The sequence below is a fragment of the Doryrhamphus excisus genome, linkage group LG15, assembly GCF_037039965.1.
Source record: "Doryrhamphus excisus strain RoL-2023G ecotype Guam linkage group LG15, RoL_Dexc_Guam_v1.1, whole genome shotgun sequence".
Taxonomy (NCBI): Eukaryota; Metazoa; Chordata; class Actinopteri; order Syngnathiformes; family Syngnathidae; genus Doryrhamphus; species Doryrhamphus excisus.
In genome coordinates, this window is record NC_136371.1 from 18,906,282 (window position 1) to 19,039,865 (window position 133,584).

General features: G+C 52.4%; 3 long non-coding RNA genes across 3 annotated transcripts; all 3 read left to right on the forward strand.

Annotated features, from left to right (window-relative positions):
- Positions 1-23,529: 23,529 nt before the first annotated feature.
- On the forward strand, positions 23,530-25,122 carry LOC144901797 (uncharacterized). Its single transcript, XR_013629900.1, has 3 exons — positions 23,530-23,668; positions 23,894-24,130; positions 24,560-25,122. It is a non-coding gene; the product is annotated as an uncharacterized LOC144901797 (long non-coding RNA).
- A 6,757-nt stretch (positions 25,123-31,879) lies between these two features.
- Positions 31,880-35,413, forward strand: LOC144901746 (uncharacterized). Its single transcript, XR_013629838.1, has 3 exons — positions 31,880-31,948; positions 32,409-34,298; positions 34,381-35,413. It is a non-coding gene; the product is annotated as an uncharacterized LOC144901746 (long non-coding RNA).
- A 10,068-nt stretch (positions 35,414-45,481) lies between these two features.
- Positions 45,482-47,416, forward strand: LOC144901764 (uncharacterized). Its single transcript, XR_013629844.1, has 2 exons — positions 45,482-46,257; positions 46,327-47,416. It is a non-coding gene; the product is annotated as an uncharacterized LOC144901764 (long non-coding RNA).
- The last annotated feature ends 86,168 nt before the right edge of the window (positions 47,417-133,584 follow it).

Below are 133,584 nucleotides of genomic sequence, written 5' to 3' on the forward strand. Positions count from 1 at the left end.
TGGCCCTTTAAGGCTGGCCCTTTAAGCTGGCCCTTTAAGGCTGGCCATCTAAGTCTGGCCCTTTAAACTGGCCCTTTAAGGCTGGGCCTCTAAGGCTGGACCTCAAAGGCTGGCCCTTTAAGCTGGCCCTTTAAGGCTGGCCCCCTAAGGCTGGCCCTTTAAGGCTGGCCCTTTAAGGCTGGCCCTTTAAGGCTGGCCCTCTAAGGCTGGCCCTTTAAGGCTGGCCCTTTAAGGCTGGCCCTTTAAGCTGGCCCCTTAAGGCTGGCCATCTAAGGCTGGCCCTTTAAGCTGGCCCTTTAAGACTGGCCCTTTAAGCTGGCCCTTTAAGGCTGGCCCTTTAAGCTGGCCCTTTAAGGCTGGCCCTCTAAGGCTGGCCCTTTAAGACTGGCCTTTTAAGGCTGGCCCTTTAAGGCTGGCCCTTTAAGCTGGCCCCTTAAGGCTGGCCCTTTAAGCTGGCCCTCTAAGGCTGGCCCTTTAAGCTGGCCCCTTAAGGCTGGCCCTTTAAGCTGGCCCTCTAAGGCTGGCCCTTTAAGCTGGCCCTCTAAGGCTGGCCCTTTAAGGCTTGCCCTTTAAGGCTGGCCCTTTAAGGCTGGCCCTTTAAGGCTGGCCCTTTAAGCTGGCCCCTTAAGGCTGGCCATCTAAGGCTGGCCCTTTAAGCTGGCCCTTTAAGGCTGGCCCTTTAAGCTGGCCCTTTAAGGCTGGCCCTTTAAGCTGGCCCTTTAAGGCTGGCCCTCTAAGGCTGGCCCTTTAAGCTGGCCCTTTAAGGCTGGCCCTTTAAGCTGGCCCTTTAAGGCTGGCCCTTTAAGCTGGCCCTTTAAGGCTGGCCCTCTAAGGCTGGCCCTTTAAGCTGGCCCTTTAAGGCTGGCCCTTTAAGCTGGCCCTGTAAAGCTGGCCCTCTAAGGCTGGCCTTTTAAGCTGGCCCTTTAAGGCTGGCCCTTTAAGCTGGCCCTCTAAGGCTGGCCCTTTAAGGCTGGCCCTTTAAGGCTGGCCCTTTAAGGCTGGCCCCTTAGGGCTGGCCCTCTAAGGCTGGCCCTTTAAGCTGGCCCTTTAAGGCTGGCCCTGTAAGCTGGCCCTTTAAGGCTGGCCCTTTAAGCTGGCCCTTTAAGGCTGGCCCTTTAAGCTGGCCCTTTAAGGCTGGCCCTTTAAGCTGGCCCCTTAAGGCTGGCCCTTTAAGCTGGCCCTCTAAGGCTGGCCCTTTAAGCTGGCCCTCTAAGGCTGGCCCTTTAAGGCTTGCCCTTTAAGGCTGGCCCTTTAAGGCTGGCCCTTTAAGCTGGCCCTTTAAGGCTGGCCATCTAAGTCTGGCCCTTTAAACTGGCCCTTTAAGGCTGGGCCTCTAAGGCTGGACCTCAAAGGCTGGCCCTTTAAGCTGGCCCTTTAAGGCTGGCCCCCTAAGGCTGGCCCTTTAAGGCTGGCCCTTTAAGGCTGGCCCTTTAAGGCTGGCCCTCTAAGGCTGGCCCTTTAAGGCTGGCCCTTTAAGGCTGGCCCTTTAAGCTGGCCCCTTAAGGCTGGCCATCTAAGGCTGGCCCTTTAAGCTGGCCCTTTAAGACTGGCCCTTTAAGCTGGCCCTTTAAGGCTGGCCCTTTAAGCTGGCCCTTTAAGGCTGGCCCTCTAAGGCTGGCCCTTTAAGACTGGCCTTTTAAGGCTGGCCCTTTAAGGCTGGCCCTTTAAGCTGGCCCCTTAAGGCTGGCCCTTTAAGCTGGCCCTCTAAGGCTGGCCCTTTAAGCTGGCCCCTTAAGGCTGGCCCTTTAAGCTGGCCCTCTAAGGCTGGCCCTTTAAGCTGGCCCTCTAAGGCTGGCCCTTTAAGGCTTGCCCTTTAAGGCTGGCCCTTTAAGGCTGGCCCTTTAAGGCTGGCCCTTTAAGCTGGCCCCTTAAGGCTGGCCATCTAAGGCTGGCCCTTTAAGCTGGCCCTTTAAGGCTGGCCCTTTAAGCTGGCCCTTTAAGGCTGGCCCTTTAAGCTGGCCCTTTAAGGCTGGCCCTCTAAGGCTGGCCCTTTAAGCTGGCCCTTTAAGGCTGGCCCTTTAAGCTGGCCCTTTAAGGCTGGCCCTTTAAGCTGGCCCTTTAAGGCTGGCCCTCTAAGGCTGGCCCTTTAAGCTGGCCCTTTAAGGCTGGCCCTTTAAGCTGGCCCTGTAAAGCTGGCCCTCTAAGGCTGGCCTTTTAAGCTGGCCCTTTAAGGCTGGCCCTTTAAGCTGGCCCTCTAAGGCTGGCCCTTTAAGGCTGGCCCTTTAAGGCTGGCCCTTTAAGGCTGGCCCCTTAGGGCTGGCCCTCTAAGGCTGGCCCTTTAAGCTGGCCCTTTAAGGCTGGCCCTGTAAGCTGGCCCTTTAAGGCTGGCCCTTTAAGGCTGGCCCTTTAAGCTGGCCCTTTAAGGCTGGCCCTTTAAGCTGGCCCTTTAAGGCTGGCCCTTTAAGGCTGGCCTTTTAAGCTGGCCCTTTAAGGCTGGCCCTTTAAGCTGGCCCTTTAAGGCTGGGCCTCTAAGGCTGGACCTCAAAGGCTGGCCCTTTAAGCTGGCCCTTTAAGGCTGGCCCCCTAAGGCTGGCCCTTTAAGGCTGGCCCTTTAAGGCTGGCCCTTTAAGGCTGGCCCTCTAAGGCTGGCCCTTTAAGGCTGGCCCTTTAAGCTGGCCCCTTAAGGCTGGCCATCTAAGGCTGGCCCTTTAAGCTGGCCCTTTAAGGCTGGCCCTTTAAGCTGGCCCTTTAAGGCTGGCCCTTTAAGCTGGCCCTTTAAGGCTGGCCCTCTAAGGCTGGCCCTTTAAGACTGGCCGTTTAAGGCTGGCCCTTTAAGCTGGCCCCTTAAGGCTGGCCCTTTAAGCTGGCCCTCTAAGGCTGGCCCTTTAAGCTGGCCCTCTAAGGCTGGCCCTTTAAGGCTGGCCCTTTAAGGCTTGCCCTTTAAGGCTGGCCCTTTAAGCTGGCCCTTTAAGGCTGGCCATTTAAGCTGGCCCTTTAAGGCTGGCCCTTTAAGCTGGCCCTTTAAGGCTGGCCCTTTAAGCTGGCCCTTTAAGGCTGGCCCTTTAAGGCTGGCCCTTTAAGGCTGGCCCTTTAAGCTGGCCCCTTAAGGCTGGCCCTTTAAGCTGGTCCTCTAAGGCTGGCCCTTTAAGCTGGCCCTTTAAGGCTGGGCCTCTAAGGCTGGACCTCAAAGGCTGGCCCTTTAAGCTGGCCCTTTAAGGCTGGCCCTCTAAAGCTGGCCCTTTAAGGCTGGCCCTTTAAGGCTGGCCCTTTAAGGCTGGCCCTCTAAGGCTGGCCCTTTAAGGCTGGCCCTTTAAGCTGGCCCCTTAAGGCTGGCCATCTAAGGCTGGCCCTTTAAGCTGGCCCTTTAAGGCTGGCCCTTTAAGCTGGCCCTTTAAGGCTGGCCCTTTAAGCTGGCCCTTTAAGGCTGGCCCTCTAAGGCTGGCCCTTTAAGACTGGCCTTTTAAGGCTGGCCCTTTAAGGCTGGCCCTTTAAGCTGGCCCCTTAAGGCTGGCCCTTTAAGCTGGCCCTCTAAGGCTGGCCCTTTAAGCTGGCCCTCTAAGGCTGGCCCTTTAAGGCTGGCCCTTTAAGGCTTGCCCTTTAAGGCAGGCCCTCTAAGGCTGGCCCTTTAAGGCTTGCCCTTTAAGGCTGGCCCTTTAAGCTGGCCCCTTAAGGCTGGCCCTTTAAGCTGGCCCTCTAAGGCTGGCCCTTTAAGCTGGCCCTTTAAGGCTGGCCCTTTAAGCTGGCCCTGTAAAGCTGGCCCTCTAAGGCTGGCCTTTTAAGCTGGCCCTTTAAGGCTGGCCCTTTAAGCTGGCCCTCTAAGGCTGGCCCTTTAAGGCTGGCCCTTTAAGGCTGGCCCTTTAAGCTGGCCCCTTAGGGCTGGCCCTCTAAGGCTGGCCCTTTAAGCTGGCCCTTTAAGGCTGGCCCTGTAAGCTGGCCCTTTAAGGCTGGCCCTTTAAGGCTGGCCCTTTAAGCTGGCCCCTTAAGGCTGGCCATCTAAGGCTGGCCCTTTAAGCTGGCCCTTTAAGGCTGGCCCTTTAAGCTGGCCCTTTAAGGCTGGCCCTTTAAGCTGGCCCTTTAAGGCTGGCCCTCTAAGGCTGGCCCTTTAAGACTGGCCTTTTAAGGCTGGCCCTTTAAGGCTGGCCCTTTAAGCTGGCCCCTTAAGGCTGGCCCTTTAAGCTGGCCCTCTAAGGCTGGCCCTTTAAGCTGGCCCTCTAAGGCTGGCCCTTTAAGGCTGGCCCTTTAAGGCTTGCCCTTTAAGGCAGGCCCTCTAAGGCTGGCCCTTTAAGGCTTGCCCTTTAAGGCTGGCCCTTTAAGCTGGCCCCTTAAGGCTGGCCCTTTAAGCTGGCCCTCTAAGGCTGGCCCTTTAAGCTGGCCCTTTAAGGCTGGCCCTTTAAGCTGGCCCTGTAAAGCTGGCCCTCTAAGCCTGGCCTTTTAAGCTGGCCCTTTAAGGCTGGCCCTTTAAGCTGGCCCTCTAAGGCTGGCCCTTTAAGGCTGGCCCTCTAAGGCTGGCCTTTTAAGCTGGCCCTTTAAGGCTGGCCCTTTAAGCTGGCCCTCTAAGCCTGGCCCTTTAAGGCTGGCCCTTTAAGGCTGGCCCTTTAAGCTGGCCCCTTAGGGCTGGCCCTCTAAGGCTGGCCCTTTAAGCTGGCCCTTTAAGGCTGGCCCTGTAAGCTGGCCCTTTAAGGCTGGCCCTTTAAGGCTGGCCCTTTAAGCTGGCCCTTTAAGGCTGGCCCTTTAAGGCTGGCCCTTTAAGGCTGGCCCTTTAAGCTGGCCCCTTAAGGCTGGCCCTTTAAGCTGGCCCTCTAAGGCTGGCCCTTTAAGCTGGCCCTCTAAGGCTGGCCCTTTAAGGCTGGCCCTTTAAGGCTTGCCCTTTAAGGCTGTCCCTTTAAGCTGGCCCTTTAAGGCTGGCCATCTAAGTCTGGCCCTTTAAACTGGCCCTTTAAGGCTGGGCCTCTAAGGCTGGACCTCAAAGGCTGGCCCTTTAAGCTGGCCCTTTAAGGCTGGCCCCCTAAGGCTGGCCCTTTAAGGCTGGCCCTTTAAGGCTGGCCCTTTAAGGCTGGCCCTTTAAGGCTGGCCCTCCAAGGCTGGCCCTTTAAGGCTGGCCCTTTAAGGCTGGCCCTTTAAGCTGGCCCCTTAAGGCTGGCCATCTAAGGCTGGCCCTTTAAGCTGGCCCTTTAAGGCTGGCCCTTTAAGCTGGCCCTTTAAGGCTGGCCCTTTAAGCTGGCCCTTTAAGGCTGGCCCTCTAAGGCTGGCCCTTTAAGACTGGCCTTTTAAGGCTGGCCCTTTAAGGCTGGCCCTTTAAGCTGGCCCCTTAAGGCTGGCCCTTTAAGCTGGCCCTCTAAGGCTGGCCCTTTAAGCTGGCCCCTTAAGGCTGGCCCTTTAAGCTGGCCCTCTAAGGCTGGCCCTTTAAGCTGGCCCTCTAAGGCTGGCCCTTTAAGGCTTGCCCTTTAAGGCTGGCCCTTTAAGGCTGGCCCTTTAAGCTGGCCCTTTAAGGCTGGCCATCTAAGTCTGGCCCTTTAAACTGGCCCTTTAAGGCTGGGCCTCTAAGGCTGGACCTCAAAGGCTGGCCCTTTAAGCTGGCCCTTTAAGGCTGGCCCCCTAAGGCTGGCCCTTTAAGGCTGGCCCTTTAAGGCTGGCCCTTTAAGGCTGGCCCTCTAAGGCTGGCCCTTTAAGGCTGGCCCTTTAAGGCTGGCCCTTTAAGCTGGCCCCTTAAGGCTGGCCATCTAAGGCTGGCCCTTTAAGCTGGCCCTTTAAGGCTGGCCCTTTAAGCTGGCCCTTTAAGGCTGGCCCTTTAAGCTGGCCCTTTAAGGCTGGCCCGCTAAGGCTGGCCCTTTAAGACTGGCCTTTTAAGGCTGGCCCTTTAAGGCTGGCCCTTTAAGCTGGCCCCTTAAGGCTGGCCCTTTAAGGCTGGCCCTTTAAGCTGGCCCCTTAAGGCTGGCCCTTTAAGCTGGCCCTCTAAGGCTGGCCCTTTAAGCTGGCCCTCTAAGGCTGGCCCTTTAAGGCTTGCCCTTTAAGGCTGGCCCTTTAAGGCTGGCCCTTTAAGGCTGGCCCTTTAAGCTGGCCCCTTAAGGCTGGCCATCTAAGGCTGGCCCTTTAAGCTGGCCCTTTAAGGCTGGCCCTTTAAGCTGGCCCTTTAAGGCTGGCCCTTTAAGCTGGCCCTTTAAGGCTGGCCCTCTAAGGCTGGCCCTTTAAGCTGGCCCTTTAAGGCTGGCCCTTTAAGCTGGCCCTTTAAGGCTGGCCCTTTAAGCTGGCCCTTTAAGGCTGGCCCTTTAAGGCTGGCCCTTTAAGCTGGCCCCTTAGGGCTGGCCCTTTAAGGCTGGCCCTGTAAGCTGGCCCTTTAAGGCTGGCCCTTTAAGGCTGGCCCTTTAAGCTGGCCCTTTAAGGCTGGCCCTTTAAGGCTGGCCCTTTAAGGCTGGCCCTTTAAGCTGGCCCTTTAAGGCTGGCCCTTTAAGGCTGGCCCTTTAAGCTGGCCCTTTAAGGCTGGCCCTTTAAGGCTGGCCCTTTAAGCTGGCCCCTTAAGGCTGGCCCTTTAAGCTGGCCCTCTAAGGCTGGCCCTTTAAGCTGGCCCTCTAAGGCTGGCCCTTTAAGGCTTGCCCTTTAAGGCTGGCCCTTTAAGCTGGCCCCTTAAGGCTGGCCCTTTAAGGCTGGCCCTTTAAGGCTGGCCCTTTAAGCTGGCCCTTTAAGGCTGGCCCTTTAAGCTGGCCCTGTAAAGCTGGCCCTCTAAGGCTGGCCTTTTAAGCTGGCCCTTTAAGCTGGCCCTTCTTCTTCTTCTTCTTCTTAATTTATTTCAGACATGAATACTATGTTACATTATTCTTTCTCACATATGCACTTACAATATCTATTTATATATATATATATATATATATATATACATACACAAATATATACATACATATACATACACAAATATCTACATACATACATATATACATATATACACATACACATACATGCATACACACAACACCTCATTACTACACATGTCTGAAAAGGAGCAGGAAGAAGCAAAGCTTATTAAATCCTACCCCTTCTCCACGCCATAGCAGTTACCAATTCAATAAGTTTTTTTTTTTTTTTGTTTGCTTTTTTATTCCACACTTATGACAAAACAACAAAAGAAGAGTGGGAACATCGGACACCCCAGCAAAACCCCAGAACATTGCTGAAGCACACCACCAACCCCGCCAGTCAACCCACCTGGCCCCGACCCCCCTAGCCCCTGAGTGCACCCACCGAGTGCCCAGCACCCCAGCAGTCCCCGCACACCCCGCTGCCCTCCAATAAGACGCCATTTTGGCTGAACCCACAAGTATGTGTGATCCCTGGGCGGGCCTACATTTGGATGGATTGTTTGTTCTGTTATCCAACAGACCTCTTCCTCGTGCCACAGACATGTTACCAACATGTGGTCAACGTGACACCCGATGTCCAACCATCATTTACCTCATTATTGTGAGGCCACACGGAATGCTCCCATAAGAAGCACCCACCAAGCCCGGGCGCCCACAGCGCCATCTGCGGCTATTGAGGCCCCAGCCCCGCCAGAGAGCAGCAAGCAGCTGCTGAAGCACCTGAGACCCAGACTCACACCCCCAGTAGCCAGGGGAGGCCAGACAAGGCAGGGTCCACTTTACGAGGCCACAGCACACTCCCGCCCTTCCCAGAGCTTCACCTAGATGCCCGACATCACCCCCCCCTCATGTTGTCTGCCTATAAATGATGTTACCATGATGTAAACATAACAACTGGATTTGTTGCAACTTGGCTCACAGCAACTGTTATGTAATCTATACAATGCGGTTTACAATTTGCTTTCTGGTACTCATGATTCCCTTTCATATTTACTCATAAGATTGTTTATAAATAGTTGTTTAAATCTATTTAGCGTATCACAAGTTTTCATCTTTAAATCTAAATTATTCCATATATCTACTCCGTTGATTGACATACATCTTTGCTTTACATTTGTTCGTACTTTCCCTTTTGTATACACACTCATTCCTCGTAGGTCATATTGACTAGTACGAATCTGAAACATCCCCTGGACAACATTTGGGAGCATGTTTTTATTTACCTTAAACATCATTTGCGCAGTTTTGAAATCAACTAGGTCATAAAATTTTACAATTTGTGAATGTAAATAGAATTTACTTGTTGGTGCTTGGTAAGCAGCTTGATTGATTATCCTTATTATTCTCTTTTGCATCATGTAAATTGGTTTTGCAATGGTTTTGTAGGTGTGTCCCCAGATTTCAATGCCATAGACAATATATGGCTCTATAAAAGTTCGATATAGTAATTGTAGAGAGTGTTTATTGAGGATATACTTTAGTTTATATAGTATTGCGATTACTTTTGATATTTTGTTTTTTATATGATTTATATGTGATTTCCAGTTGAGTTTGTCATCTACAATAATTCCTAAAAATTTGCTTTCCTTTACGCGTTCAATTTCCGTATTCTCTATTTTAATTTGTGTTTGTTTTATTTTTTTATAGTTTCCAAATATAATATATTTGGTTTTATGTAGGTTTAATGATAATTTATTTGTGGCGAGCCATCTTTTTATGGTTCCGAGCTCCCTCTGCACTGTAACCAGGAGATGTTCCAGATCCCCACCAGTACATAATACATTTGTGTCATCGGCAAACAAAACAAAATGTAACAGCTTAGACACTTTACAGATGTCATTCATATATATAATAAATAATTTAGGACCCAGCACAGAACCTTGTGGTACCCCGCATGTCACATTCAGTAGATCAGATTTATTATCATTTAGTTGCACATATTGTTGTCTATTATTTAAATAATCTTGTAACCACCTTAGTGCTATACCTCTGATCCCATATCTTTCCAGCTTCTTTATTAATAAGTTGTGGTCAATAGTATCGAATGCTTTTTGTAAGTCCATAAAAATACCAATTGCATATTCCTTATTATCTATTGCTGTCGCTATTTTTTCTGTAAGTTCCATGACTGCTAATGTCGTAGATCGCTTTGATCTGAACCCATATTGATGTTCAGTTAGTACTTTTTGTGTTTCTATAAAGTGATCAAGTCTATGGTTAAAAAGTTTCTCTAAAATTTTGGAGAATTGTGGAAGTATAGAGATGGGTCTATAATTAGCGAATATATGTTTATTTTCGGTTTTATATATTGGAATGACTTTTGCTATTTTCATTTGATTAGGAAATATGCCTGTTTGAAATGACTGGTTGCAAATATGGGTCAGAGGTGTAGCTATACAATCTACAACTTCTTTTACTAATTGCATATCAATGCCAGTATAGTCAACTGATTTTTTGTTTTTACATGTATTTACCACATCCACAAGTTCTCTTTCAGTTATTTTCTTGAGGAAGATGGTATTTGGATTTACCTTAATAATATTCTCATCTACATCTTGAGTTGCTGTTGGGTGTACAATTTCTTTTGACAAGTCATGGCCCATATTCACAAAATAGTTGTTAAAGCCATTTGTAATTTCATTAGCTTTGGTTATATGTGGCTGATTCTCTTTAGTAAAGTAATTAGGATAATATAATTTAGTAACTCCTTTTTTAATAATAGTATTAAGCACTTTCCATAAACTCTGTGTGTCATTTTTGTGCTCTTCTAATTGTCTATGATAGTAATCCTTCTTATTGGTTCTCAATATGCTAATTAATTTATTTTTATATTTTTTATATTTATTCTCAGCTTCCTTTGTTCTTGACTGCAGAAACTGTTTGTAAAGTAGGTTTTTCTTTTTACACGCATTTTCCAAACCCCTTGTCATCCAAGGCTTTTCACATTGTATTTTCTTCTTTTTTGTTGTAATGGGACAATGTTTATCATATAATTTGGTAAAAGTTGCCAGAAATTCTTCGTATGCTTTATTAGGGTCATTGTTTGAGTAAATACCTGTCCATCTTTGCTCTTTTAAGTCCTTCTTAAGTGCTTCTATGGATTCAGTTGTTCTATATCTTATGTTGTAGGTATCAGAGTTTGCCTGTGTTTGGGTGTCATATGAACATTGTACTGTTATGAATACAGGTAAATGGTCACTGATGTCATTAAGAAGAAGTCCACTTACTATTTTTTTCTCCATTGCATTGGTAAATATATTATCTATTAGTGTTGCAGTGTCTGTTGTTATTCTACTAGGTTTTAATATGGTAGGAAATAAATTTACACTGTACAGTGATTCAATATAGCTTTTTGTCTTATTGTGTTTATGTGGGTTTAATAGATCTATGTTAAAGTCACCACAGACAATTACCATTTTTCTATCATTCATCTTATGATACATTTCAATAAGTTTATCATTAAATACATCTATACAAGATCCTGGTGTTCTGTAGATGCAACTTATTATTATGTTACTGGTTTTCCCCATATCTATTTCTATTGTGACACATTCCATGATGTTTTCTATTTGCACTGACATATGCTCAATTTTTTTATACTTTAAATCACTGCTCACAAATAGGGCAACTCCTCCTCCCTTCTTATTGCTCCGATTTGTGGTAAATAATTCATACCCATCTAAACTAACATCAGCTTCTTTCTCACTGTCCAACCAAGTCTCTGATATTGCAATCACGTTAAAGGTAGGAATTTGTTTTAAATAGTCCCTGATTTTGGTGAAGTTTCTACTCAAACTTCTGCTGTTGAAGTGTATGACTGAAAAGGTTCCATCCATTAATTTTTTTTCTGTAAATGTCTCATCTGTGTAGTAGTCACAGCTACAGTTAATTGTGTTATAATGATGATTTTCTGAATCAATACTATTGTCTATATCATACATCTTGTGTTCAGTGTATGCAAAAGTTTCCAAATTCAGCTGTTCTAAATCATGATGTTCACTGCTCACGCTGTCTGCCACAGTCTCAATCAGTCCATCATCGTCTAAATCACTGAAGGGAAGTCTATATTCATTGTTCAGTTCCATTATTGGCATCATAGTGTATCATATAAACACAGTTATAATTTGGGATAAATGCACTTTTGTTCATACCCTCATTTACCTCATATATTTCACTCATAATATCAATATCTATATTTATATATGCATCCATGTTCTAATATATGCCCATTTTCTATATCCCACCACAACATATTGTCCATAGCCTGTCTTTCAATCAATTATAACAACAATTGTTCATTTCCTTCTTCTAAGTTGTTCAAGGTCTTTCAAGTCTCTTATCATCCTCGGCTGTGACCCTTCTTGTTCTCTTATCCATATGTTGCCATTTCTGGTCCATGTTGCGAAAATGCTTTTTTGTTTTCTTAGTATCCTTGCCTCTCGTGCAATGTCCCCATTTTTCTTTGTCAAGTGCTCATTTAAGTATACATTTGTACCTTTAAGTTTCTTTGCTTGCATTAACAGTTCATTCCTATGCTTTCTACTGATAAATCTTATGATGATAGCCGGTTTCTCCTTCTCTGTCTTTCTGGGTAATACGTGACAGATAGATATATCAGCACTTTGAATGCTTATGTTCTTACTGTGCAGAAATCCCACTACTTGTTGCTCCAGTGTCAGTAGTTCTTCCCGTGGTGCATCTTCTGTTGTCTCCAAGTTAGCTGTAGCTCGTGCGTAAGTTCGGTGTCGCGTTTCCAGACCTGTTAGTACCAAGTTGTCTCTTTTCGTGTATTGTTCCAATTCGTCCACCCTCTGCTCCAGCACAATAATCCTTCTGTCTTTTTCCATTAGCATAGCCTTCAAGGTTTTTACTTCCTCCACCAGTCCAATTAGTCGTTCCTGTTGTGATGTTAGCTTTGCAAGCTCACCAGACATAAAATTCAATGCTTTTTTAATCTCTTCCATGTCGTCAGCTGCTGCCGTGTCCTTATCTTTGTCCCGTGTATTGCTTCTCCCACTAGGCATTCTCGTTTCACTAGTCAGTGATTTGAGGGGGGGGTAAATAATAATAATAATAATAGTCCGGTGTCTTCCGGGTTTGCGTAAAGCTTCACTCATTTCCCGGTAAGTCAGCATGATGTATTTTGTATGGATGAATTCATTGAAATCTCAAGATATATGATGGTTTGGCAGTAGTTTTAAAGCTCAGTCCGCTATATTGTCAAAAGTGTCACTCTTGTATTTTTTTCCTCTTATACAGCATGATACTCCAAAACAATTAGCTGCACCACATACAGTTGAAATAAAAGTCTATGGTCACGTCGCGGTAAAACAGTTCAACTTTGCAACAACTTTTCACTCCTTTCCCGGTCAGCAAGCATGATGTATTTGGTGTCAATGGATTGGTTGAAATCTCAAGATTCATATAATACCACTGGTTTGGTGCTACCTTTGAGTCCGCTAGATTGTCAAACATGTCCATGTTGCATTTTTCTCTCTTATGCAGTACGCTAGGAGCCTCCAGCACGCTAGGCCTAATGTTTGTAAACATTGCCAATCATGAATTGTTATTAGTAAGGATCATTTGAGATGGTTATGTTTTAATGTGATGTTTTGCTTAATGTCTATAGCCTGTACTATTTACAGCATCATTTAGTTTGTTTTTGTAACCCACATGGAAGTTATGCATCCTTGGAAAATAATGAAAATATATTTTATAATCAAATGATGATGATGAATATTTCTATCATATAAAAATATTCCCCGGTCTTTTATAACGTCCGTGAATGCAACCCAGTCACATGACGGAAGACGGAACGTTCTTCCGCTTGCGCTGCGTCTCAGCCAATCAGGTTCGCCAGGGCCGCAATCAAATACACCGGTGCGCTCTCCCTCACACACAGTGGTGAGGAGACAGGCTACAGGACGCTGCTAACACGGTTAGTCTCGAACAAACTACTTCAACTTATATATATTGTTGATCGTTCTCTAAAACTTTGTGCATTATAAAACTTGTAGAAGCCGCGTGCCGTCGCTGCAGACATCTGGGTTCTAGCGGGGACTGAATTACGAGGGAATCGGTGAGTCTGGATGCTATTGTTGCGTGTGGTTAGCTTATGTAGCGTTAGCATATCAATGCGATCGGCAACCAACTTCGCTGCTGTAATGCGATTCATTGTTATGCTAACCCCCAAAACGATAATCAAACTTTTTAACTTGATTAACTGTTTAAATATTGAGCCACTGCTTTTGATTACTGTGTATTCTGAATGTTATGCACCTTAAATTGCATTTTAAAACAATCCTCTTTAAAGCTAAACCGGGGTTGATCATTGAAAATGTATTTTTATATTCTGATTTTGCATACTGATTCATTGATTTGTGTACACTGAGCTAGCTGATGATAATTATGACTGATTTACTGATAGTGGTCCTGTCTGTGATATACAGGCCAGGTGTGCCTGGTTGGGGACCCCGAGGCGAGCTAGACCCAAAGAGAACCGAACCACTTCAACATCCTCCTGCGGTCTGGTAGGGGTGTTGGCAGCCAGTTCTCTCCCACCTATGCACTGGTCACTTTATCTGTTCACATATGAACTCTGTTGCGCGCGATCATGGACAATTTCCACATATACCATGGACTCTGGGTTCCTATGAGATGGACATTCGCTCCACACATTGTTGTGGCCACTGACCCTTTATTGTGAATACTGTGATTTTGTGCTTTGTGTGATTTGAAGGGCGTTTACACCCTGGACTGTGCTGAACCACTGTTGAATTGTGATTTCTTTATTTGTAAGAAACAAATGAACTAGATTGAAAGACTGAAGTGCACTTCATCAAACAGCTATAGGAATTCCCAAAACCTCTATACCATTTTACTGCCGTTTGTAAATATTGTCAATAATTTGTCACTGTTTGCACTTAAAGCAAATAATAAGGCACCAAGCCACTTAAAAGTACATTTTGTGTCTTGTGTGATATTACTGTACCTCAACCTCCCTAGAGCCGAGCATAGATCTTCTGAGCTAGTCCGTACTTGTATTTAATTCATCTTGACCTTTTCTTGCATTTCTCATACGTATATGCTACATTTTCACAAAATGCAATTTGATATTGTAATACTTACTTGTAATACATTACCGTTGTGGTGTACTGGCCACCGGTCCAGGGTGTACCCCGCCTCTCGCCCCCAAGTCAGCCGTACTATGTACTATGTACTATGTACTATGTACTATGACTGTTGTGATCAGAGGTGTAAATGTTCAGAAATCCTATGTGTTTGATTGTAGGACCTTCTGGGCTGTGACCTGTCTGAGACTTCAGGACCATAGACAGCGATGGTCACAGACTGAGTGCTGTCAGTCTTAAAGGTACTATATGTAAGAAATGTGTAGATTGATTGATTTTTGAAAAAATGGGACATGGGAGATGATAGCCGTATGGCTAATTTGCACTTCCCATTGGCAGCTTGGTTTTGAACATATAAATCACATTATTCATAAAACATGCAAGGTTATGTGTTTCATGCGTATTACTATATTGCAACTTGCCCAAGTGCACACTAGATGCTGTAAAGTGCTATTTTCATTTGACAATTCTCCAAACATTTTACAATCATGAAATACCAACAATGGTCATTTTATAATACTGAGAGAACTAGACTCTAAAAATGATTCATGGGATTAGTTAGTTGAGCTTAAAATCAAGAGCTTTTTCAACATAAAAGAATAAGGTTGTTACATGGACTTATTATAACAAGTTGGTAACTTATTTGAAGAAGTTGGTCCAGCTGAAAATATGGGCTTAGTTAGTTGAGTTGAGTTAAAATCAAGAGCTTTTTCAACATAAAACGATAAACTTGTGTCACTGACTTATTAAAACAAGTTGTTAACTTATTTGAAGAAGTTGGCCCAGCTGAAAATAGAAAAATAGAAATGTTAACTTAAATATGTATGTATATTTTGAAGCAAACTTTTGAACAAATTCAAATACAAAAACTTTATCTGTCCCCAGGGGTAATTCAAAGGCCACATTAAACATGCCGTTTCAAAACAAGAGCACCGCTCATGTTTCATGTTCATAGTAATGGGAGCTTTTATTTTGAAAAAAACAGGGAAGACGTTCTATTGTACGATGTCTCCGAGATGTCAGGACCAAACGTTTCTCCGAATTTTCTGGATGAAGGTAAGCTACAGGGTCACATTCTCACTTAAAAGGTTGTTAAAACTTGATGAAATGACATATTCCCACAGCTAGAGCCAAATGTTCAACAGCTTTCAGAAGCTGCTCTGCTCCTGCTCCTGCTTCTGGTTTTATCCTGCAATCACGTACAGAGAGGAGCCAGACTGCGACTGCTATTAATGCCTGTTGGAAAATCCCCAAAATCCCAAGAAAAAAACAAGAGTTTCTATGGAGCAATACGAGGTAAGTAACTGTTTTTGCTTTATTTTGTTCATAACGGCTACTAACTGTATCAGCAAATGTTGCACTAATTCGTGTTAACGCAGACATCATTGAAATGAAGCTAATGTAGCCATTTTGTAAAATGGTAGCTTCATAGCTGCCTATAACTGCATGTTACAAAACTTTAGAACTGAAGCTGTTCATAAATGTCCTTTTGCCCGCGCTCTCTCGCCCAGCGCCGCCCCTCGACCGTTTATCGTCAGACAAAGACGTCTGTGGCAGCCGAACGATTTGAATTAGCGGTAAACGTTAGTTAGTATATCACTCTTATCAAGGTAAGAGAAATGAGTGTATTGTTTTGTTCACATTTTTTCCAAGTTTGGACTACATTGATGAAGTTTGGCCAGCTAGTAGTTTCTGTTTTAAGTGACGTGTTGGTGTGTGTCTATGAGAGGTTAAGGCACCCACATTAGTTGTAGATACGCCATAGAACAAGTTTCCTTTTAGTAAGGCTGCAGTAGGCCTGGCTATTTTTCTCTTTTGCTATTGAGACAGGTGGCATTTTCTGAAGTTAGGAATGAATGTATACACACAAAATGTGTGTATAGTGGTGTGTAGTGTTTTTTTTTTCTCATTTAGCTCACTTTAAAAGTCCAAAATATTGTGAAGCAGTTCAACCATATTTCAAATCCTTTAGAACCCAAGACAAAGGATCATTTTTGTGCAGTTGGTTGCAAGCACATTTTTCACAGTTTTTCCATCTTCAATTTAGAAACACATCATAGGCAATATATTTTTCCAAGTCATGCTGCACACGCTGTAAGCACTAAAGCTATGAATCACTAAACAATTCCAAATGTCATGAAAAAATTCAAAGCCGTTTAAATAGAGCTTTGTTTAGTTTTAAAAATGAATTGGACCTGTAAACTTGTGTCAAGAAAAAGTGATCTTTGAAAGCATTATAGGCTTAGACCATGGTGGCCATGGTGGAGAACTTCTCCCTTGCCTCCATTGGGAGCGTTATTGGGAGCGTTATTGCTCGTTTAAAACATGGGGCAGCCTGAGAACCCATCTGTCAAGAAGCCATTCAACTCGTGAGACAGGGACACGCAGAGAAGTTCTGTCTTTGAAATGTTCATGTTGCTCTTTAAACACCATCTCCACAGAAAGAGAATACTTTGAACACATTGGCCGTCATTTAAAAAAGCAGGAAACAGTGTCTTGTGTTTTTGAAAATTGCTCTTGCTCTCAAAACAAACATTTCTGGAACATTTGCCTCTCATAGGAGCCGGAAACACACTCCTCTGGATCATTCCCTGGATGACTTCAAGCCTGAGCTCTTGCAGAGGTACTGTATGTTCATCTTTCAAATACAGGGGTCCTTTTGATATGATCCTTTTGACGAGGATATGGAGGTTACAGTGAGTGAAGATCCTGAAGATGAAGAAATGAGAGAACTGCCACTGCAACTTCATTGAAAAAAATGTAGCCCACCTGCTGTTGAAAATGGAAAGCATATTCAATGTACCACAAAGGTGTATTCATGAGTTAGTGGAAGAACTGCACTTTATTTCTTCATCAGCTTCAGGTCCTCTTTTGAAAGATATTTTACAGTCATGCTTAAAGAGGCATAATTGTTGATGAAAAGTTGATGATGTGATCATCTCAGAGATGGCGACAGACCTATCTGTGCAAGTCTAAGCCAATGACATTAGCTCTAGGACATACTGCTCCTCTTTCCACCTTTCCACCTACAAAAGAAGGGAGCATTTTTCCATGGTGGAACCTACAGAATATCTAATCATGTCTTCTCAGTTCTTCTCAGGGAGAAGAAAAGTTTCCAACATGTACCAATTTGAAAGTCCTTGCATGAGGTTTTGAAGAAAAAAAGAGATCCAGGATTTGCTCAAACATAGCTCTGAAGCAGACAGCAGCTCTGACACTCACTACAATTCATTTCATGATGGCATACATTTGAAAAACAATAAATTGCTATGAGAAAAGAATCCAGCCATTTCTCTCATTCTGTATGTGGATGATTTTGAAGTGTGTAATCCACTTGGCACATCAAGAAAAAAACACAAAATGACTGCTGTGTATTGGGTTTTAGCCAATGTGCCACCATTGCTCAGATCCTCGCTCACATCAATCTACCTTGCCATTCTCTGCAAGGCTGATGATGTTCAAAAGTTTGGCTATAGTGCTGTGTTAGAACCACTGCTTAAGGACCTTCCTTGCCAGCCTAGAAGAAGAAGGACTTTACATTCCTTCAATAGGTCTACGAGTCAAAGGTACTGTGTATTGTGTCGTTGCAGATAACCTTGGTGCCCACTCTATTGGAGGGTTTGTGGAGAGCTTCTCACGTCTCACAAGTACACACACCTGCAGGTTCTGTCTTGGAGAAAGATCTCAATTCCAGGTGAGTGAAGTTAAAACAGGAACAACACAAGAGCACAGGTTGCATGTTCAGACAGCACAGAGAGATACAAGTGCATTCTTCTCATTGTTATGGAGTAAAGAGACAGTGCCCACTGACTGACAAACTCAAATATTTCAATGTTTTATCTGGCTATCCACCTGATTTGCTACATGATCTCTTTGAAGGCGTTGTGCCTTTAGAGTTAGCACTATGCCTAAATGTGTTCATCAAAGAGAAATATTTCACACTCGAGGAATGAAATCAATGAATCAAAGAGTTCCCATACAGATGGACAGATAGAACGGATGCACCGCAACCAGTTCCACTGACTTTTGCTGCAAGAAAAACTGTTGGTGGAAATGCCCATGAAAACTGGGCTTTGCTTCGCCTCCTTCCCCTGATAGTTGGAGAAAGAATCCCTGAGAATGAACCAGCATGGCTGATCCTTCTGAACCTTAAGGACATAGTTGAACTTGTCCTTTCTCCTGTTCACACAGACCTCGCTGTTTGTTTCCTTGAAAGCAAGATTTCTGAGCATCGGCACAGATTCCTGGAGGTTTTCCCTCAGGAAAGCATCATTTTCTTGAACACTACCCACACCAGCCAGATGAAAGCGTTTGGTCCACTTGGTTCATTTGGTTCACTTTGTGGACTATGCGCTTTGAAGCTAAGCACAGCTTTTTGAAGCGTGTGGTCAGACATACGCATAGCTTCCGAAACATTCTGTTGTCTCTTGCAGTGAAGCATCAGTTAATGATTGCATACCATCTACATGGCAGTAAAATTGTTCAGTCTCTACAAGTAGCAAAAGTGTCAACAGTGGATTTGACTGTGCTGAGGGAAGACATTAAGAAAGCAGTGGAATGAAAATTCCCTGGTGAATCATTTGTCCACATGGCAAACACAGTGTGCTACAGTGGCACCAGTTGTTCCACTGGCATGATCTTGGCACGTGGTTCAACAGGTGGTCTGCCAGATTTTGTAGAATTGATGCAGCTTGTTGTCATAAATGGCAAGGTTGGCTTCATTGTCAAATGTTTCAATTCATGGTATATTGAGCATCTTAGAAACACAACAAGTGTTTTCAAGCTCATTGAGCCTCGTGAGTTGTTTGACATCTTCCCCATGGCAGCATACGGTGTTGCAGGGAAGCGTACCATAGATTGCAAAGGGGTCAGTATAACTCATCATTTGTTTGAGTTTATAGGAGAGACCTCAAAAATGGCATCATCCTCTCTGTATATGGGGTTACTGTCTCATTACAAAAACAAAGTTGTTGTTTTTTTTCAATGAACGTGCTTGCCCCACACTTGAGCACAAATGATCATTTTCACTTGCAGGTGTAGTGAGAATATACAACTCCTTGAATGTGTGTATTCCAATCATATTTTTGTGATGAAGTGTGATAATGTTCAACCTATAATCAAACATGAGACAATATTAGTTTGTCAATTTGCCAGAAGCATGGTAAGACTTTTAAACCCAGACCACACTGATTCTCGCTGAGGAGAGGATGTTAGGCTCTTGATGACTATGCCAATATGGAGATCTGAAATTATGATTAGTAGTAGTTGTAAATATGAGCTCCATAATACTGACACGAGATGGACAACAAGATGGTACAAGATCTTTGTAGTTTGACTTTTATGACATTATTCTTCAGGGGGAAATGTTCAAGTGAACAAAGCTTTGTTCCTATCCTTGTCTTTGCCACAGAAATAAAAGTCTTCAACATTTAATCATAGTATAAGCAGGCATATAGGATTCTTTGCATTGGCTTTTGTAGAAGTATACTTATGGACACAAATCTAAGACTTGGTGTGAAGTTTGATGATGAGGAAATGTCACGGATGTGTGATGTCAAATTTCTTGGAGACTGAATCAACCAGTACTTGTCAGCATACTAGTTTACTATATGATAAATGTGATGAAAATTCAAAGTCCAAAGCTTTTATTTATCTAGAGTCATTTTTAGTGGTCATATTCTTCTCCCATACTGAATGATGATGATTATATGATGTGTCTGCATGTATTCTAGAACCCAAACTGATGTCATGTTTTCTCTAATAGATACCCTGATGTCTCCTCAAGCCAAACTTGGGATCATTCTTCAGGACCGTGAAATTGGCAAACTGGACTTACCGGATGGAATCCCTGATGAACTTGAGTCTATTGTGAGGGAGAAATTTGGGCTTGATGGGAACTTTACCTTGCATTATAAGGATGCTGACTTTGGAGAGGAATATTTTTCTCTTACCTCAACAAGTGACACCAAGGACAAGGATACCATTAAGGTGGTTCACATTGTTGAACCTCCTACAGTTACTCTGACCTTTACTGATGGGTACTGACAGTTCCTTTGAAAGTGCATCAGTAGCCTCGCTCCCTAATTCTGAGACCTCTGTCCATCCTGCTAGCAGCAGCTGTTCCTCTGGATCGCAGGACACACTGATCACACTTTCATCACCTGAACAGGTTACTCACCGTACACAGTGTTGGCCCACTACATTTCCTGTACCTAATTTTGCTTACGACACAGAGCTTGTGCTGGCCTCAGGAAATGAAGTTTTCAAGAAGGATGGAATTCAGCTCAACTTTGCCACAATCCTTTGCCTCCAGACATCCTTGAGAAGCTGGCTGAAAGCATCTTACCCCACTAGTGCGCAGTTTAACCATGTTGCTGAGGCACTGATTCAGAAGCATCCTTGCCTTAAAGAACCAGGGTCATATAATGGATGCTACGCATGGCAACAAAGACTAAAACATAAAATGGCCAGCTATAGATCTAAATGGAGAGGGCTAGGATGCCCTGAGCTTGATGTGAACTCTCTCAGAAAGAAGCGAGCATAGAGCATGAGAAAGCCCCTGCAAAGAATATCCAAAAAAAAAGCCAAGAAGGGCAGGCAGAGGTGAACTATTTACCTCCTCACCCACAAGGAGAAACAGAAGGAACTTTGGAGCTCCTTGATGAAGTAAAGAAGAGGAACAACTGCCAGGTCATCAGTGAGAAAATGGCAAAGACTTTCTCCATTCGCAGGCAGGAAGTTGCACCACAAGCACCACAAATCTGTGACATAAGAGACCGATGGCCGGCTCTTTTCGATGCAACTCAGGTTAATATTGTTTTATAAAATGGTTTGCAGTATGTGCTATGTCAGTCAATTTACTACATGAACAAATTGCACCTTTTTATTTGTATTTTATACAGATAAATGAAGAATTCAGAAGGATCACCGCTGGTTGCCTTGAGAGAACATTCATGGCAAAACTGGACCAGTATACCCCAAAAATAATGGCACTGGTGTCCTCAAGAGGAGGAGATTCAGCACATAAAGAACATGCTGCTAGAGGTATAAATAAATGTAACAAGGTTCATTTCAAATAGAAAAAAAAATCACTTTATTTTTAGGAGGTGTTGATGGGTTAGTTAAATAAATATTTCAATCAATAAATCATAAATTCATCTTTTTAAAGATTGTTTCATTTTCTTGTATTATTTTATTTACAGGACCAGTCGGTAGAAAGTAGGAGAGAAGCTGCAATCCGTAGCCTAATCGTGTACCTGAGAGAACAGGAGGAGGATCTCTTTAAAGAACAGCTGCTAAGTAATCCAACACTTCAACTTCAAGGATTTAACCTGGGCAGTATTTAGGGGTGGCAGACTGAATGACTGGGTGCAACTGAATGATAGGAACCAAAATCAGGACCATCAGTGATATATTCAGGAAGTTTGGTGAAAAGTGAAAGTTTTCTACGTTTTATCAGAACTTTATGGGCAGCGTTTGTTTGTCAAAAGTATGTCATTAAAAATGTTTGTTTTGCTACTAAACAGCCGTCCCCAAAGCCCACGTTAAATCCTGAAGTTAACCCAAGTGCAGATTCACTGTACATTATTCTTGTTTTTACATAAGACAAAAAACACTGATGTTGACTCTGATCTACTTATGCCAGAATGGTGATGAAGTGATGAAGATTGTTGTGAGCAGAGGGGCATCTGAACCAGCCAACGCAACAGTGGTGATTGAGGGAGCAGAAGTCCTGGATGGCCTGACTGTCCCAAGAGCATGTGCCTTGCTCATGGGACTAATGTATGCACTCAACCTGAGTTACCCAAAAGAGTTACCTGAAAAGCACTTTTGAGGTATTTCAAAAGATATTCCTTGAGCTGGATGCTCTGAGAGCAAGTCCCAAGGTAATGTCTCTAAAAGCTAAACTGCTGCACTGAAAATTAGGCTGCATTCTAATTTCACTGTTATGTTTAATGCAGTTTAATACAAGTCATTTCTTTGAAGGATCATTTTGAAGACTAGTTTGTCATTTTTTTTTTTTACTTTTGAGCTGTTAGCTGTCAATATTTAGACCTACATACATACGTACACATTTGATATATTCTGTGTTCTTTTTTGGAAGAAGTATGACTGCTATGTAAAATATGTTTCAATATTCTTCAGGAAGAAATATGTATAATATGTAATATTTGATTTCATGTCTTCATTTGGAGCTCCTCCATGTTTATTTGATGGTAAACAGTTGGACAAGTTGGCCATTATATGCAGTGGTGGAGTGAGTACACGACTTCAGTACTTGAGTAAGAGTACAAATCCTCCTTGTCAAATTTACTCCACTACAAGTAAAAGTAGCTCTGTCAAAATGTTACTCGAGTAAGAGTATGAAATCAATTTTCTACTCGAGTAAAGTACAAATCCTTAAAATCTGTACTCAAGTAAATTTACTCCGTTACTTTCCACCACTGATTATATGTAATAAACAAGTTTGACCATTAAACTGACTGAACTGTATTTATGTTCATAAAATTAATGTTATTGATAAAAAAAACAATTGAGAAAACAATTTGAAATATTTGTGATGAGGAATGAAAAACAAATGAGCTGGAATAGCTTAAATTAATTATATTGACAACTTCATTGAACTTGAACCATTTTATTAAAATTGAGTTGGTTCACCTGAATTGAACTTGAACCATTTTATTAAAATGAAGTTGGTTCACCTTAATTAACTGTTTGCAGGATGAAGTAAATCATGTCGGTTGTCCTTAAATAACTTAGTTTCTAACATTAAAAGACTTGTTGGATTTACTGAAAGGTTTTAGTTGGAATTTCTTAAAAAGATTGACGCAAATTGTTACCTTCATTGAATTAAGCTGAGCCACTATATATTTTTTTAGAGTGTATAGAACAGAAATATAAAGTGCTTGTTGAATTGCACGTTGCTCTCCTGCCTAAGAATAAAAGATAAATGATGACAGAATTACAGACTTATGACATACTACAATAATGAATTAGCAGTTATAATTTGTGGCTACCCAACTATGTAAAAATGCAACATTATAACATACAATAGATAATAACACACAACAAATCAGCAGCAGTGGACAAGTTAAAAATGATCACAATCAGTGGCAACGGGTTTGATTTTCCAAAGTTGAAGATGCTTGGAAAATGAAGCAATAGTGGGTAGATCAGGCACTTGGTGCGGAGTTCCAAAAATTTGTCGCTCCGTAGGAAAAAGTTGCTTGACCAAAGGTCCTTCTCCTTAAAAGAACAGTGGGTTAGCACAGCAAATCAGAGACCTTTTCTCCAAAAATAACAGGTGGACGAGAGCTTGGATGACTCTGACCTATCTCGCTTATGGGCGGTACAAAGTCAAAGTCTTCTTTTGGAAGCCTCAGTCCTCCTGTGGGCGTCTCTTTCCCGAGTGAATGGTCTTATATGGTAGAAGCACATGCATGCAGAAGCCAACTTTTAACATACACTTGCATACTTGCACTTAAGTGCGTTCACACTGTGTACAAGCAGAACAGAGACACCTAGTGCCAAAAACGCAGAACTACAGCACACAGACTTCCCACAATGCCATTTTTCTTAAAGGGCCATGACGCACTTTCCGGAAACGATGGTCGCAACATTCAGATGAAGCACGGACGGCCGGAAGCCCCGCCCGGCACGCTATAGAGCGGTTTCAAATAAAAGAGGGACGGCCTGAGGGCAACCTGCTTCTTACGCACTTTGAAGAAAATTGAACAAGTGTGAGTAGTAAGTACGCAAACTCTCTGTACTCTTTGTACACGCTATTAAAACATTATAATTGTTAAATGGCTTTAAGTGACCTTTAAACGGCATACATTGAGCTAGCTTAAGTAGCACACGGCCTTCAACGTCAGAGGCTCATATTCAAAAAACTAAAGCAGACAGCAGGCTGAATTCTATATAGTTTGAAAGCATATTGACTGCGCTTTCCCTCCTTTTTTTGTTTTACAGAACTCCCTTCTATGGCAGGAGGCTGGTCCACCGGTCACACCTGTAATTGATTGCAGCAGCTACTAACAGTGAACATGGCCACCTTGTGCCATGCCATTCTGCGCATGCGTCAGAGGATCGTTTGAGCTCAGACTTCCCAAGACGAAGTTCGAGGGCGCCATGTTTTCACGGGAAGACAATGGAAGACGACGTGGACAGTCGTTTAACAAGGAAATTCATCGATGTGGAGCCATATGGGTAGGTCATATGCTTATCTGACTTGTTTTCTGTCACCTTTCCTGTTCCTGTTCAATGTTTACGTCAGTGTCATAATGTGACATACGCGACGTTAGCATTAGCTTACCTTTAGCCTGCCAGCCAGCTAGCTAGCTAGCTAGCTAGCTCGCTATCAACTGCGAGCTGTTTTCGGTTGCAGAACAGGAGATTTTTATGTTTATTAAATGTGTAAGGATTCGTCCCTTTTATATATGTTATGTGATTATTTTGGCAGCAGCAGTGTCCTCTAAGCCATGGGAACCGCGTGTAGCGCAAACATTTGTTGAAGTATGCTAGCGACCTGAGTCTTGTGGATACCGTCGGGGAGCGGGAGTTTTTGTTTGTGACAAGTATTCCATGGAAGTGAATTTTGGAACTTTAATTTCACCTATACACATACACCATCTCTAGACACCTGGGGTGAAGGACGCGCCACAGAGAGGCCGCCGCCGGGGTCAAGGTGGCCAACCCCTACAGAAGGTAACATTACAATATGTATATGGTTATTTGAATCTGGAAATGGCAGTTTAGCCTTTTAAGTTTTATTGATTTAAAGAGTTGGATAATGGAGTTCCTCAACGATATCCCGTTGTGAGGAAAAAAGAGTTTTGTTTAGGTTAGGTTTCAAGACACAGATGAAAAATGTGTATTAACCCGTAGATGCATAAGTGGGTCAAAAATGACCCAGTCAGGTTGTTTTCTTGAAATATCTTCATAATGAATTTTTTTTTTATCATTTCATATTCCAGTTATTCCGAAAAAAAACATGTTTTCAATATAATACCATTCAAATTTTTAACTTAGCTTTTATACATTTCAAGAAATATGGACTCTTATGGAAGAGTGTAGGGTCCAGTCACTCATGCATCTTAGGGTTAAGAACTAAGTTGATTTTGAGTGTTTTGTTTAAAAAAAAAAAAAAAAAAAAAAAACCCAACAAATATTGTCAAGCAGCTTTGTCGTTTGGACTACTAACCATTGTGATGATTTTAGATTTTGTAGTTGCCATAATTGAAATGATTTCTCCATCCATTTAACAGAATGCTGAAGGATGTTGACGCTCAAGAATTTGGTCCCAACAGCTTAGACAAGGTAAGATTACAGTACAGCTGTTGAATGACACCAACATGGTTTAGTTATTCATTCATTTTCTATGTCTCTTATCCTCACTAGGGTGGGGGTATGCTGGAGCCTGATTTGGGGCGAGAGGCGGGGTACACCCTGGACCGGTGGCCAGCCAATCCCAGGGCACATACAGTACATCCGGAAAGTATTCACAGCGCTTCACTTTTTCCACATTTTGTCAAGTTACAGCCTCATTCCCAATTGTATTAATTTAATCTCTTAGCTCAAAATACTCCATTATGACAATGTGAAAAAGGTTTTTTTTTTTTACGTTTTTGAATTTATTAAAAATAGAAAACAAAAAAATCACATTTACATAAGTATTCACAGCCTTTGCCATGAAGCTCAAAATTGAGCTCAGGTGCATCTTTTTTCCACTGATCATCCTTGAGATAATAACTGTCTATATAAGGTCCCACAGTTGACTGTGCATGTCAGAGCACAAACGCCAAGCATGAAGTCAAAAGAACTGTCTGTAGACCTGCGAGACAGGATTGTCTTTAGGCACAAATCTGGGGAAGGATACAGAAACATTTCTGCTGCTTTGAAGGTCCCAATGAGCACAGTGGCCTCCATCCCTACAGTGAAGCATGGTGGTGGCAGCATCATGCTGTGGGGATGTTTTTCAGCAGCAGGAACTGGCAGACTAGTCAGGATAGAAGGAAAAATGAATGCAGCAATATATAGAGATATCCTGGATGAAAATATTGCTGCATTCATTTTTCCTTCTATCCTGGCTAGTCGAATAATGGGGGCCACTGTGCTCATTGGGACCTTCAAAGCAGCAGAAATGTTTCTGTATCCTTCCCCAGATTTGTGCCTCAAGACAATCCTGTCTCGCAGGTCTACAGACAGTTCTTTTGACTTCATGCTTGGCGTTTGTGCTCTGACATGCACAGTCAACTGTGGGACCTTATATAGACAGTTGTTATATTTCCAAATCATGTCCAATCAACTGAATTTACTGCAGGTGGACTCCAATTGAGTGTATAGTAGACACCAAATGTCCAGAAGGAGGCGTCTGGCACACTAGTGTGGGAAGTCCATACCTGCATGAGGAAAGTGGAAGTCAAAAAATAATCATTCTAATAATACGATTCCCAATTAAGGGAATAAATCCCAGGTCTTTGGTTTAGTTATGAAATGTTGAATTAATTTCACAGGTGCCTCAACCTGTGGCTGTGTTGTGTTTTTGTGCACCGCTATCTGGAAGTAAATACAGCTTTAGTACAAATGCAGTGAAGCTGTTCTGGTTTGAAATAATGTTTTGTAGAAGATGTGTTAAGATCATTTCATTCAAAGAAGGCCATCTTAAAAAAAATACTACACAATCATATTAGAAAAGTGGTGTAGGTGGTAGCTTAAATCATGTAAATATTACTTATAATTTGCTCCAAATAAAGTCAGGGAAAACTAGTTAAACAATCCTGAAAAGCGAGTACATTTATATGGATTTTGAAGTAGATTCAAAGGTAGTTTGGGGTCAAATTTACTAGCAAAGGGTACCTTTTTCATTCAAAAAAAGTAAATTTGACCAGAGTGTTTGCCAAGGAAAAGTTGCTTGGGAATTGTGCGTGCAAATTGTTACCTAGCTTTTCTCAAGTAAATGGCACTCCAAATTTTTTTCAGTGTACTGCCCAGTGGACCGCGACCTCCTCCAGCTGCTTTTGGGAGTTCTTTTGTCTCTGGACTGCTCCATGGTATGCCTTCTGCCCCCATCGCCTTGCTTTTCCTTTTTTGGACTGCACTAATGAATACAGATATTCTGGCTGCCACATGAATTACATGTGCAGCATTCTCCATCCATTTAACAGAATACTGAAGGATGTTGACGCTCAAGAATTTGGTCCCAACAGCTTAGACAAGGTAAGATTACAGTACAGCTGTTGAATGACACCAACATGGTTTAGTTATTCATTCATTTTCTATGTCTCTTATCCTCACTAGGGTGGGGGTATGCTGGAGCCTGATTTGGGGCGAGAGGCGGGGTACACCCTGGACCGGTGGCCAGCCAATCCCAGGGCACATACAGTACATCCGGAAAGTATTCACAGCGCTTCACTTTTTCCACATTTTGTCAAGTTACAGCCTCATTCCCAATTGTATTAATTTAATCTCTTAGCTCAAAATTCTACACAAAATACTCCATTATGACAATGTGAAAAAGTTTTTTTTTTTTACTTTTTTGAATTTATTAAAAATAGAAAACAAAAAAATCACATTTACATAAGTATTCACAGCCTTTGCCATGAAGCTCAAAATTGAGCTCAGGTGCATCTTTTTTCCACTGATCATCCTTGAGATAATAACTGTCTATATAAGGTCCCACAGTTGACTGTGCATGTCAGAGCACAAACGCCAAGCATGAAGTCAAAAGAACTGTCTGTAGACCTGCGAGACAGGATTGTCTTGAGGCACAAATCTGGGGAAGGATACAGAAACATTTCTGCTGCTTTGAAGGTCCCAATGAGCACAGTGGCCCCCATTATTCGACTAGCCAGGATAGAAGGAAAAATGAATGCAGCAATATTTTCATCCAGGATATCTCTATATATTGTTGCATTCATTTTTCCTTCTATCCTGACTAGTCTGCCAGCTCCTGCTGCTGCTGCATGATGCTGCCACCACCATGCTTCACTGTAGGGATGGAGGCCACTGTGCTCATTGGGACCTTCAAAGCAGCTGAAGTGTTTCTGTATCCTTCCCCAGATTTGTGCCTCAAGACAATCCTGTCTCGCTGGTCTACAGACAGTTCTTTTGACTTCATGCTTGGCGTTTGTGCTCTGACATGCACAGTCAACTGTGGGACCTTATATAGACAGTTATTATATTTCCAAATCATGTCCAATCAACTGAATTTACTGCAGGTGGACTCCAACTGAGTGTATAGTAGACACCAAACGTCCAGAAGGAGGCGACTGGCACACTAGTGTGGGAAGTCCATACCTGCATGAGGAAAGTGGAAGTCAAAAATAATCATTCTAATAATACGATTCCCAATTAAGGGAATAAATCCCAGGTCTTTGGTTTAGTTATGAAATGTTGAATTAATTTCACAGGTGCCTCAACCTGTGGCTGTGTTGTGTTTTTGTGCACCGTCATCTGGAAGTAAATACAGCTTTAGTACAAATGCAGTGAAGCTGTTCTGGTTTGAAATAATGTTTTGTAGAAGATGTGTTAAGATCATTTCATTCAAAGAAGGCCATCTTAAAAAAATACTACACAATCATATTAGAAAAGTGGTGTAGGTGGTAGCTTAAATCATGTAAATATTACTTATAATTTGCTCCAAATAAAGTCAGGGAAAACTAGTTAAACAATCCTGAAAAGCGAGTACATTTATATGGATTTTGAAGTAGATTCAAAGGTAGTTTGGGGTCAAATTTACTAGCAAAGAGTACCTTTTTCATTCAAAAAAAGTAAATTTGACCAGAGTATTTCCCAAGGAAAAGTTGCTTGGGAATTGTGCGTGCAAATTGTTACCTAGCTTTGCTCAAGTAAATGGCACTCCAAATTTTTTTTCAGTGTACTGCCCAGTGGACCGCGACCTCCTCCAGCTGATTTTGGGAGTTCTTTTGTCTCTGGACTGCTCCATGGTATGCCTTCTGCCCCCATCGCCTTGCTTTTCCTTTTTTGGACTGCACTAATGAATACAGATATTCTGGCTGCCACATGAATTACATGTGCAGCATTCTCCATCCATTTAACAGAATACTGAAGGATGTTGACGCTCAAGAATTTGGTCCCAACAGCTTAGACAAGGTAAGATTACAGTACAGCTGTTGAATGACACCAACATGGTTTAGGTTATTCTATGCTTTACAGTGTCAAAACCTTTTTTCAAGTCGAAGATTGGTTTGAAATTGGAAACGGACAAGGATCTACGTTCTTATATATTGAATGACAGCTGATGCCTTCCATACACAAGGAAAAACTGCCGCAGAAATTGAGAGAGTGAGATTTGTGGTTACAGGAGTTATTGATGTACAATTGAGTTCTTTCAACATAAAAGTATCAATGCCCAATCTGCATCTTTTGTTTTAGAATATTTAATCCTTAATCCATTTGTAGAAAGCTTGCTGGCCACAGTAAAGTAGCAACTCGTCACATTATGAATACATGTACCAGATGATAAATGATGAGTTTTGTTGCTCCATCAGGTTACATCTGGAGGTGTTTGATAAAGACATGGACATGAAGGATGACTTTATGGGAAGGTACTGCTTCCAGTACACATTAGTAGTGTTGTTATTATCGATACTGTCACATACTGCAACTGCTTGATAATACTGCTTACTACCTCCAGCGCAGCGATGCCAGTATTGAGAAGAGCACCGCCATCCTCCTTTATCTACACTTTATTGTCCGATTCACAAGAAAAATTATGTCACACACTTACAGTATATTAAAGACAGGTTGTAGAATTTGATATGGTTGGAATCATTTAGAACATTCATGTAGAACGCAAATGATATTAAATATATATGTATAAATATCAAATATTGCAGTGTAAATAAATAAAAATAAACATGAATTAGAGAAAAGAAATCCATTCCATTATCAAGTGGTTGAAATAATTGTCATGTTTCTCAACATGCAGGCTGAAGGTCAAACTGAAGGACATAATTGATTCTCAGTACACGGATCAGGTATGGAAACGGCTTATATTATTGTCATTGAATTGTTCAAGCATTCAAAGGATTGTGTGTGTTTTATGTATCAGTGTATCAGTACACGCTCAGTGATGTCAAGTCAGGTCGCGTTCACCTGATCCTGGAATGGCTTCCAACAGCCTCGGAGGCAGACCAACTGGATAAGGGGGGTGCTTCCAGAAGAAGAAAAAGCGTACTAATGCTTCATTCAACTATAAAAAATACTAATATCGAACCATTCTCTTCAGATTCTCAAGTTCTACTCCAGGCAGTCCTACCAGAACAAAGCCGTTCCATCTGTGGGACTTTTGTTTGTCTTCATCGAACAAGCAGATGGTTTACCAGTAAGTGAGTCGAGGAGGTACTGAGGAGGCATGATCTGTGTTTTATTATGACCCATGTGGCGTGTCAACAGGTGAAAAAGAGTGGAAAAGAGCCAAAAGTGGGAGCGGATATGCTTCTTGGAAAAACATCCCACAAAACTACTGTGAGACTAAGCGTGGCAACTAGCCAAATAATAACCAGGGTATTGGCATCCGGGACTAACACGTCCATCTTTGCTGTAGGTGTGTGATCGCACGACATCACCTCAGTGGAATGAGGCGTTCTGCTTCCTGGTTCATGACCCTAGAGAAGAGAATGTTGTTGTCAAGGTAAGTTAACAATATTATTTTTAGTATTTCCACCATGTGATATCAACAAACTTGACTTGTATTACTACCTTTACACTTTGTTTCTCCAGCTCTCTCACAGCTGGACGTTGCCCATGGGTTCCTTAGTCGTCCCAATCAGAGAGCTGCTCTCGGAACCAGAACTGGTCCTGGATCAGTGGTTCCATCTGGATGGCGCCTCCCCAGAGAGTCAGATTCTTCTTCGAGCTGAACTCAAGGTAGGCGATCTCTCATTCTAGTCTTAACTCGCACCAGACTTCACATGCAATTGTTGCAGATGCTGATTCCGAGCAAATGTCCTCGTGGTGATCATGAGGCTAAATTCACTTCCAAAGACTCCGACCGCTCGACTGAGCAGCAGAAACGGGAGGCAGATGTGATGCAAAAGTGAGCGCTGCGTATATCCAAGCACACTAGTCTCAGGTCTTATTTGGTTTTCATGCTACATTGGGTTCTTAGGTCAAGTTTGGTGGACACTCCGGTAGAAACTCTTTTCTATGTCTTATCCTCACTAGGGTTGGGGTATGCTGGAGCCTGATTTGGGGCGAGAGGCGGGGTACACCCTGGACCGGTGGCCAGCCAATCCCAGGGCACATACAGTGCATCCGGAAAGTATTCACAGCGCTTCACTTTTTCCACATTTTGTCAAGTTACAGCCTCATTCCAAATTGTATTAATTTAATCTCTTACCTCAAAATACTCCACTCCACTAATGAACTGCACTAATGAATACAGATATTCTTGCTGCCACATGAATTACATGTGCAGCATTTTTGGTAGGTTGAGCGTTGTTGCGCTTCCACCTGAATTGGCATCAGCTGTTGGGGCTCGATTGCGAGGCGGTGCCAGGGTTATTGATGGGTCTTGGCGTCACCGGGGCGCTCATTGTTCCTTGCTGTTCACCTGTCGAGGCTGTGTTGGCGCGCTCCGGTGGCGGGCTCTGGTCTGTCGTGCCATCAGCAGCGTATGTGAAAGGTAGGCATAAAATTACTGGGCGTGTACCGGTGACGGTGCATCATGTGACCGCAGCCATGGTTGTTTTAATTTGCAGCGGGGTTGGTTGTTGAGGACCTGGCGTGCATTTTGGAGGGCTTGCAGGAAGTGCAGTGTCAGCCTCTTGAGGCTAGGATTGCACTGGCTGTGTGTTAAGCTACCTTTGCTCCGGTAAGCTGCCGATGCTTTAAACAAGCAGAAAGCTAACTTTAGCACCACATGTTGTCTGTCTCAAAGTTAAATGATCTGGTTAGATAATTATTTTTCTTTTTTGTGGTTAGCACAGAGAGGTTGTCACGTTCCGGCTTGGGAGCTTTACGGCACGACCCCAGGATGCAGAGATGAGGACCCAATAGCAGGTAAAAAGGCATTTATTGTTGATACTATGCAGCAGACCAACGCACTAGCATGTTCAACAGAGAAAACAACATCAATGACCCAACAAAGAAAGGAGCGCGCACCTGAACCAAATAGGCATCACAAATAATGAGAAACAGGTGCGGGAGATAATGGACATCAACTGAAAACACAGCAGAGCAACACAGGAAGGAAATACAAAACAAGGGCATGAACGAGGAACTGAGGAAAACTAAGAGCTGTCACAAGGGGGTGACAGACGTTAAACTATTTGTTGGCAAATTCAGGTTCAACATTCAGTGTGTGTGTGTAAAATGTTGCAGATTGAATAGTTTAACAGGCTAACACACATAATATTGTTTGAAGCAATGTCGGTGTGTTCTGTTGTACTTTGCTAGCTCTGACAGAGGTTTAAACTTCAAAAGTGGTGCCCTGTCTAATATTTTGTGTATGTGTTTTCAGGTTGCTGCAACGAACGTGACTCGGCACTGTAAGTTCTGTTCAGCTTTTTTTTTTACCACTAGAACATCTATTTAAACACTGTAGATTGCAGCACAACCACTTTTCAAAAATGAGCCCCCTCCCATGCCTCCATGATGATTGCATGTGCACATTTCAGACACTTGGTGCACTGAGTAGTCACCTGTCAAGATATCATACTTAATTGTGACTTTTTAGTGTCCTTTATGCACATCTGAGCAACCATTTTCAGTCTGTACTCCTCAGTCACATAAGATCACACTTAAAAAAGAACGAGACAGAGGTATAGTATATAAAATAATTATCTAACCAGATCATTTAACTTTTAAATAGACACAACACATGGTGCTAGAGTTAGCACAAATGTCTACTCTTCATTGAACGCCATAAAAGTAGAGTGCACCAAGGGAGTCTTGCATCAGACTTTTCTAGTGACATTGTCTTTGAGCATACTCACAATCAACATGCTTTCGGCTGGCTATATTTTCCTAATAACACGGTATCTATAGACATTAACTGTAGATACTGTACAAGGTGAGCTGATCCAAGAGCAGCCCCAGTCCTGTTTTTGTGAATGATTATATTTTGTTGTTGTTGACATGTGCTGGCAATTTGCTCCTCATGTGCTGGAATGTTGTTGACAAATGGTATGACGTTATTGTACATTTTTAGCGCGCGCGCTTTTATTTTGAATTTCTTTCAAACCCCGCCGACGGCAGCAGTGCGCTTTCGTCACTGGTGAGTAGCATGTCTTTATCTCTATCATGTAATATTCTCGTATTAAACCAACATTACCACAGACGTATTGTGAGCTAAGCCAATGGTAAATTTGCAAAAGTGCCTGTTTGAACTGTGCTAATGTTCTAGCTAACAAGTGTTTTGGCTAACCTTCTAGCTAACAAATGGTTTAGCTAACGTTTATAGTTAGTTAAACCTGGTTTAGTTAGTTAAATAAACAAAGGTGCAGTAGTACTATGGTGCCAGATATTGACCCCAGTCATTTAAGTAGGGACATTTTTTTTGGTCTTGTTTATGATAGTGTTACTCAACAGCTTGATGTGTTGCTTTCAGGGATTCAATGAGTTTAATTATCATCTCATCAGTTGATGTGTGTGAGTGCATATGTCATAACTTAGAAGAGAGTTAGGAGTCTTAGGAGAGAAAAAGTCACCCATTGTTGAACATCTATGCTGGCTGTACAGTCATAGCTAGTATATAGTTTGTGCTAAAATTGTGAATTTGACCTGAAATTGTATTTTACAGTTGGTGGGTGAATGTTGACCACAAAGCATTTACCTGTGCAAAAACAATAATTATAGGAAGTGTCCCTTGTTAACTTCTCTCAACCATTGTCTTCCTGTCCCATTTAGAATTGTCCAGATCACACTGCCAGAAAGTGTTCTTTGCCACGCGAGTCATTGAAATGTATTAGTTTGCCACATTTGCACAATGTACATGTTGTCAGTTTGTGCTCATCTGTCATTTTCAGTTCTGATATTACTGCACTTGCAAGCTCAAATTGTAGTAGGCCATGTGACGTGCATGATGACCACTAGTTGGCGGTACATACCAAGTAGAAACAGCAGTAGATTACAGTGACCCCTATTTTTGTATTTATATATCTATAAATATATAATATAATTATATATATTTTTGTATTAACCACAAGTGATGATCCCCCGTTGACAACCAGGGTTAGGGTCCGGGGTTGGAGTCAGGGGTTAGGATGAACTGAAGTGTTTGTGCTGTCTTCTACAGGCTGGATGAAGGCCAGCCTTGCTAGCGCTCTCCACTCACACCAGGCCTGTGGGGCAAAAACAGTATCTGCAGCTTCAACTCTGGGTTCTTCTCCCCGTCTTAACCAATGGAAGGGTTAGGATGCACTGAAATGTTCATGCTGTCTTCTCCTGACAATAGTCACAAGTTAGCAAAGGTGGGGTGTTTGTGCTTCCAGGTTCTTCTGTTGATCCCGAAGGACAACACCAGTTTTTCCACCTTTGTGGGAACGATTGCGTTGGCAAGAAGATCCTTGGCATTCCTGAAGGTGTCCCCCGGAAAGCTGTCCACCTGCAGGTCTGGGAAGTCATTTGGTGGAAACTGGAATCTCCCAGGATGACGAATCTCTTCCGCACGGCAAGTTGCCAATCAACCATTTTCCTGGTGGTGTGCCGATGACGCTGGACCAGTTGCTTTTGGCTCCCGCCGATTGAGCCGGACATAGAACTGTCGAAGCTGATGTCCGCCAGTATATCTTCCCATTGGCCTTTTTCCGCAGGTGACTCCCTTGGTGGCGTAAGTAGTGGGGCGTCGTCAAGCAAATTCTGACTCCCAACAGCAAAGGGCCTATGTGGTCCGAGTTGGTAGGGGACCGGGGGGTAACCGATTCCCCTCGCGCCATCTGATCCAAGAGCAGGGACAGCTGGTCACCGTAATCGTCGGATTCCTCTCCCGGTGGCTGACCTTGGTCGAGGTTTTTCTCTTTCCTCGTGCGTTTGCGCTGGGTGCTGACCCAGGGGGTAGCGCTGGAGTCTCAGGGGTTTTGTCCTTCGGCGGTAAGGATGTTTTGCAGGTCTTGCAGGTCTTGGGATGAGGATACCTCTGGTTCTGTTTGGATACCGGCATCCAGGCAGGCCCCGGCAACTGTTGGATCGAGCCGAGAACGAAGAGAAGTGGTTGGGATGGATGGCCTTCCGGCGTCCCAGAGGTGGAGGGTTCCCAGAGGTGGAGGGTTCCTCCAAATCTTGTTCCAATCCTTGGATGTCAGGGTTTGTCGGTGGCGGATCTTCGTTTTGTGCGGGTGGTTTTACAGGTTCATATTCCTGGATTCTATTTTTCAATTTCTCTAGGGTTCTCAACGGAAAGCGAATTCTGACTCCCAACGCCGAAGGGCCTCTGTGGCCTGGGTTGGTGGGGGAGTGGGGGGAACCGATTCCCCTCGCGCCATCAGATCCAAGAGCAGGGACAGCTGGTCACCGTAATCGTCGGATTCCTCTCCCGGTGGCTGACCTTGGTCGAGGTTTTTCTCTTTACTCGTGCGGTAGCGCTGGAGTCTCAGGGGTTTTGTCCTTCGGCGGTAAGGATGTTTTGCAGGTCTTGGGATAAGGATTTACAGGTTTTACAGGTTTCACAGGTTTCACAGGTTTTCACAGGTTTTCACAGGTTTTCACAGGTTTTCACAGGTTTTCACAGGTTTCACAGGTTTCACTTTCTTAGGGTTCTCAACGGAAAGCGAATTCTGACTCCCAACGCCGAAGGGCCTCTGTGGCCCGGGTTGGTGGGGGAGTGGGGGGAACCAATTCCCCTCGCGCCATCAGATCCAAGAGCAGGGACAGCTGGTCACCGTAATGGTCGGATTCCTCTCCCGGTGGCTGACCTTGGTCGAGGTTTTTCTCTTTACTCGTGCGGTAGCGCTGGAGTCTCAGGGGTTTTGTCCTTCGGCGGTAAGCATGTTTTGCAGGTCTTGGGATGAGGTTTTACAGGTTTTACAGGTTCATATTCCTGGATTCTATTTTTCAATTTCTTAGGGTTCTCAACAGAAAGCGAATTCTGACTCCCAACGCCGAAGGGCCTCTGTGGCCCGGGTTGGTGGGGGAGTGGGGGGAACCGATTCCCCTCGCGCCATCAGATCCAAGAGCAGGGACAGCTGGTCACCGTAATCGCCGGATTCCTCTCCCGGTGGCTGACCTTGGTCAAGGTTTTTCTCTTTCCTCGTGCGTTTGCGCTGGGTGCTGACCCAGGGGGTAGCGCTGGAGTCTCAGGGGTTTTGTCCTTTGGCGGTAAGGATGTTTTGCAGGTCTTGGGATGGAATGAGGGCACCCAAGTTTGTTTGGCTTGGGGGTCTCAACGGAAAGCTTGCAGCTGAATTTGTGTAGGCAGAAGTCGGTTCTATGTTTATACGACCTTTCGTTGGGGAGTTACTGGCGAAAAACGTCGCCCATTGAGATTGCATTGTTGGAAGCAGCAGTCCATTAAAGTGACCACGAGATGGTGGTATTTACCGAGTAGAATAGCATTACTTTAAAGTGACCCCTAGTTGGCAGTACATAGCAAGTAGAAATAGCAGCCTCCCCCCTCCCTCACCCCCTGCCTTCCTCATTTGGGCCCAGCCTTCCACACCCCAGTCCCCGAGCCCCCCAGCCTTCTACATTTAGGCCCAGCCTCACCCGTCCCACACCCCAGCCCCCCACTCCCTCGCCCCAGCCCCCCCAGCCTTCTTACACTTGTGCCCAACCTGTGGAGGGCAGTAATACGCCTTGGAGCGTTGAAACAAAAGAGGAAGAAGACAGACTGGCAGAGAATGGTGGTATCAACGGACCAGCTAACCGAAGGAAACATGAGTAGTCTGCGCTGCGCCGTTGGGTAAGTAGTCAACATAGATCTCGTTTGAATGTTTGGGTTAGGGTTTTAGGGCTATGGTTGGAGGAGGGTTTTAGGGCCGAGTTAGGGCTGGCTAGGGCGAGTTGGGGCCAGGGCTCTTTAGGGCTGGCTAGGGCGAGTTAGGGCGAGTTGGGGCCAGGGCTGGCTAGGGCGAGTTGGGGCTAGGGCGAGTTGGGGCCAGGGCTGGCTAGGGCGAGTTGGGGCCAGGGCTCTTTAGGGCTGGCTAGGGCTCGTTAGGGCCAGATATAAATTTGACCATCCATTTAACAGAATACTGAAGGATGTTGACGCTCAAGAATTTGGTCCCAACAGCTTAGACAAGGTAAGATTACAGTACAGCTGTTGAATGACACCAACATGGTTTAGTTATTCATTCATTTTCTATGTCTCTTATCCTCACTAGGGTGGGGGTATGCTGGAGCCTGATTTGGGGCGAGAGGCGGGGTACACCCTGGACCGGTGGCCAGCCAATCCCAGGGCACATACAGCGCATCCGGAAAGTATTCACAGCGCTTCACTTTTTCCACATTTTGTCAAGTTACAGCCTCATTCCAAATTGTATTAATTTAATCTCTTACCTCAAAATACTCCATTATGACAATGTGAAAAAGGTTATTATATTTCCAAATCATGTCCAATCAACTGAATTTACTGCAGGTGGACTCCAATTGAGTGTATAGTAGACACCAAAAGTCCAGAAGGAGGCGACTGGCACACTAGTGTGGGAAGTCCATACCTGCATGAGGAAAGTGGAAGTCAAAAAATAATCATTCTAATAATACGATTCCCAATTAAGGGAATAAATCCCAGGTCTTTGGTTTAGTTATGAAATGTTGAATTAATTTCACAGGTACCTCAACCTGTGGCTGTGTTGCGTTTTTGTGCACCGTCATCTGGAAGTAAATACAGCTTTAGTACAAATGCAGTGAAGCTGTTCTGGTTTGAAATAATGTTTTGTAGAAGATGTGTTAAGATCATTTCATTCAAAGAAGGCCATCTTAAAAAAAATACTACACAATCATATTAGAAAAGTGGTGTAGGTGGTAGCTTAAATCATGTAAATATTACTTATAAATTGCTCCAAATAAAGTCAGGGAAAACTAGTTAAACAATCCTGAAAAGCGAGTACATTTATATGGATTTTGAAGTAGATTCAAAGGTAGTTTGGGGTCAAATTTACTAGCAAAGAGTACCTCTTTCATTCAAAAAAAGTAAATTTGACCAGAGTATTTCCCAAGGAAAAGTTGCTTGGGAATTGTGCGTGCAAATTGTTACCTAGCTTTTCTCAAGTAAATGGCACTCCAAATTTTTTTTCAGTGTACTGCCCAGTGGACCGCGACCTCCTCCAGCTGTTTTTGGGAGTTCTTTTGTCTCTGGACTGCTCCATGGTATGCCTTCTGCCCCCATCGCCTTGCTTTTCCTTTTTTGGACTGCACTAATGAATACAGATATTCTGGCTGCCACATGAATTACATGTGCAGCATTCTCCATCCATTTAACAGAATACTGAAGGATGTTGACGCTCAAGAATTTGGTCCCAACAGCTTAGACAAGGTAAGATTACAGTACAGCTGTTGAATGACACCAACATGGTTTAGGTTATTCTATGCTTTACAGTGTCAAAACCTTTTTTCAAGTCGAAGATTGGTTTGAAATTGGAAACGGACAAGGATCTACGTTCTTATATATTGAATGACAGCTGATGCCTTCCATACACAAGGAAAAACTGCCGCAGAAATTGAGAGAGTGAGATTTGTGGTTACAGGAGTTATTGATGTACAATTGAGTTCTTTCAACATAAAAGTATCAATGCCCAATCTGCATCTTTTGTTTTAGAATATTTAATCCTTAATCCATTTGTAGAAAGCTTGCTGGCCACAGTAAAGTAGCAACTCGTCACATTATGAATACATGTACCAGATGATAAATGATGAGTTTTGTTGCTCCATCAGGTTACATCTGGAGGTGTTTGATAAAGACATGGACATGAAGGATGACTTTATGGGAAGGTACTGCTTCCAGTACACATTAGTAGTGTTGTTATTATCGATACTGTCACATACTGCAACTGCTTGATAATACTGCTTACTACCTCCAGCGCAGCGATGCCAGTATTGAGAAGAGCACCGCCATCCTCCTTTATCTACACTTTATTGTCCGATTCACAAGAAAAATTATGTCACACACTTACAGTATATTAAAGACAGGTTGTAGAATTTGATATGGTTGGAATCATTTAGAACATTCATGTAGAACGCAAATGATATTAAATATATATGTATAAATATCAAATATTGCAGTGTAAATAAATAAAAATAAACATGAATTAGAGAAAAGAAATCCATTCCATTATCAAGTGGTTGAAATAATTGTCATGTTTCTCAACATGCAGGCTGAAGGTCAAACTGAAGGACATAATTGATTCTCAGTACACGGATCAGGTATGGAAACGGCTTATATTATTGTCATTGAATTGTTCAAGCATTCAAAGGATTGTGTGTGTTTTATGTATCAGTGTATCAGTACACGCTCAGTGATGTCAAGTCAGGTCGCGTTCACCTGATCCTGGAATGGCTTCCAACAGCCTCGGAGGCAGACCAACTGGATAAGGGGGGTGCTTCCAGAAGAAGAAAAAGCGTACTAATGCTTCATTCAACTATAAAAAATACTAATATCGAACCATTCTCTTCAGATTCTCAAGTTCTACTCCAGGCAGTCCTACCAGAACAAAGCCGTTCCATCTGTGGGACTTTTGTTTGTCTTCATCGAACAAGCAGATGGTTTACCAGTAAGTGAGTCGAGGAGGTACTGAGGAGGCATGATCTGTGTTTTATTATGACCCATGTGGCGTGTCAACAGGTGGAAAAGAGTGGAAAAGAGCCAAAAGTGGGAGCGGATATGCTTCTTGGAAAAACATCCCACAAAACTACTGTGAGACTACTAAGCGTGGCAACTAGCCAAATAATAACCAGGGTATTGGCATCCGGGACTAACACGTCCATCTTTGCTGTAGGTGTGTGATCGCACGACATCACCTCAGTGGAATGAGGCGTTCTGCTTCCTGGTTCATGACCCTAGAGAAGAGAATGTTGTTGTCAAGGTAAGTTAACAATATTATTTTTAGTATTTCCACCATGTGATATCAACAAACTTGACTTGTATTACTACCTTTACACTTTGTTTCTCCAGCTCTCTCACAGCTGGACGTTGCCCATGGGTTCCTTAGTCGTCCCAATCAGAGAGCTGCTCTCGGAACCAGAACTGGTCCTGGATCAGTGGTTCCATCTGGATGGCGCCTCCCCAGAGAGTCAGATTCTTCTTCGAGCTGAACTCAAGGTAGGCGATCTCTCATTCTAGTCTTAACTCGCACCAGACTTCACATGCAATTGTTGCAGATGCTGATTCCGAGCAAATGTCCTCGTGGTGATCATGAGGCTAAATTCACTTCCAAAGACTCCGACCGCTCGACTGAGCAGCAGAAACGGGAGGCAGATGTGATGCAAAAGTGAGCGCTGCGTATATCCAAGCACACTAGTCTCAGGTCTTATTTGGTTTTCATGCTACATTGGGTTCTTAGGTCAAGTTTGGTGGACACTCCGGTAGAAACTCTTTTCTATGTCTTATCCTCACTAGGGTTGGGGTATGCTGGAGCCTGATTTGGGGCGAGAGGCGGGGTACACCCTGGACCGGTGGCCAGCCAATCCCAGGGCACATACAGTGCATCCGGAAAGTATTCACAGCGCTTCACTTTTTCCACATTTTGTCAAGTTACAGCCTCATTCCAAATTGTATTAATTTAATCTCTTACCTCAAAATACTCCACTCCACTAATGAACTGCACTAATGAATACAGATATTCTTGCTGCCACATGAATTACATGTGCAGCATTTTTGGTAGGTTGAGCGTTGTTGCGCTTCCACCTGAATTGGCATCAGCTGTTGGGGCTCGATTGCGAGGCGGTGCCAGGGTTATTGATGGGTCTTGGCGTCACCGGGGCGCTCATTGTTCCTTGCTGTTCACCTGTCGAGGCTGTGTTGGCGCGCTCCGGTGGCGGGCTCTGGTCTGTCGTGCCATCAGCAGCGTATGTGAAAGGTAGGCATAAAATTACTGGGCGTGTACCGGTGACGGTGCATCATGTGACCGCAGCCATGGTTGTTTTAATTTGCAGCGGGGTTGGTTGTTGAGGACCTGGCGTGCATTTTGGAGGGCTTGCAGGAAGTGCAGTGTCAGCCTCTTGAGGCTAGGATTGCACTGGCTGTGTGTTAAGCTACCTTTGCTCCGGTAAGCTGCCGATGCTTTAAACAAGCAGAAAGCTAACTTTAGCACCACATGTTGTCTGTCTCAAAGTTAAATGATCTGGTTAGATAATTATTTTTCTTTTTTGTGGTTAGCACAGAGAGGTTGTCACATTCCGGCTTGGGAGCTTTACGGCACGACCCCAGGATGCAGAGATGAGGACCCAATAGCAGGTAAAAAGGCATTTATTGTTGATACTATGCAGCAGACCAACGCACTAGCATGTTCAACAGAGAAAACAACATCAATGACCCAACAAAGAAAGGAGCGCGCACCTGAACCAAATAGGCATCACAAATAATGAGAAACAGGTGCGGGAGATAATGGACATCAACTGAAAACACAGCAGAGCAACACAGGAAGGAAATACAAAACAAGGGCATGAACGAGGAACTGAGGAAAACTAAGAGCTGTCACAAGGGGGTGACAGACGTTAAACTATTTGTTGGCAAATTCAGGTTCAACATTCAGTGTGTGTGTAAAATGTTGCAGATTGAATAGTTTAACAGGCTAACACACATAATATTGTTTGAAGCAATGTCGGTTCATATTCAGGTTCATATTCCTGGATTCTATTTTTCAATTTCTCTAGGGTTCTCAACGGAAAGCGAATTCTGACTCCCAATGCCGAAGGGCCTCTGTGGCCTGGGTTGGTGGGGGAGTGGGGGGAACCGATTCCCCTCGCGCCATCAGATCCAAGAGCAGGGACAGCTGGTCACCGTAATCGTCGGATTCCTCTCCCGGTGGCTGACCTTGGTCGAGGTTTTTCTCTTTCCTCGTGCGGTAGCGCTGGAGTCTCAGGGGTTTTGTCCTTCGGCGGTAAGGATGTTTTGCAGGTCTTGGGATGAGGATTTACAGGTTTTACAGGTTTTACAGGGTTCACAGGGTTCATATTCCTGGATTCTATTTTTCAATTTCTCTAGGGTTCTCAACGGAAAGCGAATTCTGACTCCCAACGCCGAAGGGCCTCTGTGGCCTGGGTTGGTGGGGGAGTGGGGGGAACCGATTCCCCTCGCGCCATCAGATCCAAGAGCAGGGACAGCTGGTCACCGTAATCGTCGGATTCCTCTCCCGGTGGCTGACCTTGGTCGAGGTTTTTCTCTTTACTCGTGCGGTAGCGCTGGAGTCTCAGGGGTTTTGTCCTTCGGCGGTAAGGATGTTTTGCAGGTCTTGGGATAAGGTTTTACAGGTTTTACAGGTTTTACAGGTTTTACAGGTTTTACAGGTTTTACAGGTTTTACAGGTTTCACAGGTTTCACAGGTTTCACAGGTTTCACAGGTTTCACAGGTTTTACAGGTTTTACAGGTTTTACAGGTTTTACAGGTTTTACAGGTTTTACAGGTTTCACAGGTTTTACAGGTTTCACAGGTTTTACAGGTTTCACAGGTTTCACAGGTTTCAATTTCTTAGGGTTCTCAACGGAAAGCGAATTCTGACTCCCAACGCCGAAGGGCCTCTGTGGCCCGGGTTGGTGGGGGAGTGGGGGGAACCAATTCCCCTCGCGCCATCAGATCCAAGAGCAGGGACAGCTGGTCACCGTAATGGTCGGATTCCTCTCCCGGTGGCTGACCTTGGTCGAGGTTTTTCTCTTTACTCGTGCGGTAGCGCTGGAGTCTCAGGGGTTTTGTCCTTCGGCGGTAAGCATGTTTTGCAGGTCTTGGGATGAGGTTTTACAGGTTTTACAGGTTCAGATTCCTGGATTCTATTTTTCAATTTCTTAGGGTTCTCAACAGAAAGCGAATTCTGACTCCCAACGCCGAAGGGCCTCTGTGGCCCGGGTTGGTGGGGGAGTGGGGGGAACCGATTCCCCTCGCGCCATCAGATCCAAGAGCAGGGACAGCTGGTCACCGTAATCGCCGGATTCCTCTCCCGGTGGCTGACCTTGGTCAAGGTTTTTCTCTTTCCTCGTGCGTTTGCGCTGGGTGCTGACCCAGGGGGTAGCGCTGGAGTCTCAGGGGTTTTGTCCTTTGGCGGTAAGGATGTTTTGCAGGTCTTGGGATGGAATGAGGGCACCCAAGTTTGTTTGGCTTGGGGGTCTCAACGGAAAGCTTGCAGCTGAATTTGTGTAGGCAGAAGTCGGTTCTATGTTTATACGACCTTTCGTTGGGGAGTTACTGGCGAAAAACGTCGCCCATTGAGATTGCATTGTTGGAAGCAGCAGTCCATTAAAGTGACCACGAGATGGTGGTATTTACCGAGTAGAATAGCATTACTTTAAAGTGACCCCTAGTTGGCAGTACATAGCAAGTAGAAATAGCAGCCTCCCCCCTCCCTCACCCCCTGCCTTCCTCATTTGGGCCCAGCCTTCCACACCCCAGTCCCCGAGCCCCCCAGCCTTCTACATTTAGGCCCAGCCTCCCCCGTCCCACACCCCAGCCCCCCACTCCCTCGCCCCAGCCCCCCCAGCCTTCTTACACTTGTGCCCAACCTGTGGAGGGCAGTAATACGCCTTGGAGCGTTGAAACAAAAGAGGAAGAAGACAGACTGGCAGAGAATGGTGGTATCAACGGACCAGCTAACCGAAGGAAACATGAGTAGTCTGCGCTGCGCCGTTGGGTAAGTAGTCAACATAGATCTCGTTTGAATGTTTGGGTTAGGGTTTTAGGGCTATGGTTGGAGGAGGGTTTTAGGGCCGAGTTAGGGCTGGCTAGGGCGAGTTGGGGCCAGGGCTGGCTAGGGCGAGTTGGGGCCAGGGCTGGCTAGGGCGAGTTGGGGCCAGGGCTCTTTAGGGCTGGCTAGGGCGAGTTGGGGCCAGGGCTCTTTAGGGCTGGCTAGGGCGAGTTAGGGCGAGTTGGGGCCAGGGCTGGCTAGGGCGAGTTGGGGCTAGGGCGAGTTGGGGCCAGGGCTGGCTAGGGCGAGTTGGGGCCAGGGCTCTTTAGGGCTGGCTAGGGCTCGTTAGGGCCAGATATAAATTTGACCATCCATTTAACAGAATACTGAAGGATGTTGACGCTCAAGAATTTGGTCCCAACAGCTTAGACAAGGTAAGATTACAGTACAGCTGTTGAATGACACCAACATGGTTTAGTTATTCATTCATTTTCTATGTCTCTTATCCTCACTAGGGTGGGGGTATGCTGGAGCCTGATTTGGGGCGAGAGGCGGGGTACACCCTGGACCGGTGGCCAGCCAATCCCAGGGCACATACAGCGCATCCGGAAAGTATTCACAGCGCTTCACTTTTTCCACATTTTGTCAAGTTACAGCCTCATTCCCAATTGTATTAATTTAATCTCTTAGCTCAAAATACTCCATTATGACAATGTGAAAAAGGTTATTATATTTCCAAATCATGTCCAATCAACTGAATTTACTGCAGGTGGACTCCAATTGAGTGTATAGTAGACACCAAAAGTCCAGAAGGAGGCGACTGGCACACTAGTGTGGGAAGTCCATACCTGCATGAGGAAAGTGGAAGTCAAAAAATAATCATTCTAATAATACGATTCCCAATTAAGGGAATAAATCCCAGGTCTTTGGTTTAGTTATGAAATGTTGAATTAATTTCACAGGTACCTCAACCTGTGGCTGTGTTGCGTTTTTGTGCACCGTCATCTGGAAGTAAATACAGCTTTAGTACAAATGCAGTGAAGCTGTTCTGGTTTGAAATAATGTTTTGTAGAAGATGTGTTAAGATCATTTCATTCAAAGAAGGCCATCTTAAAAAATACTACACAATCATATTCAAATAAAGTCAGGGAAAACTAGTTAAACAATCCTGAAAAGCGAGTACATTTATATGGATTTTGAAGTAGATTCAAAGGTAGTTTGGGGTCAAATTTACTAGCAAAGAGTACCTTTTTCATTCAAAAAAAGTAAATTTGACCAGAGTATTTCCCAAGGAAAAGTTGCTTGGGAATTGTGCGTGCAAATTGTTACCTAGCTTTTCTCAAGTAAATGGCACTCCAAATTTTTTTTCAGTGTACTGCCCAGTGGACCGCGACCTCCTCCAGCTGTTTTTGGGAGTTCTTTTGTCTCTGGACTGCTCCATGGTATGCCTTCTGCCCCCATCGCCTTGCTTTTCCTTTTTTGGACTGCACTAATGAATACAGATATTCTGGCTGCCACATGAATTACATGTGCAGCATTCTCCATCCATTTAACAGAATACTGAAGGATGTTGACGCTCAAGAATTTGGTCCCAACAGCTTAGACAAGGTAAGATTACAGTACAGCTGTTGAATGACACCAACATGGTTTAGTTATTCATTCATTTTCTATGTCTCTTATCCTCACTAGGGTGGGGGTATGCTGGAGCCTGATTTGGGGCGAGAGGCGGGGTACACCCTGGACCGGTGGCCAGCCAATCCCAGGGCACATACAGTACATCCGGAAAGTATTCACAGCGCTTCACTTTTTCCACATTTTGTCAAGTTACAGCCTCATTCCCAATTGTATTAATTTAATCTCTTACCTCAAAATACTCCATTATGACAATGTGAAAAAGTTTTTTTTTTACTTTTTTGAATTTATTAAAAATAGAAAACAAAAAATCACATTTACATAAGTAGTCACAGCCTTTGCCATGAAGCTCAAAATTGAGCTCAGGTGCATCTTTTTTCCACTGATCATCCTTGAGATCTTTCTACAGCGTAATTGGAGTCCACCTGCAGTAAATTCAGTTGATTGGACATGATTTGGAAAATATAATAACTGTCTATATAAGGTCCCACAATATTTTCATCCAGGATATCTCTATATATTGCTGCATTCATTTTTCCTTCTATCCTGACTAGTCGAATAATGGGGGCCACTGTGCTCATTGGGACCTTCAAAGCAGCAGAAATGTTTCTGTATCCTTCCCCAGATTTGTGCCTCAAGACAATCCTGTCTCGCAGGTCTACAGACAGTTCTTTTGACTTCATGCTTGGCGTTTGTGCTCTGACATGCACAGTCAACTGTGGGACCTTATATAGACAGTTATTGTATTTCCAAATCATGTCCAATCAACTGAATTTACTGCAGGTGGACTCCAATTGAGCTGTAGAAAGATCTGTGAATACTTATGTAAATGTGATTTTTTTGGTTTTCTATTTTTAATATATTCAAAACATGAATGTAACATGACAAAATGTAGAAAAAGTGAAGCGCTGTGAATACTTTCCGGATGCACTGTACCTTCATGGAGACAAACGTGTGTTGACGTCTCATGTAAGGTTAGTTGTTGTGACCTTTGACCCGTACTGTGCACTTTGCTTCCTCTGTCTTTCTTGTGGTTGGTTCAGGACTGAGCGATGACATCCTAGAGACTCATTTGGATCTCGACGTGGACCCCATGCTGTACGACTCTGCTGCAAACTCAGACGAGGATGTCGTGTACTCCAGCAGCCCTTTCACTGACTCTCAACTGTTGGACGTATCTTTGCTGCCGTCCGCTCTCTGACATCCCTGCTTTGGACATGGAGGATTGTCCTTGTCTTCAATTGCTGCTTGGAACCCCAGCCAAGCCCGCCTCACCCATGTGTGTGATGAAATGGCATTGTGTATATTATGCAATAAAAAATAAGTCAACTAAAGAGACCCACTCCAAAGGGCTGGCCTCTATGTGGTTTATATACGGTATGAATATATGGGTTGGTCAAGTAGTTCAAGGTGGAGGACAGCTGGGCTATGGTGGGTCCCGTGCCTGTATCTAGTGCGGTTAAAATAGAAGGGTGACCGAGCCAGAACCATGCCGAGGGCAAAGGAGTAGCCCCAAGGAAACCCCTCACCCCCTCCACACCCAATTGTAGACCAGCCCCCAAGGTTCCTAACGCAGCAGGGAGGATACTTAATAGGTATCATAGCTACATGACAACCTTCCCTCAATCGTTGGAACAAAGTGACAATTTGAAATCACTGCAGTACTGCCATAACGCCACTAGGTGACAGCATTGCTCCGCTAACACCCTCATAACTCCGAGTTAACTCCCAAGACCCAAAGTTTCCACCGTTTTGGGAAATGTGGTGCGTAAATCCGTGTAAAAATTGGCCATGAAGCTCAAGCATGCGACGAAACGATGAACATGCACACTGTAAGAAGGCGAATAGATGTTACACGCATTATTTTCATGATTTCTGCTTTTCCATCAACTATTTGTTTTTAGTAGAGATGGTGAAATGAGCCCGAAGCCTCGAAGTGTGTCAAGTCTTCCTGAGTCACACTGCTTCCAAATGGTGACCATTTCATCACGTGACCGCTGACGTCATGAGCATCTTATGTCACAGCGCGCATTGAAACGGACTGGTTATTTTGGCGCTAACTTGTGCATATAATGACCACCAAGCAATTGAACTGTTAATGACATGAACTAATTAAAGCATTTTTGTTTGTAATGGCGATCTGTCTTTCACTCGTTGTAGCGAGATTGCTTTGCCTTCCTTCTTCCACCAGATGTCGCTAATATTGCCTTTGACGGAGACAACGCTCCCAATGTGTTCCGGGACAATGTGAAGGACAACAAAGCTCAAGTTTTCATCTTCCGAGTACACTCGGACGTTAGGAACACACCATTTCCAGCACATGCATATTTCAACTGCTAAACACATTGCTAGACAGTAGAGTGGGATGAATGCCAATAGTGAACTTTTACTGCAACTATGAAGGATGGCCATCTTGAATTGGATGTATAAGTGTTGGATTATTTACCGGTAAATTTTGTAAAGTGGACTGACATGTTGCTACATGTTTCTGGCCTGAAAGGGCCAGCCTTAGAGGGCCAGCCTTAAAGGGCCAGCCTTAAAGGGCCAGCCTTAAAGGCCCAGCTTAAAGGGCCAGCCTTAGAGGGTCAGCTTTAAAGGGCCAGCTTAAAGGGCCAGCCTTATAGGGCCAGCCTTAGAGGGCCAGCCTTAAAGGGCCAGCCTTAGAGGGCCAGCCTTAAAGGCCCAGCTTAAAGGGCCAGCCTTAAAGGGCCAGCCTTAGAGGGCCAGCCTTAAAGGCCCAGCTTAAAGGGCCAGCCTTAAAGGGCCAGCTTAAAGGGCCAGCCTTAGAGGGTCAGCTTTAAAGGGCCAGCTTAAAGGGCCAGCCTTATAGGGCCAGCTTAAAGGGCCAGCCTTAGAGGGCCAGCCTTAAAGGGCAAGCCTTAAAGGGCCAGCCTTAGAGGGCCAGCCTTAGAGGGCCAGCTTAAAGGGCCAGCCTTAGAGGGCCAGCTTAAAGGGCCAGCCTTAAGGGGCCAGCTTAAAGGGCCAGCCTTAAAGGGCCAGCCTTAAAGGGCCAGCTTAAAGGGCCAGCCTTAAAGGGCCAGCTTAAAGGGCCAGCCTTAAAGGGCCAGCCTTAAAGGGCCAGCTTAAAGGGCCAGCCTTAAAGGGCCAGCTTAAAGGGCCAGCCTTAAAGGGCAAGCCTTAAAGGGCCAGCCTTAAAGGGCCAGCTTAAAGGGCCAGCCTTAAAGGGCCAGCTTAAAGGGCCAGCCTTAAAGGGCAAGCCTTAAAGGGCCAGCCTTAAAGGGCCAGCCTTAGAGGGCCAGCTTAAAGGGCCAGCCTTAGAGGGCCAGCTTAAAGGGCCAGCCTTAAGGGGCCAGCTTAAAGGGCCAGCCTTAAAGGGCCAGCCTTAAAGGGCCAGTCCTAAAGGGCCAGCCTTAGAGGGCCAGCCTTAAAGGGCCAGCTTAAAGGGCCAGCCTTAAAGGGCCAGCCTTAAAGGGCCAGCCTTAAAGGGCCAGCTTAAAGGGCCAGCCTTAAAGGGCCAGCTTAAAGGGCCAGCCTTAAAGGGCCAGCCTTAGAGGGCCAGCTTAAAGGGCCAGCCTTAAAGGGCCAGCTTAAAGGGCCAGCCTTAGAGGGCCAGCTTAAAGGGCCAGCCTTAAAGGGCCAGCTTAAAGGGCCAGCCTTAGAGGGCCAGCTTAAAGGGCCAGCCTTAAAGGGCCAGCTTAAAGGGCCAGCCTTAGAGGGCCAGCCTTAAGGGGCCAGCTTAAAGGGCCAGCTTAAAGGGCCAGCCTTAGATGGCCAGCTTAAAGGGCCAGCCTTAGAGGGCCAGCTTAAAGGGCCAGCCTTAAGGGGCCAGCTTAAAGGGCCAGCCTTAAAGGGCCAGCCTTAAAGGGCCAGCTTAAAGGGCCAGCCTTAGAGGGCCAGCCTTAAGGGGCCAGCTTAAAGGGCCAGCTTAAAGGGCCAGCCTTAGATGGCCAGCTTAAAGGGCCAGCCTTAGAGGGCCAGCTTAAAGGGCCAGCCTTAAGGGGCCAGCTTAAAGGGCCAGCCTTAAAGGGCCAGCCTTAAAGGGCCAGCCTTAAAGGGCCAGCCTTAGAGGGCCAGCCTTAAAGGGCCAGCCTTAGAGCGCCAGCTTAAAGGGCCAGCCTTAAAGGGCCAGCCTTAGAGGGCCAGCCTTAGAGGGCCAGCTTAAAGGGCCAGCCTTAAAGGGCCAGCCTTAAAGGGCCAGCTTTAAAGGGCCAGCCATAAAGGGCCAGCTTAAAGGGCCAGCCTTAAAGGGCCAGCCTTAAAGGGCCAGCCTTAAAGGGCCAGCCTTAAAGGGCCAGCCTTAGAGGGCCAGCTTAAAGGGCCAGCCTTAGAGGGCCAGCTTAAAGGGCCAGCCTTAAGGGGCCAGCTTAAAGGGCCAGCCTTAGAGGGCCAGCTTTACAGGGCCAGCTTAAAGGGCCAGCCTTAAGGGGCCAGCTTAAAGGGCCAGCCTTAAAGGGCCAGCTTAAAGGGCCAGCTTAAAGGGCCAGCCTTAAAGGGCCAGCTTAAAGGGCCAGCCTTAAAGGGCCAGCCTTAAAGGGCCAGCTTAAAGGGCCAGCCTTAAAGGGCCAGCCTTAAAGGGCCAGCTTAAAGGGCCAGCCTAAAGGGCCAGCCTTAGAGGGCCAGCTTAAAGGGCCAGCCTTAAGGGGCCAGCTTAAAGGGCCAGCCTTAAAGGGCCAGCCTTAAAGGGCCAGTCTTAAAGGGCCAGCCTTAGAGGGCCAGCCTTAAAGGGCCAGCTTAAAGGGCCAGCCTTAGAGGGCCAGCTTAAAGGGCCAGCCTTAAGGGGCCAGCTTAAAGGGCCAGCCTTAAAGGGCCAGCTTAAAGGGCCAGCCTTAAAGGGCCAGCCTTAAAGGGCCAGCTTAAAGGGCCAGCCTTAAAGGGCCAGCTTAAAGGGCCAGCCTTAAAGGGCAAGCCTTAAAGGGCCAGCCTTAAAGGGCCAGCCTTAGAGGGCCAGCTTAAAGGGCCAGCCTTAGAGGGCCAGCTTAAACAGCCAGCCTTAAGGGGCCAGCTTAAAGGGCCAGCCTTAAAGGGCCAGTCTTAAAGGGCCAGCCTTAGAGGACCAGCCTTAAAGGGCCAGCTTAAAGGGCCAGCTTAAAGGGCCAGCCTTAAGGGGGAGGGCTTAAAGGGCCAGCCTTAAAGGGCCTGCCTTAAAGGGCCAGCTTTAAAGGGCCAGCTTAAAGGGCCAGCCTTAAAGGGCCAGCCTTAAAGGGCCAGCTTAAGGGGCCAGCCTTAAGGGGCCAGCTTAAAGGGCCAGCCTTAAAGGGCAAGCCTTAAAGGGCCAGCCTTAGAGGGCCAGCTTAAAGGGCCAGCCTTAGAGGGCCTGCTTAAAGGGCCAGCCTTAAGGGGCAGGCTTAAAGGGCCAGCCTTAAAGGGCCAGCCTTAAAGGGCCAGCTTAAAGGGCCAGCCTTAAAGGGCCAGCTTAAAGGGCCAGCCTTAAAGGGCCAGCTTAAAGGGCCGGCCTTAAAGGGCCAGCCTTAAGGGGCCAGTTTAAAGGGCCAGCTTAAAGGGCCAGCCTTAGAGGGCCAGCTTAAAGGGCCAGCCTTAAGGGGCCAGCTTAAAGGGCCAGCCTTAAAGGGCAAGCCTTAAAGGGCCAGCCTTAGAGGGCCAGCTTAAAGGGCCAGCCTTAGAGGGCCAGCTTAAAGGGCCAGCCTTAAGGGGCCAGCTTAAAGGGCCAGCCTCAAAGGGCCAGCCTTAAAGGGCCAGCTTAAAGGGCCAGCCTTAAAGGGCCAGCCTTAAAGGGCCAGCTTAAAGGGCCAGCCTTAAAGGGCCAGCTTAAAGGGCCAGCCTTAAAGGGCCAGCCTTAAAGGGCCAGCTTAAAGGGCCAGCTTTAAAGGGCCAGCTTAAAGGGCCAGCCTTAAAGGGCCAGCCTTAAAGGGCCAGCCTTAAAGGGCCAGCCTTAGAGGGCCAGCTTAAAGGGCCAGCCTTAAGGGGCCAGCCTTAAAGGGCCAGCCTTAAAGGGCCAGCCTTAGAGGGCCAGCTTAAAGGGCCAGCCTTAAGGGGCCAGCCTTAAAGGGCCAGCCTTAAAGGGCCAGCCTTAAGGGACCAGCTTAAAGGGCCAGCCTTAAAGGGCCAGTCTTAAAGGGCCAGCCTTAGAGGGCCAGCCTTAAAGGGCCAGCTTAAAGGGCCAGCCTTAAAGGGCCAGCTTAAAAGGCCAGCCTTAAAGGGCCAGCTTAAAGGGCCAGCCTTAGATGGCCAGCCTTAAGGGGCCAACTTAAAGGGCCAGCCTTAAAGGGCCAGCCTTAAAGGGCCAGCCTTAAAGGGCCAGCCTTAAAGGGCCAGCCTTAAAGGGCCAGCTTAAAGGGCCAGCTTAAAGGGCCAGCCTTAGAGGGCCAGCTTAAAGGGCCAGCCTTAAGGGGCCAGCTTAAAGGGCCAGCCTTAAAGGGCAAGCCTTAAAGGGCCAGCCTTAGAGGGCCAGCCTTAGAGGGCCAGCTTAAAGGGCCAGCCTTAGAGGGCCAGCTTAAAGGGCCAGCCTTAAGGGGCCAGCTTAAAGGGCCAGCCTCAAAGGGCCAGCCTTAAAGGGCCAGCTTAAAGGGCCAGCCTTAAAGGGCCAGCTTAAAGGGCCAGCCTTAAAGGGCCAGCCTTAAAGGGCCAGCTTAAAGGGCCAGCCTTAAAGGGCCAGCTTAAAGGGCCAGCCTTAAAGGGCCAGCTTAAAGGGCCAGCCTTAAAGGGCAAGCCTTAAAGGGCCAGCCTTAAAGGGCCAGCCTTAGAGGGCCAGCTTAAAGGGCCAGCCTTAGAGGGCCAGCTTAAACAGCCAGCCTTAAGGGGCCAGCTTAAAGGGCCAGCCTTAAAGGGCCAGTCTTAAAGGGCCAGCCTTAGAGGACCAGCCTTAAAGGGCCAGCTTAAAGGGCCAGCTTAAAGGGCCAGCCTTAAGGGGGAGGGCTTAAAGAGCCAGCCTTAAAGGGCCTGCCTTAAAGGGCCAGCTTTAAAGGGCCAGCTTAAAGGGCCAGCCTTAAAGGGCCAGCCTTAAAGGGCCAGCTTAAGGGGCCAGCCTTAAGGGGCCAGCTTAAAGGGCCAGCCTTAAAGGGCAAGCCTTAAAGGGCCAGCCTTAGAGGGCCAGCTTAAAGGGCCAGCCTTAGAGGGCCTGCTTAAAGGGCCAGCCTTAAGGGGCAGGCTTAAAGGGCCAGCCTTAAAGGGCCAGCCTTAAAGGGCCAGCTTAAAGGGCCAGCCTTAAAGGGCCAGCTTAAAGGGCCAGCCTTAAAGGGCCAGCTTAAAGGGCCGGCCTTAAAGGGCCAGCCTTAAGGGGCCAGTTTAAAGGGCCAGCTTAAAGGGCCAGCCTTAGAGGGCCAGCTTAAAGGGCCAGCCTTAAGGGGCCAGCTTAAAGGGCCAGCCTTAAAGGGCAAGCCTTAAAGGGCCAGCCTTAGAGGGCCAGCTTAAAGGGCCAGCCTTAGAGGGCCAGCTTAAAGGGCCAGCCTTAAGGGGCCAGCTTAAAGGGCCAGCCTCAAAGGGCCAGCCTTAAAGGGCCAGCTTAAAGGGCCAGCCTCAAAGGGCCAGCCTTAAAGGGCCAGCTTAAAGGGCCAGCCTTAAAGGGCCAGCTTAAAGGGCCAGCCTTAAAGGGCCAGCCTTAAAGGGCCAGCTTAAAGGGCCAGCTTTAAAGGGCCAGCTTAAAGGGCCAGCCTTAAAGGGCCAGCCTTAAAGGGCCAGCCTTAAAGGGCCAGCCTTAGAGGGCCAGCTTAAAGGGCCAGCCTTAAGGGGCCAGCTTAAAGGGCCAGCTTAAAAGGCCAGCCTTAGAGGGCCAGCTTAAAGGGCCAGCCTAAAGGGGCCAGCTTAAAGGGCCAGCCTTAAAGGGCAAGCCTTAAAGGGCCAGCCTTAGAGGGCCAGCTTAAAGGGCCAGCCTTAAGGGGCCAGCCTTAAAGGGCCAGCCTTAAAGGGCCAGCCTTAAGGGACCAGCTTAAAGGGCCAGCCTTAAAGGGCCAGTCTTAAAGGGCCAGCCTTAGAGGGCCAGCCTTAAAGGGCCAGCTTAAAGGGCCAGCCTTAAAGGGCCAGCTTAAAAGGCCAGCCTTAAAGGGCCAGCTTAAAGGGCCAGCCTTAGATGGCCAGCCTTAAGGGGCCAACTTAAAGGGCCAGCCTTAAAGGGCCAGCCTTAAAGGGCCAGCCTTAAAGGGCCAGCCTTAAAGGGCCAGCCTTAAAGGGCCAGCTTAAAGGGCCAGCTTAAAGGGCCAGCCTTAGAGGGCCAGCTTAAAGGGCCAGCCTTAAGGGGCCAGCTTAAAGGGCCAGCCTTAAAGGGCAAGCCTTAAAGGGCCAGCCTTAGAGGGCCAGCCTTAGAGGGCCAGCTTAAAGGGCCAGCCTTAGAGGGCCAGCTTAAAGGGCCAGCCTTAAGGGGCCAGCTTAAAGGGCCAGCCTCAAAGGGCCAGCCTTAAAGGGCCAGCTTAAAGGGCCAGCCTTAAAGGGCCAGCTTAAAGGGCCAGCCTTAAAGGGCCAGCCTTAAAGGGCCAGCTTAAAGGGCCAGCCTTAAAGGGCAAGCCTTAAAGGGCCAGCCTTAAAGGGCCAGCCTTAAAGGGCCAGCTTAAAGGGCCAGCCTTAAAGGGCCAGCCTTAAAGGGCCAGCTTAAAGGGCCAGCCTTAAAGGGCATGCTTAAAGGGCCAGCCTTAGAGGGCCAGCTTAAAGGGCCAGCCTTAAGGGGCCAGCTTAAAGGGCCAGCCTTAAAGGGCCAGCCTTAAAGGGCCAGTCTTAAAGGGCCAGCCTTAGAGGGCCAGCCTTAAAGGGCCAGCTTAAAGGGCCAGCCTTAGAGGGCCAGCTTAAAGGGCCAGCCTTAAGGGGCCAGCTTAAAGGGCCAGCCTTAAAGGGCCAGCTTAAAGGGCCAGCCTTAAAGGGCCAGCCTTAAAGGGCCAGCTTAAAGGGCCAGCCTTAAAGGGCCAGCTTAAAGGGCCAGCCTTAAAGGGCAAGCCTTAAAGGGCCAGCCTTAAAGGGCCAGCCTTAGAGGGCCAGCTTAAAGGGCCAGCCTTAGAGGGCCAGCTTAAACAGCCAGCCTTAAGGGGCCAGCTTAAAGGGCCAGCCTTAAAGGGCCAGCCTTAAAGGGCCAGTCTTAAAGGGCCAGCCTTAGAGGACCAGCCTTAAAGGGCCAGCTTAAAGGGCCAGCTTAAAGGGCCAGCCTTAAGGGGGAGGGCTTAAAGGGCCAGCCTTAAAGGGCCTGCCTTAAAGGGCCAGCTTTAAAGGGCCAGCTTAAAGGGCCAGCCTTAAAGGGCCAGCCTTAAAGGGCCATCTTAAAGGGCCAGCCTTAAGGGGCCAGCTTAAAGGGCCAGCCTTAAAGGGCAAGCCTTAAAGGGCCAGCCTTAGAGGGCCAGCTTAAAGGGCCAGCCTTAAAGGGCCAGCCTTAGAGGGCCTGCTTAAAGGGCCAGCCTTAAGGGGCCAGCTTAAAGGGCCAGCCTTAAAGGGCCAGCCTTAAAGGGCCAGCTTAAAGGGCCAGCCTTAAAGGGCCAGCTTAAAGGGCCAGCCTTAAAGGGCCAGCTTAAAGGGCCGGCCTTAAAGGGCCAGCCTTAAGGGGCCAGCTTAAAGGGCCAGCTTAAAGGGCCAGCCTTAGAGGGCCAGCTTAAAGGGCCAGCCTTAAGGGGCCAGCTTAAAGGGCCAGCCTTAAAGGGCAAGCCTTAAAGGGCCAGCCTTAGAGGGCCAGCTTAAAGGGCCAGCCTTAGAGGGCCAGCTTAAAGGGCCAGCCTTAAGGGGCCAGCTTAAAGGGCCAGCCTCAAAGGGCCAGCCTTAAAGGGCCAGCTTAAAGGGCCAGCCTTAAAGGGCCAGCTTAAAGGGCCAGCCTTAAAGGGCCAGCCTTAAAGGGCCAGCTTAAAGGGCCAGCTTTAAAGGGCCAGCTTAAAGGGCCAGCCTTAAAGGGCAAGCCTTAAAGGGCCAGCCTTAAAGGGCCAGCCTTAGAGGGCCAGCTTAAAGGGCCAGCCTTAGAGGGCCAGCTTAAAGGGCCAGCCTTAAGGGGCCAGCTTAAAGGGCCAGCCTTAAAGGGCCAGCCTTAAAGGGCCAGTCTTAAAGGGCCAGCCTTAGAGGGCCAGCCTTAAAGGGCCAGCCTTAAAGGGCCAGCCTTAAAGGGCCAGCCTTAGAGGGCCAGCCTTAAAGGGCCAGCTTTAAAGGGCCAGTCTTAAAGGGCCAGCCTTAGAGGGCCAGCCTTAAAGGGCCAGCTTAAAGGGCCAGCCTTAAAGGGCCAGCTTAAAGGGCCGGCCTTAAAGGGCCAGCCTTAAAGGGCCAGCTTAAAGGGCCAGCCTTAAAGGGCCAGCTTAAAGGGCCAGCCTTAGAGGGCCAGCCTTAAGGGGCCAGCTTAAAGGGCCAGCCTTAAAGGGCCAGCCTTAGAGGGCCAGCTTAAAGGGCCAGCCTTAAGGGGCCAGCTTAAAGGGCCAGCCTTAAAGGGCCAGCCTTAGATGGCCAGCTGAAAGGGCCAGCCTTAGAGGGCCAGCTTAAAGGGCAAGCCTTAAGGGGCCAGCTTAAAGGGCCAGCCTTAAAGGGCCAGCCTTAAAGGGCCAGTCTTAAAGGGCCAGCCTTAGAGGGCCAGCTTTAAAGGGCCAGCTTAAAGGGCCAGCCTTAAAGGGCCAGCCTTAAAGGGCCAGGTTAAAGGGCCAGCCTTAGAGGGCAAGCCTTAAGGGGCCAGCTTAAAGGGCCAGCCTTATAGGGCCAGCCTTAAAGGGCCAGCTTAAAGGGCCAGCCTTAAAGGGCCAGCTTAAAGGGCCAGCCTTAAAGGGCCAGCTTAAAGGGCCAGCCTTAAAGGGCCAGCCTTAAAGGGCCAGCTTAAAGGGCCAGCCTTAAAGGGCCAGCTTAAAGGGCCAGCCTTAAAGGGCAAGCCTTAAAGGGCCAGCCTTAAAGGGCCAGCTTAAAGCGCCAGCCTTAAAGGGCCAGCTTAAAGGGCCAGCCTTAAAGGGCCAGCTTAAAGGGCCAGCCTTAGAGGGCCAGCTTAAAGGGCCAGCCTTAAGGGGCCAGCTTAAAGGGCCAGCCTTAAAGGGCCAGCCTTAAAGGGCCAGTCTTAAAGGGCCAGCCTTAGAGGGCCAGCCTTAAAGGGCCAGCTTAAAGGGCCAGCCTTAAAGGGCCAGCCTTAGAGGGCCAGCTTAAAGGGCCAGCCTTAGAGGGCCAGCTTAAAGGGCCAGCCTTAAGGGGCCAGCTTAAAGGGCCAGCCTTAAAGGGCCAGCCTTAAGGGGCCAGCTTAAAGGGCCAGCCTTAAAGGGCCAGCCTTAAAGGGCCAGCTTAAAGGGCCAGCCTTAAAGGGCCAGCTTAAAGGGCCAGCCTTAAAGGGCCAGCTTAAAGGGCCGGCCTTAAAGGGCCAGCCTTAAGGGGCCAGCTTAAAGGGCCAGCTTAAAGGGCCAGCCTTAGAGGGCCAGCTTAAAGGGCCAGCCTTAAGGGGCCAGCTTAAAGGGCCAGCCTTAAAGGGCAAGCCTTAAAGGGCCAGCCTTAGAGGGCCAGCTTAAAGGGCCAGCCTTAGAGGGCCAGCTTAAAGGGCCAGCCTTAAGGGGCCAGCTTAAAGGGCCAGCCTCAAAGGGCCAGCCTTAAAGGGCCAGCTTAAAGGGCCAGCCTCAAAGGGCCAGCCTTAAAGGGCCAGCTTAAAGGGCCAGCCTTAAAGGGCCAGCTTAAAGGGCCAGCCTTAAAGGGCCAGCCTTAAAGGGCCAGCTTAAAGGGCCAGCTTTAAAGGGCCAGCTTAAAGGGCCAGCCTTAAAGGGCCAGCCTTAAAGGGCCAGCCTTAAAGGGCCAGCCTTAGAGGGCCAGCTTAAAGGGCCAGCCTTAAGGGGCCAGCTTAAAGGGCCAGCTTAAAGGGCCAGCCTTAGAGGGCCAGCTTAAAGGGCCAGCTTAAAGGGCCAGCCTTAAAGGGCAAGCCTTAAAGGGCCAGCCTTAGAGGGCCAGCTTAAAGGGCCAGCCTTAGAGGGCCAGCTTAAAGGGCCAGCCTTAAGGGGCCAGCCTTAAAGGGCCAGCCTTAAAGGGCCAGCCTTAAGGGACCAGCTTAAAGGGCCAGCCTTAAAGGGCCAGTCTTAAAGGGCCAGCCTTAGAGGGCCAGCCTTAAAGGGCCAGCTTAAAGGGCCAGCCTTAAAGGGCCAGCTTAAAAGGCCAGCCTTAAAGGGCCAGCTTAAAGGGCCAGCCTTAGATGGCCAGCCTTAAGGGGCCAACTTAAAGGGCCAGCTTAAAGGGCCAGCCTTAAAGGGCCAGCCTTAAAGGGCCAGCCTTAAAGGGCCAGCCTTAAAGGGCCAGCCTTAAAGGGCCAGCTTAAAGGGCCAGCTTAAAGGGCCAGCCTTAGAGGGCCAGCTTAAAGGGCCAGCCTTAAGGGGCCAGCTTAAAGGGCCAGCCTTAAAGGGCAAGCCTTAAAGGGCCAGCCTTAGAGGGCCAGCCTTAGAGGGCCAGCCTTAGAGGGCCAGCTTAAAGGGCCAGCCTTAGAGGGCCAGCTTAAAGGGCCAGCCTTAAGGGGCCAGCTTAAAGGGCCAGCCTCAAAGGGCCAGCCTTAAAGGGCCAGCTTAAAGGGCCAGCCTTAAAGGGCCAGCTTAAAGGGCCAGCCTTAAAGGGCCAGCCTTAAAGGGCCATCTTAAAGGGCCAGCCTTAAAGGGCAAGCCTTAAAGGGCCAGCCTTAAAGGGCCAGCCTTAAAGGGCCAGCTTAAAGGGCCAGCCTTAAAGGGCCAGCCTTAAAGGGCCAGCTTAAAGGGCCAGCCTTAAAGGGCCAGCTTAAAGGGCCAGCCTTAGAGGGCCAGCTTAAAGGGCCAGCCTTAAGGGGCCAGCTTAAAGGGCCAGCCTTAAAGGGCCAGCCTTAAAGGGCCAGTCTTAAAGGGCCAGCCTTAGAGGGCCAGCCTTAAAGGGCCAGCTTAAAGGGCCAGCCTTAGAGGGCCAGCTTAAAGGGCCAGCCTTAAGGGGCCAGCTTAAAGGGCCAGCCTTAAAGGGCCAGCTTAAAGGGCCAGCCTTAAAGGGCCAGCCTTAAAGGGCCAGCTTAAAGGGCCAGCCTTAAAGGGCCAGCTTAAAGGGCCAGCCTTAAATGGCAGGCCTTAAAGGGCCAGCCTTAAAGGGCCAGCCTTAGAGGGCCAGCTTAAAGGGCCAGCCTTAGAGGGCCAGCTTAAACAGCCAGCCTTAAGGGGCCAGCTTAAAGGGCCAGCCTTAAAGGGCCAGCCTTAAAGGGCCAGTCTTAAAGGGCCAGCCTTAGAGGACCAGCCTTAAAGGGCCAGCTTAAAGGGCCAGCTTAAAGGGCCGACTTAAGGGGGAGGGCTTAAAGGGCCAGCCTTAAAGGGCCTGCCTTAAAGGGCCAGCTTTAAAGGGCCAGCTTAAAGGGCCAGCCTTAAAGGGCCAGCCTTAAAGGGCCAGCTTAAAGGGCCAGCCTTAAGGGGCCAGCTTAAAGGGCCAGCCTTAAAGGGCAAGCCTTAAAGGGCCAGCCTTAGAGGGCCAGCTTAAAGGGCCAGCCTTAGAGGGCCTGCTTAAAGGGCCAGCCTTAAGGGGCCAGCTTAAAGGGCCAGCCTTAAAGGGCCAGCCTTAAAGGGCCAGCTTAAAGGGCCAGCCTTAAAGGGCCAGCTTAAAGGGCCAGCCTTAAAGGGCCAGCTTAAAGGGCCGGCCTTAAAGGGCCAGCCTTAAGGGGCCAGCTTAAAGGGCCAGCTTAAAGGGCCAGCCTTAGAGGGCCAGCTTAAAGGGCCAGCCTTAAGGGGCCAGCTTAAAGGGCCAGCCTTAAAGGGCAAGCCTTAAAGGGCCAGCCTTAGAGGGCCAGCTTAAAGGGCCAGCCTTAGAGGGCCAGCTTAAAGGGCCAGCCTTAAGGGGCCAGCTTAAAGGGCCAGCCTCAAAGGGCCAGCCTTAAAGGGCCAGCTTAAAGGGCCAGCCTTAAAGGGCCAGCTTAAAGGGCCAGCCTTGAAGGGCCAGCCTTAAAGGGCCAGCTTAAAGGGCCAGCTTTAAAGGGCCAGCTTAAAGGGCCAGCCTTAAAGGGCAAGCCTTAAAGGGCCAGCCTTAAAGGGCCAGCCTTAGAGGGCCAGCTTAAAGGGCCAGCCTTAGAGGGCCAGCTTAAAGGGCCAGCCTTAAGGGGGCAGCTTAAAGGGCCAGCCTTAAAGGGCCAGCCTTAAAGGGCCAGTCTTAAAGGGCCAGCCTTAGAGGGCCAGCCTTAAAGGGCCAGCCTTAAAGGGCCAGCCTTAAAGGGCCAGCCTTAGAGGGCCAGCCTTAAAGGGCCAGCTTTAAAGGGCCAGTCTTAAAGGGCCAGCCTTAGAGGGCCAGCCTTAAAGGGCCAGCTTAAAGGGCCAGCCTTAAAGGGCCAGCTTAAAGGGCCGGCCTTAAAGGGCCAGCCTTAAAGGGCCAGCTTAAAGGGCCAGCCTTAAAGGGCCAGCTTAAAGGGCCAGCCTTAGAGGGCCAGCCTTAAGGGGCCAGCTTAAAGGGCCAGCCTTAAAGGGCCAGCCTTAGAGGGCCAGCTTAAAGGGCCAGCCTTAGAGGGCCAGCCTTAAGGGGCCAGCTTAAAGGGCCAGCCTTAAAGGGCCAGCCTGAGATGGCCAGCTTTAAAGGGCCAGTCTTAAAGGGCCAGCCTTAGAGGGCCAGCCTTAAAGGGCCAGCTTAAAGGGCCAGCCTTAAAGGGCCAGCTTAAAGGGCCGGCCTTAAAGGGCCAGCCTTAAAGGGCCAGCTTAAAGGGCCAGCCTTAAAGGGCCAGCTTAAAGGGCCAGCCTTAGAGGGCCAGCCTTAAGGGGCCAGCTTAAAGGGCCAGCCTTAAAGGGCCAGCCTTAGAGGGCCAGCTTAAAGGGCCAGCCTTAGAGGGCCAGCCTTAAGGGGCCAGCTTAAAGGGCCAGCCTTAAAAGGCCAGTCTTAAAGGGCCAGCCTTAGAGGGCCAGCTTTAAAGGGCCAGCTTAAAGGGCCAGCCTTAAAGGGCCAGCCTTAAAGGGCCAGGTTAAAGGGCCAGCCTTAAAGGGCCAGCTTAAAGGGCCAGCCTTAGATGGCCAGCCTTAAGGGGCCAGCTTAAAGGGCCAGCCTTAAAGGGCCAGCCTTAAAGGGCCAGCCTTAAAGGGCCAGCCTTAAAGGGCCAGCTTAAAGGGCCAGCCTTAAGGGGCCAGCTTAAAGGGCCAGCCTTAAAGGGCAAGCCTTAAAGGGCCAGCCTTAAAGGGCCAGCCTTAAAGGGCCAGCTTAAAGGGCCAGCCTTAAAGGGCCAGCTTAAAGGGCCAGCCTTAAAGGGCCAGCCTTAAAGGGCCAGCTTAAAGGGCCAGCCTTAGAGGGCCAGCTTAAAGGGCCAGCCTTAAGGGGCCAGCTTAAAGGGCCAGCCTTAAAGGGCAAGCCTTAAAGGGCCAGCCTTAGAGGGCCATCTTAAAGGGCCAGCCTTAGAGGGCCAGCTTAAAGGGCCAGCCTTAAGGGGCCAGCTTAAAGGGCCAGCCTCAAAGGGCCAGCCTTAAAGGGCCAGCTTAAAGGGCCAGCTTAAAGGGCCAGCCTTAAAGGGCCAGCCTTAAAGGGCCAGCTTAAAGGGCCAGCCTTAAAGGGCAAGCCTTAAAGGGCCAGCCTTAAAGGGCCAGCCTTAGAGGGCCAGCTTAAAGGGCCAGCCTTAGAGGGCCAGCTTAAAGGGCCAGCCTTAAGGGGCCAGCTTAAAGGGCCAGCCTTAAAGGGCCAGCCTTAAAGGGCCAGTCTTAAAGGGCCAGCCTTAGAGGACCAGCCTTAAAGGGCCAGCTTAAAGGGCCAGCCTTAAAGGGCCAGCTTAAAGGGCCAGCCTTAAAGGGCCAGCTTAAAGGGCCAGCCTTAGATGGCCAGCCTTAAGGGGCCAGCTTAAAGGGCCAGCCTTAAAGGGCCAGCCTTAAAGGGCCAGCCTTAAAGGGCCAGCCTTAAAGGGCCAGCCTTAAAGGGCCAGCCTTAAAGGGCCAGCTTAAAGGGCCAGCCTTAAGGGGCCAGCTTAAAGGGCCAGCCTTAAAGGGCAAGCCTCAAAGGGCCAGCCTTAGAGGGCCAGCTTAAAGGGCCAGCCTTAGAGGGCCAGCTTAAAGGGCCAGCCTTAAGGGGCCAGCTTAAAGGGCCAGCCTTAAAGGGCCAGCCTTAAAGGGCCAGCTTTAAAGGGCCAGCTTAAAGGGCCAGCCTTAAAGGGCCAGCCTTAAAGGGCCAGCTTAAAGGGCCAGCCTTAAGGGGCCAGCTTAAAGGGCCAGCCTTAAAGGGCAAGCCTTAAAGGGCCAGCCTTAGAGGGCCAGCTTAAAGGGCCAGCCTTAGAGGGCCTGCTTAAAGGGCCAGCCTTAAGGGGCCAGCTTAAAGAGCCAGCCTTAAAGGGCCAGCCTTAAAGGGCCAGCCTTAAAGGGCCAGCTTAAAGGGCCAGCCTTAAAGGGCCAGCTTAAAGGGCCAGCCTTAAAGGGCCAGCTTAAAGGGCCGGCCTTAAAGGGCCAGCCTTAAAGGGCCAGCTTAAAGGGCCAGCCTTAAAGGGCCAGCTTAAAGGGCCAGCCTTAGAGGGCCAGCCTTAAGGGGCCAGCTTAAAGGGCCAGCCTTAAAGGGCCAGCCTTAGAGGGCCAGCTTAAAGGGCCAGCCTTAAAGGGCCAGCTTAAAGGGCCAGCCTTAGAGGGCCAGCTTTACAGGGCCAGCTTAAAGGGCCAGCCTTAAAGGGCCAGCTTAAAGGGCCAGCCTTAGAGGGCCAGCTTAAAGGGCCAGCCTTAAGGGGCCAGCTTAAAGGGCCAGCCTTAAAGGGCAAGCCTTAAAGGGCCAGCCTTAGAGGGCCAGTCTTAGAGGGCCAGCTTAAAGGGCCAGCCTTAGAGGGCCAGCTTAAAGGGCCAGCCTTAAGGGGCCAGCTTAAAGGGCCAGCCTCAAGGGGCCAGCTTAAAGGGCCAGCCTCAAAGGGCCAGCCTTAAAGGGCCAGCCTTAAAGGGCCAGCTTAAAGGGCCAGCCTTAAAGGGCCAGCTTAAAGGGCCAGCCTTAAAGGGCCAGCCTTAAAGGGCCAGCTTAAAGGGCCAGCCTTAAAGGGCCAGCTTAAAGGGCCAGCCTTAAAGGGCAAGCCTTAAAGGGCCAGCCTTAAAGGGCCAGCCTTAGAGGGCCAGCTTAAAGGGCCAGCCTTAGAGGGCCAGCTTAAACGGCCAGCCTTAAGGGGCCAGCTTAAAGGGCCAGCCTTAAAGGGCCAGCCTTAAAGGGCCAGTCTTAAAGGGCCAGCCTTAGAGGGCCAGCCTTAAAGGGCCAGCTTAAAGGGCCAGCCTTATAGGGCCAGCTTAAAGGGCCAGCCTTAAAGGGCCAGCTTAAAGGGCCAGCCTTAGATGGCCAGCCTTAAGGGGCCAGCTTAAAGGGCCAGCCTTAAAGGGCCAGCTTAAAGGGCCAGCCTTAAAGGGCAAGCCTTAAAGGGCCAGCCTTAAAGGGCCGGCCTTAGAGGGCCAGCTTAAAGGGCCAGCCTTAGAGGGCCAGCTTAAAGGGCCAGCCTTAAGGGGCCAGCTTAAAGGGCCAGCCTTAAAAGGCCAGTCTTAAAGGGCCAGCCTTAAAGGGCCAGCTTAAAGGGCCAGCCTTAAAGGGCCAGCTTAAAGGGCCAGCCTTAAAGGGCCAGCTTAAAGGGCCAGCCTTAGATGGCCAGCCTTAAGGGGCCAGCTTAAAGGGCCAGCCTTAAAGGGCCAGCCTTAGAGGGCCAGCCTTAAAGGGCCAGCCTTAAAGGGCCAGCCTTAAAGGGCCAGCCTTAGGGGGCCAGCCTTAAAGGGCCAGCTTAAAGGGCCAGCCTTTGAGGTCCAGCCTTAGAGGCCCAGCCTTAAAGGGCCAGTTTAAAGGGCCAGACTTAGATGGCCAGCCTTAAAGGGCCAGCTTAAAGGGCCAGCCTTAAAGGGCCAGCTTAAAGGGCCAGCCTTAAAGGGCAAGCCTTAAAGGGCCAGCCTTAAAGGGCCAGCCTTAGAGGGCCAGCTTAAAGGGCCAGCCTTAAGGGGCCAGCTTAAAGGGCCAGCCTTAAAGGTCCAATCTTAAAGGGCCAGTCTTAAAGGGCCAGCCTTAGAGGGCCAGCCTTAAAGGGCCAGCTTAAAGGGCCAGCCTTAATGGGCCAGCTTAAAGGGCCAGCCTTAAAGGGCCAGCTTAAAGGGCCAGCCTTAGATGGCCAGCCTTAAGGGGCCAGCTTAAAGGGCCAGCCTTAAAGGGCCAGCCTTAAAGGGCCAGCCTTAAAGGGCCAGCTTAAAGGGCCAGCCTTAAGGGGCCAGCTTAAAGGGCCAGCCTTAAAGGGCAAGCCTTAAAGGGCCAGCCTTAAAGGGCCAGCCTTAAAGGGCCAGCTTAAAGGGCCAGCCTTAAAGGGCCAGCTTAAAGGGCCAGCCTTAAAGGGCCAGCCTTAAAGGGCCAGCTTAAAGGGCCAGCCTTAGAGGGCCAGCTTGAAGGGCCAGCCTTAAGGGGCCAGCTTAAAGGGCCAGCCTTAAAGGGCAAGCCTTAAAGGGCCAGCCTTAGAGGGCCAGCTTAAAGGGCCAGCCTTAGAGGGCCAGCTTAAAGGGCCAGCCTTAAGGGGCCAGCTTAAAGGGCCAGCCTCAAAGGGCCAGCCTTAAAGGGCCAGCTTAAAGGGCCAGCCTTAAAGGGCCAGCTTAAAGGGCCAGCCTTAAAGGGCCAGCCTTAAAGGGCCAGCTTAAAGGGCCAGCCTTAAAAGGCCAGCTTAAAGGGCCAGCCTTAAAGGGCAAGCCTTAAAGGGCCAGCCTTAAAGGGCCAGCCTTAGAGGGCCAGCTTAAAGGGCCAGCCTTAGAGGGCCAGCTTAAAGGGCCAGCCTTAAGGGGCCAGCTTAAAGGGCCAGCCTTAAAGGGCCAGTCTTAAAGGGCCAGCCTTAGAGGACCAGCCTTAAAGGGCCAGCTTAAAGGGCCAGCCTTAAAGGGCCAGCTTAAAGGGCCAGCCTTAAAGGGCCAGCTTAAAGGGCCAGCCTTAGATGGCCAGCCTTAAGGGGCCAGCTTAAAGGGCCAGCCTTAAAGGGCCAGCCTTAAAGGGCCAGCCTTAAAGGGCCAGCCTTAAAGGGCCAGCTTAAAGGGCCAGCCTTAAGGGGCCAGCTTAAAGGGCCAGCCTTAAAGGGCAAGCCTTAAAGGGCCAGCCTTAGAGGGCCAGCTTAAAGGGCCAGCCTTAGAGGGCCAGCTTAAAGGGCCAGCCTTAAGGGGCCAGCTTAAAGGGCCAGCCTTAAAGGGCCAGCTTTAAAGGGCCAGCTTAAAGGGCCAGCCTTAAAGGGCCAGCTTAAAGGGCCAGCCTTAAGGGGCCAGCTTAAAGGGCCAGCCTTAAAGGGCAAGCCTTAAAGGGCCAGCCTTAGAGGGCCAGCTTAAAGGGCCAGCCTTAGAGGGCCTGCTTAAAGGGCCAGCCTTAAGGGGCCAGCTTAAAGAGCCAGCCTTAAAGGGCCAGCCTTAAAGGGCCAGCCTTAAAGGGCCAGCTTAAAGGGCCAGCCTTAAAGGGCCAGCTAAAAGGGCCAGCCTTAAAGGGCCAGCTTAAAGGGCCGGCCTTAAAGGGCCAGCCTTAAAGGGCCAGCTTAAAGGGCCAGCCTTAAAGGGCCAGCTTAAAGGGCCAGCCTTAGAGGGCCAGCCTTCAGGGGCCAGCTTAAAGGGCCAGCCTTAAAGGGCCAGCCTTAGAGGGCCAGCTTAAAGGGCCAGGCTTAAAGGGCCAGCCTTAGAGGGCCAGCTTTACAGGGCCAGCTTAAAGGGCCAGCCTTAAAGGGCCAGCTTAAAGGGCCAGCCTTAGAGGGCAAGCTTAAAGGGCCAGCCTTAAGGGGCCAGCTTAAAGGGCCAGCCTTAAAGGGCAAGCCTTAAAGGGCCAGCCTTAGAGGGCCAGCCTTAGAGGGCCAGCTTAAAGGGCCAGCCTTAGAGGGCCAGCTTAAAGGGCCAGCCTTAAGGGGCCAGCTTAAAGGGCCAGCCTCAAAGGGCCAGCCTTAAATGGCCAGCCTTAAAGGGCCAGCTTAAAGGGCCAGCCTTAAAGGGCCAGCTTAAAGGGCCAGCCTTAAAGGGCCAGCCTTAAAGGGCCAGCTTAAAGGGCCAGCCTTAAAGGGCCAGCTTAAAGGGCCAGCCTTAAAGGGCAAGCCTTAAAGGGCCAGCCTTAAAGGGCCAGCCTTAGAGGGCCAGCTTAAAGGGCCAGCCTTAGAGGGCCAGCTTAAAGGGCCAGCCTTAAGGGGCCAGCTTAAAGGGCCAGCCTTAAAGGGCCAGCCTTAAAGGGCCAGTCTTAAAGGGCCAGCCTTAGAGGGCCAGCCTTAAAGGGACAGCTTAAAGAGCCAGCCTTATAGGGCCAGCTTAAAGGGCCAGCCTTAAAGGGCCAGCTTAAAGGGCCAGCCTTAGATGGCCAGCCTTAAGGGGCCAGCTTAAAGGGCCAGCCTTAAAGGGCCAGCCTTAAAGGGCCAGCCTTAAAGGGCCAGCCTTAAAGGGCCAGCCTTAAAGGGCCAGCCTTAAAGGGCCAGCTTAAAGGGCCAGCCTTAAGGGGCCAGCTTAAAGGGCCAGCCTTAAAGGTCCAATCTTAAAGGGCCAGTCTTAAAGGGCCAGCCTTAGAGGGCCAGCCTTAAAGGGCCAGCTTAAAGGGCCAGCCTTAAAGGGCCAGCTTAAAGGGCCAGCCTTAAAGGGCCAGCTTAAAGGGCCAGCCTTAGATGGCCAGCCTTAAGGGGCCAGCTTAAAGGGCCAGCCTTAAAGGGCCAGCCTTAAAGGGCCAGCCTTAAAGGGCCAGCTTAAAGGGCCAGCCTTAAGGGGCCAGCTTAAAGGGCCAGCCTTAAAGGGCAAGCCTTAAAGGGCCAGCCTTAAAGGGCCAGCCTTAAAGGGCCAGCTTAAAGGGCCAGCCTTAAAGGGCCAGCCTTAAAGGGCCAGCCTTAAAGGGCCAGCCTTAAAGGGCCAGCTTAAAGGGCCAGCCTTAGAGGGCCAGCTTAAAGGGCCAGCCTTAAGGGGCCAGCTTAAAGGGCCAGCCTTAAAGGGCAAGCCTTAAAGGGCCAGCCTTAGAGGGCCAGCTTAAAGGGCCAGCCTTAGAGGGCCAGCTTAAAGGGCCAGCCTTAAGGGGCCAGCTTAAAGGGCCAGCCTCAAAGGGCCAGCCTTAAAGGGCCAGCTTAAAGGGCCAGCCTTAAAGGGCCAGCTTAAAGGGCCAGCCTTAAAGGGCCAGCCTTAAAGGGCCAGCTTAAAGGGCCAGCCTTAAAGGGCAAGCCTTAAAGGGCCAGCCTTAAAGGGCCAGCCTTAGAGGGCCAGCTTAAAGGGCCAGCCTTAGAGGGCCAGCTTAAAGGGCCAGCCTTAAGGGGCCAGCTTAAAGGGCCAGCCTTAAAGGGCCAGCCTTAAAGGGCCAGTCTTAAAGGGCCAGCCTTAGAGGACCAGCCTTAAAGGGCCAGCTTAAAGGGCCAGCCTTAAAGGGCCAGCTTAAAGGGCCAGCCTTAAAGGGCCAGCTTAAATGGCCAGCCTTAGATGGCCAGCCTTAAGGGGCCAGCTTAAAGGGCCAGCCATAAAGGGCCAGCCTTAAAGGGCCAGCCTTAAAGGGCCAGCCTTAAAGGGCCAGCTTAAAGGGCCAGCCTTAAGGGGCCAGCTTAAAGGGCCAGCCTTAAAGGGCAAGCCTTAAAGGGCCAGCCTTAGAGGGCCAGCTTAAAGGGCCAGCCTTAGAGGGCCAGCTTAAAGGGCCAGCCTTAAGGGGCCAGCTTAAAGGGCCAGCCTTAAAGGGCCAGCTTTAAAGGGCCAGCTTAAAGGGCCAGCCTTAAAGGGCCAGCCTTAAAGGGCCAGCTTAAAGGGCCAGCCTTAAGGGGCCAGCTTAAAGGGCCAGCCTTAAAGGGCAAGCCTTAAAGGGCCAGCCTTAGAGGGCCAGCTTAAAGGGCCAGCCTTAGAGGGCCTGCTTAAAGGGCCAGCCTTAAGGGGCCAGCTTAAAGAGCCAGCCTTAAAGGGCCAGCCTTAAAGGGCCAGCCTTAAAGGGCCAGCTTAAAGGGCCAGCCTTAAAGGGCCAGCTAAAAGGGCCAGCCTTAAAGGGCCAGCTTAAAGGGCCGGCCTTAAAGGGCCAGCCTTAAAGGGCCAGCTTAAAGGGCCAGCCTTAAAGGGCCAGCTTAAAGGGCCAGCCTTAGAGGGCCAGCTTAAAGGGCCAGCCTTAAGGGGCCAGCTTAAAGGGCCAGCCTTAAAGGGCAAGCCTTAAAGGGCCAGCCTTAGAGGGCCAGCCTTAGAGGGCCAGCTTAAAGGGCCAGCCTTAGAGGGCCAGCTTAAAGGGCCAGCCTTAGAGGGCCAGCTTTACAGGGCCAGCGTAAAGGGCCAGCTTAAAGGGCCAGCCTTAGAGGGCCAGCTTAAAGGGCCAGCCTTAAGGGGCCAGCTTAAAGGGCCAGCCTTAAAGGGCAAGCCTTAAAGGGCCAGCCTTAGAGGGCCAGCCTTAGAGGGCCAGCTTAAAGGGCCAGCCTTAGAGGGCCAGCTTAAAGGGCCAGCCTTAAGGGGCCAGCTTAAAGGGCCAGCCTCAAAGGGCCAGCCTTAAAGGGCCAGCTTAAAGGGCCAGCCTTAAAGGGCCAGCCTTAAAGGGCCAGCCTTAAAGGGCCAGCCTTAAAGGGCCAGCCTTAAAGGGCCAGCTTAAAGGGCCAGCTTAAAGGGCCAGCCTTAAAGGGCCAGCCTTAAAGGGCCAGCCTTAAAGGGCCAGCCTTAAAGGGCCAGCCTTAAAGGGCCAGCTTAAAGGGCCAGCCTTAAAGGGCCAGCCTTAAAGGGCCAGCCTTAAAGGGCCAGCCTTAAAGGGCCAGCTTAAAGGGCCAGCCTTAAAGGGCCAGCCTTAGAGGGCCAGCTTAAAGGGCCAGCTTTAAAGGGCCAGCCTTAAAGGGCCAGCCTTAAAGGGCCAGCCTTAAAGGGCCAGCCTTAAAGGGCCAGCTTAAAGGGCCAGCCTTAAGGGGCCAGCTTAAAAGGCCAGCCTTAAAGGGCAAGCCTTAAAGGGCCAGCCTTAGAGGGCCAGCCTTAGAGGGCCAGCTTAAAGGGCCAGCCTTAGAGGGCCAGCTTAAAGGGCCAGCCTTAAGGGGCCAGCTTAAAGGGCCAGCCTCAAAGGGCCAGCCTTAAAGGCCCAGCCTTAAAGGGCCAGCTTAAAGGGCCAGCCTTAAAGGGCCAGCTTAAAGGGCCAACCTTAAAGGGCCAGCCTTAAAGGGCCAGCCTTAGCGGGCCAGCCTTAAAGGGCCAGCTTAAAGGGCCAGCCTTTGAGGTCCAGCCTTAGAGGGCCAGCTTTAAGGGCCAGCTTTAAAGGGCCAGCCTTAAAGGGCCAGCCTTAAAGGGCCAGCCTTAAAGGGCCAGCTTAAAGGGCCAGCCTTAAGGGGCCAGCTTAAAAGGCCAGCCTTAAAGGGCAAGCCTTAAAGGGCCAGCCTTAGAGGGCCAGCCTTAGAGGGCCAGCTTAAAGGGCCAGCCTTAGAGGGCCAGCTTAAAGGGCCAGCCTTAAGGGGCCAGCTTAAAGGGCCAGCCTCAAAGGGCCAGCCTTAAAGGGCCAGCCTTAAAGGGCCAGCTTAAAGGGCCAGCCTTAAAGGGCCAGCTTAAAGGGCCAACCTTAAAGGGCCAGCCTTAAAGGGCCAGCCTTAGCGGGCCAGCCTTAAAGGGCCAGCTTAAAGGGCCAGCCTTTGAGGTCCAGCCTTAGAGGCCCAGCCTTAAAGGGCCAGCTTAAAGGGCCAGCCTTAGAGGACCAGCTTAAAGGGCCAGCCTTTGAGGTCCAGCCTTAGAGGCCCAGACTTAAAGGGCCAGCTTAAAGGGCCAGCCTTAGAGGACCAGCTTAAAGGGCCAGCCTTAAGGGGCCAGCTTAAAGGGCCAGCCTTAAAGGGCCAGCCTTAAAGGGCCAGCCTTAAAGGGCCAGCTTAAAGGGCCAGCCTTAAAGGGCCAGCCTTAAAAGGCCAGTCTTAAAGGGCCAGCCTTAGAGGGCCAGCTTAAAGGGCCAGCCTTAAAGGGCCAGCTTAAAGGGCCAGCCTTAAAGGGCCAGCTTAAAGGGCCAGCCTTAGATGGCCAGCCTTAAGGGGCCAGCTTAAAGGGCCAGCCTTAAAGGGCCAGCCTTAAAGGGCCAGCCTTAGAGGGCCAGCCTTAAAGGGCCAGCCTTAAAGGGCCAGCCTTAAAGGGCCAGCCTTAGAGGGCCAGCCTTAAAGGGCCAGCTTAAAGGGCCAGCCTTTGAGGTCCAGCCTTAGAGGCCCAGCCTTAAAGGGCCAGTTTAAAGGGCCAGACTTAGCTGGCCAGCCTTAAAGGGCCAGCTTAAAGGGCCAGCCTTAGAGGGCCAGCTTAAAGGGCCAGCCTTAGAGGGCCTGCTTAAAGGGCCAGCCTTAAGGGGCCAGCTTAAAGAGCCAGCCTTAAAGGGCCAGCCTTAAAGGGCCAGCCTTAAAGGGCCAGCTTAAAGGGCCAGCCTTAAAGGGCCAGCTAAAAGGGCCAGCCTTAAAGGGCCAGCTTAAAGGGCCGGCCTTAAAGGGCCAGCCTTAAAGGGCCAGCTTAAAGGGCCAGCCTTAAAGGGCCAGCTTAAAGGGCCAGCCTTAGAGGGCCAGCCTTAAGGGGCCAGCTTAAAGGGCCAGCCTTAAAGGGCCAGCCTTAGAGGGCCAGCTTAAAGGGCCAGCCTTAAAGGGCCAGCTTAAAGGGCCAGCCTTAGAGGGCCAGCTTTACAGGGCCAGCTTAAAGGGCCAGCCTTAGAGGGCCAGCTTAAAGGGCCAGCCTTAAGGGGCCAGCTTAAAGGGCCAGCCTTAGAGGGCCAGCTTAAAGGGCCAGCCTTAAGGGGCCAGCTTAAAGGGCCAGCCTTAAAGGGCAAGCCTTAAAGGGCCAGCCTTAAAGGGCCAGCCTTAAAGGGCCAGCCTTAGCGGGCCAGCCTTAAAGGGCCAGCTTAAAGGGCCAGCCTTTGAGGTCCAGCCTTAGAGGCCCAGCCTTAAAGGGCCAGCTTAAAGGGCCAGCCTTAGAGGACCAGCTTAAAGGGCCAGCCTTTGAGGTCCAGCCTTAGAGGCCCAGACTTAAAGGGCCAGCTTAAAGGGCCAGCCTTAGAGGACCAGCTTAAAGGGCCAGCCTTAAGGGGCCAGCTTAAAGGGCCAGCCTTAAAGGGCCAGCCTTAAAGGGCCAGCCTTAAAGGGCCAGCTTAAAGGGCCAGCCTTAAAGGGCCAGCCTTAAAAGGCCAGTCTTAAAGGGCCAGCCTTAGAGGGCCAGCTTAAAGGGCCAGCCTTAAAGGGCCAGCTTAAAGGGCCAGCCTTAAAGGGCCAGCTTAAAGGGCCAGCCTTAGATGGCCAGCCTTAAGGGGCCAGCTTAAAGGGCCAGCCTTAAAGGGCCAGCCTTAAAGGGCCAGCCTTAGAGGGCCAGCCTTAAAGGGCCAGCCTTAAAGGGCCAGCCTTAAAGGGCCAGCCTTAGAGGGCCAGCCTTAAAGGGCCAGCTTAAAGGGCCAGCCTTTGAGGTCCAGCCTTAGAGGCCCAGCCTTAAAGGGCCAGTTTAAAGGGCCAGACTTAGCTGGCCAGCCTTAAAGGGCCAGCTTAAAGGGCCAGCCTTAGAGGGCCAGCTTAAAGGGCCAGCCTTAGAGGGCCTGCTTAAAGGGCCAGCCTTAAGGGGCCAGCTTAAAGAGCCAGCCTTAAAGGGCCAGCCTTAAAGGGCCAGCCTTAAAGGGCCAGCTTAAAGGGCCAGCCTTAAAGGGCCAGCTAAAAGGGCCAGCCTTAAAGGGCCAGCCTTAAAGGGCCAGCTTAAAGGGCCAGCCTTAAAGGGCCAGCTTAAAGGGCCAGCCTTAGAGGGCCAGCCTTAAGGGGCCAGCTTAAAGGGCCAGCCTTAAAGGGCCAGCCTTAGAGGGCCAGCTTAAAGGGCCAGCCTTAAAGGGCCAGCTTAAAGGGCCAGCCTTAGAGGGCCAGCTTTACAGGGCCAGCTTAAAGGGCCAGCCTTAAAGGGCCAGCTTAAAGGGCCAGCCTTAGAGGGCCAGCTTAAAGGGCCAGCCTTAAGGGGCCAGCTTAAAGGGCCAGCCTTAAAGGGCAAGCCTTAAAGGGCCAGCCTTAGAGGGCCAGCCTTAGAGGGCCAGCTTAAAGGGCCAGCCTTAGAGGGCCAGCTTAAAGGGCCAGCCTTAAGGGGCCAGCTTAAAGGGCCAGCCTCAAAGGGCCAGCCTTAAAGGGCCAGCCTTAAAGGGCCAGCTTAAAGGGCCAGCCTTAAAGGGCCAGCTTAAAGGGCCAGCCTTAAAGGGCCAGCCTTAAAAGGCCAGCCTTAGCGGGCCAGCCTTAAAGGGCCAGCTTAAAGGGCCAGCCTTTGAGGTCCAGCCTTAGAGGCCCAGCCTTAAAGGGCCAGCTTAAAGGGCCAGCCTTAGATGACCAGCTTAAAGGGCCAGCCTTTGAGGTCCAGCCTTAGAGGCCCAGCCTTAAAGGGCCAGCTTAAAGGGCCAGCCTTAGAGGACCAGCTTAAAGGGCCAGCCTTAAGGGGCCAGCTTAAAGGGCCAGCCTTAAAGGGCCAGCCTTAAAGGGCCAGCCTTAAAGGGCCAGCTTAAAGGGCCAGCCTTAAAGGGCCAGCCTTAAAAGGCCAGTCTTAAAGGGCCAGCCTTAGAGGGCCAGCTTAAAGGGCCAGCCTTAAAGAGACAGCTTAAAGGGCCAGCCTTAAAGGGCCAGCTTAAAGGGCCAGCCTTAGATGGCCAGCCTTAAGGGGCCAGCTTAAAGGGCCAGCCTTAAAGGGCCAGCCTTAAAGGGCCAGCCTTAGAGGGCCAGCCTTAAAGGGCCAGCCTTAAAGGGCCAGCCTTAAAGGGCCAGCCTTAGAGGGCCAGCCTTAAAGGGCCAGCTTAAAGGGCCAGCCTTTGAGGTCCAGCCTTAGAGGCCCAGCCTTAAAGGGCCAGTTTAAAGGGCCAGACTTAGCTGGCCAGCCTTAAAGGGCCAGCTTAAAGGGCCAACCTTAGATGGCCAGCCTTAAAGGGCCAGCTTAAAGGGCCAGCTTTAAGGGCCAGCTTAAAAGGCCAGCCTTAGAGGGCCAGCCTTAAAGGGCCAGCCTTAAAGGGCCAGCCTTAAAGAGCCAGCCTTAGAGGGCCAGCCTTAAAGGGCCAGCCTTAGAGGGCCAGCTTAAAGGGCCAGCCTTAAAGGGCCAGCTTAAAGGGCCAGCCTTAGAGGGCCAGCTTAAAGGGCCAGCCTTAAAGGGCCAGCTTAAAGGGCCAGCCTTAGAGGGCCAGCTTTAAGGGGCCAGCTTAAAGGGCCAGCTTAAAGGGCCAGCCTTAGATGGCCAGCCTTAAGGGGCCAGCTTAAAGGGCCAGCCTTAAAGGGCCAGCCTTAAAGGGCCAGCCTTAAAGGGCCAGCCTTAAAGGGCCAGTCTTAAAGGGCCAGCCTTAGAGGGCCAGCTTTAAAGGGCCAGCTTAAAGGGCCAGCCTTAGAGGGCCAGCTTAAAGGGCTAGCCTTAGAGGGCCAGCTTAAAGGGCCAGCCTTAAGGGGCCAGCTTAAAGGGCCAGCCTTAAAGGGCCAGCCTTAAAGGGCCAGCCTTTAAGGGCCAGCCTTAGAGGGCCAGCTTAAAGGGCCAGCCTTAGAGGGCCAGCTTAAAGGGCCAGCCTTAAGGGGCCAGCTTAAAGGGCCAGCCTTAAAGGGCCAGCCTTAAAGGGCCAGCTTGAATGGCCAGCCTTAAAGGGCCAGCTTAAAGGGCCAGCCTTAGAGGGCCAGCCTTAAGGGGCCAGCTTAAAGGGCCAGCCTTAAAGGGCCAGCCTTAAAGGGCCAGCCTTAGAGGGCCAGCTTAAAGGGCCAGCCTTAAAGGGCCAGTTTAAAGGGCCAGCCTTAGAGGGCCAGCCTTAAGGGGCCAGCTTAAAGGGCCAGCCTTAAAGGGCCATCTTAAAGGGCCAGCCTTAAGGGGCCAGCTTAAAGGGCCAGCCTTAGAGGGCCAGCTTAAAGGGCCAGCCTTAAGTGGCCAGCTTAAAGGGCCAGCCTTAAAGGCCCAGCCTTAAAGGGCCAGTCTTAAAGGGCCAGCTTTAAAGGGCCATCTTAAAGGGCCAGCCTTAAAGGCACAGCTTAAAGGGCCAGCCTTAGAGGGCCAGCTTAAAGGGCCAGCCTTAAGGGGCCAGCTTAAAGGGCCAGCCTTAAAGGGCCAGCCTTAAAGGGCCAGCCTCAGAGGGCCAGCCTTAAAGGGCCAGCTTAAAGGGCCAGCTTTAAAGGGCCAGCTTAAAGGGCCAGCCTTAAAGGGCCAGCCTTAAAGGGCCAGCTTAAAGGGCCAGCCTTAAAGGGCCAGACTTAGAGGGCCAGACTTAAAGGGCCATCTTAAAGGGCCAGGCTTAAAGGGCCAGCTTAAAGGGCCAGCCTTAGAGGACCAGCATAAAGGGCCAGCCTTAAGGGGCCAGCTTAAAGGGCCAGCCTTAAAGGGCCAGCCTTAAAGGGCCAGCTTAAAGGGCCAGCCTTAGAGGACCAGCTTAAAGGGCCAGCCTTAAGGGGCCAGCTTAAAGGGCCAGCCTTAAAGGGCAAGCCTTAAAGGGCCAGCCTTAAAGGGCCAGCCTTAGAGGGCCAGCTTAAAGGGCCAGCCTTAGAGGGCCAGCTTAAAGGGCCAGCCTAAAGGGGCCAGCTTAAAGGGCCGGCCTTAAAGGGCCAGCCTTAAAGATCCAGCCTTAAAGGGCCAGCTTAAAGGGCCAGCCTTAAAAGGCCAGCTTAAAGGGCCAGCCTTAGATGGCAAGCCTTAAAGGGCCAGCCTTAAAGGGCCAGCCTTAGAGGGCCAGCTTAAAGGGCCAGCCTTAGAGGGCCAGCTTAAAGGGCCAGCCTTAAAGGGCCAGCTTGAATGGCCAGCCTTAAAGGGCCAGCCTTAAAGGGCCAGCTTAAAGGGCAAGCCTTAAAGGGCCAGCTTAAAGGGCCAGCCTTAGAGGGCCAGCCTTAAGGGGCCAGCTTAAAGGGCCAGCCTTAAAGGGCCAGCCTTAAAGGGCCAGCCTTAGAGGGCCAGCTTAAAGGGCCAGCCTTAAAGGGCCAGTCTTAAAGGGCCAGCCTTAGAGGACCAGCCTTAAAGGGCCATCTTATAGGGCCAGCCTTAAAGGGCCAGCTTAAAGGGCCAGCCTTAAAGGGCCAGCTTAAAGGGCCAGCCTTAGATGGCCAGCCTTAAGGGGACAGCTTAAAGGGCCAGCCTTAAAGGGCCAGCCTTAAAGGGCCAGCCTTAAAGGGCCAGCCTTAAAGGGCCAGCCTTAAAGGGCCAGCTTAAAGGGCCAGCCTTAAGGGGCCAGCTTAAAGGGCCAGCCTTAAAGGGCCAGCTTAACGGGCCAGCCTTAAAGGGCCAGCTTAAAGGGCCAGCCTTAGATGGCCAGCCTTAAGGGGCCAGCTTAAAGGGCCAGCCTTAAAGGGCCAGCCTTAAAGGGCCAGCCTTAAAGGGCCAGCTTAAAGGGCCAGCCTTAAGGGGCCAGCTTAAAGGGCCAGCCTTAAAGGGCCAGCTTAACGGGCCAGCCTTAAAGGGCCAGCTTAAAGGGCCAGCCTTAGATGGCCAGCCTTAAGGGGCCAGCTTAAAGGGCCAGCCTTAAAGGGCCAGCCTTAAAGGGCCAGCCTTAAAGGGCCAGCCTTAAAGGGCCAGCCTTAGAGGGCCAGCCTTAAAGGGCCAGCTTAAAGGGCCAGCCTTTGAGGTCCAGCCTTAGAGGCCCAGCCTTAAAGGGCCAGTTTAAAGGGCCAGACTTAGATGGCCAGCCTTAAAGGGCCAGCTTAAAGGGCCAACCTTAGATGGCCAGCCTTAAAGGGCCAGCTTAAAGGGCCAGCTTTAAGGGCCAGCTTAAAAGGCCAGCCTTAGAGGGCCAGCCTTAAAGGGCCAGCCTTAAAGGGCCAGCCTTAAAGGGCCAGCCTTAAAGGGCCAGCCTTAAAGGGCCAGCCTTAGAGGGCCAGCCTTAAAGGGCCAGCCTCAGAGGGCCAGCCTTAAAGGGCCAGCTTAAAGGGCCAGCTTTAAAGGGCCAGCTTAAAGGGCCAGCCTTAAAGGGCCAGCCTTAAAGGGCCAGCTTAAAGGGCCAGCCTTAAAGGGCCAGACTTAGAGGGCCAGACTTAAAGGGCCATCTTAAAGGGCCAGGCTTAAAGGGCCAGCTTAAAGGGCCAGCCTTAGAGGACCAGCATAAAGGGCCAGCCTTAAGGGGCCAGCTTAAAGGGCCAGCCTTAAAGGGCCAGCCTTAAAGGGCCAGCTTAAAGGGCCAGCCTTAGAGGACCAGCTTAAAGGGCCAGCTTAAAGGGCCAGCCTTAAAGGGCAAGCCTTAAAGGGCCAGCCTTAAAGGGCCAGCCTTAGAGGGCCAGCTTAAAGGGCCAGCCTTAGAGGGCCAGCTTAAAGGGCCAGCCTAAAGGGGCCAGCTTAAAGGGCCGGCCTTAAAGGGCCAGCCTTAAAGGGCCAGCCTTAAAGGGCCAGCTTAAAGGGCCAGCCTTAAAAGGCCAGCTTAAAGGGCCAGCCTTAGATGGCAAGCCTTAAAGGGCCAGCCTTAAAGGGCCAGCCTTAGAGGGCCAGCTTAAAGGGCCAGCCTTAGAGGGCCAGCTTAAAGGGCCAGCCTTAAAGGGCCAGCTTGAATGGCCAGCCTTAAAGGGCCAGCCTTAAAGGGCCAGCTTAAAGGGCAAGCCTTAAAGGGCCAGCTTAAAGGGCCAGCCTTAGAGGGCCAGCCTTAAGGGGCCAGCTTAAAGGGCCAGCCTTAAAGGGCCAGCCTTAAAGGGCCAGCCTTAGAGGGCCAGCTTAAAGGGCCAGCCTTAAAGGGCCAGTCTTAAAGGGCCAGCCTTAGAGGACCAGCCTTAAAGGGCCATCTTATAGGGCCAGCCTTAAAGGGCCAGCTTAAAGGGCCAGCCTTAAAGGGCCAGCTTAAAGGGCCAGCCTTAGATGGCCAGCCTTAAGGGGACAGCTTAAAGGGCCAGCCTTAAAGGGCCAGCCTTAAAGGGCCAGCCTTAAAGGGCCAGCCTTAAAGGGCCAGCCTTAAAGGGCCAGCTTAAAGGGCCAGCCTTAAGGGGCCAGCTTAAAGGGCCAGCCTTAAAGGGCCAGCTTAACGGGCCAGCCTTAAAGGGCCAGCTTAAAGGGCCAGCCTTAGATGGCCAGCCTTAAGGGGCCAGCTTAAAGGGCCAGCCTTAAAGGGCCAGCCTTAAAGGGCCAGCCTTAAAGGGCCAGCCTTAAAGGGCCAGCCTTAAAGGGCCAGCCTTAAAGGGCCAGCCTTAGAGGGCCAGCCTTAAAGGGCCAGCTTAAAGGGCCAGCCTTTGAGGTCCAGCCTTAGAGGCCCAGCCTTAAAGGGCCAGTTTAAAGGGCCAGACTTAGATGGCCAGCCTTAAAGGGCCAGCTTAAAGGGCCAACCTTAGATGGCCAGCCTTAAAGGGCCAGCTTAAAGGGCCAGCTTTAAGGGCCAGCTTAAAAGGCCAGCCTTAGAGGGCCAGCCTTAAAGGGCCAGCCTTAAAGGGCCAGCCTTAAAGGGCCAGCCTTAGAGGGCCAGCCTTAAAGGGCCAGCCTTAGAGGGCCAGCTTAAAGGGCCAGCCTTAAAGGGCCAGCTTAAAGGGCCAGCCTTAGAGGGCCAGCTTAAAGGACCAGCCTTAAAGGGCCAGCTTAAAGGGCCAGCCTTAGAGGGCCAGCCTTAAGGGGCCAGCTTAAAGGGCCAGCTTAAAGGGCCAGCCTTAAAGGGCCAGCTTAAAGGGCCAGCCTTAGAGGGCCAGCTTTAAGGGGCCAGCTTAAAGGGCCAGCTTAAAGGGCCAGCCTTAGATGGCCAGCCTTAAGGGGCCAGCTTAAAGGGCCAGCCTTAAAGGGCCAGCCTTAAAGGGCCAGCTTAAAGGGCCAGCCTTAGAGGGCCAGCTTTACAGGGCCAGCTTAAAGGGCCAGCCTTAAAGGGCCAGCTTAAAGGGCAGGCCTTAGAGGGCCAGCTTAAAGGGCCAGCCTTAAGGGGCCAGCTTAAAGGGCCAGCCTTAAAGGGCAAGCCTTAAAGGGCCAGCCTTAGAGGGCCAGCCTTAGAGGGCCAGCTTAAAGGGCCAGCCTTAGAGGGCCAGCTTAAAGGGCCAGCCTTAAGGGGCCAGCTTAAAGGGCCAGCCTCAAAGGGCCAGCCTTAAAGGGCCAGCCTTAAAGGGCCAGCTTAAAGGGCCAGCCTTAAAGGGCCAGCTTAAAGGGCCAGCCTTAAAGGGCCAGCCTTAAAGGGCCAGCCTTAGCGGGCCAGCCTTAAAGGGCCAGCTTAAAGGGCCAGCCTTTGAGGTCCAGCCTTAGAGGCCCAGCCTTAAAGGGCCAGCTTAAAGGGCCAGCCTTAGAGGACCAGCTTAAAGGGCCAGCCTTTGAGGTCCAGCCTTAGAGGCCCAGCCTTAAAGGGCCAGCTTAAAGGGCCAGCCTTAGAGGACCAGCTTAAAGGGCCAGCCTTAAAGGGCCAGCTTAAAGGGCCAGCCTTAAAGGGCCAGCTTAAAGGGCCAGCCTTAGATGGCCAGCCTTAAGGGGCCAGCTTAAAGGGCCAGCCTTAAAGGGCCAGCCTTAAAGGGCCAGCCTTAGAGGGCCAGCCTTAAAGGGCCAGCCTTAAAGGGCCAGCCTTAAAGGGCCAGCCTTAGAGGGCCAGCCTTAAAGGGCCAGCTTAAAGGGCCAGCCTTTGAGGTCCAGCCTTAGAGGCCCAGCCTTAAAGGGCCAGTTTAAAGGGCCAGACTTAGCTGGCCAGCCTTAAAGGGCCAGCTTAAAGGGCCAACCTTAGATGGCCAGCCTTAAAGGGCCAGCTTAAAGGGCCAGCTTTAAGGGCCAGCTTAAAAGGCCAGCCTTAGAGGGCCAGCCTTAAAGGGCCAGCCTTAAAGGGCCAGCCTTAAAGAGCCAGCCTTAGAGGGCCAGCCTTAAAGGGCCAGCCTTAGAGGGCCAGCTTAAAGGGCCAGCCTTAAAGGGCCAGCTTAAAGGGCCAGCCTTAGAGGGCCAGCTTAAAGGGCCAGCCTTAAAGGGCCAGCTTAAAGGGCCAGCCTTAGAGGGCCAGCCTTAAGGGGCCAGCTTAAAGGGCCAGCTTAAAGGGCCAGCCTTAGATGGCCAGCCTTAAGGGGCCAACTTAAAGGGCCAGCCTTAAAGGGCCAGCCTTAAAGGGCCAGCCTTAAAGGGCCAGCCTTAAAGGGCCAGCCTTAAAGGGCCAGTCTTAAAGGGCCAGCCTTAGAGGGCCAGCTTTAAAGGGCCAGCTTAAAGGGCCAGCCTTAGAGGGCCAGCTTAAAGGGCCAGCCTTAAGGGGCCAGCTTAAAGGGCCAGCCTTAAAGGGCCAGCCTTAAAGGGCCAGCCTTTAAGGGCCAGCCTTAGAGGGCCAGCTTAAAGGGCCAGCCTTAGAGGGCCAGCTTAAAGGGCCAGCCTTAAGGGGCCAGCTTAAAGGGCCAGCCTTAAAGGGCCAGCCTTAAAGGGCCAGCTTGAATGGCCAGCCTTAAAGGGCCAGCTTAAAGGGCCAGCCTTAGAGGGCCAGCCTTAAGGGGCCAGCTTAAAGGGCCAGCCTTAAAGGGCCAGCCTTAAAGGGCCAGCCTTAGAGGGCCAGCTTAAAGGGCCAGCCTTAAAGGGCCAGCTTAAAGGGCCAGCCTTAGAGGGCCAGCCTTAAGGGGCCAGCTTAAAGGGCCAGCCTTAAAGGGCCAGCCTTAAAGGGCCAGCCTTAGAGGGCCAGCTTAAAGGGCCAGTCTTAAAGGGCCAGCTTTACAGGGCCAGCTTAAAGGGCCAGCCTTAAAGGCACAGCTTAAAGGGCCAGCCTTAGAGGGCCAGCTTAAAGGGCCAGCCTTAAGGGGCCAGCTTAAAGGGCCAGCCTTAAAGGGCCAGCCTTAAAGGGCCAGCCTCAGAGGGCCAGCCTTAAAGGGCCAGCTTAAAGGGCCAGCTTTAAAGGGCCAGCTTAAAGGGCCAGCCTTAAAGGGCCAGCCTTAAAGGGCCAGCTTAAAGGGCCAGCCTTAAAGGGCCAGACTTAGACGGCCAGACTTAAAGGGCCATCTTAAAGGGCCAGGCTTAAAGGGCCAGCTTAAAGGGCCAGCCTTAGAGGACCAGCATAAAGGGCCAGCCTTAAGGGGCCAGCTTAAAGGGCCAGCCTTAAAGGGCCAGCCTTAAAGGGCCAGCTTAAAGGGCCAGCCTTAGAGGACCAGCTTAACGGGCCAGCCTTAAGGGGCCAGCTTAAAGGGCCAGCCTTAAAGGGCAAGCCTTAAAGGGCCAGCCTTAAAGGGCCAGCCTTAGAGGGCCAGCTTAAAGGGCCAGCCTTAGAGGGCCAGCTTAAAGGGCCAGCCTAAAGGGGCCAGCTTAAAGGGCCGGCCTTAAAGGGCCAGCCTTAAAGGGCCAGCTTAAAGGGCCAGCCTTAAAAGGCCAGCTTAAAGGGCCAGCCTTAGATGGCAAGCCTTAAAGGGCCAGCCTTAAAGGGCCAGCCTTAGAGGGCCAGCTTAAAGGGCCAGCCTTAGAGGGCCAGCTTAAAGGGCCAGCCTTAAGGGGCCAGCTTAAAGGGCCGGCCTTAAAGGGCCAGCCTTAAAGGGCCAGCTTAAAGGGCCAGCCTTAAAGGGCCAGCTTAAAGGGCCAGCCTTAGATGGCCAGCCTTAAGGGGCCAGCTTAAAGGGCCAGCCTTAAAGGGCCAGCCTTAAAGGGCCAGCCTTAAAGGGCCAGCTTAAAGGGCCAGTCTTAAAGGGCCAGCTTAAAGGGCCAGCCTTAAAGGGCCAGCCTTAAAGGGCCAGCTTGAATGGCCAGCCTTAAAGGGCCAGCCTTAAAGGGCCAGCTTAAAGGGCAAGCCTTAAAGGGCCAGCTTAAAGGGCCAGCCTTAGAGGGCCAGCCTTAAGGGGCCAGCTTAAAGGGCCAGCCTTAAAGGGCCAGCCTTAAAGGGCCAGCCTTAGAGGGCCAGCTTAAAGGGCCAGCCTTAAAGGGCCAGTCTTAAAGGGCCAGCCTTAGAGGACCAGCCTTAAAGGGCCAGCTTAAAGGGCCAGCCTTAAAGGGCCAGCTTAAAGGGCCAGCCTTAAAGGGCAAGCTTAAAGGGCCAGCCTTAGATTGCCAGCCTTAAGGGGCCAGCTTAAAGGGCCAGCCTTAAAGTGCCAGCCTTAAAGGGCCAGCATTAAAGGGCCAGCCTTAAAGGGCCAGCCTTAAAGGGCCAGCTTAAAGGGCCAGCCTTAAGGGGCCAGCTTAAAGGGCCAGCCTTAAAGGGCCAGCTTAAAGGGCCAGCCTTAAAGGGCCAGCTTAAAGGGCCAGCCTTAGATGGCCAGCCTTAAGGGGCCAGCTTAAAGGGCCAGCCTTAAAGGGCCAGCCTTAAAGGGCCAGCCTTAAAGGTCCAGCCTTAAAGGGCCAGCCTTAAAGGGCCAGCCTTAAAGGGCCAGCCTTAGAGGGCCAGCCTTAAAGGGCCAGCTTAAAGGGCCAGCCTTTGAGGTCCAGCCTTAGAGGCCCAGCCTTAAAGGGACAGTTTAAAGGGCCAGACTTAGATGGCCAGCCTTAAAGGGCCAGCTTAAAGGGCCAACCTTAGATGGCCAGCCTTAAAGGGCCAGCTTAAAGGGCCAGCTTAAAAGGCCAGCCTTAGAGGGCCAGCCTTAAAGGGCCAGCCTTAAAGGGCCAGCCTTAAAGGGCCAGCCTTAAAGGGCCAGCCTTAGAGGGCCAGCCTTAAAGGGCCAGCCTTAGAGGGCCAGCTTAAAGGGCCAGCCTTAAAGGGCCAGCTTAAAGGGCCAGCCTTAGAGGGCCAGCTTAAAGGGCCAGCCTTAAAGGGCCAGCTTAAAGGGCCAGCCTTAGAGGGCCAGCCTTAAGGGGCCAGCTTAAAGGGCCAGCTTAAAGGGCCAGCCTTAGATGGCCAGCCTTAAGGGGCCAGCTTAAAGGGCCAGCCTTAAAGGGCCAGCCTTAAAGGGCCAGCCTTAAAGGGCCAGTCTTAAAGGGCCAGCCTTAGAGGGCCAGCTTTAAAGGGCCAGCTTAAAGGGCCAGCCTTAGAGGGCCAGCTTAAAGGGCCAGCCTTAGAGGGCCAGCTTAAAGGGCCAGCCTTAAGGGGCCAGCTTAAAGGGCCAGCCTTAAAGGGCCAGCCTTAAAGGGCCAGCCTTTAAGGGCCAGCCTTAGAGGGCCAGCTTAAAGGGCGAGCCTTAGAGGGCCAGCTTAAAGGGCCAGCCTTAAGGGGCCAGCTTAAAGGGCCAGCCTTAAAGGGCCAGCCTTAAAGGGCCAGCTTGAATGGCCAGCCTTAAAGGGCCAGCCTTAAAGGGCCAGCTTAAAGGGCCAGCCTTAAAGGGCCAGCTTAAAGGGCCAGCCTTAGAGGGCCAGCCTTAAGGGGCCAGCTTAAAGGGCCAGCCTTAAAGGGCCAGCCTTAAAGGGCCAGCCTTAGAGGGCCAGCTTAAAGGGCCAGCCTTAAAGGGCCAGTTTAAAGGGCCAGCTTTAGAGGGCCAGCCTTAAGGGGCCAGCTTAAAGGGCCAGCCTTAAAGGGCCATCTTAAAGGGCCAGCCTTAAGGGGCCATCTTAAAGGGCCAGCCTTAGAGGGCCAGCTTAAAGGGCCAGCCTTAAGTGGCCAGCTTAAAGGGCCAGCCTTAAAGGCCCAGCCTTAAATGGCCAGTCTTAAAGGGCCAGCTTTACAGGGCCAGCTTAAAGGGCCAGCCTTAAAGGCACAGCTTAAAGGGCCAGCCTTAGAGGGCCAGCTTAAAGGGCCAGCCTTAAGGGGCCAGCTTAAAGGGCCAGCCTTAAAGGGCCAGCCTTAAAGGGCCAGCCTCAGAGGGCCAGCCTTAAAGGGCCAGCTTAAAGGGCCAGCTTTAAAGGGCCAGCTTAAAGGGCCAGCCTTAAAGGGCCAGCCTTAAAGGGCCAGCTTAAAGGGCCAGCCTTAAAGGGCCAGACTTAGAGGGCCAGACTTAAAGGGCCATCTTAAAGGGCCAGGCTTAAAGGGCCAGCTTAAAGGGCCAGCCTTAGAGGACCAGCTTAAAGGGCCAGCCTTAAGGGGCCAGCTTAAAGGGCCAGCCTTAAAGGGCCAGCCTTAAAGGGCCAGCTAAAAAGGGCCAGCCTTAGAGGACCAGCTTAAAGGGCCAGCCTTAAGGGGCCAGCTTAAAGGGCCAGCCTTAAGGGGCCAGCTTAAAGGGCCAGCCTTAGAGGGCCAGCTTAAAGGGCCAGCCTAAAGGGGCCAGCTTAAAGGGCCGGCCTTAAAGGGCCAGCTTAAAGGGCCAGCCTTAAAAGGCCAGCTTAAAGGGCCAGCCTTAGATGGCAAGCCTTAAAGGGCCAGCCTTAAAGGGCCAGCCTTAGAGGGCCAGCTTAAAGGGCCAGCCTTAGAGGGCCAGCTTAAAGGGCCAGCCTTAAGGGGCCAGCTTAAAGGGCCGGCCTTAAAGGGCCAGCCTTAAAGGGCCAGCTTAAAGGGCCAGCCTTAAAGGGCCAGCCTTAGATGGCCAGCCTTAAGGGTCCAGCTTAAAGGGCCAGCCTTAAAGGGCCAGCCTTAAAGGGCCAGCCTTAAAGGGCCAGCTTAAAGGGCAAGCCTTAAAGGGCCAGCTTAAAGGGCCAGCCTTAGAGGGCCAGCCTTAAGGGGCCAGCTTAAAGGGCCAGCCTTAAAGGGCCAGCCTTAAAGGGCCAGCCTTAGAGGGCCAGCTTAAAGGGCCAGCCTTAAAGGGCCAGCTTAAAGGGCCAGCCTTAGAGGGCCAGCCTTAAGGAGCCAGCTTAAAGGGCCAGCCTTAAAGGGCCAGCCTTAAAGGGCCAGCCTTAAAGGGCCAGCCTTAGATGGCCAGCTTAAAGGGCCAGCCTTAAAGGGCCAGCCTTAAGGGGCCAGCTTAAAGGGCCAGCTTTACAGGGCCAGCTTAAAGGGCCAGCCTTAAAGGGCCAGCTTAAAGGGCCAGCCTTAGAGGGCCAGCTTAAAGGGCCAGCCCTAGAGGGCCAGCTTAAAGGGCCAGCCTTAAGGGGCCAGCTTAAAGGGCCAGCCTTAAAGGGCCAGCCTTAGAGGGCCAGCCTTAAAGGGCCAGCTTAAAGGGCCAGCCTTAAAGGGCCATCTTAAAGGGCCAGCCTTAAAGGGCCAGCCTTAAAGGGCCAGCTTAAAGGGCCAGCCTTAAAGGGCCAGCTTAAAGGGCCAGCCTTAAGGGGCCAGCTTAAAGGGCCAGCCTTAAAGGGCCAGCCTTAAAGGGCCAGCCTTAAAGGTCCAGCCTTAGATGGCCAGCTTAAAGGGCCAGCCTTAAAGGGCCAGCCTTAAGGGGCCAGCTTAAAGGGCCAGCTTTACAGGGCCAGCTTAAAGGGCCAGCCTTAAAGGGCCAGCTTAAAGGGCCAGCCTTAGAGGGCCAGCTTAAAGGGCCAGCCCTAGAGGGCCAGCTTAAAGGGCCAGCCTTAAGGGGCCAGCTTAAAGGGCCAGCCTTAAAGGGCCAGCCTTAAAGGGCCAGCCTTAGAGGGCCAGCCTTAAAGGGCCAGCCTTAAAGGGCCAGCTTAAAGGGCCAGCCTTAAAAGGCCAGCTTAAAGGGCCAGCCTTAGATGGCAAGCCTTAAAGGGCCAGCCCTAGAGGGCCAGCTTTACAGGGCCAGCTTAAAGGGCCAGCCTTAAAGGGCCAGCTTAAAGGGCCAGCCTTAGAGGGCCAGCTTAAAGGGCCAGCCCTAGAGGGCCAGCTTAAAGGGCCAGCCTTAAGGGGCCAGCTTAAAGGGCCAGCCTTAAAGGGCCAGCCTTAAAGGGCCAGCCTTAGAGGGCCAGCCTTAAAGGGCCAGCTTAAAGGGCCAGCCTTAAAGGGCCAGCTTAAAGGGCCAGCCTAAAAGGGCCAGCCTTAAAGGGCCAGCTTAAAGGGCCAGCCTTAAAGGGCCAGCCTTAAGGGGGCCAGCTTAAAGGGCCAGCCTTAAAGGGCCAGCCTTAAAGGGCCAGCCTTAAAGGGCCAGCCTTAGATGGCCAGCTTAAAGGGCCAGCCTTAAAGGGCCAGCCTTAAGGGGCCAGCTTAAAGGGCCAGCTTTACAGGGCCAGCTTAAAGGGCCAGCCTTAAAGGGCCAGCTTAAAGGGCCAGCCTTAGAGGGCCAGCTTAAAGGGCCAGCCCTAGAGGGCCAGCTTAAAGGGCCAGCCTTAAGGGGCCAGCTTAAAGGGCCAGCCTTAAAGGGCCAGCCTTAAAGGGCCAGCCTTAGAGGGCCAGCCTTAAAGGGCCAGCTTAAAGGGCCAGCCTTAAAGGGCCAGCTTAAAGGGCCAGCCTAAAAGGGCCATCCTTAAAGGGCCAGCTTAAAGGGCCAGCCTTAAAGGGCCAGCCTTAGAGGGCCAGACTTAAAGGGCCATCTTAAAGGGCCAGCTTAAAGGGCCAGCTTTAAGGGCCAGCTTAAAGGGCCAGCTTAAAGGGCCAGCCTTAGAGGGCCAGCCTTAAGGGGCCAGCTTAAAGGGCCAGCCTTAAGGGGCCAGCTTTAAAGGGCCAGTCTTAAAGGGCCAGCCTTAGAGGGCCAGCCTTGAAGGGCCAGCTTAAAGGGCCAGCCTTAAAGGGCCAGCTTAAAGGGCCGGCCTTAAAGGGCCAGCCTTAAAGGGCCAGCTTAAAGGGCCAGCCTTAAAGGGCCAGCACAAAGGGCCAGCCTTAGAGGGCCAGCCTTAAGGGGCCAGCTTAAAGGGCCAGCCTTAAAGGGCCAGCCTTAAAAGGCCAGCCTTAGAGGGCCAGCTTAAAGGGCCAGCCTTAAAGGGCCAGCCTTAAAGGGCCAGCTTAAAGGGCCAGCCTTAAAGGGCAAGCCTTAAAGGGCCAGCCTTAAAGGGCCAGCCTTAGAGGGCCAGCTTAAAGGGCCAGCCTTAGAGGGCCAGCTTAAAGGGCCAGCCTTAAGGGGCCAGCTTAAAGGGCCAGCCTTAAAGGGCCAGCCTTAAAGGGCCAGTCTTAAAGGGCCAGCCTTAGAGGGCCAGCTTTAAAGGGCCAGCTTAAAGGGCCAGCCTTAAAGGGCCAGCCTTAAAGGGCCATCTTAAAGGGCCAGCTTAAAAGGCCAGCCTTAAAGGGCAAGCCTTAAAGGGCCAGCCTTAAAGGGCCAGCCTTAGAGGGCCAGCTTAAAGGGCCAGTCTTAGAGGGCCAGCTTAAAGGGCCAGCCTTAGAGGGCCAGCTTAAAGGGCCAGCTTTAAGGGGCCAGCTTAAAGGGCCAGCCTTAAGGGGCCAGCTTAAAGGGCCAGCCTTAAAGGGCAAGCCTTAAAGGGCCAGCCTTAAAGGGCCAGCTTTAGAGGGCCAGCTTAAAGGGCCAGCCTTAAAGGGACAGCCTTAAAGGGCCAGCTTAAGGGGCCAGCCTTAAAGGGCCAGCTTAAAGGGCCAGCCTTAAAGGGCAAGCCTTAAAGGGCCAGCCTTAAAGGGCCAGCCTTAGAGGGCCAGCTTAAAGGGCCAGCCTTAGAGGGCCAGCTTAAAGGGCCAGCCTTAAGGGGCAAGCTTTAAAGGGCCAGTCTTAAAGGGCCAGCCTTAGAGGGCCAGCCTTAAACGGCCAGCTTAAAGGCCCAGCCTTAAAGGGCCAGCTTAAAGGGCCGGCCTTAAAAGGCCAGCCTTAAAGGGCCAGCTTAAAGGGCCAGCCTTAAAGGGCCAGCTTAAAGGGCCAGGCTTAGAGGGCCAGCCTTAAGGGGCCAGCTTAAAGGGCCAGCCTTAAAGGGCCAGCCTTAGAGGGCCAGCTTAAAGGGCCAGCCTTAGAGGGCCAGCTTAAAGGGCCAGCCTTAAGGGGCCAGCTTAAAGGGCCAGCCTTAAAGGGCCAGCCTTAAAGGGCCAGTCTTAAAGGGCCAGCCTTAGAGGGCCAGCTTTAAAGGGCCAGCTTAAAGGGCCAGCCTTAAAGGGCCAGCTTAAAGGGCCAGCCTTAAAGGGCCAGCCTTAGAAGGCCAGCTTAAAGGGCCAGCCTTAAGGGGCCAGCTTTAAAGGGCCAGTCTTAAAGGGCCAGCCTTAGAGGGCCAGCCTTAAAGGGCCAGCTTAAAGGGCCAGCCTTAAAGGGCCAGCTTAAAGGGCCGGCCTTAAAGGGCCAGCCTTAAAGGGCCAGCTTAAAGGGCCAGCCTTAAAGGGCCAGCTTAAAGGGCCAGCCTTAGAGGGCCAGCCTTAAGGGGCCAGCTTAAAGGGCCAGCCTAAAGGGCCAGCCTTAAAGGGCAAGCCTTAAAGGGCCAGCCTTTCAGGGCCAGCCTTAGAGGGCCAGCTTAAAGGGCCAGCCTTAGAGGGCGAGCTTAAAGGGCCAGCCTTAAGGGGCCAGCTTAAAGGGCCAGCCTTAAAGGGCCAGCCTTAAAGGGCCAGCCTTAAAGGGCCAGCTTAAAGGGCCAGCCTTAAAGGGCCAGCTTAAAGGGCCAGCCTTAAAGGGCCAGCCTTAAATAGCCAGCTTGAATGGCCAGCCTTAAAGGGCCAGCTTAAAGGGCCAGCCTTAAAGGGCCAGCTTAAAGGGCCAGCCTTAGAGGGCCAGCCTTAAGGGGCCAGCTTAAAGGGCCAGCCTTAGAGGGCCAGCTTAAAGGGCCAACCTTAAAGGGCCAGCTTAAAGGGCCAGCCTTAGAGGGCCAGCCTTAAAGGGCCAGCTTAAAGGGCCAGCCTTAAAGGGCCAGCCTTAAAGGGCCAGCCTTAAGGGGCCAGCTTAAAGGGCCAGCCTTAAAGGGCCAGCCTTAAAGGGCCAGTCTTAAAGGGCCAGCCTTAGAGGGCCAGCTTTAAAGGGCCAGCTTAAAGGGCCAGCCTTAAAGGGCCAGCTTAAAGGGCCAGCCTTAAAGGGCCAGCTTAAAGGGCCAGCCTTAAAGGGCCAGCTTAAAGAGCCAGCCTTAGAGAGCCAGCCTTAGAGGGCCAGCCTTAAGGGGCCAGCTTAAAGGGCCAGCCTTAAAGGGCCAGCCTTAAAGGGCCAGCCTTAGAGGGCCAGCTTAAAGGGCCAGCCTTAAAGGGCCAGCTTAAAGGGCCAGCCTTAGAGGGCCAGCCTTAAGGGGCCAGCTTAAAGGGCCAGCCTTAAGGGGCCAGCTTTAAAGGGCCAGTCTTAAAGGGCCAGCCTTAGAGGGCCAGCCTTGAAGGGCCAGCTTAAAGGGCCAGCCTTAAAGGGCCAGCTTAAAGGGCCGGCCTTAAAGGGCCAGCCTTAAAGGGCCAGCTTAAAGGGCCAGCCTTAAAGGGCCAGCACAAAGGGCCAGCCTTAGAGGGCCAGCCTTAAGGGGCCAGCTTAAAGGGCCAGCCTTAAAGGGCCAGCCTTAAAAGGCCAGCCTTAGAGGGCCAGCTTAAAGGGCCAGCCTTAAAGGGCCAGCCTTAAAGGGCCAGCTTAAAGGGCCAGCCTTAAAGGGCAAGCCTTAAAGGGCCAGCCTTAAAGGGCCAGCCTTAGAGGGCCAGCTTAAAGGGCCAGCCTTAGAGGGCCAGCTTAAAGGGCCAGCCTTAAGGGGCCAGCTTAAAGGGCCAGCCTTAAAGGGCCAGCCTTAAAGGGCCAGTCTTAAAGGGCCAGCCTTAGAGGGCCAGCTTTAAAGGGCCAGCTTAAAGGGCCAGCCTTAAAGGGCCAGCCTTAAAGGGCCATCTTAAAGGGCCAGCTTAAAAGGCCAGCCTTAAAGGGCAAGCCTTAAAGGGCCAGCCTTAAAGGGCCAGCCTTAGAGGGCCAGCTTAAAGGGCCAGTCTTAGAGGGCCAGCTTAAAGGGCCAGCCTTAGAGGGCCAGCTTAAAGGGCCAGCTTTAAGGGGCCAGCTTAAAGGGCCAGCCTTAAGGGGCCAGCTTAAAGGGCCAGCCTTAAAGGGCAAGCCTTAAAGGGCCAGCCTTAAAGGGCCAGCTTTAGAGGGCCAGCTTAAAGGGCCAGCCTTAAAGGGACAGCCTTAAAGGGCCAGCTTAAGGGGCCAGCCTTAAAGGGCCAGCTTAAAGGGCCAGCCTTAAAGGGCAAGCCTTAAAGGGCCAGCCTTAAAGGGCCAGCCTTAGAGGGCCAGCTTAAAGGGCCAGCCTTAGAGGGCCAGCTTAAAGGGCCAGCCTTAAGGGGCAAGCTTTAAAGGGCCAGTCTTAAAGGGCCAGCCTTAGAGGGCCAGCCTTAAACGGCCAGCTTAAAGGCCCAGCCTTAAAGGGCCAGCTTAAAGGGCCGGCCTTAAAAGGCCAGCCTTAAAGGGCCAGCTTAAAGGGCCAGCCTTAAAGGGCCAGCTTAAAGGGCCAGGCTTAGAGGGCCAGGCTTAAGGGGCCAGCTTAAAGGGCCAGCCTTAAAGGGCCAGCCTTAGAGGGCCAGCTTAAAGGGCCAGCCTTAGAGGGCCAGCTTAAAGGGCCAGCCTTAAGGGGCCAGCTTAAAGGGCCAGCCTTAAAGGGCCAGCCTTAAAGGGCCAGTCTTAAAGGGCCAGCCTTAGAGGGCCAGCTTTAAAGGGCCAGCTTAAAGGGCCAGCCTTAAAGGGCCAGCTTAAAGGGCCAGCCTTAAAGGGCCAGCCTTAGAAGGCCAGCTTAAAGGGCCAGCCTTAAGGGGCCAGCTTTAAAGGGCCAGTCTTAAAGGGCCAGCCTTAGAGGGCCAGCCTTAAAGGGCCAGCTTAAAGGGCCAGCCTTAAAGGGCCAGCTTAAAGGGCCGGCCTTAAAGGGCCAGCCTTAAAGGGCCAGCTTAAAGGGCCAGCCTTAAAGGGCCAGCTTAAAGGGCCAGCCTTAGAGGGCCAGCCTTAAGGGGCCAGCTTAAAGGGCCAGCCTAAAGGGCCAGCCTTAAAGGGCAAGCCTTAAAGGGCCAGCCTTTCAGGGCCAGCCTTAGAGGGCCAGCTTAAAGGGCCAGCCTTAGAGGGCGAGCTTAAAGGGCCAGCCTTAAGGGGCCAGCTTAAAGGGCCAGCCTTAAAGGGCCAGCCTTAAAGGGCCAGCCTTAAAGGGCCAGCTTAAAGGGCCAGCCTTAAAGGGCCAGCTTAAAGGGCCAGCCTTAAAGGGCCAGCCTTAAATAGCCAGCTTGAATGGCCAGCCTTAAAGGGCCAGCTTAAAGGGCCAGCCTTAAAGGGCCAGCTTAAAGGGCCAGCCTTAGAGGGCCAGCCTTAAGGGGCCAGCTTAAAGGGCCAGCCTTAGAGGGCCAGCTTAAAGGGCCAACCTTAAAGGGCCAGCTTAAAGGGCCAGCCTTAGAGGGCCAGCCTTAAAGGGCCAGCTTAAAGGGCCAGCCTTAAAGGGCCAGCCTTAAAGGGCCAGCCTTAAAGGGCCATCCTAAGATGGCCAGCTTAAAGGGCCAGCCTTAGAGGGCCAGCTTAAAGGGCCAGCCTTAAGGGGCCAGCTTAAAGGGCCAGCCTTAAGGGGCCAGCTTAAAGGGCCAGCCTTAAAGGGCCAGTCTTAAAGGGCCAGCCTTAGAGGGCCAGCTTTACAGGGCCAGCTTAAAGGGCCAGCCTTAAAGGGCCAGCTTAAAGGGCCAGCCTTAGAGGGCCAGCTTAAAGGGCCAGCCTTAAGGGGCCAGCTTAAAGGGCCAGCCTTAAAGGGCAAGCCTTAAAGGGCCAGCCTTAAAGGGCCAGCCTTAGAGGGCCAGCTTAAAGGGCCGGCCTTGAAGGGCCAGCCTTAAAGGGCCAGCTTAAAGGGCCAGCCTTAAAGGGCCAGCTTAAAGAGCCAGCCTTAGAGGGCCAGCCTTAAGGGGCCAGCTTAAAGGGCCAGCCTTAAAGGGCCAGCCTTAAAGGGCCAGCCTTAGAGGGCCAGCTTAAAGGGCCAGCCTTAAAGGGCCAGCTTAAAGGGCCAGCCTTAGAGGGCCAGCCTTAAGGGGCCAGCTTAAAGGGCCAGCCTTAAGGGGCCAGCTTTAAAGGGCCAGTCTTAAAGGGCCAGCCTTAGAGGGCCAGCCTTAAAGGGCCAGCTTAAAGGGCCAGCCTTAAAGGGCCAGCTTAAAGGGCCGGCCTTAAAGGGCGAGCCTTAAAGGGCCAGCTTAAAGGGCCAGCCTTAAAGGGCCAGCTTAAAGGGCCAGCCTTAGAGGGCCAGCCTTAAAGGGCCAGCTTAAAGGGCCAGCCTTAAAGGGCCAGCCTTAAAGGGCCATCTTAAAGGGCCAGGCTTAAAGGGCCAGCTTAAAGGGCCAGCCTTAGATGGCCAGCTTAAAGGGCCAGCTTAAAAGGCCAGCCTTAGAGGGTCAGCCTTAAAGGGCCAGCTTAAAGGGCCAGCCTTAAAGGGCCAGCTTAAAGGGCCAGCCTTAAAGGGCCAGCCTTAAAGGGCCAGCCTTAAAGGGCCAGCCTTAGATGGCCAGCTTAAAGGGCCAGCCTTAGAGGGCCAGCTTAAAGGGCCAGCCTTAAGGGGCCAGCTTAAAGGGCCAGCCTTAAAGGGCCAGTCTTAAAGGGCCAGCCTTAGAGGGCCAGCTTTACAGGGTCAGCTTAAAGGGCCAGCCTTAAAGGGCCAGCTTAAAGGGCCAGCCTTAAAGGGCCAGTCTTAAAGGGCCAGCCTTAGAGGACCAGCCTTAAAGGGCCAGCTTAAAGGGCCAGCCTTAAAGGGCCAGCTTAAAGGGCCAGCCTTAAAGGGCCAGCTTAAAGGGCCAGCCTTAGATGGCCAGCCTTAAGGGGCCAGCTTAAAGGGCCAGCCTTAAAGGGCCAGCCTTAAAGGGCCAGCCTTAAAGGGCCAGCCTTAAAGGGCCAGCCTTAAAGGGCCAGCTTAAAGGGCCAGCCTTAAGGGGCCAGCTTAAAGGGCCAGCCTTAAAGGGCCAGCTTAAAGGGCCAGCCTTAAAGGGCCAGCTTAAAGGGCCAGCCTTAGATGGCCAGCCTTAAGGGGCCAGCTTAAAGGGCCAGCCTTAAAGGGCCAGCCTTAAAGGGCCAGCCTTAAAGGGCCAGCCTTAAAGGGCCAGCCTTAAAGGGCCAGCCTTAAAGGGCCAGCCTTAGAGGGCCAGCCTTAAAGGGCCAGCTTAAAGGGCCAGCCTTTGAGGTCCAGCCTTAGAGGCCCAGCCTTAAAGGGCCAGTTTAAAGGGCCAGACTTAGATGGCCAGCCTTAAAGGGCCAGCTTAAAGGGCCAACCTTAGATGGCCAGCCTTAAAGGGCCAGCTTAAAGGGCCAGCTTTAAAGGCCAGCTTAAAAGGCCAGCCTTAGAGGGCCAGCCTTAAAGGGCCAGCCTTAAAGGGCCAGCCTTAAAGGGCCAGCCTTAGAGGGCCAGCTTAAAGGGCCAGCCTTAAGGGGCCAGCTTAAAGGGCCAGCCTTAAAGGGCCAGCCTTAAAGGGCCAGCTTGAATGGCCAGCCTTAAAGGGCCAGCCTTAAAGGGCCAGCTTAAAGGGCCAGCCTTAAAGGGCCAGCTTAAAGGGCCAGCCTTAGAGGGCCAGCCTTAAGGGGCCAGCTTAAAGGGCCAGCCTTAAAGGGCCAGCCTTAAAGGGCCAGCCTTAGAGGGCCAGCTTAAAGGGCCAGCCTTAAAGGGCCAGTTTAAAGGGCCAGCCTTAGAGGGCCAGCCTTAAGGGGCCAGCTTAAAGGGCCAGCCTTAAAGGGCCATCTTAAAGGGCCAGCCTTAAGGGGCCATCTTAAAGGGCCAGCCTTAGAGGGCCAGCTTAAAGGGCCAGCCTTAAGTGGCCAGCTTAAAGGGCCAGCCTTAAAGGCCCAGCCTTAAAGGGCCAGTCTTAAAGGGCCAGCTTTACAGGGCCAGCTTAAAGGGCCAGCCTTAAAGGCACAGCTTAAAGGGCCAGCCTTAGAGGGCCAGCTTAAAGGGCCAGCCTTAAGGGGCCAGCTTAAAGGGCCAGCCTTAAAGGGCCAGCCTTAAAGGGCCAGCCTCAGAGGGCCAGCCTCAGAGGGCCAGCTTTAAAGGGCCAGCTTAAAGGGCCAGCCTTAAAGGGCCAGCCTTAAAGGGCCAGCTTAAAGGGCCAGCCTTAAAGGGCCAGACTTAGAGGGCCAGACTTAAAGGGCCAGCTTAAAGGGCCAGCCTTAAGGGGCCAGCTTAAAGGGCCAGCCTTAAAGGGCCAGCCTTAGAGGGCCAGCTTAAAGGGCCAGCCTTAGAGGGCCAGCTTAAAGGGCCAGCCTAAAGGGGCCAGCTTAAAGGGCCGGCCTTAAAGGGCCAGCCTTAAAGGGCCAGCTTAAAGGGCCAGCTTAAAGGGCCAGCCTTAAAAGGCCAGCTTAAAGGGCCAGCCTTAGATGGCAAGCCTTAAAGGGCCAGCCTTAAAGGGCCAGCCTTAGAGGGCCAGCTTAAAGGGCCAGCCTTAGAGGGCCAGCTTAAAGGGCCAGCCTTAAAGGGCCAGCTTAAAGGGCCAGCCTTAGATGGCCAGCCTTAAGGGTCCAGCTTAAAGGGCCAGCCTTAAAGGGCCAGCCTTAAAGGGCCAGCTTAAAGGGCAAGCCTTAAAGGGCCAGCTTAAAGGGCCAGCCTTAGAGGGCCAGCCTTAAGGGGCCAGCTTAAAGGGCCAGCCTTAAAGGGCCAGCCTTAAAGGGCCAGCCTTAGAGGGCCAGCTTAAAGGGCCAGCCTTAAAGGGCCAGCTTAAAGGGCCAGCCTTAGAGGGCCAGCCTTAAGGAGCCAGCTTAAAGGGCCAGCCTTAAAGGGCCAGCCTTAAAGGGCCAGCCTTAAAGGGCCAGCCTTAGATGGCCAGCTTAAAGGGCCAGCCTTAAAGGGCCAGCCTTAAGGGGCCAGCTTAAAGGGCCAGCTTTACAGGGCCAGCTTAAAGGGCCAGCCTTAAAGGGCCAGCTTAAAGGGCCAGCCTTAGAGGGCCAGCTTAAAGGGCCAGCCCTAGAGGGCCAGCTTAAAGGGCCAGCCTTAAGGGGCCAGCTTAAAGGGCCAGCCTTAAAGGGCCAGCCTTAGAGGGCCAGCCTTAAAGGGCCAGCTTAAAGGGCCAGCCTTAAAGGGCCATCTTAAAGGGCCAGCCTTAAAGGGCCAGCCTTAAAGGGCCAGCTTAAAGGGCCAGCCTTAAAGGGCCAGCTTAAAGGGCCAGCCTTAAGGGGCCAGCTTAAAGGGCCAGCCTTAAAGGGCCAGCCTTAAAGGGCCAGCCTTAAAGGTCCAGCCTTAGATGGCCAGCTTAAAGGGCCAGCCTTAAAGGGCCAGCCTTAAGGGGCCAGCTTAAAGGGCCAGCTTTACAGGGCCAGGTTAAAGGGCCAGCCTTAAAGGGCCAGCTTAAAGGGCCAGCCTTAGAGGGCCAGCTTAAAGGGCCAGCCCTAGAGGGCCAGCTTAAAGGGCCAGCCTTAAGGGGCCAGCTTAAAGGGCCAGCCTTAAAGGGCCAGCCTTAAAGGGCCAGCCTTAGAGGGCCAGCCTTAAAGGGCCAGCCTTAAAGGGCCAGCTTAAAGGGCCAGCCTTAAAAGGCCAGCTTAAAGGGCCAGCCTTAAAGTGCCAGCTTAAAGGGCCAGCCTTAGAGGGCCAGCTTAAAGGGCCAGCCCTAGAGGTCCAGCTTAAAGGGCCAGCCTTAAGGGGCCAGCTTAAAGGGCCAGCCTTAAAGGGCAAGCCTTAAAGGGCCAGCCTTAAAGGGCCAGCTTTAGAGGGCCAGCTTAAAGGGCCAGCCTTAAAGGGACAGCCTTAAAGGGCCAGCTTAAGGGGCCAGCCTTAAAGGGCCAGCTTAAATAGCCAGCTTGAATGGCCAGCCTTAAAGGGCCAGCTTAAAGGGCCAGCCTTAAAGGGCCAGCTTAAAGGGCCAGCCTTAGAGGGCCAGCCTTAAGGGGCCAGCTTAAAGGGCCAGCCTTAGAGGGCCAGCTTAAAGGGCCAACCTTAAAGGGCCAGCTTAAAGGGCCAGCCTTAGAGGGCCAGCCTTAAAGGGCCAGCTTAAAGGGCCAGCCTTAAAGGGCCAGCCTTAAAGGGCCAGCTTTAAGGGGCCAGCTTAAAGGGCCAGCCTTAAAGGGCCAGCCTTAAAGGGCCAGCCTTAAGGGGCCAGCTTAAAGGGCCAGCCTTAAAGGGCCAGTCTTAAAGGGCCAGCCTTAGAGGGCCAGCTTTACAGGGCCAGCTTAAAGGGCCAGCCTTAAAGGGCCAGCTTAAAGGGCCAGCCTTAGAGGGCCAGCCTTAAGGGGCCAGCTTAAAGGGCCAGCCTTAAGGGGCCAGCTTTAAAGGGCCAGTCTTAAAGGGCCAGCCTTAGAGGGCCAGCCTTAAAGGGCCAGCTTAAAGGGCCAGCCTTAAAGGGCCAGCTTAAAGGGCCGGCCTTAAAGGGCGAGCCTTAAAGGGCCAGCTTAAAGGGCCAGCCTTAAAGGGCCAGCTTAAAGGGCCAGCCTTAGAGGGCCAGCCTTAAAGGGCCAGCTTAAAGGGCCAGCCTTAAAGGGCCAGCCTTAAAGGGCCATCTTAAAGGGCCAGGCTTAAAGGGCCAGCTTAAAGGGCCAGCCTTAGATGGCCAGCTTAAAGGGCCAGCTTAAAAGGCCAGCCTTAGAGGGTCAGCCTTAAAGGGCCAGCTTAAAGGGCCAGCCTTAAAGGGCCAGCTTAAAGGGCCAGCCTTAAAGGGCCAGCCTTAAAGGGCCAGCCTTAAAGGGCCAGCCTTAGATGGCCAGCTTAAAGGGCCAGCCTTAGAGGGCCAGCTTAAAGGGCCAGCCTTAAGGGGCCAGCTTAAAGGGCCAGCCTTAAAGGGCCAGTCTTAAAGGGCCAGCCTTAGAGGGCCAGCTTTACAGGGTCAGCTTAAAGGGCCAGCCTTAAAGGGCCAGCTTAAAGGGCCAGCCTTAAAGGGCCAGTCTTAAAGGGCCAGCCTTAGAGGACCAGCCTTAAAGGGCCAGCTTAAAGGGCCAGCCTTAAAGGGCCAGCTTAAAGGGCCAGCCTTAGATGGCCAGCCTTAAGGGGCCAGCTTAAAGGGCCAGCCTTAAAGGGCCAGCCTTAAAGGGCCAGCCTTAAAGGGCCAGCCTTAAAGGGCCAGCCTTAAAGGGCCAGCCTTAAAGGGCCAGCTTAAAGGGCCAGCCTTAAGGGGCCAGCTTAAAGGGCCAGCCTTAAAGGGCCAGCTTAAAGGGCCAGCCTTAAAGGGCCAGCTTAAAGGGCCAGCCTTAGATGGCCAGCCTTAAGGGGCCAGCTTAAAGGGCCAGCCTTAAAGGGCCAGCCTTAAAGGGCCAGCCTTAAAGGGCCAGCCTTAAAGGGCCAGCCTTAAAGGGCCAGCCTTAAAGGGCCAGCCTTAGAGGGCCAGCCTTAAAGGGCCAGCTTAAAGGGCCAGCCTTTGAGGTCCAGCCTTAGAGGCCCAGCCTTAAAGGGCCAGTTTAAAGGGCCAGACTTAGATGGCCAGCCTTAAAGGGCCAGCTTAAAGGGCCAACCTTAGATGGCCAGCCTTAAAGGGCCAGCTTAAAGGGCCAGCTTTAAAGGCCAGCTTAAAAGGCCAGCCTTAGAGGGCCAGCCTTAAAGGGCCAGCCTTAAAGGGCCAGCCTTAAAGGGCCAGCCTTAGAGGGCCAGCTTAAAGGGCCAGCCTTAAGGGGCCAGCTTAAAGGGCCAGCCTTAAAGGGCCAGCCTTAAAGGGCCAGCTTGAATGGCCAGCCTTAAAGGGCCAGCCTTAAAGGGCCAGCTTAAAGGGCCAGCCTTAAAGGGCCAGCTTAAAGGGCCAGCCTTAGAGGGCCAGCCTTAAGGGGCCAGCTTAAAGGGCCAGCCTTAAAGGGCCAGCCTTAAAGGGCCAGCCTTAGAGGGCCAGCTTAAAGGGCCAGCCTTAAAGGGCCAGTTTAAAGGGCCAGCCTTAGAGGGCCAGCCTTAAGGGGCCAGCTTAAAGGGCCAGCCTTAAAGGGCCATCTTAAAGGGCCAGCCTTAAGGGGCCATCTTAAAGGGCCAGCCTTAGAGGGCCAGCTTAAAGGGCCAGCCTTAAGTGGCCAGCTTAAAGGGCCAGCCTTAAAGGCCCAGCCTTAAAGGGCCAGTCTTAAAGGGCCAGCTTTACAGGGCCAGCTTAAAGGGCCAGCCTTAAAGGCACAGCTTAAAGGGCCAGCCTTAGAGGGCCAGCTTAAAGGGCCAGCCTTAAGGGGCCAGCTTAAAGGGCCAGCCTTAAAGGGCCAGCCTTAAAGGGCCAGCCTCAGAGGGCCAGCCTCAGAGGGCCAGCTTTAAAGGGCCAGCTTAAAGGGCCAGCCTTAAAGGGCCAGCCTTAAAGGGCCAGCTTAAAGGGCCAGCCTTAAAGGGCCAGACTTAGAGGGCCAGACTTAAAGGGCCATCTTAAAGGGCCAGGCTTAAAGGGCCAGCTTAAAGGGCCAGCCTTAGAGGACCAGCTTAAAGGGCCAGCCTTAAGGGGCCAGCTTAAAGGGCCAGCCTTAAAGGGCCAGCCTTAAAGGGCCAGCTTAAAGGGCCAGCCTTAGAGGACCAGCTTAAAGGGCCAGCCTTAAGGGGCCAGCTTAAAGGGCCAGCCTTAAGGGGCCAGCTTAAAGGGCCAGCCTTAAAGGGCCAGCCTTAGAGGGCCAGCTTAAAGGGCCAGCCTTAGAGGGCCAGCTTAAAGGGCCAGCCTAAAGGGGCCAGCTTAAAGGGCCGGCCTTAAAGGGCCAGCCTTAAAGGGCCAGCTTAAAGGGCCAGCTTAAAGGGCCAGCCTTAAAAGGCCAGCTTAAAGGGCCAGCCTTAGATGGCAAGCCTTAAAGGGCCAGCCTTAAAGGGCCAGCCTTAGAGGGCCAGCTTAAAGGGCCAGCCTTAGAGGGCCAGCTTAAAGGGCCAGCCTTAAAGGGCCAGCTTAAAGGGCCAGCCTTAGATGGCCAGCCTTAAGGGTCCAGCTTAAAGGGCCAGCCTTAAAGGGCCAGCCTTAAAGGGCCAGCTTAAAGGGCCAGCCTTAAAGGGCCAGCTTAAAGGGCCAGCCTTAGAGGGGCCAGCTTAAAGGGCCAGCCTTAAAGGCACAGCTTAAAGGGCCAGCCTTAGAGGGCCAGCTTAAAGGGCCAGCCTTAAGGGGCCAGCTTAAAGGGCCAGCCTTAAAGGGCCAGCCTTAAAGGGCCAGCCTCAGAGGGCCAGCCTCAGAGGGCCAGCCTTAAAGGGCCAGCCTTAAAGGGCCAGCCTTAAAGGGCCAGCCTTAGATGGCCAGCTTAAAGGGCCAGCCTTAAAGGGCCAGCCTTTAGGGGCCAGCTTAAAGGGCCAGCTTTACAGGGCCAGCTTAAAGGGCCAGCCTTAAAGGGCCAGCTTAAAGGGCCAGCCTTAGAGGGGCCAGCTTAAAGGGCCAGCCTTAAAGGCACAGCTTAAAGGGCCAGCCTTAGAGGGCCAGCTTAAAGGGCCAGCCTTAAGGGGCCAGCTTAAAGGGCCAGCCTTAAAGGGCCAGCCTTAAAGGGCCAGCCTCAGAGGGCCAGCCTCAGAGGGCCAGCTTTAAAGGGCCAGCTTAAAGGGCCAGCCTTAAAGGGCCAGCCTTAAAGGGCCAGCTTAAAGGGCCAGCCTTAAAGGGCCAGACTTAGAGGGCCAGACTTAAAGGGCCATCTTAAAGGGCCAGGCTTAAAGGGCCAGCTTAAAGGGCCAGCCTTAAGGGGCCAGCTTAAAGGGCCAGCCTTAAAGGGCCAGCCTTAAAGGGCCAGCTTAAAGGGCCAGCCTTAGAGGACCAGCTTAAAGGGCCAGCCTTAAGGGGCCAGCTTAAAGGGCCAGCCTTAAGGGGCCAGCTTAAAGGGCCAGCCTTAAAGGGCCAGCCTTAGAGGGCCAGCTTAAAGGGCCAGCCTTAGAGGGCCAGCTTAAAGGGCCAGCCTAAAGGGGCCAGCTTAAAGGGCCGGCCTTAAAGGGCCAGCCTTAAAGGGCCAGCTTAAAGGGCCAGCTTAAAGGGCCAGCCTTAAAAGGCCAGCTTAAAGGGCCAGCCTTAGATGGCAAGCCTTAAAGGGCCAGCCTTAAAGGGCCAGCCTTAGAGGGCCAGCTTAAAGGGCCAGCCTTAGAGGGCCAGCTTAAAGGGCCAGCCTTAAAGGGCCAGCTTAAAGGGCCAGCCTTAGATGGCCAGCCTTAAGGGTCCAGCTTAAAGGGCCAGCCTTAAAGGGCCAGCCTTAAAGGGCCAGCCTTAAAGGGCCAGCTTAAAGGGCAAGCCTTAAAGGGCCAGCTTAAAGGGCCAGCCTTAGAGGGCCAGCCTTAAGGGGCCAGCTTAAAGGGCCAGCCTTAAAGGGCCAGCCTTAAAGGGCCAGCCTTAGAGGGCCAGCCTAAAGGGCCAGCCTTAAAGGGCCAGCCTTAGAGGGCCAGCCTTAAGGAGCCAGCTTAAAGGGCCAGCCTTAAAGGGCCAGCCTTAAAGGGCCAGCCTTAAAGGGCCAGCCTTAGATGGCCAGCTTAAAGGGCCAGCCTTAAAGGGCCAGCCTTAAGGGGCCAGCTTAAAGGGCCAGCTTTACAGGGCCAGCTTAAAGGGCCAGCCTTAAAGGGCCAGCTTAAAGGGCCAGCCTTAGAGGGCCAGCTTAAAGGGCCAGCCCTAGAGGGCCAGCTTAAAGGGCCAGCCTTAAGGGGCCAGCTTAAAGGGCCAGCCTTAAAGGGCCAGCCTTAGAGGGCCAGCCTTAAAGGGCCAGCTTAAAGGGCCAGCCTTAAAGGGCCATCTTAAAGGGCCAGCCTTAAAGGGCCAGCCTTAAAGGGCCAGCTTAAAGGGCCAGCCTTAAAGGGCCAGCTTAAAGGGCCAGCCTTAAGGGGCCAGCTTAAAGGGCCAGCCTTAAAGGGCCAGCCTTAAAGGGCCAGCCTTAAAGGTCCAGCCTTAGATGGCCAGCTTAAAGGGCCAGCCTTAAAGGGCCAGCCTTAAGGGGCCAGCTTAAAGGGCCAGCCTTAAAGGGCCAGCTTAAAGGGCCAGCCTTAAAGGGCCAGCTTAAAGGGCCAGCCTTAAGGGGCCAGCTTAAAGGGCCAGCCTTAAAGGGCCAGCCTTAAAGGGCCAGCCTTAAAGGTCCAGCCTTAGATGGCCAGCTTAAAGGGCCAGCCTTAAAGGGCCAGCCTTAAGGGGCCAGCTTAAAGGGCCAGCTTTACAGGGCCAGGTTAAAGGGCCAGCCTTAAAGGGCCAGCTTAAAGGGCCAGCCTTAGAGGGCCAGCTTAAAGGGCCAGCCCTAGAGGGCCAGCTTAAAGGGCCAGCCTTAAGGGGCCAGCTTAAAGGGCCAGCCTTAAAGGGCCAGCCTTAAAGGGCCAGCCTTAGAGGGCCAGCCTTAAAGGGCCAGCCTTAAAGGGCCAGCTTAAAGGGCCAGCCTTAAAAGGCCAGCTTAAAGGGCCAGCCTTAGATGGCAAGCCTTAAAGGGCCAGCCTTAAAGTGCCAGCTTAAAGGGCCAGCCTTAGAGGGCCAGCTTAAAGGGCCAGCCCTAGAGGTCCAGCTTAAAGGGCCAGCCTTAAGGGGCCAGCTTAAAGGGCCAGCCTTAAAGGGCCAGCCTTAAAGGGCCAGCCTTAGAGGGCCAGCCTTAAAGGGCCAGCTTAAAGGGCCAGCCTTAAAGGGCCAGCCTTAAAGGGCCAGCTTAAAGGGCCAGCCTTAAAGGGCCAGCTTAAAGGGCCAGCCTTAAAGGGCCAGCTTAAAGGGCCAGCCTTAAGGGGCCAGCTTAAAGGGCCAGCCTTAAAGGGCCAGCCTTAAAGGGCCAGCCTTAAAGGGCCAGCCTTAGATGGCCAGCTTAAAGGGCCAGCCTTAAAGGGCCAGCCTTTAGGGGCCAGCTTAAAGGGCCAGCTTTACAGGGCCAGCTTAAAGGGCCAGCCTTAAAGGGCCAGCTTAAAGGGCCAGCCTTAGAGGGGCCAGCTTAAAGGGCCAGCCTTAAAGGCACAGCTTAAAGGGCCAGCCTTAGAGGGCCAGCTTAAAGGGCCAGCCTTAAGGGGCCAGCTTAAAGGGCCAGCCTTAAAGGGCCAGCCTTAAAGGGCCAGCCTCAGAGGGCCAGCCTCAGAGGGCCAGCCTTAACGGGCCAGCCTTAAAGGGCCAGCCTTAAAGGGCCAGCCTTAGATGGCCAGCTTAAAGGGCCAGCCTTAAAGGGCCAGCCTTTAGGGGCCAGCTTAAAGGGCCAGCTTTACAGGGCCAGCTTAAAGGGCCAGCCTTAAAGGGCCAGCTTAAAGGGCCAGCCTTAGAGGGGCCAGCTTAAAGGGCCAGCCTTAAAGGCACAGCTTAAAGGGCCAGCCTTAGAGGGCCAGCTTAAAGGGCCAGCCTTAAGGGGCCAGCTTAAAGGGCCAGCCTTAAAGGGCCAGCCTTAAAGGGCCAGCCTCAGAGGGCCAGCCTCAGAGGGCCAGCTTTAAAGGGCCAGCTTAAAGGGCCAGCCTTAAAGGGCCAGCCTTAAAGGGCCAGCTTAAAGGGCCAGCCTTAAAGGGCCAGACTTAGAGGGCCAGACTTAAAGGGCCATCTTAAAGGGCCAGGCTTAAAGGGCCAGCTTAAAGGGCCAGCCTTAAGGGGCCAGCTTAAAGGGCCAGCCTTAAAGGGCCAGCCTTAAAGGGCCAGCTTAAAGGGCCAGCCTTAGAGGACCAGCTTAAAGGGCCAGCCTTAAGGGGCCAGCTTAAAGGGCCAGCCTTAAGGGGCCAGCTTAAAGGGCCAGCCTTAAAGGGCCAGCCTTAGAGGGCCAGCTTAAAGGGCCAGCCTTAGAGGGCCAGCTTAAAGGGCCAGCCTAAAGGGGCCAGCTTAAAGGGCCGGCCTTAAAGGGCCAGCCTTAAAGGGCCAGCTTAAAGGGCCAGCTTAAAGGGCCAGCCTTAGAGGGCCAGCTTAAAGGGCCAGCCTTAAAGGGCCAGCTTAAAGGGCCAGCCTTAGATGGCCAGCCTTAAGGGTCCAGCTTAAAGGGCCAGCCTTAAAGGGCCAGCCTTAAAGGGCCAGCCTTAAAGGGCCAGCTTAAAGGGCAAGCCTTAAAGGGCCAGCTTAAAGGGCCAGCCTTAGAGGGCCAGCCTTAAGGGGCCAGCTTAAAGGGCCAGCCTTAAAGGGCCAGCCTTAAAGGGCCAGCCTTAGAGGGCCAGCCTAAAGGGCCAGCCTTAAAGGGCCAGCCTTAGAGGGCCAGCCTTAAGGAGCCAGCTTAAAGGGCCAGCCTTAAAGGGCCAGCCTTAAAGGGCCAGCCTTAAAGGGCCAGCCTTAGATGGCCAGCTTAAAGGGCCAGCCTTAAAGGGCCAGCCTTAAGGGGCCAGCTTAAAGGGCCAGCTTTACAGGGCCAGCTTAAAGGGCCAGCCTTAAAGGGCCAGCTTAAAGGGCCAGCCTTAGAGGGCCAGCTTAAAGGGCCAGCCCTAGAGGGCCAGCTTAAAGGGCCAGCCTTAAGGGGCCAGCTTAAAGGGCCAGCCTTAAAGGGCCAGCCTTAGAGGGCCAGCCTTAAAGGGCCAGCTTAAAGGGCCAGCCTTAAAGGGCCATCTTAAAGGGCCAGCCTTAAAGGGCCAGCCTTAAAGGGCCAGCTTAAAGGGCCAGCCTTAAAGGGCCAGCTTAAAGGGCCAGCCTTAAGGGGCCAGCTTAAAGGGCCAGCCTTAAAGGGCCAGCCTTAAAGGGCCAGCCTTAAAGGTCCAGCCTTAGATGGCCAGCTTAAAGGGCCAGCCTTAAAGGGCCAGCCTTAAGGGGCCAGCTTAAAGGGCCAGCTTTACAGGGCCAGCTTAAAGGGCCAGCCTTAAAGGGCCAGCTTAAAGGGCCAGCCTTAGAGGGCCAGCTTAAAGGGCCAGCCCTAGAGGGCCAGCTTAAAGGGCCAGCCTTAAGGGGCCAGCTTAAAGGGCCAGCCTTAAAGGGCCAGCCTTAAAGGGCCAGCCTTAGAGGGCCAGCCTTAAAGGGCCAGCCTTAAAGGGCCAGCTTAAAGGGCCAGCCTTAAAAGGCCAGCTTAAAGGGCCAGCCTTAGATGGCAAGCCTTAAAGGGCCAGCCTTAAAGTGCCAGCTTAAAGGGCCAGCCTTAGAGGGCCAGCTTAAAGGGCCAGCCCTAGAGGTCCAGCTTAAAGGGCCAGCCTTAAGGGGCCAGCTTAAAGGGCCAGCCTTAAAGGGCCAGCCTTAGAGGGCCAGCCTTAAAGGGCCAGCTTAAAGGGCCAGCCTTAAAGGGCCAGCCTTAAAGGGCCAGCTTAAAGGGCCAGCCTTAAAGGGCCAGCTTAAAGGGCCAGCCTTAAAGGGCCAGCTTAAAGGGCCAGCCTTAAGGGGCCAGCTTAAAGGGCCAGCCTTAAAGGGCCAGCCTTAAAGGGCCAGCCTTAGATGGCCAGCTTAAAGGGCCAGCCTTAAAGGGCCAGCCTTTAGGGGCCAGCTTAAAGGGCCAGCTTTACAGGGCCAGCTTTACAGGGCCAGCTTAAAGGGCCAGCCTTAAAGGGCCAGCTTAAAGGGCCAGCCTTAGAGGGCCAGCTTAAAGGGCCAGCCCTAGAGGAACAGCTTAAAGGGCCAGCCTTAAGGGGCCAGCTTAAAGGGCCAGCCTTAAAGGGCCAGCCTTAAAGGGCCAGCCTTAGAGGGCCAGCCTTAAAGGGCCAGCTTAAAGGGCCAGCCTTAAAGGGCCAGCTTAAAGGGCCAGCCTAAAAGGGCCAGCCTTAAAGGGCCAGCTTAAAGGGCCAGCCTTAAAGGGCCAGCCTTAGAGGGCCAGACTTAAAGGGCCATCTTAAAGGGCCAGCTTAAAGGGCCAGCTTAAAGGGCCAGCTTAAAGGGCCAGCCTTAGATGGCCAGCCTTAAAGGGCCAGCTTAAAGGGCCAGCCTTAAAGGGCCAGCTTAAAGGGCCAGCCTTAGAGGGCCAGCTTAAAGGGCCAGCCTTAAGGGGCAAGCTTTAAAGGGCCAGTCTTAAAGGGCCAGCCTTAGAGGGCCAGCCTTAAAGGGCCAGCCTTAAAGGGCCAGTCTTAAAGGGCCAGCCTTAGAGGGCCAGCTTTAAAGGGCCAGCTTAAAGGGCCAGCCTTAAAGGGCCAGCTTAAAGGGCCAGCCTTAAAGGGCCAGCTTAAAGGGCCAGCCTTAGAGGGCCAGCTTAAAGGGCCAGCCTTAAGGGGCCAGCTTAAAGGGCCAGCCTTAAAGGGCCAGCTTAAAGGGCCAGCCTTAAAGGGCCAGCCTTAAAGGGCCAGCTTAAAGGGCCAGCTTAAAAGGCCGGCCTTAAAGGGCCAGCCTTAAAGGGCCAGCTTAAAGGGCCAGCTTAAAGAGCCAGCCTTAGAGAGCCAGCCTTAGAGGGCCAGCCTTAAGGGGCCAGCTTAAAGGGCCAGCCTTAAAGGGCCAGCCTTAAAGGGCCAGCCTTAAAGGGCCAGCCTTAGAGGGCCAGCTTAAAGGGCCAGCCTTAAAGGGCCAGCCTTAGAGGGCCAGCCTTAAGGGGCCAGCTTAAAGGGCCAGCCTTAAGGGGCCAGCTTTAAAGGGCCAGTCTTAAAGGGCCAGCCTTAGAGGGCCAGCCTTGAAGGGCCAGCTTAAAGGGCCAGCCTTAAAGGGCCAGCTTAAAGGGCCGGCCTTAAAGGGCCAGCCTTAAAGGGCCAGCTTAAAGGGCCAGCCTTAAAGGGCCAGCACAAAGGGCCAGCCTTAGAGGGCCAGCCTTAAGGGGCCAGCTTAAAGGGCCAGCCTTAAAGGGCCAGCCTTAAAAGGCCAGCCTTAGAGGGCCAGCTTAAAGGGCCAGCCTTAAAGGGCCAGCCTTAAAGGGCCAGCTTAAAGGGCCAGCCTTAAAGGGCAAGCCTTAAAGGGCCAGCCTTAAAGGGCCAGCCTTAGAGGGCCTGCTTAAAGGGCCAGCCTTAGAGGGCCAGCTTAAAGGGCCAGCCTTAAAGGGCCAGCCTTAGAGGGCCAGCTTAAAGGGCCAGTCTTAGAGGGCCAGCTTAAAGGGCCAGCCTTAAGGGGCCAGCTTTAAAGGGCCAGTCTTAAAGGGCCAGCCTTAGAGGGCCAGCCTTAAAGGGCCAGCCTTAAAGGGCCAGCTTAAAGGGCCAGCCTTAAAGGGCCAGCTTAAAGGGCCAGCCTTAAAGGGCCAGCCTTAAAGGGCCAGCTTAAAGGGCCATCCTGAAAGGGCCAGCCTTAGAGGGCCAGACTTAAAGGGCCATCTTAAAGGGCCACGCTTAAAGGGCCAGCTTAAAGGGCCAGCCTTAGAGGGCCAGCTTAAAGGGCCAGCTTTAAGGGGCCAGCTTAAAGGGCCAGCCTTAAGGGGCCAGCTTAAAGGGCCAGCCTTAAAGGGCAAGCCTTAAAGGGCCAGCCTTAAAGGGCCAGCCTTAGAGGGCCAGCTTAAAGGGCCAGCCTTAAAGGGACAGCCTTAAAGGGCCAGCTTAAAGGGACAGCCTTAAAGGGCCAGCTTAAAGGGCCAGCCTTAAAGGGCAAGCCTTCAAGGGCCAGCCTTAAAGGGCCAGCCTTAGAGGGCCAGCTTAAAGGGCCAGCCTTAGAGGGCCAGCTTAAAGGGCCAGCCTTAAGGGGCAAGCTTTAAAGGGCCAGTCTTAAAGGGCCAGCCTTAGAGGGCCAGCCTTAAAGGGCCAGCTTAAAGGCCCAGCCTTAAAGGGCCAGCTTAAAGGGCCGGCCTTAAAAGGCCAGCCTTAAAGGGCCAGCTTAAAGGGCCAGCCTTAAAGGGCCAGCTTAAAGGGCCAGGCTTAGAGGGCCAGCCTTAAGGGGCCAGCTTAAAGGGCCAGCCTTAAAGGGCCAGCCTTAGAGGGCCAGCTTAAAGGGCCAGCCTTAGAGGGCCAGCTTAAAGGGCCAGCCTTAAGGGGCCAGCTTAAAGGGCCAGCCTTAAAGGGCCAACCTTAAAGGGCCAGTCTTAAAGGGCCAGCCTTAGAGGGCCAGCTTTAAAGGGCCAGCTTAAAGGGCCAGCCTTAAAGGGCCAGCTTAAAGGGCCAGCCTTAAAGGGCCAGCCTTAGAGGGCCAGCTTAAAGGGCCAGCCTTAAGGGGCCAGCTTTAAAGGGCCAGTCTTAAAGGGCCAGCCTTAGAGGGCCAGCCTTAAAGGGCCAGCTTAAAGGGCCAGCCTTAAAGGGCCAGCTTAAAGGGCCGGCCTTAAAGGGCCAGCCTTAAAGGGCCAGCTTAAAGGGCCAGCCTTAAAGGGCCAGCTTAAAGGGCCAGCCTTAGAGGGCCAGCCTTAAGGGGCCAGCTTAAAGGGCCAGCCTAAAGGGCCAGCCTTAAAGGGCAAGCCTTAAAGGGCCAGCCTTTCAGGGCCAGCCTTAGAGGGCCAGCTTAAAGGGCCAGCCTTAGAGGGCGAGCTTAAAGGGCCAGCCTTAAGGGGCCAGCTTAAAGGGCCAGCCTTAAAGGGCCAGCCTTAAAGGGCCAGCCTTAAAGGGCCAGCTTAAAGGGCCATCCTTAAAGGGCCAGCTTAAAGGGCCAGCCTTAAAGGGCCAGCCTTAAATAGCCAGCTTGAATGGCCAGCCTTAAAGGGCCAGCTTAAAGGGCCAGCCTTAAAGGGCCAGCTTAAAGGGCCAGCCTTAGAGGGCCAGCCTTAAGGGGCCAGCTTAAAGGGCCAGCCTTAAAGGGCCAGCCTTAGAGGGCCAGCTTAAAGGGCCAGCCTTAAAGGGCCAGCTTAAAGGGCCAGCCTTAGAGGGCCAGCCTTAAAGGGCCAGCTTAAAGGGCCAGCCTTAAAGGGCCAGCCTTAAAGGGCCATCCTAAGATGGCCAGCTTAAAGGGCCAGCCTTAGAGGGCCAGCTTAAAGGGCCAGCCTTAAGGGGCCAGCTTAAAGGGCCAGCCTTAAAGGGCCAGTCTTAAAGGGCCAGCCTTAGAGGGCCAGCTTTACAGGGCCAGCTTAAAGGGCCAGCCTTAAAGGGCCAGCTTAAAGGGCCAGCCTTAGAGGGCCAGCTTAAAGGGCCAGCCTTAAGGGGCCAGCTTAAAGGGCCAGCCTTAAAGGGCAAGCCTTGAAGGGCCAGCCTTAAAGGGCCAGCCTTAGAGGGCCAGCTTAAAGGGCCGGCCTTGAAGGGCCAGCCTTAAAGGGCCAGCTTAAAGGGCCAGCCTTAAAGGGCCAGCTTAAAGAGCCAGCCTTAGAGGGCCAGCCTTAAGGGGCCAGCTTAAAGGGCCAGCCTTAAAGGGCCAGCCTTAAAGGGACAGCCTTAGAGGGCCAGCTTAAAGGGCCAGCCTTAAAGGGCCAGCTTAAAGGGCCAGCCTTAGAGGGCCAGCCTTAAGGGGCCAGCTTAAAGGGCCAGCCTTAAGGGGCCAGCTTTAAAGGGCCAGTCTTAAAGGGCCAGCCTTAGAGGGCCAGCCTTAAAGGGCCAGCTTAAAGGGCCAGCCTTAAAGGGCCAGCTTAAAGGGCCGGCCTTAAAGGGCGAGCCTTAAAGGGCGAGCCTTAAAGGGCCAGCTTAAAGGGCCAGCCTTAAAGGGCCAGCTTAAAGGGCCAGCCTTAGAGGGCCAGCCTTAAAGGGCCAGCTTAAAGGGCCAGCCTTAAAGGGCCAGCCTTAAAGGGCCATCTTAAAGGGCCAGGCTTAAAGGGCCAGCTTAAAGGGCCAGCCTTAGATGGCCAGCTTAAAGGGCCAGCTTAAAGGGCCAGCCTTAAGGGGCCAGCTTAAAGGGCCAGCCTTAAAGGGCCAGTCTTAAAGGGCCAGCCTTAGAGGGCCAGCTTTACAGGGTCAGCTTAAAGGGCCAGCCTTAAAGGGCCAGCTTAAAGGGCCAGCCTTAAAGGGCCAGCTTAAAGGGCCAGCCTTAGAGGGCCAGCTTAAAGGGCCAGCCTTAAGGGGCCAGCTTAAAGGGCCAGCCTTAAAGGGCCAGCCTTAAAGGGCCAGCCTTAGAGGGCCAGCCTTAAAGGGCCAGCTTAAAGGGCCAGCCTTAAAGGGCCAGCTTAAAGGGCCAGCCTTAAAGGGCCAGCCTTAAAGGGCCAGCTTAAAGGGCCAGCTTAAAGGGCCAGCCTTAAAGGGCCAGCCTTAGATGGCCAGCTTAAAGGGCACGCCTTAAGGGGCCAGCTTAAAGGGCCAGCCTTAGAGGGCCAGCCTTAAAGGGCCAGTCTTAAAGGGCCAGCCTTAGAGGGCCAGCTTAAAGGGCCAGCCTTAAAGGGCCAGCTTAAAGGGCCAGCCTTAGAGGGCCAGCTTAAAGGGCCAGCCTTAAGGGGCCAGCTTAAAGGGCCAGCCTTAAAGGGCAAGCCTTAAAGGGCCAGCCTTTCAGGGCCAGCCTTAGAGGGCCAGCTTAAAGGGCCAGCCTTAGAGGGCCAGCTTAAAGGGCCAGCCTTAAGGGGCCAGCTTAAAGGGCCAGCCTTAAAGGGCCAGCCTTAAAGGGCCAGCCTTAGAGGGCCAGCTTAAAGGGCCAGCCTTAAAGGGCCAGCTTAAAGGGCCAGCCTTAGAGGGCCAGCCTTAAAGGGCCAGCTTAAAGGGCCAGCCTTAAAGGGCCAGCCTTAAAGGGCCAGCCTTAAAGGGCCATCCTTAGATGGCCAGCTTAAAGGGCCAGCCTTAGAGGGCCAGCTTAAAGGGCCAGCCTTAAGGGGCCAGCTTAAAGGGCCAGCCTTAAAGGGCCAGTCTTAAAGGGCCAGCCTTAGAGGGCCAGCTTTACAGGGCCAGCTTAAAGGGCCAGCCTTAAAGGGCCAGCTTAAAGGGCCAGCCTTAAAGGGCCAGCCTTAAAGGGCCAGCTTAAAGGGCCAGCCTTAAAGGGCCAGCCTTAGAGGGCCAGACTTAAAGGGCCATCTTAAAGGGCCAGGCTTAAAGGGCCAGCTTAAAGTGCCAGCCTTAGATGGCCAGCTTAAAGGGCCAGCTTAAAAGGCCAGCCTTAGAGGGCCAGCCTTAAAGGGCCAGCTTAAAGGGCCAGCCTTAAAGGGCAAGCCTTAAAGGGCCAGCCTTAAAGGGCCAGCCTTAGATGGCCAGCTTAAAGGGCCAGCCTTAGAGGGCCAGCTTAAAGGGCCAGCCTTAAGGGGCCAGCTTAAAGGGCCAGCCTTAAAGGGCCAGTCTTAAAGGGCCAGCCTTAGAGGGCCAGCTTTACAGGGTCAGCTTAAAGGGCCAGCCTTAAAGGGCCAGCTTAAAGGGCCAGCCTTAAAGGGCCAGCTTAAAGGGCCAGCCTTAGAGGGCCAGCTTAAAGGGCCAGCCTTATGGGGCCAGCTTAAAGGGCCAGCCTTAAAGGGCCAGCCTTAAAGGGCCAGCCTTAGAGGGCCAGCCTTAAAGGGCCAGCTTAAAGGGCCAGCCTTAAAGGGCCAGCCTTAAAGGGCCAGCCTTAAAGGGCCAGCTTAAAGGGCCAGCCTTAAGGGGCCAGCTTAAAGGGCCAGCCTTAAAGGGCCAGCTTAAAGGGCCAGCCTTAAAGGGCCAGCTTAAAGGGCCAGCCTTAGAGGGCCAGCCTTAAGGGGCCAGCTTAAAGGGCCAGCCTTAAAGGGCCAGCCTTAGAGGGCCAGCTTAAAGGGTCAGCCTTAAAGGGCCAGCTTAAAGGGCCAGCCTTAGAGGGCCAGCTTTACAGGGCCAGCTTAAAGGGCCAGCCTTAAGGGGCCAGCTTAAAGGGCCAGCCTTAAAGGGCCAGCCTTAAAGGGCCAGTCTTAAAGGGCCAGCCTTAGAGGGCCAGCTTTACAGGGTCAGCTTAAAGGGCCAGCCTTAAAGGGCCAGCTTAAAGGGCCAGCCTTAGAGGGCCAGCTTAAAGGGCCAGCCTTAGAGGGCCAGCTTAAAGGGCCAGCCTTAAGGGGCCAGCTTAAAGGGCAAGCCTTAAAGGGCCAACCTTAGAGGGCCAGCTTAAAGGGCCAGCTTAAAGGGCCAGCCTTAAAGGGCCAGCTTTAAAGGGCCAGTCTTAAAGGGCCAGCCTTAGAGGGCCAGCCTTAAAGGGCCAGCTTAAAGGGCCAGCCTTAAAAGGCCAGCTTAAAGGGCCGGCCTTAAAGGGCCAGCCTTAAAGGGCCAGCTTAAAGGGCCAGCCTTAAAGGGCCAGCTTAAAGGGCCAGCCTTAGAGGAACAGCCTTAAGGGGCCAGCTTAAAGGACCAGCCTTAAAGGGCCAGCCTTAGAGGGCCAGCTTAAAGGGCCAGCCTTAGAGGGCCAGCCTTAAGGGGCCAGCTTAAAGGGCCAGCCTTAAAGGGCCAGCCTTAAAGGGCCAGCCTTGGATGGCCAGCTTAAAGGGCCAGCCTTAGAGGGCCAGCTTAAAGGGCAAGCCTTAAGGGGCCAGCTTAAAGGGCCAGCCTTAAAGGGCCAGCCTTAAAGGGCCAGTCTTAAAGGGCCAGCCTTAGAGGGCCAGCTTTAAAGGGCCAGCTTAAAGGGCCAGCCTTAAAGGGCCAGCTAAAAGGGCCAGCCTTAGAGGGCCAGCTTAAAGGGCCAGCCTTAAGGGGCCAGCTTAAAGGGCCAGCCTTAAAGGGCAAGCCTTAAAGGGCCAGCCTTAGAGGGCCAGCTTAAAGGGCCAGCCTTAGAGGGCCTGCTTAAAGGGCCAGCCTTAAGGGGCCAGCTTAAAGGGCCAGCCTTAAAGGGCCAACCTTAAAGGGCCAGCTTAAAGGGCCAGCCTTAAAGGGCCAGCTTAAAGGGCCAGCCTTAAAGGGCCAGCTTAAAGGGCCGGCCTTAAAGGGCCAGCTTAAAGGGCCAGCCTTAGAGGGCCAGCTTAAAGGGCCAGCCTTAAGGGGCCAGCTTAAAGGGCCAGCCTTAAAGGGCCAACCTTAAAGGGCCAGTCTTAAAGGGCCAGCCTTAGAGGGCCAGCTTTAAAGGGCCAGCTTAAAGGGCCAGCCTTAAAGGGCCAGCTTAAAGGGCCAGCCTTAAAGGGCCAGCCTTAGAGGGCCAGCTTAAAGGGCCAGCCTTAAGGGGCCAGCTTTAAAGGGCCAGTCTTAAAGGGCCAGCCTTAGAGGGCCAGCCTTAAAGGGCCAGCTTAAAGGGCCAGCCTTAAAGGGCCAGCTTAAAGGGCCGGCCTTAAAGGGCCAGCCTTAAAGGGCCAGCTTAAAGGGCCAGCCTTAAAGGGCCAGCTTAAAGGGCCAGCCTTAGAGGGCCAGCCTTAAGGGGCCAGCTTAAAGGGCCAGCCTAAAGGGCCAGCCTTAAAGGGCAAGCCTTAAAGGGCCAGCCTTTCAGGGCCAGCCTTAGAGGGCCAGCTTAAAGGGCCAGCCTTAGAGGGCGAGCTTAAAGGGCCAGCCTTAAGGGGCCAGCTTAAAGGGCCAGCCTTAAAGGGCCAGCCTTAAAGGGCCAGCTTAAAGGGCCATCCTTAAAGGGCCAGCTTAAAGGGCCAGCCTTAAAGGGCCAGCCTTAAATAGCCAGCTTGAATGGCCAGCCTTAAAGGGCCAGCTTAAAGGGCCAGCCTTAAAGGGCCAGCTTAAAGGGCCAGCCTTAGAGGGCCAGCCTTAAGGGGCCAGCTTAAAGGGCCAGCCTTAAAGGGCCAGCCTTAGAGGGCCAGCTTAAAGGGCCAGCCTTAAAGGGCCAGCTTAAAGGGCCAGCCTTAGAGGGCCAGCCTTAAAGGGCCAGCTTAAAGGGCCAGCCTTAAAGGGCCAGCCTTAAAGGGCCAGCCTTAGAGGGCCAGCTTAAAGGGCCAGCCTTAAGGGGCCAGCTTAAAGGGCCAGCCTTAAAGGGCCAGTCTTAAAGGGCCAGCCTTAGAGGGCCAGCTTTACAGGGCCAGCTTAAAGGGCCAGCCTTAAAGGGCCAGCTTAAAGGGCCAGCCTTAGAGGGCCAGCTTAAAGGGCCAGCCTTAAGGGGCCAGCTTAAAGGGCCAGCCTTAAAGGGCAAGCCTTGAAGGGCCAGCCTTAAAGGGCCAGCCTTAGAGGGCCAGCTTAAAGGGCCGGCCTTGAAGGGCCAGCCTTAAAGGGCCAGCTTAAAGGGCCAGCCTTAAAGGGCCAGCTTAAAGAGCCAGCCTTAGAGGGCCAGCCTTAAGGGGCCAGCTTAAAGGGCCAGCCTTAAAGGGCCAGCCTTAAAGGGCCAGCCTTAGAGGGCCAGCTTAAAGGGCCAGCCTTAAAGGGCCAGCTTAAAGGGCCAGCCTTAGAGGGCCAGCCTTAAGGGGCCAGCTTAAAGGGCCAGCCTTAAGGGGCCAGCTTTAAAGGGCCAGTCTTAAAGGGCCAGCCTTAGAGGGCCAGCCTTAAAGGGCCAGCTTAAAGGGCCAGCCTTAAAGGGCCAGCTTAAAGGGCCGGCCTTAAAGGGCGAGCCTTAAAGGGCGAGCCTTAAAGGGCCAGCTTAAAGGGCCAGCCTTAAAGGGCCAGCTTAAAGGGCCAGCCTTAGAGGGCCAGCCTTAAAGGGCCAGCTTAAAGGGCCAGCCTTAAAGGGCCAGCCTTAAAGGGCCATCTTAAAGGGCCAGGCTTAAAGGGCCAGCTTAAAGGGCCAGCCTTAGATGGCCAGCTTAAAGGGCCAGCTTAAAAGGCCAGCCTTAGAGGGCCAGCCTTAAAGGGCCAGCTTAAAGGGCCAGCCTGAAAGGGCCAGCTTAAAGGGCAAGCCTTAAAGGGCAAGCCTTAAAGGGCCAGCCTTAAAGGGCCAGCCTTAGATGGCCAGCTTAAAGGGCCAGCCTTAGAGGGCCAGCTTAAAGGGCCAGCCTTAAGGGGCCAGCTTAAAGGGCCAGCCTTAAAGGGCCAGTCTTAAAGGGCCAGCCTTAGAGGGCCAGCTTTACAGGGTCAGCTTAAAGGGCCAGCCTTAAAGGGCCAGCTTAAAGGGCCAGCCTTAGAGGGCCAGCTTAAAGGGCCAGCCTTAAGGGGCCAGCTTAAAGGGCCAGCCTTAAAGGGCCAGCCTTAAAGGGCCAGCCTTAGAGGGCCAGCCTTAAAGGGCCAGCTTAAAGGGCCAGCCTTAAAGGGCCAGCTTAAAGGGCCAGCCTTAAAGGGCCAGCCTTAAAGGGCCAGCTTAAAGGGCCAGCTTAAAGGGCCAGCCTTAAAGGGCCAGCCTTAGATGGCCAGCTTAAAGGGCACGCCTTAAGGGGCCAGCTTAAAGGGCCAGCCTTAGAGGGCCAGCCTTAAAGGGCCAGTCTTAAAGGGCCAGCCTTAGAGGGCCAGCTTAAAGGGCCAGCCTTAAAGGGCCAGCTTAAAGGGCCAGCCTTAGAGGGCCAGCTTAAAGGGCCAGCTTAAAGGGCCAGCCTTAAGGGGCCAGCTTAAAGGGCCAGCCTTAAAGGGCAAGCCTTAAAGGGCCAGCCTTTCAGGGCCAGCCTTAGAGGGCCAGCTTAAAGGGCCAGCCTTAGAGGGCCAGCTTAAAGGGCCAGCCTTAAGGGGCCAGCTTAAAGGGCCAGCCTTAAAGGGCCAGCCTTAAAGGGCCAGCCTTAGAGGGCCAGCTTAAAGGGCCAGCCTTAAAGGGCCAGCTTAAAGGGCCAGCCTTAGAGGGCCAGCCTTAAAGGGCCAGCTTAAAGGGCCAGCCTTAAAGGGCCAGCCTTAAAGGGCCAGCCTTAAAGGGCCATCCTTAGATGGCCAGCTTAAAGGGCCGGCCTTAAAGGGCCAGCCTTAAAGGGCCAGCTTAAAGGGCCAGCCTTAAAGGGCCAGCTTAAAGGGCCAGCCTTAGAGGAACAGCCTTAAGGGGCCAGCTTAAAGGACCAGCCTTAAAGGGCCAGCCTTAGAGGGCCAGCTTAAAGGGCCAGCCTTAGAGGGCCAGCCTTAAGGGGCCAGCTTAAAGGGCCAGCCTTAAAGGGCCAGCCTTAAAGGGCCAGCCTTGGATGGCCAGCTTAAAGGGCCAGCCTTAGAGGGCCAGCTTAAAGGGCAAGCCTTAAGGGGCCAGCTTAAAGGGCCAGCCTTAAAGGGCCAGCCTTAAAGGGCCAGTCTTAAAGGGCCAGCCTTAGAGGGCCAGCTTTAAAGGGCCAGCTTAAAGGGCCAGCCTTAAAGGGCCAGCTAAAAGGGCCAGCCTTAGAGGGCCAGCTTAAAGGGCCAGCCTTAAGGGGCCAGCTTAAAGGGCCAGCCTTAAAGGGCAAGCCTTAAAGGGCCAGCCTTAGAGGACCAGCTTAAAGGGCCAGCCTTAGAGGGCCTGCTTAAAGGGCCAGCCTTAAGGGGCCAGCTTAAAGGGCCAGCCTTAAAGGGCCAACCTTAAAGGGCCAGCTTAAAGGGCCAGCCTTAAAGGGCCAGCTTAAAGGGCCAGCCTTAAAGGGCCAGCTTAAAGGGCCGGCCTTAAAGGGCCAGCTTAAAGGGCCAGCCTTAAAGGGCCAGCTTAAAGGGCCAGCCTTAGAGGGCCAGCCTTAAAGGGCCAGCTTAAAGGGCCAGCCTTAAAGGGCCAGCCTTAAAGGGCCAGCCTTAGAGGGCCAGCTTAAAGGGCCAGCCTTAAGGGGCCAGCTTAAAGGGCCAGCCTTAAAGGGCCAGTCTTAAAGGGCCAGCCTTAGAGGGCCAGCTTTACAGGGCCAGCTTAAAGGGCCAGCCTTAAAGGGCCAGCTTAAAGGGCCAGCCTTAGAGGGCCAGCTTAAAGGGCCAGCCTTAAGGGGCCAGCTTAAAGGGCCAGCCTTAAAGGGCAAGCCTTGAAGGGCCAGCCTTAAAGGGCCAGCCTTAGAGGGCCAGCTTAAAGGGCCGGCCTTGAAGGGCCAGCCTTAAAGGGCCAGCTTAAAGGGCCAGCCTTAAAGGGCCAGCTTAAAGAGCCAGCCTTAGAGGGCCAGCCTTAAGGGGCCAGCTTAAAGGGCCAGCCTTAAAGGGCCAGCCTTAAAGGGCCAGCCTTAGAGGGCCAGCTTAAAGGGCCAGCCTTAAAGGGCCAGCTTAAAGGGCCAGCCTTAGAGGGCCAGCCTTAAGGGGCCAGCTTAAAGGGCCAGCCTTAAGGGGCCAGCTTTAAAGGGCCAGTCTTAAAGGGCCAGCCTTAGAGGGCCAGCCTTAAAGGGCCAGCTTAAAGGGCCAGCCTTAAAGGGCCAGCTTAAAGGGCCGGCCTTAAAGGGCGAGCCTTAAAGGGCGAGCCTTAAAGGGCCAGCTTAAAGGGCCAGCCTTAAAGGGCCAGCTTAAAGGGCCAGCCTTAGAGGGCCAGCCTTAAAGGGCCAGCTTAAAGGGCCAGCCTTAAAGGGCCAGCCTTAAAGGGCCATCTTAAAGGGCCAGGCTTAAAGGGCCAGCTTAAAGGGCCAGCCTTAGATGGCCAGCTTAAAGGGCCAGCTTAAAAGGCCAGCCTTAGAGGGCCAGCCTTAAAGGGCCAGCTTAAAGGGCCAGCCTGAAAGGGCCAGCTTAAAGGGCAAGCCTTAAAGGGCAAGCCTTAAAGGGCCAGCCTTAAAGGGCCAGCCTTAGATGGCCAGCTTAAAGGGCCAGCCTTAGAGGGCCAGCTTAAAGGGCCAGCCTTAAGGGGCCAGCTTAAAGGGCCAGCCTTAAAGGGCCAGTCTTAAAGGGCCAGCCTTAGAGGGCCAGCTTTACAGGGTCAGCTTAAAGGGCCAGCCTTAAAGGGCCAGCTTAAAGGGCCAGCCTTAAAGGGCCAGCTTAAAGGGCCAGCCTTAGAGGGCCAGCTTAAAGGGCCAGCCTTAAGGGGCCAGCTTAAAGGGCCAGCCTTAAAGGGCCAGCCTTAAAGGGCCAGCCTTAGAGGGCCAGCCTTAAAGGGCCAGCTTAAAGGGCCAGCCTTAAAGGGCCAGCTTAAAGGGCCAGCCTTAAAGGGCCAGCCTTAAAGGGCCAGCTTAAAGGGCCAGCTTAAAGGGCCAGCCTTAAAGGGCCAGCCTTAGAGGGCCAGCTTAAAGGGCCAGCCTTAAGGGGCCAGCTTAAAGGGCCAGCCTTAAAGGGCAAGCCTTAAAGGGCCAGCCTTTCAGGGCCAGCCTTAGAGGGCCAGCTTAAAGGGCCAGCCTTAGAGGGCCAGCTTAAAGGGCCAGCCTTAAGGGGCCAGCTTAAAGGGCCAGCCTTAAAGGGCAAGCCTTAAAGGGCCAGCCTTTCAGGGCCAGCCTTAGAGGGCCAGCTTAAAGGGCCAGCCTTAGAGGGCCAGCTTAAAGGGCCAGCCTTAAGGGGCCAGCTTAAAGGGCCAGCCTTAAAGGGCCAGCCTTAAAGGGCCAGCCTTAGAGGGCCAGCTTAAAGGGCCAGCCTTAAAGGGCCAGCTTAAAGGGCCAGCCTTAGAGGGCCAGCCTTAAAGGGCCAGCTTAAAGGGCCAGCCTTAAAGGGCCAGCCTTAAAGGGCCAGCCTTAAAGGGCCATCCTTAGATGGCCAGCTTAAAGGGCCAGCCTTAGAGGGCCAGCTTAAAGGGCCAGCCTTAAGGGGCCAGCTTAAAGGGCCAGCCTTAAAGGGCCAGTCTTAAAGGGCCAGCCTTAGAGGGCCAGCTTTACAGGGCCAGCTTAAAGGGCCAGCCTTAAAGGGCCAGCTTAAAGGGCCAGCCTTAAAGGGCCAGCCTTAAAGGGCCAGCTTAAAGGGCCAGCCTTAAAGGGCCAGCCTTAGAGGGCCAGACTTAAAGGGCCATCTTAAAGGGCCAGGCTTAAAGGGCCAGCTTAAAGGGCCAGCCTTAGATGGCCAGCTTAAAGGGCCAGCTTAAAAGGCCAGCCTTAGAGGGCCAGCCTTAAAGGGCCAGCTTAAAGGGCCAGCCTTAAAGGGCAAGCCTTAAAGGGCCAGCCTTAAAGGGCCAGCCTTAGATGGCCAGCTTAAAGGGCCAGCCTTAGAGGGCCAGCTTAAAGGGCCAGCCTTAAGGGGCCAGCTTAAAGGGCCAGCCTTAAAGGGCCAGTCTTAAAGGGCCAGCCTTAGAGGGCCAGCTTTACAGGGTCAGCTTAAAGGGCCAGTCTTAAAGGGCCAGCCTTAGAGGGCCAGCTTTACAGGGTCAGCTTAAAGGGCCAGCCTTAAAGGGCCAGCTTAAAGGGCCAGCCTTAAAGGGCCAGCTTAAAGGGCCAGCCTTAGAGGGCCAGCTTAAAGGGCCAGCCTTAAGGGGCCAGCTTAAAGGGCCAGCCTTAAAGGGCCAGCCTTAAAGGGCCAGCCTTAGAGGGCCAGCCTTAAAGGGCCAGCTTAAAGGGCCAGCCTTAAAGGGCCAGCTTAAAGGGCCAGCCTTAAAGGGCCAGCCTTAAAGGGCCAGCTTAAAGGGCCAGCTTAAAGGGCCAGCCTTAAAGGGCCAGCCTTAGAGGGCCAGCTTAAAGGGCCAGCCTTAAGGGGCCAGCTTAAAGGGCCAGCCTTAAAGGGCAAGCCTTAAAGGGCCAGCCTTTCAGGGCCAGCCTTAGAGGGCCAGCTTAAAGGGCCAGCCTTAGAGGGCCAGCTTAAAGGGCCAGCCTTAAGGGGCCAGCTTAAAGGGCCAGCCTTAAAGGGCAAGCCTTAAAGGGCCAGCCTTAAAGGGCCATCCTTAGATGGCCAGCTTAAAGGGCCAGCCTTAGAGGGCCAGCTTAAAGGGCCAGCCTTAAGGGGCCAGCTTAAAGGGCCAGCCTTAAAGGGCCAGTCTTAAAGGGCCAGCCTTAGAGGGCCAGCTTTACAGGGCCAGCTTAAAGGGCCAGCCTTAAAGGGCCAGCTTAAAGGGCCAGCCTTAAAGGGCCAGCCTTAAAGGGCCAGCTTAAAGGGCCAGCCTTAAAGGGCCAGCCTTAGAGGGCCAGACTTAAAGGGCCATCTTAAAGGGCCAGGCTTAAAGGGCCAGCTTAAAGGGCCAGCCTTAGATGGCCAGCTTAAAGGGCCAGCTTAAAAGGCCAGCCTTAGAGGGCCAGCCTTAAAGGGCCAGCTTAAAGGGCCAGCCTTAAAGGGCAAGCCTTAAAGGGCCAGCCTTAAAGGGCCAGCCTTAGATGGCCAGCTTAAAGGGCCAGCCTTAGAGGGCCAGCTTAAAGGGCCAGCCTTAAGGGGCCAGCTTAAAGGGCCAGCCTTAAAGGGCCAGTCTTAAAGGGCCAGCCTTAGAGGGCCAGCTTTACAGGGTCAGCTTAAAGGGCCAGCCTTAAAGGGCCAGCTTAAAGGGCCAGCCTTAAAGGGCCAGCTTAAAGGGCCAGCCTTAGAGGGCCAGCTTAAAGGGCCAGCCTTATGGGGCCAGCTTAAAGGGCCAGCCTTAAAGGGCCAGCCTTAAAGGGCCAGCCTTAGAGGGCCAGCCTTAAAGGGCCAGCTTAAAGGGCCAGCCTTAAAGGGCCAGCCTTAAAGGGCCAGCCTTAAAGGGCCAGCTTAAAGGGCCAGCCTTAAGGGGCCAGCTTAAAGGGCCAGCCTTAAAGGGCCAGCTTAAAGGGCCAGCCTTAAAGGGCCAGCTTAAAGGGCCAGCCTTAGAGGGCCAGCCTTAAGGGGCCAGCTTAAAGGGCCAGCCTTAAAGGGCCAGCCTTAGAGGGCCAGCTTAAAGGGTCAGCCTTAAAGGGCCAGCTTAAAGGGCCAGCCTTAGAGGGCCAGCTTTACAGGGCCAGCTTAAAGGGCCAGCCTTAAGGGGCCAGCTTAAAGGGCCAGCCTTAAAGGGCCAGCCTTAAAGGGCCAGTCTTAAAGGGCCAGCCTTAGAGGGCCAGCTTTACAGGGTCAGCTTAAAGGGCCAGCCTTAAAGGGCCAGCTTAAAGGGCCAGCCTTAGAGGGCCAGCTTAAAGGGCCAGCCTTAGAGGGCCAGCTTAAAGGGCCAGCCTTAAGGGGCCAGCTTAAAGGGCAAGCCTTAAAGGGCCAACCTTAGAGGGCCAGCTTAAAGGGCCAGCTTAAAGGGCCAGCCTTAAAGGGCCAGCTTTAAAGGGCCAGTCTTAAAGGGCCAGCCTTAGAGGGCCAGCCTTAAAGGGCCAGCTTAAAGGGCCAGCCTTAAAAGGCCAGCTTAAAGGGCCGGCCTTAAAGGGCCAGCCTTAAAGGGCCAGCTTAAAGGGCCAGCCTTAAAGGGCCAGCTTAAAGGGCCAGCCTTAGAGGAACAGCCTTAAGGGGCCAGCTTAAAGGACCAGCCTTAAAGGGCCAGCCTTAGAGGGCCAGCTTAAAGGGCCAGCCTTAGAGGGCCAGCCTTAAGGGGCCAGCTTAAAGGGCCAGCCTTAAAGGGCCAGCCTTAAAGGGCCAGCCTTGGATGGCCAGCTTAAAGGGCCAGCCTTAGAGGGCCAGCTTAAAGGGCAAGCCTTAAGGGGCCAGCTTAAAGGGCCAGCCTTAAAGGGCCAGCCTTAAAGGGCCAGTCTTAAAGGGCCAGCCTTAGAGGGCCAGCTTTAAAGGGCCAGCTTAAAGGGCCAGCCTTAAAGGGCCAGCTAAAAGGGCCAGCCTTAGAGGGCCAGCTTAAAGGGCCAGCCTTAAGGGGCCAGCTTAAAGGGCCAGCCTTAAAGGGCAAGCCTTAAAGGGCCAGCCTTAGAGGGCCAGCTTAAAGGGCCAGCCTTAGAGGGCCTGCTTAAAGGGCCAGCCTTAAGGGGCCAGCTTAAAGGGCCAGCCTTAAAGGGCCAACCTTAAAGGGCCAGCTTAAAGGGCCAGCCTTAAAGGGCCAGCTTAAAGGGCCAGCCTTAAAGGGCCAGCTTAAAGGGCCGGCCTTAAAGGGCCAGCCATAAAGGGCCAGCTTAAAGGGCCAGCCTTAAAGGGCCAGCTTAAAGGGCCAGCCTTAGAGGGCCAGCCTTAAGGGGCCAGCTTAAAGGGCCAGCCTTAAAGGGCCAGCCTTAAAGGGCCAGCCTTAGAGGGCCAGCTTAAAGGGCCAGCCTTAAAGGGCCAGCTTAAAGGGCCAGCTTTACAGGGCCAGCTTAAAGGGCCAGCCTTAAAGGGCCAGCCTTAAAGGGCCAGCTTAAAGGGCCAGCCTTAGATGGCCAGCCTTAAGGGGCCAGCTTAAAGGGCCAGCCTTAAAGGGCCAGCCTTAGAGGGCAAGCCTTAAAGGGCCAGCCTTAAAGGGCCAGCCTTAAAGGGCAAGCCTTAGAGGGCCAGCTTAAAGGGCCAGCCTTAAGGGGCCAGCTTAAAGGGCCAGCCTTAAAGGGCAAGCCTTAAAGGGCCAGCCTTAGAGGGCCAGCCTTAAAGGGCCAGCCTTAGAGGGCCAGCTTAAAGGGCCAGCCTTAAGGGGCCAGCTTAAAGGGCCAGCCTTAAAGGGCAAGCCTTAAAGGGCCAGCCTTAGAGTGCCAGCTTAAAGGGCCAGCCTTAAAGGGCCAGCTTAAAGGGCCAGCCTTAGAGGGCCAGCTTTACAGGGCCAGCTTAAAGGGCCAGCCTTAAGGGGCCAGCTTAAAGGGCCAGCCTTAAAGGGCCAGCCTTAAAGGGCCAGCTTAAAGGGCAAGCCTTAAGGGGCCAGCTTAAAGGGCCAGCCTTAAAGGGCCAGCCTTAAAGGTCCAGTCTTAAAGGGCCAGCCTTAGAGGGCCAGCTTTAAAGGGCCAGCTTAAAGGGCCAGCCTTAAAGGGCCAGCTTAAAGGGCCAGCCTTAGAGGGCCAGCTTAAAGGGCCAGCCTTAAAGGGAAAGCCTTAAAGGGCCAGCCTTAGAGGGCCAGCCTTAGAGGGCCAGCCTTAGAGGGCCAGCTTAAAGGGCCAGCCTTAAAGGGCCAGCCTTAAAGGGCCAGCCTTAAAGGGCCAGCTTAAAGGGCCAGCCTTAGAGGGCCAGCTTAAAGGGCCAGCCTTAAGGGGCCAGCTTAAAGGGCCAGCCTTAAAGGGCCAGCCTTAAAGGGCCAGCCTTAAAGGGCCAGCTTAAAGGGCCAGCCTTAGAGGGACAGCTTAAAGGGCCAGCCTTAAGGGGCCAGCTTAAAGGGCCAGCCTTAAGGGGCCAGCTTAAAGGGCCAGCCTTAAAGGGCCAGCCTTAAAGGGCCAGCTTAAAGGGCAAGCCTTAAGGGGCCAGCTTAAAGGGCCAGCCTTAAAGGGCCAGCCTTAAAGGTCCAGTCTTAAAGGGCCAGCCTTAGAGGGCCAGCTTTAAAGGGCCAGCTTAAAGGGCCAGCCTTAAAGGGCCAGCTTAAAGGGCCAGCCTTAGAGGGCCAGCTTAAAGGGCCAGCCTTAAAGGGAAAGCCTTAAAGGGCCAGCCTTAGAGGGCCAGCCTTAGAGGGCCAGCCTTAGAGGGCCAGCTTAAAGGGCCAGCCTTAAAGGGCCAGCCTTAAAGGGCCAGCCTTAAAGGGCCAGCTTAAAGGGCCAGCCTTAGAGGGCCAGCTTAAAGGGCCAGCCTTAAGGGGCCAGCTTAAAGGGCCAGCCTTAAAGGGCCAGCCTTAAAGGGCCAGCCTTAAAGGGCCAGCTTAAAGGGCCAGCCTTAGAGGGACAGCTTAAAGGGCCAGCCTTAAGGGGCCAGCTTAAAGGGCCAGCCTTAAAGGGCAAGCCTTAAAGGGCCAGCCTTAGAGGGCCAGCTTAAAGGGCCAGCCTTAGAGGGCCTGCTTAAAGGGCCAGCTTAAAGGGCCAGCCTTAAAGGGCCAGCTTTAAAGGGCCAGTCTTAAAGGGCCAGCCTTAGAGGGCCAGCTTAAAGGGCCAGCCTTAGAGGGCCAGCTTAAAGGGCCAGCCTTAAGGGGCCAGCTTAAAGGGCAAGCCTTAAAGGGCCAGCCTTAAAGGGCCAACCTTAGAGGGCCAGCTTAAAGGGCCAGCTTAAAGGGCCAGCCTTAAAGGGCCAGCTTTAAAGGGCCAGTCTTAAAGGGCCAGCCTTAGAGGGCCAGCCTTAAAGGGCCAGCTTAAAGGGCCAGCCTTAAAAGGCCAGCTTAAAGGGCCGGCCTTAAAGGGCCAGCCTTAAAGGGCCAGCTTAAAGGGCCAGCCTTAAAGGGCCAGCTTAAAGGGCCAGCCTTAGAGGAACAGCCTTAAGGGGCCAGCTTAAAGGACCAGCCTTAAAGGGCCAGCCTTAAAGGGCCAGCTTAAAGGGCCAGCCTTAGAGGGCCAGCCTTAAGGGGCCAGCTTAAAGGGCCAGCCTTAAAGGGCCAGCCTTAAAGGGCCAGCCTTGGATGGCCAGCTTAAAGGGCCAGCCTTAGAGGGCCAGCTTAAAGGGCAAGCCTTAAGGGGCCAGCTTAAAGGGCCAGCCTTAAAGGGCCAGCCTTAAAGGGCCAGCCTTGGATGGCCAGCTTAAAGGGCCAGCCTTAGAGGGCCAGCTTAAAGGGCAAGCCTTAAGGGGCCAGCTTAAAGGGCCAGCCTTAAAGGGCCAGCCTTAAAGGGCCAGTCTTAAAGGGCCAGCCTTAGAGGGCCAGCTTTAAAGGGCCAGCTTAAAGGGCCAGCCTTAAAGGGCCAGCTAAAAGGGCCAGCCTTAGAGGGCCAGCTTAAAGGGCCAGCCTTAAGGGGCCAGCTTAAAGGGCCAGCCTTAAAGGGCAAGCCTTAAAGGGCCAGCCTTAGAGGGCCAGCTTAAAGGGCCAGCCTTAGAGGGCCTGCTTAAAGGGCCAGCCTTAAGGGGCCAGCTTAAAGGGCCAGCCTTAAAGGGCCAACCTTAAAGGGCCAGCTTAAAGGGCCAGCCTTAAAGGGCCAGCTTAAAGGGCCAGCCTTAAAGGGCCAGCTTAAAGGGCCGGCCTTAAAGGGCCAGCCATAAAGGGCCAGCTTAAAGGGCCAGCCTTAAAGGGCCAGCTTAAAGGGCCAGCCTTAGAGGGCCAGCCTTAAGGGGCCAGCTTAAAGGGCCAGCCTTAAAGGGCCAGCCTTAAAGGGCCAGCCTTAGAGGGCCAGCTTAAAGGGCCAGCCTTAAAGGGCCAGCTTAAAGGGCCAGCTTTACAGGGCCAGCTTAAAGGGCCAGCCTTAAAGGGCCAGCCTTAAAGGGCCAGCTTAAAGGGCCAGCCTTAGATGGCCAGCCTTAAGGGGCCAGCTTAAAGGGCCAGCCTTAAAGGGCCAGCCTTAGAGGGCAAGCCTTAAAGGGCCAGCCTTAAAGGGCCAGCCTTAAAGGGCAAGCCTTAGAGGGCCAGCTTAAAGGGCCAGCCTTAAGGGGCCAGCTTAAAGGGCCAGCCTTAAAGGGCAAGCCTTAAAGGGCCAGCCTTAGAGGGCCAGCCTTAAAGGGCCAGCCTTAGAGGGCCAGCTTAAAGGGCCAGCCTTAAGGGGCCAGCTTAAAGGGCCAGCCTTAAAGGGCAAGCCTTAAAGGGCCAGCCTTAGAGTGCCAGCTTAAAGGGCCAGCCTTAAAGGGCCAGCTTAAAGGGCCAGCCTTAGAGGGCCAGCTTTACAGGGCCAGCTTAAAGGGCCAGCCTTAAGGGGCCAGCTTAAAGGGCCAGCCTTAAAGGGCCAGCCTTAAAGGGCCAGCTTAAAGGGCAAGCCTTAAGGGGCCAGCTTAAAGGGCCAGCCTTAAAGGGCCAGCCTTAAAGGTCCAGTCTTAAAGGGCCAGCCTTAGAGGGCCAGCTTTAAAGGGCCAGCTTAAAGGGCCAGCCTTAAAGGGCCAGCTTAAAGGGCCAGCCTTAGAGGGCCAGCTTAAAGGGCCAGCCTTAAAGGGAAAGCCTTAAAGGGCCAGCCTTAGAGGGCCAGCCTTAGAGGGCCAGCCTTAGAGGGCCAGCTTAAAGGGCCAGCCTTAAAGGGCCAGCCTTAAAGGGCCAGCCTTAAAGGGCCAGCTTAAAGGGCCAGCCTTAGAGGGCCAGCTTAAAGGGCCAGCCTTAAGGGGCCAGCTTAAAGGGCCAGCCTTAAAGGGCCAGCCTTAAAGGGCCAGCCTTAAAGGGCCAGCTTAAAGGGCCAGCCTTAGAGGGACAGCTTAAAGGGCCAGCCTTAAGGGGCCAGCTTAAAGGGCCAGCCTTAAGGGGCCAGCTTAAAGGGCCAGCCTTAAAGGGCCAGCCTTAAAGGGCCAGCTTAAAGGGCAAGCCTTAAGGGGCCAGCTTAAAGGGCCAGCCTTAAAGGGCCAGCCTTAAAGGTCCAGTCTTAAAGGGCCAGCCTTAGAGGGCCAGCTTTAAAGGGCCAGCTTAAAGGGCCAGCCTTAAAGGGCCAGCTTAAAGGGCCAGCCTTAGAGGGCCAGCTTAAAGGGCCAGCCTTAAAGGGAAAGCCTTAAAGGGCCAGCCTTAGAGGGCCAGCCTTAGAGGGCCAGCCTTAGAGGGCCAGCTTAAAGGGCCAGCCTTAAAGGGCCAGCCTTAAAGGGCCAGCCTTAAAGGGCCAGCTTAAAGGGCCAGCCTTAGAGGGCCAGCTTAAAGGGCCAGCCTTAAGGGGCCAGCTTAAAGGGCCAGCCTTAAAGGGCCAGCCTTAAAGGGCCAGCCTTAAAGGGCCAGCTTAAAGGGCCAGCCTTAGAGGGACAGCTTAAAGGGCCAGCCTTAAGGGGCCAGCTTAAAGGGCCAGCCTTAAAGGGCAAGCCTTAAAGGGCCAGCCTTAGAGGGCCAGCTTAAAGGGCCAGCCTTAGAGGGCCTGCTTAAAGGGCCAGCTTAAAGGGCCAGCCTTAAAGGGCCAGCTTTAAAGGGCCAGTCTTAAAGGGCCAGCCTTAGAGGGCCAGCTTAAAGGGCCAGCCTTAGAGGGCCAGCTTAAAGGGCCAGCCTTAAGGGGCCAGCTTAAAGGGCAAGCCTTAAAGGGCCAGCCTTAAAGGGCCAACCTTAGAGGGCCAGCTTAAAGGGCCAGCTTAAAGGGCCAGCCTTAAAGGGCCAGCTTTAAAGGGCCAGTCTTAAAGGGCCAGCCTTAGAGGGCCAGCCTTAAAGGGCCAGCTTAAAGGGCCAGCCTTAAAAGGCCAGCTTAAAGGGCCGGCCTTAAAGGGCCAGCCTTAAAGGGCCAGCTTAAAGGGCCAGCCTTAAAGGGCCAGCTTAAAGGGCCAGCCTTAGAGGAACAGCCTTAAGGGGCCAGCTTAAAGGACCAGCCTTAAAGGGCCAGCCTTAAAGGGCCAGCTTAAAGGGCCAGCCTTAGAGGGCCAGCCTTAAGGGGCCAGCTTAAAGGGCCAGCCTTAAAGGGCCAGCCTTAAAGGGCCAGCCTTGGATGGCCAGCTTAAAGGGCCAGCCTTAGAGGGCCAGCTTAAAGGGCAAGCCTTAAGGGGCCAGCTTAAAGGGCCAGCCTTAAAGGGCCAGCCTTAAAGGGCCAGTCTTAAAGGGCCAGCCTTAGAGGGCCAGCTTTAAAGGGCCAGCCTTAAAGGGCCAGCTAAAAGGGCCAGCCTTAGAGGGCCAGCTTAAAGGGCCAGCCTTAAGGGGCCAGCTTAAAGGGCCAGCCTTAAAGGGCAAGCCTTAAAGGGCCAGCCTTAGAGGGCCAGCTTAAAGGGCCAGCCTTAGAGGGCCTGCTTAAAGGGCCAGCCTTAAGGGGCCAGCTTAAAGGGCCAGCCTTAAAGGGCCAACCTTAAAGGGCCAGCTTAAAGGGCCAGCCTTAAAGGGCCAGCTTAAAGGGCCAGCCTTAAAGGGCCAGCTTAAAGGGCCGGCCTTAAAGGGCCAGCCATAAAGGGCCAGCTTAAAGGGCCAGCCTTAAAGGGCCAGCTTAAAGGGCCAGCCTTAGAGGGCCAGCCTTAAGGGGCCAGCTTAAAGGGCCAGCCTTAAAGGGCCAGCCTTAAAGGGCCAGCCTTAGAGGGCCAGCTTAAAGGGCCAGCCTTAAAGGGCCAGCTTAAAGGGCCAGCTTTACAGGGCCAGCTTAAAGGGCCAGCCTTAAAGGGCCAGATTTAAAGGGCCAGCTTAAAGGGCCAGCCTTAGATGGCCAGCCTTAAGGGGCCAGCTTAAAGGGCCAGCCTTAAAGGGCCAGCCTTAGAGGGCAAGCCTTAAAGGGCCAGCCTTAAAGGGCCAGCCTTAAAGGGCAAGCCTTAGAGGGCCAGCTTAAAGGGCCAGCCTTAAGGGGCCAGCTTAAAGGGCCAGCCTTAAAGGGCAAGCCTTAAAGGGCCAGCCTTAGAGGGCCAGCCTTAAAGGGCCAGCCTTAGAGGGCCAGCTTAAAGGGCCAGCCTTAAGGGGCCAGCTTAAAGGGCCAGCCTTAAAGGGCAAGCCTTAAAGGGCCAGCCTTAGAGTGCCAGCTTAAAGGGCCAGCCTTAAAGGGCCAGCTTAAAGGGCCAGCCTTAGAGGGCCAGCTTTACAGGGCCAGCTTAAAGGGCCAGCCTTAAGGGGCCAGCTTAAAGGGCCAGCCTTAAAGGGCCAGCCTTAAAGGGCCAGCTTAAAGGGCAAGCCTTAAGGGGCCAGCTTAAAGGGCCAGCCTTAAAGGGCCAGCCTTAAAGGTCCAGTCTTAAAGGGCCAGCCTTAGAGGGCCAGCTTTAAAGGGCCAGCTTAAAGGGCCAACCTTAAAGGGCCAGCTTAAAGGGCCAGCCTTAGAGGGCCAGCTTAAAGGGCCAGCCTTAAAGGGAAAGCCTTAAAGGGCCAGCCTTAGAGGGCCAGCCTTAGAGGGCCAGCCTTAGAGGGCCAGCTTAAAGGGCCAGCCTTAAAGGGCCAGCCTTAAAGGGCCAGCCTTAAAGGGCCAGCTTAAAGGGCCAGCCTTAGAGGGCCAGCTTAAAGGGCCAGCCTTAAGGGGCCAGCTTAAAGGGCCAGCCTTAAAGGGCCAGCCTTAAAGGGCCAGCCTTAAAGGGCCAGCTTAAAGGGCCAGCCTTAGAGGGCCAGCTTAAAGGGCCAGCCTTAAGGGGCCAGCTTAAAGGGCCAGCCTTAAAGGGCAAGCCTTAAAGGGCCAGCCTTAGAGGGCCAGCTTAAAGGGCCAGCCTTAGAGGGCCTGCTTAAAGGGCCAGCCTTAAGGGGCCAGCTTAAAGGGCCAGCCTTAAAGGGCCAGCCTTAAGGGGCCAGCTTAAAGGGCCAGTCTTAAAGGGCCAGCCTTAAAGGGCCAGTCTTAAAGGGCCAGCCTTAGAGGGCCAGCCTTAAAGGGCCAGCTTAAAGGGCCAGCCTTAAAGGGCCAGCCTTAAAGGGCCAGCTTAAAGGGCCAGCCTTAGATGGCCAGCCTTAAAGGGCCAGCCTTAGAGGGCAAGCCTTAAAGGGCCAGCCTTAAGGGGCCAGCCTTAAAGGGCCAGCCTTAGAGGGCCAGCTTAAAGGGCCAGCCTTAAGGGGCCAGCTTAAAGGGCCAGCCTTAAAGGGCAACCCTTAAAGGGCCAGCCTTAGAGGGCCAGCCTTAAAGGGCCAGCCTTAGAGGGCCAGCTTAAAGGGCCAGCCTTAAGGGGCCAGCTTAAAGGGCCAGCCTTAAAGGGCAAGCCTTAAAGGGCCAGCCTTAGAGGGCCAGCTTAAAGGGCCAGCCGTAAAGGGCCAGCCGTAAAGGGCCAGCCTTAGAGGGCCAGCTTTACAGGGCCAGCTTAAAGGGCCAGCCTTAAGGGGCCAGCTTAAAGGGCCAGCCTTAAAGGGCCAGCCTTAAAGGGCCAGTCTTAAAGGGCCAGCCTTAGAGGGCCAGCTTTACAGGGTCACCTTAAAGGGCCAGCCTTAAAGGGCCAGCTTAAAGGGCCAGCCTTAGAGGGCCAGCCTTAGAGGGCCAGCTTAAAGGGCCAGCCTTAAGGGGCCAGCTTAAAGGGCCAGCCTTAAAGGGCCAGCCTTAAAGGGCCACCTTAAAGGGCCAGCCTTAAAGGGCCAGCTTAAAGGGCCAGCCTTAGAGGGCCAGCCTTAAGGGGCCAGCTTAAAGGGCCAGCCTTAAAGGGCCAGCCTTAGAGGGCCAGCTTTAAAGGGCCAGCTTAAAGGGCCAGCCTTAAAGGGCCAGCTTAAAGGGCCAGCCTTAGAGGGCCAGCTTAAAGGGCCAGCCTTAAGGGGCCAGCTTAAAGGGCCAGCCTTAGAGGGCAAGCCTTAAAGGGCCAGCCTTAGAGGGCCAGCTTAAAGGGCCAGCCTTAGAGGGCCTGCTTAAAGGGCCAGCCTTAAGGGGCCAGCTTAAAGGGCCAGCCTTAAAGGGCCAGCCTTAAAGGGCCGGCCTTAAAGGGCCAGCCTTAAAGGGCCAGCTTAAAGGGCCAGCCTTAAAGGGCCAGCTTAAAGGGCCAGCCTTAGAGGGCCAGCCTTATGGGGCCAGCTTAAAGGGCCAGCCTTAAAGGGCCAGCCTTAGAGGGCCAGCTTAAAGGGCCAGCCTTAAAGGGCCAGCTTAAAGGGCCAGCCTTAGAGGGCCAGCTTTACAGGGCCAGCTTTAAGGGCCAGCCTTAAAGGGCCAGCTTAAAGGGCCAGCCATAGAGGGCCAGCTTAAAGGGCCAGCCTTAAGGGGCCAGCTTAAAGGGCCAGCCTTAAAGGGCAAGCCTTAAAGGGCCAGCCTTAAAGGGCCAGCCTTAGAGGGCCAGCCTTAGAGGGCCAGCTTAAAGGGCCAGCCTTAGAGGGCCAGCTTAAAGGGCCAGCCTTAAGGGGCCAGCTTAAAGGGCCAGCCTTAAAGGGCCAGCTTAAAGGGCCAGCCTTAGAGGGCCAGCTTAAAGGGCCAGCCTTAAGGGGCCAGCTTAAAGGGCCAGCCTTAAAGGGCAAGCCTTAAAGGGCCAGCCTTAGAGGGCCAGCTTAAAGGGCCAGCCTTAAAGGGCAAGCCTTAAAGGGCCAGCCTTAGAGGGCCAGCTTAAAGGGCCAGCCTTAGAGGGCCTGCTTAAAGGGCCAGCCTGAAGGGGCCAGCTTAAAGGGCCAGCCTTAAAGGGCCAGCCTTAAGGGGCCAGCTTAAAGGGCCAGTCTTAAAGGGCCAGCCTTAAAGGGCCAGTCTTAAAGGGCCAGCCTTAGAGGGCAAGCCTTAAAGGGCCAGCTTAAAGGGCCAGCCTTAAAGGGCCAGCCTAAAGGGCCAGCCTTAAAGGGCCAGCTTAAAGGGCCAGCCTTAGATGGCCAGCCTTAAGGGGCCAGCTTAAAGGGCCAGCCTTAAAGGGCCAGCCTTAAAGGGCCAGCCTTAGAGGGCAAGCCTTAAAGGGCCAGCCTTAAAGGGCCAGCCTTAAAGGGCCAGCCTTAGAGGGCCAGCTTAAAGGGCCAGCCTTAAGGGGCCAGCTTAAAGGGCCAGCCTTAAAGGGCCAGCCTTAAAGGGCAAGCCTTAAAGGGCCAGCCTTAGAGGGCCAGCTTAAAGGGCCAGCCTTAAAGGGCCAGCTTAAAGGGCCAGCCTTAGAGGGCCAGCTTTACAGGGCCAGCTTAAAGGGCCAGCCTTAAGGGGACAGCTTAAAGGGCCAGCCTTAAAGGGCCAGCCTTAAAGGGCCAGTCTTAAAGGGCCAGCCTTAGAGGGCCAGCTTTACAGGGTCAGCTTAAAGGGCCAGCCTTAAAGGGCCAGCTTAAAGGGCCAGCCTTAGAGGGCCAGCTTAAAAGGCCAGCCTTAGGGGGCGAGCTTAAAGGGCCAGCCTTAAGGGGCCAGCCTTAAAGGGCCAGCCTTAAAGGGCCAGCCTTAGAGGGCCAGCTTTACAGGGTCAGCTTAAAGGGCCAGCCTTAAAGGGCCAGCTTAAAGGGCCAGCCTTAGAGGGCCAGCTTAAAGGGCCAGCCTTAGGGGGCGAGCTTAAAGGGCCAGCCTTAAGGGGCCAGCCTTAGAGGGCCAGCTTAAAGGGCCAGCCTTAAGGGGCCAGCTTAAAGGGCCAGCCTTAAAGGGCCAGTCTTAAAGGGCCAGCCTTAGAGGGCCAGCCTTAAAGGGCCAGCTTAAAGGGCCAGCCTTAAAGGGCCAGCTTAAAGGGCCGGCCTTAAAGGGCCAGCCTTAAAGGGCCAGCTTAAAGGGCCAGCCTTAAAGGGCCAGCTTAAAGGGCTAGCCTTAGAGGGCCAGCCTTAAGGGGCCAGCTTAAAGGGCCAGCCTTAGAGGGCCAGCCTTAGAGGGCCAGCTTAAAGGGCCAGCCTTAAAGGGCCAGCTTAAAGGGCCAGCCTTAGAGGGCCAGCCTTAAGGGGCCAGCTTAAAGGGCCAGCCTTAAAGGGCCAGCCTTAGATGGCCAGCTTAAAGGGCCAGCCTTAGAGGGCCAGCTTAAAGGGCAAGCCTTAAGGGGCCAGCTTAAAGGGCCAGCCTTAAAAGGCCAGCCTTAAAGGGCCAGTCTTAAAGGGCCAGCCTTAGAGGGCCAGCTTTACAGGGCCAGCTTAAAGGGCCAGCCTTAAGGGGCCAGCTTAAAGGGCCAGCCTTAAAGGGCCAGTCTTAAAGGGCCAGCCTTAGAGGTCCAGCTTTACAGGGTCAGCTTAAAGGGCCAGCCTTAAAGGGCCAGCTTAAAGGGCCAGCCTTAGAGGGCCAGCTTAAAAGGCCAGCCTTAGGGGGCGAGCTTAAAGGGCCAGCCTTAAGGGGCCAGCTTAAAGGGCCAGACTTAAAGGGCCAGCCTTAAAGGGCCAGTCTTAAAGGGCCAGCCTTAGAGGGCCAGCTTTACAGGGTCAGCTTAAAGGGCCAGCCTTAAAGGGCCAGCTTAAAGGGCCAGCCTTAGAGGGCCAGCTTAAAGGGCAAGCCTTAGGGGGCGAGCTTAAAGGGCCAGCCTTAAGGGGCCAGCCTTAGAGGGCCAGCTTAAAGGGCCAGCCTTAAGGGGCCAGCTTAAAGGGCCAGCCTTAAAGGGCCAGCCTTAAAGAGCCAGTCTTAAAGGCCCAGTCTTAAAGGGCCAGCCTTAAAGGGCCAGCTTAAAGGGCCAGCCTTAAAGGGCCAGCTTAAAGGGCCGGCCTTAAAGGGCCAGCCTTAAAGGGCCAGCTTAAAGGGCCAGCCTTAGAGGGCCAGCCTTAAGGGGCCAGCTTAAAGGGCCAGCCTTAAAGGGCCAGCCTTAAAGGGCCAGCCTTAGAGGGCCAGCTTAAAGGGTAAGCCTTAAGGGGCCAGCTTAAAGGGCCAGCCTTAAAGGGCCAGTCTTAAAGGGCCAGCCTTAGAGGGCCAGCTTTAAAGGGCCAGCTTAAAGGGCCAGCCTTAAAGGGCCAGCTTAAAGGGCCAGCCTTAGAGGGCCAGCTTAAAGGGCCAGCCTTAAGGGGCCAGCTTAAAGGGCCAGCCTTAGAGGGCAAGCCTTAAAGGGCCAGCCTTAGAGGGCCAGCTTAAAGGGCCAGCCTTAGAGGGCCTGCTTAAAGGGCCAGCCTTAAGGGGCCAGCTTAAAGGGCCAGCCTTAAAGGGCCAGCCTTAAAGGGCCAGCTTAAAGGGCCGGCCTTAAAGGGCCAGCCTTAAAGGGCCAGCTTAAAGGGCCAGCTTAAAGGGTCAGCCTTAGAGGGCCAGCTTAAAGGGCCAGCCTTAAAGGGCCAGCTTAAAGGGCCAGCCTTAGAGGGCCAGCTTTACAGGGCCAGCTTAAAGGGCCAGCCTTAAAGGGCCAGCTTAAAGGGCCAGCCTTAGAGGGCCAGCTTAAAGGGCCAGCTTTAAGGGGCCAGCTTAAAGGGCCAGCCTTAAAGGGCAAGCCTTAAAGGGCCAGCCTTAAAGGGCAAGCCTTAAAGGGCCAGCCTTAGAGTGCCAGCCTTAGAGGGCCAGCTTAAAGGGCCAGCCTTAGAGGGCCAGCTTAAAGGGCCAGCCTTAAGGGGCCACCTTAAAGGGCCAGCCTTAAAGGGCCAGCTTAAAGGGCCAGCCTTAGAGGGCCAGCTTAAAGGGCCAGCCTTAAGGGGCCAGCTTAAAGGGCCAGCCTTAAAGGGCAAGCCTTAAAGGGCCAGCCTTAGAGGGCCAGCTTAAAGGGCCAGCCTTAGAGGGCCTGCTTAAAGGGCCAGCCTTAAGGGGCCAGCTTAAAGGGCCAGCCTTAAAGGGCCAGCCTTAAGGGGCCAGTCTTAAAAGGCCAGCCTTAAAGGGCCAGTCTTAAAGGGCCAGCCTTAGAGGGCAAGCCTTAAAGGGCCAGCTTAAAGGGCCAGCCTTAAAGGGCCAGCCTAAAGGGCCAGCCTTAAAGGGCCAGCTTAAAGGGCCAGCCTTAGATGGCCAGCCTTAAGGGGCCAGCTTAAAGGGCCAGCCTTAAAGGGCCAGCCTTAAAGGGCCAGCCTTAGAGGGCCAGCTTAAAGGGCCAGCCTTAAGGGGCCAGCTTAAAGGGCCAGCCTTAAAGGGCAAGCCTTAAAGGGCCAGCCTTAGAGGGCCAGCCTTAAAGGGCCAGCCTTAGAGGGCCATCTTAAAGGGCCAGCCTTAAGGGGCCAGCTTAAAGGGCCAGCCTTAAAGGGCAAGCTTTAAAGGGCCAGCCTTAGAGGGCCAGCTTAAAGGGCCAGCCTTAAAGGGCCAGCTTAAAGGGCCAGCCTTAGAGGGCCAGCTTTACAGGGCCAGCTTAAAGGGCCAGCCTTAAGGGGCCAGCTTAAAGGGCCAGCCTTAAAGGGCCAGCCTTAAAGGGCCAGTCTTAAAGGGCCAGCCTTAGAGGGCCAGCTTTACAGGGTCAGCTTAAAGGGCCAGCCTTAAAGGGCCAGCTTAAAGGGCCAGCCTTAGAGGGCCAGCTTAAAGGGCCAGCCTTAGGGGGCGAGCTTAAAGGGCCAGCCTTAAGGGGCCAGCCTTAGAGGGCCAGCTTAAAGGGCCAGCCTTAAGGGGCCAGCTTAAGGGGCCAGCCTTAAAGGGCCAGCCTTAAAGGGCCAGTCTTAAAGGGCCAGCCTTAGAGGGCCAGCCTTAAAGGGCCAGCTTAAAGGGCCAGCCTTAAAGGGCCAGCTTAAAGGGCCGGCCTTAAAGGGCCAGTCTTAAAGGGCCAGCTTAAAGGGCCAGCCTTAAAGGGCCAGCTTAAAGGGCTAGCCTTAGAGGGCCAGCCTTAAGGGGCCAGCTTAAAGGGCCAGCCTTAGAGGGCCAGCCTTAGAGGGCCAGCTTAAAGGGCCAGCCTTAAAGGGCCAGCTTAAAGGGCCAGCCTTAGAGGGCCAGCCTTAAGGGGCCAGCTTAAAGGGCCAGCCTTAAAGGGCCAGCCTTAGATGGCCAGCTTAAAGGGCCAGCCTTAGAGGGCCAGCTTAAAGGGCAAGCCTTAAGGGGCCAGCTTAAAGGGCCAGCCTTAAAGGGCCAGTCTTAAAGGGCCAGCCTTAGAGGGCCAGCTTTAAAGGGCCAGCTTAAAGGGCCAGCCTTAAAGGGCCAGCTTAAAGGGCCAGCCTTAGAGGGCCAGCTTAAAGGGCCAGCCTTAAGGGGCCAGCTTAAAGGGCCAGCCTTAAAGGGCAAGCCTTAAAGGGCCAGCCTTAGAGGGCCAGCTTAAAGGGCCAGCCTTAAAGGGCCAGCTTAAAGGGCCAGCCTTAGAGGGCCAGCTTTACAGGGCCAGCCTTAAAGGGCCAGCCTTAAAGGGCCAGTCTTAAAGGGCCAGCCTTAGAGGGCCACCTTTACAGGGTCAGCTTAAAGGGCCAGCCTTAAAGGGCCAGCTTAAAGGGCCAGCCTTAGAGGGCCAGCTTAAAGGGCCAGCCTTAAGGGGCCAGCTTAAAGGGCCAGCCTTAAAGGGCCAGTCTTAAAGGGCCAGCCTTAGAGGGCCAGCCTTAAAGGGCCAGCTTAAAGGGCCAGCCTTAAAGGGCCAGCTTAAAGGGCCGGCCTTAAAGGGCCAGCCTTAGAGGGCCAGCTTAAAGGGCCAGCCTTAGAGGGCCTGCTTAAAGGGCCAGCCTTAAGGGGCCAGCTTAAAGGGCCAGCCTTAAAGGGCCAGCCTTAAAGGGCCAGCTTAAAGGGCCGGCCTTAAAGGGCCAGCCTTAAAGGGCCAGCTTAAAGGGCCAGCTTAAAGGGTCAGCCTTAGAGGGCCAGCTTAAAGGGCCAGCCTTAAAGGGCCAGCTTAAAGGGCCAGCCTTAGAGGGCCAGCTTTACAGGGCCAGCTTAAAGGGCCAGCCTTAAAGGGCCAGCTTAAAGGGCCAGCCTTAGAGGGCCAGCTTAAAGGGCCAGCTTTAAGGGGCCAGCTTAAAGGGCCAGCCTTAAAGGGCAAGCCTTAAAGGGCCAGCCTTAAAGGGCAAGCCTTAAAGGGCCAGCCTTAGAGTGCCAGCCTTAGAGGGCCAGCTTAAAGGGCCAGCCTTAGAGGGCCAGCTTAAAGGGCCAGCCTTAAGGGGCCACCTTAAAGGGCCAGCCTTAAAGGGCCAGCTTAAAGGGCCAGCCTTAGAGGGCCAGCTTAAAGGGCCAGCCTTAAGGGGCCAGCTTAAAGGGCCAGCCTTAAAGGGCAAGCCTTAAAGGGCCAGCCTTAGAGGGCCAGCTTAAAGGGCCAGCCTTAGAGGGCCTGCTTAAAGGGCCAGCCTTAAGGGGCCAGCTTAAAGGGCCAGCCTTAAAGGGCCAGCCTTAAGGGGCCAGTCTTAAAAGGCCAGCCTTAAAGGGCCAGTCTTAAAGGGCCAGCCTTAGAGGGCAAGCCTTAAAGGGCCAGCTTAAAGGGCCAGCCTTAAAGGGCCAGCCTAAAGGGCCAGCCTTAAAGGGCCAGCTTAAAGGGCCAGCCTTAGATGGCCAGCCTTAAGGGGCCAGCTTAAAGGGCCAGCCTTAAAGGGCCAGCCTTAAAGGGCCAGCCTTAGAGGGCCAGCTTAAAGGGCCAGCCTTAAGGGGCCAGCTTAAAGGGCCAGCCTTAAAGGGCAAGCCTTAAAGGGCCAGCCTTAGAGGGCCAGCCTTAAAGGGCCAGCCTTAGAGGGCCATCTTAAAGGGCCAGCCTTAAGGGGCCAGCTTAAAGGGCCAGCCTTAAAGGGCAAGCTTTAAAGGGCCAGCCTTAGAGGGCCAGCTTAAAGGGCCAGCCTTAAAGGGCCAGCTTAAAGGGCCAGCCTTAGAGGGCCAGCTTTACAGGGCCAGCTTAAAGGGCCAGCCTTAAGGGGCCAGCTTAAAGGGCCAGCCTTAAAGGGCCAGCCTTAAAGGGCCAGTCTTAAAGGGCCAGCCTTAGAGGGCCAGCTTTACAGGGTCAGCTTAAAGGGCCAGCCTTAAAGGGCCAGCTTAAAGGGCCAGCCTTAGAGGGCCAGCTTAAAGGGCCAGCCTTAGGGGGCGAGCTTAAAGGGCCAGCCTTAAGGGGCCAGCCTTAGAGGGCCAGCTTAAAGGGCCAGCCTTAAGGGGCCAGCTTAAGGGGCCAGCCTTAAAGGGCCAGCCTTAAAGGGCCAGTCTTAAAGGGCCAGCCTTAGAGGGCCAGCCTTAAAGGGCCAGCTTAAAGGGCCAGCCTTAAAGGGCCAGCTTAAAGGGCCGGCCTTAAAGGGCCAGTCTTAAAGGGCCAGCTTAAAGGGCCAGCCTTAAAGGGCCAGCTTAAAGGGCTAGCCTTAGAGGGCCAGCCTTAAGGGGCCAGCTTAAAGGGCCAGCCTTAGAGGGCCAGCCTTAGAGGGCCAGCTTAAAGGGCCAGCCTTAAAGGGCCAGCTTAAAGGGCCAGCCTTAGAGGGCCAGCCTTAAGGGGCCAGCTTAAAGGGCCAGCCTTAAAGGGCCAGCCTTAGATGGCCAGCTTAAAGGGCCAGCCTTAGAGGGCCAGCTTAAAGGGCAAGCCTTAAGGGGCCAGCTTAAAGGGCCAGCCTTAAAGGGCCAGTCTTAAAGGGCCAGCCTTAGAGGGCCAGCTTTAAAGGGCCAGCTTAAAGGGCCAGCCTTAAAGGGCCAGCTTAAAGGGCCAGCCTTAGAGGGCCAGCTTAAAGGGCCAGCCTTAAGGGGCCAGCTTAAAGGGCCAGCCTTAAAGGGCAAGCCTTAAAGGGCCAGCCTTAGAGGGCCAGCTTAAAGGGCCAGCCTTAAAGGGCCAGCTTAAAGGGCCAGCCTTAGAGGGCCAGCTTTACAGGGCCAGCCTTAAAGGGCCAGCCTTAAAGGGCCAGTCTTAAAGGGCCAGCCTTAGAGGGCCACCTTTACAGGGTCAGCTTAAAGGGCCAGCCTTAAAGGGCCAGCTTAAAGGGCCAGCCTTAGAGGGCCAGCTTAAAGGGCCAGCCTTAAGGGGCCAGCTTAAAGGGCCAGCCTTAAAGGGCCAGTCTTAAAGGGCCAGCCTTAGAGGGCCAGCCTTAAAGGGCCAGCTTAAAGGGCCAGCCTTAAAGGGCCAGCTTAAAGGGCCGGCCTTAAAGGGCCAGCCTTAAAGGGCCAGCTTAAAGGGCCAGCCTTAAAGGGCCAGCTTAAAGGGCCAGCCTTAGAGGGCCAGCCTTAAGGGGCCAGCTTAAAGGGCCAGCCTTAGAGGGCCAGCCTTAGAGGGCCAGCTTAAAGGGCCAGCCTTAAAGGGCCAGCTTAAAGGGCCAGCCTTAGAGGGCGAGCCTTAAGGGGCCAGCTTAAAGGGCCAGCCTTAAAGGGCCAGCCTTAGATGGCCAGCTTAAAGGGCCAGCCTTAGAGGGCCAGCTTAAAGGGCAAGCCTTAAGGGGCCAGCTTAAAGGGCCAGCCTTAAAAAGCCAGCCTTAAAGGGCCAGTCTTAAAGGGCCAGTCTTAAAGGGCCAGCCTTAGAGGGCCAGCTTAAAGGGCCAGCCTTAAAGGGCCAGCTTAAAGGGCCAGCCTTAGAGGGCCAGCTTAAAGGGCCAGCCTTAAGGGGCCAGCTTAAAGGGCCAGCCTTAAAGGGCCAGCCTTAAAGGGCCAGCCTTAGAGGGCC